The 128,879-nt window shown below is 36.3% G+C and overlaps 2 protein-coding genes and 2 long non-coding RNA genes across 11 annotated transcripts; 1 reads left to right on the top strand and 3 right to left on the bottom strand.

Annotated features, from left to right (window-relative positions):
• The first annotated feature begins 7,763 nt into the window (after window positions 1-7,763).
• LOC127844580 (heat shock 70 kDa protein 12A-like) lies at window positions 7,764-29,700 on the top strand. 2 transcript variants are annotated; one of them, XM_052374946.1, is made up of 2 exons: window positions 7,764-9,399; window positions 15,992-19,119. In XM_052374946.1, exons 1-2 carry the CDS (start codon window positions 8,103-8,105, stop codon window positions 16,360-16,362), a joined length of 1,668 nt encoding a protein of 555 aa, XP_052230906.1. In that variant the 5' UTR covers window positions 7,764-8,102; the 3' UTR covers window positions 16,363-19,119. The 2 variants fall into 2 exon arrangements, with proteins under 2 accessions (XP_052230906.1, XP_052230907.1); XM_052374947.1 differs by lacking the exon at window positions 15,992-19,119 and adding an exon at window positions 27,948-29,700 and having other exon boundaries at window positions 7,768-9,399.
• A 20,398-nt stretch (window positions 29,701-50,098) lies between these two features.
• LOC127844576 (H(+)/Cl(-) exchange transporter 6-like) lies at window positions 50,099-124,728 on the bottom strand. Of its 6 annotated transcripts, none has more exons than XM_052374939.1 (20): window positions 124,608-124,728; window positions 119,725-119,949; window positions 116,272-116,414; window positions 103,472-103,601; window positions 91,720-91,800; window positions 88,056-88,231; window positions 87,418-87,510; window positions 83,050-83,293; window positions 80,443-80,637; window positions 79,920-80,008; window positions 79,079-79,209; window positions 77,098-77,269; window positions 68,397-68,568; window positions 67,742-67,908; window positions 67,009-67,029; window positions 60,102-60,278; window positions 56,820-56,937; window positions 56,298-56,393; window positions 55,605-55,861; window positions 50,099-51,860 (listed from the first exon to the last, which is right to left on the bottom strand). In XM_052374939.1, the coding sequence occupies exons 2-19, from the start codon at window positions 119,884-119,886 to the stop codon at window positions 55,619-55,621; spliced, it is 2,610 nt and encodes an 869-aa protein (XP_052230899.1). In that variant the 5' UTR covers window positions 119,887-119,949; window positions 124,608-124,728; the 3' UTR covers window positions 50,099-51,860; window positions 55,605-55,618. The 6 variants fall into 6 exon arrangements, with proteins under 6 accessions (XP_052230899.1, XP_052230897.1, XP_052230898.1 ...); XM_052374937.1 differs by lacking the exon at window positions 124,608-124,728 and adding an exon at window positions 122,565-122,656; XM_052374938.1 differs by lacking the exon at window positions 124,608-124,728 and adding an exon at window positions 122,604-122,656.
• On the bottom strand, window positions 73,393-75,947 carry LOC127844590 (uncharacterized). Its single transcript, XR_008032825.1, has 3 exons — window positions 75,833-75,947; window positions 74,601-74,791; window positions 73,393-73,635 (listed from the first exon to the last, which is right to left on the bottom strand). It is a non-coding gene; the product is annotated as an uncharacterized LOC127844590 (long non-coding RNA).
• Window positions 109,991-113,453, bottom strand: LOC127844588 (uncharacterized). 2 transcript variants are annotated; one of them, XR_008032823.1, is made up of 3 exons: window positions 112,793-113,453; window positions 110,966-112,069; window positions 109,991-110,820 (listed from the first exon to the last, which is right to left on the bottom strand). It is a non-coding gene; the product is annotated as an uncharacterized LOC127844588 (long non-coding RNA). The 2 variants fall into 2 exon arrangements; XR_008032822.1 differs by having other exon boundaries at window positions 109,991-112,069.
• Window positions 124,729-128,879: the final 4,151 nt, after the last annotated feature.

Genomic DNA, 128,879 nt, shown 5'->3' with positions numbered 1-128,879 from the left:
GAAAAACATTTAAAAACTGTAACAACATATCAATAGCTTGAAACTATTATCAATTGAATGTGAAATTAAATGTTAACAATGTTTGCAAAACGACCATTCACAAATCCCCAACAGTTTTTATTCTTCATGGTGAGCTGGTGAGGCACAGAAGTGGCAATAGAAATCACTGTGGCGCCGTACAACCTTTGTATTGCTGCAATGAGGAATATGAACCCAATGCTTACAGGGCATACCCCTCCTCATCCCAACACACTGTGCCCACTTGTATATATATAGAACATAAATGTTCTGCCCTGCTGGTGGTTCCCTTCGGCTACAGACGCAACATAACTCACTAGGGTCATCCACATCAGACTCGCTGGATGAAGAGTTGTATATCCTTTTGGATGTTGCAGCTTTAGAGGTATGATCAGATGCCTTTAGCGCACTCGTTGATTTTTTGGGGGCCTTTCCTTTTCTCTTTTTTTGACCTTTGGTTAACTTTGTTGATTTTTTACTGTACCCTACGTCTTCCTGATGTTTAAGCATCCGTGCTTCAGTATGGGGTTCAGTAATGGCCTGTCCTGATACAACAGCACTCATTGTGCGGCGTGTCTTCTTGGAAAGTACTCCCTCTCGTTTTACTTTGAATAATTTGGTAACACGATTGTCAAAGAAACTTTAAATAGTTCCTGGTGTGTGAGAAGTAGAAGCTGATGTGCCACCAACTAGGTCCACCACAGGTTCAATATGTGCATCATCCGTATGTAACGGTAAGTCTGTTTCAATACCCCCTTCCACAGTCTTCTGAGAATCAGTGTCTTTTTGCTTTTCTTGGTCAAGAGCATCAAACACTTCCGCTGGCTTCAAAATGTTATATTTATAATAGAAGCATTGAAAGGGAAAATACCTGACTTTTTGAAGGCTGAATGCAAATTTTCAGCTGAAAGGGCCTTGATATATTTCTTTGAAGCAAGCTCACAAACATCATAACGAGTTACAGTACATGCAGATTGACGCGTAAACTTATAGCATTCCGCATTGTACATTCGCTGAAAGGGTCCGTAGATACCAACATCCATAGGTTGCAATATATGGCTTGTGTGGGCTGGTAGGATGAAATGTATGATATTATGGGACTTAGCCCATTCCACCAAGCCAACAGACAAATGTGATTTATGGCCATCGAGCAAGAACAGAAGATGTTGGTTGTCGTTCCTTGCAGGAAGAAATTTCATGAGGTGGTTCGTGAGATATTTTCGAAAAATCTCTGCATTGGACCAGCCGCTGTCACTCATGGATGAATCTGCACCAGGTGCAGCCCCTTTCATCAGGTCTGGTGTAAGCCGCTTTCCTGCAAACACAAAATATGGGGGGACAGCCACACCACTAGCACTTCCACGACCTATAATGGTAGTTGTGCAGGATTTCCCAGCTGTAACAGCAGGAGGATGGATATTGTGTCCTGCAACTACTAAAGGTGGAGTGTGGCATTGGGTTATGCCCTTTTCATCAACATTGAAGATTAGATGTGGCTTGTCTTTTAAGTCATACTTATCCAGAATCTTATCTAGTTCAGCAAAGTAGTCGTGAACAACAGTGGCAGAAGCAGATTGAGCCCTACACTGCTCAAGTTCTCTTGGTTTAATGACACGTAGCTCTGGCCACCTATTATGAAAAGAGTAAAACCATGTCATGGAAAATGGATTTGATACAGTTCGTCTGTTTAGCTGTACTGCAAAATCAGATGCAATGTCAACGACTTCTTGACGTGTGCATCCATAGCCCAGAGTGGCAACGGACTTGAGATGATCAACCAGCCTGGATTCTTCCTCACAGGACAAAATAGGAACACGTAATGCAGCTACAGTGTCAATGTGGACTTTTCCCAGGACACGATCCCTCAAGGTCTGCATTGGTACATTGAACTGTATGGATGCTTTTCGGACAGAAACATTGTCCTCAATGACATGTTTATAGGCATTCGTTAGTGTGGTAGGCAAATACAGCCTATATTTCTGCCTTATAGGCTGTGGATGAGCCTGAAAAAAGGGAGGTTATTTTAGCCATCAAATAGTAAATCCATCTCCTAATTAAACAATTTAAAGTTTTTGGTCAAACAATATATTTTGGACCAATTTATAGTAGTAAAAATCACAATGTTGTGTACAAAGCAACCACTATGTAAAATGTCCAATAAATGAAAATATTTAAAAAAAAATCTTAATATTTCGTATTTTTTAAACCTAAAATTTAGTTGTCACGTGATCACAAAAAGCGAGCCTTCTGCTCGCAGACGGATATATAGGTCACAGCTGTCATTCCTGTTTATTGATGAAAAACACATTTTTAGGACAGAAGGTCAGTGGTAATAGTGAAAAGGGGCTTTTTTGCTCTCATAATGCAAAAATCAATCGTAACTAACCTGTTTAAAGCGCATTTCGACAAAAAAATCGTTCCAATGCACGGCGAATGACAGTTAGTAAACAAATCGTCAGACGGCTTTCCCGGAAAACCCGGATGTTCACGTGATACACAAAAATACGCAACGTCACGAAATTGTAAGTCTAACGAATTTGGATAACCCGACGATACCTAAACAATTTTTTTTATAACTTTATATTGAAAACAGAAAAAAATGAATTCGAAAGTGAATTATAATTTTAAAACATTCACTGAAACAGTTTATGAGACAGATGTTTTTTTTGTATTATTAGACACTACAGATTATTACATTTCAATAGGAAATAATATCTTAATGTAACTTTATAAACATATAATGGACTTTTAAATAAAACAGTCGTTCGAAAAAAAATCCACTGTTTTATAGGTATGATGAGCTCATCCGTCACATTTGTCGCATGTGCTGTCTAGTGGGTTCAGCAGTCAGTACTGCTTTGTGGGTAGATGTGCCTTGAACATGAATGCTGGTTGGGCGGCTAGAAGACTAGAGACAGAAGAATGCTTAGATGGCAGTCTTCAAGAATTTTTACTGGTTTAAGGAGCAGAAAATTCCTCACACAACAAAGTGCCTCCCTTTTAATAATCCAATTAAGTTACTGTGCAAAATATGTCAACGAATTATGAATTAAATGCACCAGTATTAAAACAAATACAGTCACCACGATCTTTACAAGCTGGCAGTTCTTGGCCTGCTCCTCCCTACACCTTCAGCTGGTAGGTACTTTACTAGGCTGTCAAGAAAACAAAAACAAACGAAAGATACTTTATGCTTAAAGATCTCTTTGTATTTAAATAAAAACGATTTCGATTTAAGAGTAATCTAACTTAAGAGTACTTTTAAAATTATGTGTGTTTCAGACTTTGAGAGGGGCTTCAGGAAAATTAAGAAGGCAAAAACATAAAATTCTGGACGCCTGAAGTCTACTGTCCTCAATGCTCTGCTGATGGTTTATTCAATATATACAATAGACAAACCGTCCTTGAGTATACATGATAAAAACATAGTAATATATATACAGGTATGACATGTGATCAGTATTGAATTTCAAAAGCTGTTAAATAAAGTATCAATACATGAAAAGGTCTAGGACACATTTATTTTGAATTACAACGTTAAGAATCTTTTGCACAATCAATGCTATAATGGTTACATAAAAAACAAAACAAAGACGAATCTACTACAGAGCGAGAAGTCAAGTTTGGGTAATGCATTATATAAAGTTAATCATAATAATATTTATACAGGCTTCTTTGACAAAATGCTTTATGTACATACATAGCTAAGTTTATGTTGGTACTTGTATTATCCGATTGCATTATTTCAATAAATTGTATCATGTTTGGTCTTTTCCAGTAATATTTATTTATATACACTTTCCTAATATCATCATATAAAAAGCATTCTAATAAAAAATGGTCAGCAGAGAAGGGCAAGACATTGAGGCAGTGGACTTGAGAGAATGGTTTATTTCTGCCACCAGAAGAAGCCATGGAGAAAAGATTTGTTTGGAGTTAACTTTGTATATTTGTATGTTGATTGTAAAATATGTTATTGTGCTGTTAATTTAAAATCATTATTTTTGTTCTTATGCTTACTGTTATTTGGCTTGTTTTAAATATTACAATATGTGACTGTAATGAAATGAATTAAGGAAACATAAATAAATAATTAAAGAAAACTTTGCGTGTTAATAGCTCCAAAGTTGTGTAGATTTTGATTTATAACACTGACACGCGAAAGGGGTCCGCCCCCTTCCGCACCGACCCCAATCTCATATATATGAGATTGGGGTTGGATGGTTGGTTGTATTTATAAATTTAGTTCCAAAAATCAGTTTTGAGAAGTGTTATTAAAAGCATGTTGACAGTTCTGTATAGAAGAGTAATGGAGTATAACATTTTTATGCCTAAATTAAGAATAATAAGTACGACAATTTATGTAAATAATACATGCAATGTATACACAGTTCTCAATTAAACGTGTTCTAGAATGAAAATAAATAATGATATGAATATTTGCCACGCAATATACATGAATAATTGGCTGACCTTCATTTATCTCGGGCTTTTGTGAGCGAATGCAGCATTCAGATTGGTAACATATACTGATATTCAACATGTTTTAGACTTCATTATAAATACTAGCTGAATAATCATTTTAATATAAGATAATGATTCTAAACCGCGCAAAGACAACCTGGTTAACCATTTTCAATTGTCTTCTTACCATTTAAATCAACGCGCTGTAGGCGCTGAAGGCCTGGAGCTAGGTTTTGTGTGACGTAAAATGCATTTAGGATGTTTTGTCCGAATTTATACGGATTGACCCTAGCGGTTGAGTGCAGAAGCTCAGAGACTGTAACAAAAGACAATAGTTGTGTATATACTACAGTGTACATTTGTTCAACTCTACAGATATGGTTGAGGTTCGTCTACATAGGCGGTGAAGATATACAACAACAACAACATGGCCGCAAAAAACTGTTATTTTGGCGTCAAATAAATCACTTTCCATAGCCTAAAATAGCTTTCTATTACATAATTAATGTTCAGATCAAGAAAACACTCATACTTCCTTTGTAATGTGTATACAAAAGAAAATCCACTTAAGCCCAAGTCTCACTTTTGCCGGTAAAACCCCGGTCCATCCCGGTTTGCTAACGCCGGTCGACCGGCGAGGACCGGGATCATTCGGTGAAATTTTTTAACGCAGTATCACTATTTCCCGGTGCCGCCCCGGTTGAAGCCGGTCAACAGCCCGGCAGAGTCCCGGTCAACCCGGACTAGCTACGGTTTATCCCGGTGAAGCCCCGGCAGAGCCCCGGTTTACGCCGGTAGTGCCCCGGTGAAAGCCGGCAGCGTCCCTGCATAGCCCCGGTTGTCACCGGTAGTGCCCCGGTTGAGCCCCGGTGAAAGCCGGCAGCGTCCCGGCAGAGCCCCGGTATACCGTAACACCGCCGGAACTCACCGTGTCTATACCGGCATCAGACCCCGGCAGAGCTACGGCAACGCCCCGGTTTCACCCCGGTCGTCGCCGGTAATGCCTCGGCGGAGCCCCGGTGTGTGCCGGTGGCGTTCCGGCAGAGCGCCGGTTTTCTTATATACCGTAGCTATACCGGGACTCTAGCGGCATTCACCGGGGCGTTGCCGTAGCTCTGCCGGGGTCTATATGGGCCCCGTTGGAGCTACGGTGCCGTCCCGGTTGTTCCCGGTTGTTCCCGGTGCAGCGCCGGTCGTTGCCGGTCCTTCCCGGTGACTCCCGTTTCATCCCGGAGATATTAAACATTTTAATACTTTCCCGGTGGAGCCCCGGTTATCCCCGGTTCATCCCGGTCGTCCCCGATGGAGCCCCGGTTCATCCCGGTAGAGCCCCGGTTCATCCCGGTAGAACCCGGATCACGCACAGGGGCTCCGCCGGCATCATAGTGAGACTCGGCCTTTACCCTGATAAAGAACGGTGTACAGATTGTGTACGTTGTCTCACGTAGAACTTTTCGCGCTCGATTAGCGCGCTCGATCTGCGCAGTGAAATATCATATCCGGTAACTTTGTATATTTCCGAGAATGATCATGAATATTTGTTGTTGTTGTTTTTTTCATTTTCTTTTTTCTTGAATGTCTCGTTAACGCAAAATAAAATAACAATATCTTAAAATATGTTTATAAATGCCATATGCAATGTCTTCAAAAAATGTATAAAAAAAAATTATTCTTACTGTCTCCGTAGACACTCGTATCTTTTCGGCCTAGACCGTCAAGTGAGGAACTTATTCTCGCATGAATATACAAACAATAATAAAAACTATGTCGTAGCCAAAGCTTAGCAATTTTGCTTCAATAATATTTTGTTACACGTTTTATGACACTTTCATGTTATATAGTGATGTTCTGTATTTTCAAGGCGGGTTATTGAGATCTGCGAAGAACTTCTTTGATTGCGCATGAATTAACGCCAAGTGGTAAATCGGACTTTTGGGAATTCATTAATTCGTAGGTTTTGGCAGCCAGCCAATTCTGACTGTCTCAGAAATTTGTATCATTGCTATGGCCTTAGGGCTACGCCCCAGGCCAAAAAGGGATACTTTTTCAGATTGATTGTGTTCAAACATGTTTTGATCTATTGAGATGATATATGAAAATAATTGCTTTTCATTTATTTGTGTATCCAAATATTTGTTTCTAACCTCTAACTTCGAGTCGATATAGATGTTTCTGTTAAATAAACAATTGCTACACTGTACATTTTAGCTTGCATTTATTTTTTGTTTTATAATTGTTTGCACATAATTGAGGTAATTCATGGTACGCATAAAATCGGATACAATAATAAAGCACCCAATCCATGTCAGCATCGCATCGAGAGAAAGCTTACAGATAAAATTACTTCAAATTCAAACACTTTTAATGTTCCTTTTTGGAATACTTTTCTTCGCATACACCAAACAACTCGCAGTAAAGCTCAACCCATCCAAGTTAGCTATGCCCATTGTCCCTTCTTATATAACCATTGTGTATCTGTAAATCAAGGAATTGAAGTTGAACTCGAGCAACAAAATCAGCTGGATGTTTACTGTAATCTTGCACAGGTAACTGACAAGGATCTAAGACAATAAACAACCATAAATCTATGAACTTCTGCATTCGCCAATACAGATTGTAGAAATATTATACTTCTAATAAGAGAAAAGAAATAGTCAATTATTGTTTAAAAATTATTTAAAATCCATCGCAACGTGTGATTGCGTTCTCGCACTAACTAATGTCGAAAGTTGCTGGGTTTCTATTCTGCCACTTTCAGAGGTCAACATTGCGAAACACAATGAATGAGCCTAACTGAACACCGTCATGGGAAGAAGTTTTATGACATATAAAAATGTGTTAACCTTGTTTTCATGAAATGTTATCTCTACCGTTGTTGAAGTACATGCATACACTGATAATATCCGACTGATAACCCGCTATTTACTGCAAAATCATTTATATTTGTAGGCGTGCATTTTTCTTGTTTTCCAAAAATGGCAAGGTCGTGGACACCTTAATGCGTGTATTTCTTAGTTAATAAAACACAACATTTTTGCAGCATTGAGTCGGTAGGTGTTTATAAAATGTATTCCTGCTAAATAAATTCGGGGTCACATAAGAAGGTTTGCCACTTTTATCGTCTTGACATCCAATACAAATCAATATGTTTTTGTTTATCGTTATCGTTCATCACATGTAATCATTTACTGACATCGATCCGCCGCGAGTTGGTTGACAAAAAAATCACTGAAATACACGATCCGCACACTGGACAGAAATTGTGTTTACATCAGTGCTCATGCTGTCTAATCTAATAACATGAAGTTAATGTTATCGATATAGCTTTACTGCATTAGCGTTCTACATAAAATGTCAAGTATAACCAAAGTTCAATGTGTATTTCATTATTAGAAGTGAAGTATCTCGATTGCAGAGCAAATGCACGAAGTCTGCGCGGATTACGTCAGATGATACTTTCTAAAGTGCCTATGGTAATTTGGTCGTACAATAATTGTTTTTCTTTGTCTTAAATACGTGGAACAGTTTACCAACAAAATCAACAAAAATTCATTTCACGCTAATAATAATGATTTTTTAGTATAAACGATAACAGAATTTGTGCGATCCAGTCGGTTAAAATGGGTGGCGAGGAATCTAAGCTAAAAGAAAAGAAAAAGGCCGAGACATGTAAAGTTATCGCATCAATCGATTTTGGAACAAGGTATACAGGATATGCATTCATGTTCAGAAGTAAGGCTAGTAATGTCGAAATTTATAAACCACAGCGAACGGATATGAAAAGAGAACACACCTGCATTATGTTGATAAAAAAATCTACTGGAAAATTCGAATTTGTTTCTTTTGGAACTAAAGCAATGGACAAATTCATTGAAATGGAAAAAGAAGGAAACGACGATTTTTTCTTCTTCCGTTTATTTAAGACTGATATTATGCTTGCAAAAGAAAAAGAAAAATCACTATTTGTTAAAGATTATCAAGGGAGAGAAGTTGATGCTCAGGTTGTGTTTTCTTATGTATATGGATTTGTTCAATCAAAAACATTGGACTTTTTGAAAAAATCAGTGAAAGAAGGAGAACGTTTACAAGATGATGACATTTTGTGGGTGATTACCATTCCTGCTACATGGGGTCTAATGTACAGAGACTTTATCCGGAAAGCTGCTGAGAAATCATATCATAACATTGAAATTGTGCTAGAGCCCGAGGCCGCGTCAATGTATATCAGAAACAAACCCATGGTTTGTAGTTTCAATGGAAAGAAGATAGAGCCATTTAAAAATGGCCAGTGCTATATTCTGGTTGACATTGGAGCCGGTACCACTGATATCTGTACACACAAGGTTCTTCCGGATGGGAATCTGATCGAAATATGCAGCTCTTCGGGAATTAACGAAGGCGGTGAACAGGTAAACAAGACATTCTTCAACGAGTTAAAAACACTTTTTACCGAAGAAGTCATGGATAAATTCAAACATGAAAACATGCGATTTTACAAGCTTGAAAAAGAGTTTGAAGATATAAAACACAAATTTAAGACTGATACTGACAACGCTTTCGTTCTCATTTTGGATGAAAAACTGTTAAACATTTTTCACGAAACGACTGGCAGAAAATTTGAAATACCTTCAACATTCTCCGAAAAACTGGAGTTGAAAAACAGTGACCATATGCACATGAAACCGAAATTTATGGCTTCCTTGTTTGATCATATCATAAGTACAATTTCCTCAAAGATATGCGAACAGATATGCGAGACCGAAAATGCCGGACACACAATAAGTTGTATCATTCTTTCTGGCGGTTTATCCGAGTCGGATTACGTCTACGAAAGCATTTCAAAAACCCTCACTGACTCATCAGGAGTTAAAGTACCGATCATACTGTCGCCAAATGCACGTAACGCTGTTGTTGAAGGTGCTTTACTATTGGGACTGAATCCAAAGGGCATAGTTGGTCGTCGCTCGCCTTACACGTATGGATTCTACTCGATCATTTCATTTGAAGAAGGGAATCATCCAAAACATCTCAGAGTCATTCGCGAAGGGAAACCAATGTGCAATGCTGTGTTTTACAAACTATTTGAGAAAGGGGATATTGTCAAAAAAGGGGATTCATTTACTCGAAAATCGGTTACTTACTACAAGAAAGATAAGAATGTCACGAGATACATGTCACTGTGGAGGTCTTTTAAATCATCGCCAAAATACTGCACTCTGGAGGAAGAGTGCGAATTATCAGCACAAATCGAAATACCGTGTCCTCTTGGGGGTTGGCCGGATCGCCTGAATCATATTCAACGTTTAGTTGTACTTGGAAACGAGTTTAAAATCGAATTTATCAATGAAAACACGGGAACAAAGTATGACGTCGAAGTACAATATGCTTTCTGATTTGTGTGTGGCAGTCGGTTGATATTTTGTTCGGGTTTTATACAGATATAGAGCATAACAGGTTACTGCACTTTCGGTTTTTATTATATATGGTGAGCATGATGTAATACAAAATGATTTGTTATGTTAATCAAACCACTACGTTCCCATGTAAAATATGTATCAAATATAATAGCTTCAACTCTTCATTTAGTGGGAATTAACATGTTGTATTACGTTTGATTTGTTTTACTTGACGTCGAAAACGCTGACATTTAATACATGTAAAAATAGTTCTTGCTTTTTCTTACTTATTGTGTCTAAAATGACATACATCTTGTTGGAAAAAAATATTGTTTACTTTGTTTTATTTCAACAAAACATGGTGACTTCATAGTTTACGCCGAGTAATATGACGTACCTCTACATATTTGATATAAAGCATATTCAGGCACTTTTGTATCAGTTAGATATCATCTTAGTGGTATGATACAATTAAATCATTCGAGTCTTCATCATGAAAACAACTAGTCTTGTAATTATTAAGAGTTTATTTTGCTTTTAGTGTACCGTTTAGTTATTATCAAGCATGTGTATATCTCCACTTTGATTTCATTTAATAACGATCAATTATGAGGTGTTTCGCTGTGGATTGAGATTGTTCACATTTGTGAAAAATTTTCGAAAGTGGCCAAACAATTTCAATTGTGGCGATTTTTAAGTAATTTTCTCTCACATCTTCCACGAAAATCCCCTGAAAGTTCTTCGCAGGTGGTCAAACATATGAGGACGAAGAATAAATATTGCTTTATAAAAATAAGCGACATTCAGATCAGAGTGCAAAACTGAAATCACTGTAGTGTGTAAGTATAGTAGAAGATGTGTGTACTTCAAAATCAGACTATGACTAACTTTAATTGTTTAAATGTCAAAGTTAAGATTTGAATTGAGATATTTGATGTTTGATTGTTTTTGTTCTTTTTCAGATGAACATGTGTGTCAATATGTTTGGTTACCTAATTCTGAAACATTTCCGACTTGTACTGTTTACATTTTCATTTATGTTTGCATTATGTTTGATTATTTTGGTTATTTTTATTGTATTTCATTTGCGAAAAATGTTGTTTATGGTATAAAAACTTGATATTTTGATCATTAAATATTCATTAATTATGACGTGTGATTATGCAGAAATTAGGTGATGTTAAGAACAAAATATTATATTTTGCGATAACAATCTGTTGTTATGTGGGCAACATCTTATGTCTGCTGATATTTTATTATTTTTTAGTTGATATAGAGATCTATATGTTTTTACTGAAATTGGCAAAAATCTGCACTTATTTCATTTTAAACGCAAAGTGAAACACTTCACATTGACTGCAAAATGATAAAGACCACCTTAAATATAGTTAAATAAACCCTCACGTCTTTATCTTTATGATTTTTAAATTTCCGATGCGAATGTAGTATCTATGATAATGTGTTAACTTGAAAATTCGAATACGAACGTTTACGAGTATCTTTAATCAGAAAAACTTATAAAACTTGTCCACTTGTTGACATGCGTCTTTATTGTTTCAACTAAATATTTCAGCTTGTTGTAAAATATTTTTAAGCAGAAATTGTCTTGTTTATTTTGCTATTTGCTATTTGTAACAGCCTTTTTTCCGTCTGAAATACGAGTAGCATTTTAAAAAGGATTCTATATTGTAAAAAGCTTCCATTTTATGTACGTATTAAAGTTCTTTCCTTAAAACAAATCACATAACTTGATGAAATACATTGAATCACGATAATTAAACTATTAGCGCGCAAAATGGTTGTGAAGTGCATCATGTCTTGTTTTATAACAGCTACTTTATGATTAGCCTTAAAATGAAAAACAATTATCAGGTAAAATAGAGCCATATTTTCAAATTTTTGTAAGCGGTATACATTTTTATTTTTTTGTTAAGAAGGTAGAAGTTGAATTTTTTCTCTCATTTATTTTTGTACATCAAATATCCGTTTATATAACATAAATCATTTTATCATTTAACATTGGACGTTTTTATATAATACCGCACATACATACTCACCCACACAAACACACACACGCGCAGACACATACACACAATCGCATAGACACACGCACACGCACTTGCCTGCACATGCAAATTAATTTATGAAAAAACTTGTTTTGTAATTTAAAAAAAAAACTACATTTGCTTTTTGTTTTCTACACCCTTGCTGGATCATTGTACTTTAATGTGTTACCATCTAACTCGATTATCTATTTAAAGTATATTTTACCAACTATCATAAAATTACAAATGAATGTTAAAAAGGTTCCATTTTTGACTATGAGCTTGATATTTATCTCTCATAAATGCAATTTCGTCTTCCAATTTTATTTTTGAGTTTAAAAACGTGATAAATCCTTCGAAGATTGGTAGCATGTAAATATTTTTCATTTTCAATATGTAGACCTGTAGGAGTATTATAGTGTTATTGAGTACATCTGACTGTGCTAGTCTTATTTAAAAGTGATTCCTAACAAAAAGTTGAACTTAGTGATTTTATTAGTTTCAAGCGGCGAATGAGTTGTGAATACTATCATCAATTCACTATGATTTGGATCCAAATTATGTTGGTCCGTTTTTTATTGTTTGTTTTTTAACAAATGGTGTCTCTTCAGATTGTGAAAATATGACCCGGTATTGAAATAAAATAAATCTTACCCTGAAATCAAATTAAGTTCGATTTTTTAATCTTTCTGTTTTGTTTCTAAATTCGAGTGTTCCTAATAAATCACATTAAAAAGCTTCCAATTCAAATAACAAGGGGATAACGGGAAATGAGGTTACGTGATTATTTCATTCAATATATTCCATGGTTCCGTTCATTCGATTACGTTTAAGAGTGTGAAAGTTTATTCATAAATGTCTGGAACAATACTGATTCAAAACCAGACGTCAATATTAATCATTAAATAGTGTCTTTTGTACGCACTTGACAAAGACGCTAACATTACACAACATTGTTAAGATAAACATTCATTACCAAGTTTCATGATGATTGGCTAGAAGGTAGGCTGTTCGATTAACCTTTCTGCAAAATATTATAGCAATTAAATATATCATGCGTAAAAACAATAACAAAACAATAGTACATGATGTTACTCTACTGTTTAATTTAGCTCAAGATACTGCATTTGTCGAAGATTTTACATAGTGGACTGATTGCTGTCCCATTCGACCCAATTTCAAATTAGTCCAAGATATTGTCAGGATAAACAACATGACCAAGTGTCGTCAAGATTGAATTATAACTGTGGCTTCTTTGGCACCAAGATTGGTAACAATGTGTTTCTCTGTAAGATATGACTTGATGACATAGGATTGACATTCTTACCAATACCATTATCAAATAGTTGCTAAAACTGTGGCATCTTCAGTTGTAACGAGCTAAACGTTGATGACGATCAACGTCGGATGCAAGATAAATACTTATTCTTTAAGAACCCTGAGCACCTCGTTTGCTTCCAAATATTATATTTCCTTAAAATCGCCAACGGTGTTTTGTACTCATTATTTAAAATGACTTTTTAAATGGTTGCGTAAATTATCTGAACTGTATCCTTACACGCCGTTTTAAACTATTACACTATTCTCAAATATTTATGAGTACTACTGGTCTACATGTATATTTGATTTCTTTTATGAGTTTATTTGTTATATATTTGTGTTGTATAAACAGCTTATATCTATACGCATTTCGTTTCGAAAGAAGGTGCATGCTGGCAGCTTTATATGCATATAAAAACTCACTGTTATTGCGTTAACAGTTCTAATCAGAAGACATTACTTAAGTCGGGCGCAAAAAGTCTATACTAAGTGTTAAGTGCACGTTTAGGCGTCCTTAGAGTATAGTAACGTGTTTTGTATCAGTGATTACTACGTGTTAGCAATAATAACAAACATTAATGTACTTCTTCAATGCAAACAGTTTGGTTCACATAGACATAAGGAAACTGTTAGATCCTAAATGACCATATAGTTAAGGTTAGACGATGAACAGATTAGTAAGCACACTCTTCTCTACGAGCTAAATTTTCGGCCGCGTTACATTATGCTCTGTCTTAAACATAGTTTGTAGTGCTTGATTTGTTGGAAACTACGCTATGGTTGGTAGTTTTGGGTCGTTATTGATAACACGACGGGTACTGCCAATTTCTTGCATATTATTGTCAGAAATTATCTTCTTGCACACATTGACATCGTTCAGTCTTCTCCTTCTGTGTATCGGCGATACCTATTGGACGGCTACTGTTCCGTCGGCTGAAATTTTTGCGTCTTCAAAACTAAAATTAAAGTAAACGGAGATCTTTTGTTTCTTGCTTCACGGTTGTAGACTCGTTTTTCAGTCGTAATGAAAGTTTCATGAGCTAGTATTTCTACCAATAGGTTTTGTTCAGGACACTCATCAGACACTTACCAAAGTGCACACTTCTCTACATAACCAATCTACCTTTACAAAGTAAAAAGTATCGATACAGCTTTAATAAATCAGCGTTCTACAAAAACAATATCAAGTATACGGCAAGTAACGCAGTGTTATTTGCTATCAGAAGAGATAGTACCTGGATAGACCAACAAACGAATTAAGTGTAAGCGGATAACGTTGGATAACAATATCTTGAATACATTTGGTATTTTGCCTATTAAAATTTGCAAAAATACATTAAGGTCTCTTAAATTAGTGGTCGGTCTTCCAACGAAATCAACGTAAATCAGTTTCACATCATAATAATACTTGTGCTGTATATACGATAGCAGAATGTTCGTACTCAAGGCATTTAAAATGGGTGTTCAAGAATCTAAGCTTAAAGAAACGAAACGAGCCGAGAAATGTGAAGCGATTGCATCCATCGATTTCGGAACAAGGTTCACAGGATATGCATTCACGTTTAGGAGTAGGGCTTGTAATTTCGAAGTTAATAAACCACAGCTAATGGATATAAAAAGAGAACATACCTGCATTATGCTGACAAAAAATTCAAATGGGAAATTCGAATTCGTTTCATTTGGAACACAAGCAAAAGATACATTCATTGAAATGGAAAAACAAGGAAACGACGATTTCTTCTTCTTCCGTTTATTTAAAACTGATATGATTAAAAAGGATACAGGACAATCACTATTTGCTAAAGATTACAAAGGGAGAGAAGTTGATGCTTAAGTTGTGTTTTCTAATGTTTATTAATTGGTTCTATGTAAAATATTACTTTTTTTACACAAGTCGTGGCAAAAGGACAACGTATACAAGATGATGAGCTTTTGTGGATGATTTCCATTCCTGCTACATGGGGTCTAAAGCACAGAGACTTTATTCGAAACGCTGCTGAGAAATCATATCATAACACAGATATTGTTCTCGAGCCCGAGGCCGCGTCAATGTATATCAGAAAAAAACCTATGGCATGTAGTTTCAAGGGACACAAGATAGAGCCATTTAAGAAAGGTCAGTGCTATATGTTGGTTGACATTGGAGCCGGTACCACCAATATCTGCACTCACAAGGTTCAGTCAGATGGAAATCTGATCGAAATTTGCAGCTCTTCGGGAATTAACGAAGGCGGAGAACAGGTTAACATTGCATTTTTCAACGAGTTAAACACACTTTTTACCAAAGATGTCATGGATTCTTTTAAAAGGGACAACCCACGGTTTTACAAGCTTGAACAAGAGTTTGAAGATAAAAAACATAAATTCAAGGCTGATACAGACGATGCATCTGTTCTCTTTTTGCCTAAAAACCAATAAATATTTTAGACAAAACGACTGGCAGAAAATTTGAAATACCTTCAACATTCTCCGGAAAATTGGAGTTGACAAACGGTGACTGTATGTACATGAAACCGAAATTTTTGGCTTCCTTATTTGATCCAATCATCAGTACACTTTCTTGTTTGATATGCGAACAGATCTGCGAGTGTGAAAAGGCCGGACACACACTCAGTTGTATCATTCTCTCTATAGGTCTATCCGAATCGGATTACGTCCGCAATAGAGTTTCAAAAAAACTCACTGATTCATCAGACGATAAAATACTGGTCATATTATCATCAAATGCACGTAACGCTGTTGCCGAAGGTGCTTTACAAATTGTACTGAATCCAAAGGGCATAGCTGGTCGTTGCTCGCCTTACACGTATGGATTCTACTCGATCATTCCATTCGAAGAAGGGAATCATCCAAAACATCTCAAAGTCATTCGCGACGGTAAACCATTGTGTATTGTTGTGTTTTACAAACTATTTGAAAAGGGGGATTATGTCAAAAAAGGAGACTGTTTTTTTCGAAAATCAGTAACGTCCTATAAAAAAGATAAGAATGTCACGCGATACATGTCACTGTGGAGGTCTTTAGATTATCGCCAAAATACTGCAGTCTGGAGGAAGAGTGCGAAGAAGCGGCAAAAATCGAAAAACCGAGTCCTCGTGGGGGTTGGCCAGATCGCCTGAATCATATTCAATGGTAAGTTGTACTTGGAAACGAGTTTAAAATCGAATTTAGCAATGAAAATACGGGAGAAAAGTACGACGTCAAAGTACAATATGCTTTCTGATTGTTGTTTACGGCAATTGGTTGATTTTGGGTTTGTGTGTTGTACAGATACCGAGCTTAACAGATTACAGCTCTATCGTTTTGTATTACATATGGTGGTTCGGATATAATACAAAATGATTTTTGAAGAACTTATCAAATATAGTCACTATGACCCTGCACTTGTTAGCGCGAATGAACATGTTCTAGACGTCTGGCGTTATTAACTTTACGTCATAAACACTTGTGTACAAATGTGTTTTGCCTTTTGTATGTTGCTATATGTGTCTCAAAGTCGATACATCTTGTTGTTTAAAATTGTTTTTTTTATTTGTTTTATGGGGGGGGGGGTTCTACCATAAATGATGAATTCATATTTTATTCCGAGTGATATGACGTATCACTTAACATGGACTTATATAAAGACACCTCCTAATTGGATATAACAAGTTACCTCAGGCTGCTTTATATCAGTTCAATATCCTCGTTATAGTATGATAAAATTCAATAACGCGAGGCTTCCACAATTAACAACACCTGTCTGATTAACCTTTCCAAGGCGGTGACCCCAGCTTTATTCTTCTATGTGTGTATGTTGTTTCGTAGTGTGCTGTTTCGTTCTGTTTGGCTATTGGTCACTTGCCTTAAAAAAGGACCACACAATTGTATATTATAAGTGCAATACTGCTCCAGCAGCAGGAGTTTAACTTCTTATGTTGTAATTATTAGAAGTTTATTTATTCAAGCTTACTGTACATATATGATCAAACTTGTGTACGCTGTCGAAAGTGTAGATAAAATGTTAATTTTGGCGATTTGTTAAGTATGTGTCACCAAAATCTTACACGAAAAAGTCCAACGCATGTGATGAAACACAAGAGGCCGAACATAACGCATTGATTTATAAAGTGCAAAACTGATATCACTGTAGGGTGTATGTATTGCAGTTGATGCAAAATCAGGCTATGACCAAATTTATATGTTTGAATGCGAACGTTTGCATTTGAAATGAGATAGATCTATATGATGTTAAGATGTTTGGTGTTTTTCTTTTTCTAGTGTACATGTGTGTGATTTTATGTTAAATTACCTTATTCTAACAAATTAACATGTCATATTTTTTTACTGTTCCGTTGATGTTTGAAAATATTGTATTATTTTTGTTATGTTTGTTGTTTTCAATATGCACAAAATGTTTTTATGATATAAAAAATATTAAAGCATTATTAGGTGTGTCAATGCAGAAACTAGGTGTTGTTGACAACAATACATTATATTTTTAGATAAGTGTTTGCATTGGTACGAGGGCAACGTTTTATGACTTCTTATATTTTTTATGTTGTATGTTTTATGTTTTAGTAGATCTAGAGATCTATATGTATTTACTTAAATTAACAATTATGTGGACTGTTTTTATTTTCAATCAAAAGTAAAACACTTCATCTATTGTGCAAATTGATAGTAGTCCCTTATCAGTTGAATAAACCATTGTTCCTTTATTTTTACTACTTGTGAATGTCAAATTCAAATGTTACATTCTTAGTATGTGTTATTTGAACACACAAGTTTATAAAAATCTTAAAATATTAAAAGGCGTATGTCTTTAATGTTTTAAATTGTCCACTTTTTTAACATGCGTCCTTATTGATTCACCTAAATATACCGCCTAGTTGAAGAAATATTTTAAAACAAAAACTTGTGTTTATTATACTGTTTGCCACAACATTTTTCAGAACTGAGTAACAATGATGAATTTTAAAGGATCGTATATTTATTAAGGATTTTATGTTAACTTTAGTATTTAAGTTCCTTTTACCAAACAATCACAAAACTTCATGCACTGCGTTGGTCGGGGGGGGGGGGGGCACCGATAATCTTTTTTTTTGACACGATACATTTGAAGTGTTTTATATTTTGTTTAATAGCTGCCACTTTATAATTGCTTAAAAAGATGACATACATTTCTCATGTTAATTGCGTACAGCCATATTGTCAAATTTCGTAAGCGGTTTACATTTGTATTCATTAGTTTCAAATGCAGAAGTGGATATCAGTGATTTTATTACTGTCTATGCGATTAAAGAGTGATAAATACAATCATTATTTCACCAAGGCTTGGAAACCTTGAAACTACTATACTAATTTATTTTTATTATCAGCCGTACATAGGCTTAAGAATTAGGGAATATGGTCAATTCGACATCTAACTATTCTTGCATATTCCTAAAGCTGTTTAACTAACAATGACAAAAGTTCAACACCACTTCCCAGACAAAAGATAAATGTATCTGAGAGATTTCATGTAGGAATAACTCTTGAAACCCGCAAATATTATTAATAGATACTCTAACTCACATAAGATAATGACCTCCTGGGCGAGATATCAGCATTTCTGAGATTGTACATGCGAGCCAGAAATTAGTCAAGCACTATCAACGAGGTTACGCAACAGACGTGATAGTGCTTTGAACTTCCGACATCCCGCTATACTTGTTGATAGCAGTAGCTTTAATTTCCCAGGTTGATATATAGCCTAAGATTCAGATTACCTGTGCCGAGCGAAAATACCACGAGACTATTGCTAAGCACACATCTTAATCATTATTAACAACATTAACATCATCTTCATCAACATCATATTAATATTAAAATACATTATTATGTTCCTGGTCGAACTTAACATTTTCTTTCCTTATCAATAAAAACAAAAAGACAAACGAGGAGTTGGTGTTTGTATAAAACAGGAATTTCGACATGTAAATGGAAAAAAAGAATTCTTCTGATTTCCGTTAGTCTCCAATGTGCGCTAAGTTGGGAAGTCTCGAGACAAACGTAAACGTGGCGATATCCTTCGAATATATCTTAAGATCTGAAACGATACTTAATGAATTATGTAGAACATGACGTTATATGTATAATTAAACGTTCAAATGTGCGATATGTCAACAGTTCAATATTATTCATACAAATTAGATGGTAAGCATAAACTTAAATTGTACAAGTTAATAGAGTGAAACAAAAGTGTTGTTTAAAGCAGCTGCGATCTTTGCAAGATTTGACCAGCAATCAAAAGAAGTGCATATGACTTCAAAAATCGGTAGTAATGAACAATTTGGGTGAAACTGCGAGTGGGATACCAAAACCGAACTGCTCACTTTAAGTGTCGTTTTTTCTTCTAATGGCAGGGAAACTTATGAGGACCCATGGCTACATGTGAAGATGAGTTTAGTGCCTTCATTACCTCCTGGAAACTCTTATTTCAGAGAACTATACACATCAGCAGATATTCCTATATCGTAAACATTTAATGACAATTAGCTTACTGACAGTATTTATTAGTCGATTAGTAGAATTTTATTGAATAAAGGTTAATACAACAGTTAATTAAAGCTAATCTTTGTAATCTTTGTACAAAGTTCAACGCTGGGGTATCTTTCTGTAAAACAGCATCCAATATAATACCGAAGATGAAAGAATTATATTTATCCTGCCTCTGTTGCAAGTTTACTTGATTACGCAATTCATGACGTATCTAGTGTGACGTCATTTCTCAGATGAAACATACTATCTAACGTACTCGTCATGCACCGAAATGCGTCATTTATTTTAAGTATCGAAATCTTTCCCTTGATTACCTCCGAGAGTTTGAAACCCGAGTTCATTGAAAAGGTAAATATCTTCTTTTTGCCTTTTAATGTTTGCCAATGAGATCAGGATTATGAATCAATAAATTCTTGGGCTTTCCAAGACCACACTTTTTTGTCTGCGGGTTGTACACGGGCGAATAATTAAGTGCTGCGACGGTGTGTTAAGGCAAAAGCCACGTGAGTCATTGTTTCCATTGTTTAACATATCTAAATAAACCCAAAGGCACTAAAATACATGGAATAACCTAATAACCTCCCTTGTATAAGGTTAAAGTATACTTAGAAGCAAACAAAAAGATACATTTGTCACTGATTATCTTGAACGTCATGGTTGACGATTTGAATATGCTTTGTGTATGTATGCAACATACTCAGATTGGTTCATGTTTTAAAACACTAACTGCATGAAGGAATTGTTTTGTTGTCTTTTTTTTTAACTCGGTGAAATGACGACTTTAGGGATACATGACGACTCTTAACAATAATTTCCTTGACGACACAATGTTTCATTAAATAAACAGTCGTCAGACCCACCCCTTCTTTGAAAACCAATTTATTTCATCACAATCAGTAACAGAACGCACCTTAACTCAATACTTTGTGCTACGATATAGTAACCGCTAAAATACAAGACCAAACGGAGAACCGTTGCAATTATCTTACAAGCCCAAACAAGACCAATGTGTATAAGACTGACGACTTAAGGTTATCGTGCGTTAGTTTCTCTCAGGTCGTCAGGATTTTAGGGACAACAATTTTGACATGGTGGTTTTAACAGTATTTTTTTTAATTTGTTTAAAGCATCGAACAAATAATACAAGTATTTCAGATTGTGTGTTTGTCATTCATAATTGTTAACTTCGATAGGAATAAAATAATTCGCTACGGCAGGTCAGAGTGATTAGCATTCGATACAAACGCTATCAAAACATAGTGTGGTTTAAAAAACATTTCGATAATAGGGATGGAAAAACAAAATATGGATTTCGACAAAGGGATGGAAGAACCGAAAATGGATGTGAATATCGTTGTAAATTTATTTTTATGAGCAATAGATTTAAGTTGTCATTAATGTAAACAAAGAATTTTTGCTGCTGCATTTTTTTTTCATTTTTTACCGTGCAAAATATCACATTCTCGATTCGTTCTTTATTTCTTCTCGTTTTTTCAATAGGAAAGTATTAAAAGGAACAGTTTAAAGTGGAACTATTTTTGACGTGACACAATCGGTAGTTATTCGGTCGTCTGGAATGTTGTGTAAATGTAGGAGGCTCGACAAGACTAATTATATTGTTATGTTTATTTATCATTTGTCTTTGATAAAATGTGTCAACGGCATGAAGCAGGATAAATAGAATACATGGTTGGTGCCGAGATGGAGAAAGTTTATCCGGTTCGGCCCGAAAAAGATAAATAGAGCTCGCTATAGCTCTCCCTATTTTCTTTTTCTAAGCCTCACCGGATAAACTTTCTCCATCTCGGCGGTGTCTCAGGGTGTCTCTAAATGTATGGACATAACCGTTTGGGAATATACTGGTTTATCGAAAGTTCGGACACGATACCAAATTTAAGTGTCTGAAAACGCAGGGTAATTACGGCAATCAATATCAAGTTAATTTATAGAGCGCCACTTTAGAATGTAATCAAGATTGTTTGCAAGTGTTTTTGTATTTATGATATTAATATTTGTTCCTTAAAATGTGATAAGTTATCCGATATAAAATCGATTCCAATATTAAAGCATAGCTTTATGAATTAAAAGCAGACTATACTAACATGTGAAAAAGACATCTGACAAATAACACAAACAATAAATTGTTCATGTACGGACTTCCTGCACTGTCGTTTAATGTAAGCGCAAATATATAATTATTCAATAATTATATTGCTAAACTTACCTTTCTCATTCGAATTCGTCCATTTTATTCTATTATCCGGCTTTTTAGATATTATCGAGACCCACAGCGGATCCATTAACTGCATAATACCTTTACAAATTAACAATATAAAATCATAGATTTAACAATTTTCTCCTCTTGAATTTTCTAGACACTATGTTTGATTCATAATGCTTTCATCAACATATTTACAAACTCAGACATTCTATTGGCGAAAGTAATTTTCCTTTTATATTTCTCCACATTCGCGGCAAAATCATATTCTTGGCAATGCATTAAGCAACTATTAAACCCATGCAGTATGTGCTTCACGGTCATTGAGACAGAGCTGCAGATCAAGATGAATGTGTAAGCCAAAAAATAATGGCTGAGTTTGTTAAAAAAAAAAAAATTCCCCTAAAGGTAACACGTTAATGATGAACCATTAAACAATGTCAATAAGGCGTTTTGTTAATTGCAGAAAAGTCCACGACTTAATAAAGGCAGGTTGATGATTTTCAAATGAATATTGCAAAACAAACGTGATGTGTCCGTCACAATGTCGCAGTTTAACGAATTAAAATTGACATGGAAAATGAAGTGCAACTCATTGGCCGTTCATTTGAATTTTTTTTCGCGCAAAAACACGATTTCTTCACATAGCCATTTACGCAGCAATTTTGGTAGACAACCCCCGGAATATCCCTATGAACGAGCAGAACCTTTTTTCGAGTTTAGGTAACAATGACCTTGACCTGAATCCGACTTTTTCCAAATACGATCGCATATTAGGCCTGAAAATAAGGAAGATATATAGATTCTAGTGCAATATCTCCATCTTAACATACATCTTAGCAGAAACTGTTTTTTATTTTTAGTATCAGTGAGCATGAGCTGAATTCGAAACGCCTAAAATAAATTCAAAGCTGTGTATCATGCAAGCTTGTTATATTTAACTTATCCTCAAAATTCGACAATGCTCACTAAAGATATTGATCGGAAACCCTATGATTGATGCCGCCAGCAAGAACGACCGCCCGCGATACCTCAATCTAATAACCGGGATTTTCAATTTCATTGAAACGTGATTAAATTAAAACATGTCTTCTTAAGTTACCGTTTAATTGTGTATATGCGTTAGAGTTATTTGGTGTCTTTCTAGGCTTGGAAAACCCTGTTATGTTCCTTTTGACTTGTACAAACATCAAAATAAAAATGTTCCCGTGTAATTGCATATATTGTTTTTATACATTTTGATATATAATAGGTTACATAGTATACCTGCATATGTTATAGCATCATTTAAATTGATTTAACCACACACTGTATGCCGTTTAGCATTACAAAAACACACACACATATACATTTAAACGGTGTTCAAACAAGCATTTGGCGACATTTTCAAATTCTTTACCGGAAAACAATATCATATAACATAATTATGCCTTAATCAAGTTTTACAAATATTACAGAAGATCGATGTCATAGAACATTATTATTATTATTAAGATCAATAATAATCATAATTGAGGTAAACATTTCATACTTCATACCCTATTAAATCAAAGCGCTGTAGGCACTGAAGGCCTGGGGCTAGATTTAGTGTGACGTAAAATGCATTTAGGATGTTTTGTCCGAATTTCACCCTTTGTCCGAATGTATACGCATTGACCCTAGCGGTTGAGCGCAGAAGCCCTGAGAGTGTAAGAAAAGACAATATTTGTGCATATACTACAGTGTACATAGACGGTGGAGGACAACACGATACTGGTTGTGGGAACGATAACCTTTTGTTCAACTCTACAGATCTGGTAGAGGTTCGTCTACATAGGCGGTGAAGATATACAACAACAACAACATGGCCTCAAACAACTGTTATTGTTGGCGTCAAATAAATCACTTTCAATAGCCTAAAATAGCTTTCTATTACACAATTAACAGATCAGGAAAACACTCATACTTCCTTTGTAATGTGTATACAAAAGAAAATCCACTTAAGCACAAGTCTCACTATTGCCGGTTGAGCCCCGGTCCATCCCAGTTTGCTAACGCCGGTCGACCGGCGAGGACCGGGATGATTCGTAGCAATTTTTTAACGCAGTCAACAGCCCGGCAGAGTCCCGGTCAACCCGGACTGGCTACGGTTTATCCAGGTGAAGCCCCGGCAGAGCCCCGGTTGTCGCCGGTAGTGCCCCGGTTGAGCCCCGGTGAAAGCCGGCAGCGTCCCTGCATAGCCGGTAGTGCCGCGGTTGAGCCCCGATGAAAGCCGGCAGCGTCCCGGCAGAGCCCCGGTATACCATAACACCACCGGCATTCACCGGGGCTATACCGGCATCAGACCCCGGCAGAGCTACGGCAACGCCCCGGTTTCACCCAGGTCGTCGCCGGTAATGCCCCGGCGGAGACCCGGTGAATGCCGGTGGCGTCACGGCAGAGCGCCGGTTTACTTATGTACCGTAGCTATACCGGGACTCTAACGGCATTCACCGGGGCGTTACCGTAGCTCTGCCGGGGTCTGTATGAGCCCCGGTGGAGCTACGGTGCCGTCTCGGTTGTTCCCGGTGCCGTCCTGGTGGTTCACGGTGCCTTGACGATCGTTGCCGGTCCTTCCCGGTGACTCCCGGTTCATCCAGGAGGTATTCAACATTTTAATACTTTCCCGGTGGAGCCCCGGTTTTCCCCGGTTCATCCCGGTCGTCCCCGATGGAGCCCCGGTGCATCCCGGTAGAGCCCCATTTCACCCGGTAGTTCCTGGATCACGCACCGGTGCTCCGCCGGCATCATAGTGACTGGGCCTTTATCCTGATAAAGAACGGTGTACAGATTGTGTACGTTGTCTCACGCAGATTTTTCGCGCTCGATTTGCGCGCTCGATCTGCGCAGTGAAATATCACATCCGGTATCTTCGTATATTTCCGAGAAAGGGGTAAATCAGACTTTTGGGAATTTGGTTTTTGGCAGCCAGCTCATTCTGACCCGCTCAGAAATTTGTATCATTACTATGGCCTTAGGGCTACGCCCCAGGCCAAAAATAATACATTTAAAGGGACCGTCAACAACGAATGACGAAAAAAGAAAAGTTCTAAAATACCGCATGTTTTTCAATTATTAGTTTATGTTGATTAAAATATCACGACTGATATATTACTAAGTACATGATTAATATATAAGTTTTAAACTTGTTTACACGAAATGTTATCTCTTTGTGGTACATGCACAATGTGAAATATTTGACTGATTTCCAGCTATTTACTGCAATACCGCTTATATTCGTCGGTTACATTTTCGCGGCTTTTTTTAAATAACAATTTCTAGGACACGTGAATTCGCGAATTTCTGATTCCGTTAAAAGGGGAAATTTGCGTCGCTGTATCTAGGTGTTCATAATATAATGGGTGTCCACGATTAATGTGTGTTTATAATAAAACGTTTATTATAGTAATCATTTATTACCCTTCTATCAATCGCTCGTTATCTGATAAAATACAACATCCCCGAAAACACAATCCGAACATTGGGTTGAAAGGGTGTTTCAACTTTAACATAAGAATAACTAATCTAACTTCACGAAGTTAACAGTATCAATACAGCTTTACTGAATGAGCGTTCTACAGGAAATGTCCAGTATTCGGCAAGTTACGCAGTGTAATTTGCTATCAGAAGTGATATCTGTACCTGGATAGCCCAACAAACGAACGAAGTGTAGGCGGATAATGTTGGATAACAATATCTTGAATACCTTTGGTAATTTTGAATATTAAAATTTGCAATAATACATTAAGGTCTCTTAATTTCGTGGTCGGTCTTCCAACGAAATCAACGTAAATTAGTTTCCATGCCCGTAGCCAGGGTTTTGAAAAGGGGGGTGCGAATTTTCCCATCAACGAATGTTATTGAACAAGGAAGTGTTCCCCTCCTGCAATCGGGGGTTTGAAGGTCCTCTCCGTAGAAACATTTTGAAAATGAAACATTAACACTGCATTCTGGTGACTTTTAATATGTATTTAGAGACTGAAGTTATTGAAATTTCCCTTTCATTGACCATACTCAGTGACTGATCGACATGTATATGACATAACATACATGTATTTCCCATTACCGTTTTTCATTTACCACCTTTATCGACCAGTCACGGAAATACATTATATTATACGGCGGTTAACCCGACACTAGTTTGCGCGCACATACTTTGTTTATGCAACAACACATTTATAGAAAGTAAAATCAACAATAAGAACAGGGTTTTTTATCTGATTTTGGGGAAAGGGCCTGGCCTTTTTTTGAGGGGAAGAAAATCGCGCGAAACGCCGGATTTTGGGGGAAAAAAACGCGCAAAACGCCGGATTTTGGGGAAAATAAGGAAAGTCTTAAATGATCAATTTAACATATTTTACTGTTTTTAAAACAAATTCAAGGCAACAGATAATTTAATTATGCACTATTTTTCTATTATTTCTATTTTCTACACTGGATCAGGTTAACTTACATATTTAAAGGTTGAAAAAAGAAATTATCGGGGGGGGGGGATGAAATTTAGGGGAAAATTAACTAGCTGAATTCAACATTATTGTAACGCTTAAATACGAAGACTCACTGGTTTCAGGGAAAAGATAAATAACCGTTTTGCGTTGAATAAAGTTGAGCAACGTATAGTTTTTTTTTTTACTTGTCAAAAAACATTGGGTGCGAACGCACCCAACGCACCCCCCCCCCCCCCCCTTGCCACTGGTATGGTTTCACATCATAATAATACTTGTGCTGTATATACGATAGCAGAATTTTCGTGTTCGAGGTATTTAATATGGGTGTTCAAGAATCTAAGCTGCTTCAAGATACTAAACGAGCCGAGAAATGTGAAGTTATTGCATCCATCGGTATCGGAACAAGGTATACAGGATATGCATTCACGTTCAGGAGTAGGGCTTGTAATTTCGAAGTTTATAAACCACAGCAAATCGATATGAAAACAGAACATACCTGCATTTTGCTGACAAAAATGTAAATGGGAAATTCGAGATTGTTTCATTTGGAACACAAGCAATGGACAAATTCATTGAAATGGAAAAACAAGGAAACGACGATTTCTTGTTCTTCCGTTAATTTAAAACTGATATGGTTGAAAAGGATACAGGACAATCACTATTTGTTAAAGATTACAAAGGGAGAGAAGTTGAAGCTAAAGTTGTGTTTTCTAATGTTTATGAATTTTTTCGATGTAAAATATTATTTTTTTTAGACAAGTCGTGGCAGAAGGACAACGTATACAAGATGATGACATTTTATGGATGATTCCCATTCCTGCCATATGGGGTCTAAAGCACAGAGACTTTATCCGGAAAGCTGCTGACAAATCATATCAAAACATAGAAAGTGTGCTAGAGCCCGAGGCCGCGTCAATGTATATAAGAAACAAACCTGTGGCATGTAGTTTCAATGGACAGAAGATAGAGCCATTTGAAAATGGTCAGTGCTTTATGTTGGTCGACATAACGAGTTAAACAAGCTTTTTACCAAATATGTCATGGATTCTTTTAAAAGGGACATCCCACGATTTTACAAGCTTGAGCAAGAGTTTGAAGATAAAAAAACATAAATTCAAGGCTGGTACATACGATGCATCTGTTCTCTTTTTGCCTGAAAAACTATTAAATATTTTTGACAAAACGTTTGGCAGAACATTTGAAATACCGTCAACATTCTCCGGAAAATTGGAGTTGACAAACGGTGACTGTATGTACATGAAACCGAAATTTATGGCTTCCTTATTTGATCCAATCATCAGCACAGTTTCTTGATTGATATGCGAACAGATCTACGAGTGTGAAAAGGCCGGACACACACTCAGCTGTATCATTTTCTCTGGAGGTTTATCCGAATCGGATAACGTCCGCAATAGAGTTTCAAAAACCATCGCTGATTCATCGGGCGATAAAATACCATTTATACTATTACCAAATGCACGCAACGCTGTTGCCGAAGGTGCTTTACAAATGGGACATAATCCAAAGGGTATAGCTGGTCGTCGCTCGCCTTATACGTATGGATTCTACTAGATCATTCCTTTTGCAGAAGGGAAACATCCAAAACATCTGAAAGTCATTCGCGAACGGAAACCAATGTGCACAGCTGTTTTTACAAACTTTTTCAGAAGGGGGTATTGTCAAGAAATTCGATTCGTTTATTCCAAAATCAGTAGCGTCCTATAAGACAGATAAGAATGTCACGCGATACATGTTACTGTGGAGATCTTTTAAATTATCGCCAAAATACTGCACTCTGGAGGAAGAGTGCGAAGAAGCGGCCATGATCGAAATAGCGAGTCCTCGTGGGGGTAGGCCAGAACGCCTGAATCATATTCAACGTTTGGTTGTTCTTGGAAACGAGTTTAAAATCGAATTTACCAATGAAAATACGGGTGAAATGCACAACGTTAAAGTGCAATATGCTTTCTGATTGTTGTGTACGGCAATTGGTTAATACTGTATTTGTGTTTTGTACTGATACAGGGCTTAATAGATTACAGCTCTATCGTTTTGTATTATGTATGATGGGTGGGACGTAATACAAAATGATTTTTTAAGAACCAATTAAATATAGTCACTATGACCCTGCATTTGTTAGCGCGAATGAACATGTTGTAGACCTCTGACGTTATTTGCTTTACGTCATAAACGCTTGTGTAAAGATGTGTTTTGCTTTTTGTGTTGCTATATGTGTCTCAAAGGCGATTCACCTTGTTGTGTTTTTTTTTTCTACCATAAATGATGAATTGATATTTTATTCCGAGTAATATGACGTACCTCTTAACATGGACTTATATAAAGACACCTCCTAATTGGATATAACAAGTTACCTCAGGCTGCTTTATATCAGTTCAATATCCTCGTTATAGTATGATAAAATTCAATAACGCGAGGCTTCCACAATTAAAACCACTTATCTTGTATTTATTAACAGTGTATTGTTTTCAGTTTACTGTACAGATATGCTCCAACATGTATACGCTGTCGAGCGAACACATTTGCAAAAGCGTATATAAAATGTGAATTATGGCGTTTTGTAAAATAATTGCCACCAAAATCTTACACGAAAATCTTCTGCAAGTCAAATGTATGTGACCAAACACAAAGGGCCGAAGATAACGCATTACTTTATAAAGTGCAAAACTGATATCATTGTATGGTGTATGTATTGCAGATGATGCAAAATCAGGCTATGACCAAATTTATCTGTTTGAATGTGAACGTTTGCATTTAAAATGAGATATATGAAGTTAAGATGTTTGGTATTTGTTTTTCTTTTTCTAATATACATGTTTGTGATTTTATTGCCTAATACTGACACATTAACGTGTCAAACTGTTTACTGTTTCGTTGATGTTCGAATTTAATGTTGTTGTTGTTTTCAATCTGCACAAAATGTTGTTTATGATATACGAACATGTATGTTATATTGATGATAAAATATTAAAGCATTTTGATGTGTGTCAATGCAGTAACTAGGTGTTGTTGACAACAATATATTATATTTTGAGATAAGTTTTTGCTTTTAATTGTTACGAGTGCGATGTTTTATGACTACTTATATTTAAGTATGTTTTAGTAGATCTAGAGATCTATATGTCTTTAATTAAATTAACAATTATTGGGACTGTTTGTATTTTCAATCAAAAGTAAAACACTTCACCTTTTGTGCAAATTGATAGTAGTCCATTATCCGTTGAATAAACCATAGAGCCTTTCTTTTTACGACTTGTAAATGTCAAATACAAATGTTACATCCTGATTATGTGTTCTTTGAACACAAAGTTTATAACAATCTTAAATTATAAAAATGCATAGGTCTTTAATGCTTTAAATGGTCCACGTTTTAAAATGCGTCCTTAAAGATTCACCATAATATATCGACTGATGGTAGAAATATTTTAAATCAGAAACTTTTGTTTATTTAACTGTTTGCCACAACCTTTTTCTGAACTGAATAACAATGATAAATTTTAAAGGATTATATGATTTTAAAGGATTATTATGTTAACGGTGGTATTTAAGTTCATTTTGCCCAAACAATCACATAGCTTCATGCATTGCGTTGGTGGCGGGACACCGATAATCTAAAAATGTGGACACGATACATGTGGGGTGTTTCATATTTTGATTAATAACTGGTACTTTATAATTGCCTAAATTAAGATGACATAAATTTCTCATACAGCCATATTATTAAATTTTCGTAAGCGGTATACATTTTTGTTTATTTGTTTTAAATGCAGAAGTGGATCTCAGTGATTTTATTACTGGCTATGCGGTGAAATATTGATAAATACCATCATTATTTCACTATGGCTTGGACACCTAGTATTGCGACTATTAAAACAAAAGTGCTGAAGGCGCTGCAATTGTTCGCTTTTGCATAACCTTAGTCGCAACTTATTTTTCAAAATATAGTTGTCGCTGTTTATTTCTCAAGTTTAAAAAAAAACACAACCCATTAACATTTATTGAGATTGTGTCTACACGCAAATGCCGAGATGTTTGCGGACTGTAAAACATCATATGGATGTTATAGAGATAACTTTACCAAAATAACACCAACGGGCCCCTTTTAGGGCTTTATTAAAGAACAGCAAAGATGATTACAATTATACTATGAGAACCAGTTCAAATAAAATTACTTTCCATCACCGTCTTAATGAATTTGTCGTAGGAAAATGGAAATCTTATTACATAACGAATGGAATTTCATGATCGATATTCACTTCACAAAACATTTGTGTTTTTTATACAACCTTAACATGGCACCATATAGACATATTGTCTTAACAAGACAATTAATGAAAATAAATTACAAATAATTATGTATGAAAGACTTTTTACTCACAAATTATGTAGTCATAAAGACAGCGCTATTGACCCGCACTTAGGTTTTAATGCAATACTTGTTACCCTAGCAATGCATATGGTGTCAACTAAACACTGACCTAACAACGGTATAGAACCTTAATGTGCGTTTGATATTTACTTGATTTTTAGTGGCTATAAAGTAGAAGTTGGTTGCAGTGATGAATGTTAAACGTTTTATAAATTCACGACTGTGAATAAGAACAAAGAAACCCCTATTCTAATTTATCGTTATTATCACCCGTGCAAAGGCTGAAGATTCGGGGAATAAAGTCAAATCCACATTTAAGTATTCGGTTTATTCCAAACGCTGTTAAACTAACAATGATAAAAGTTCAAAACCACTTCCCAGGCAAAAGATAAATGTTTCTGCAGCCAGCAAATGTTATCAATAGACACTATCACTTACATAAGACAAGAACCTCATGGTCGAGAAATCATCATTTCCCAGATTGTACATCCTAGCCAGATATTAGTCAAGCACTATCAACGAGGTTACGTGGTAGTGATTTGGACCTCCGACATCCCTCTATACTTGTAGATAGCAGTTGTTTTAGTTTCCCTGATTTATATATAGCCTGAGATTGATGTTCTGTGCAGCGCGAAAATACAACGTGAATATTGCTAAGCACAAATATTCGTTATTATCTACAACATTAACATCATCTTCACCAACATTATATGCATACAAAAATACATAATTGTATCCCATTTTTATACCGACATTGGGGTATAACACTCCATGGAATAAACTAGCCACCTTGTTGAATATACCTGTCGCGTGCACGGACTACTTTTTATTCTACCACTAAATGATTTTTCATCAGAAATCTCTAGAGTCGAGACATTTTTAGTTTTAAAATTATACGACCTTCAACCTTTAGATCTAGTCAAGGGATATACTTTTTCGCCATCTGTATAATGAATCAGCTGATTGATGGCGTCATAAAAAGACATATCTATTGCATCATTTTCCAAAAATATGTGATGTCATCTTTTGGTGTACACGAAACTAGTATGAGAAGTCTGCGAATAAAACATTAAAGACGCGCATTTTGTTCGTGTTAATGTATCCTGTATGTAATTATGAAATTGTGCATTTTCTATTGACTACTTACCTCGGATGGAACCGGTGAGACGAAGGGTTTAGATCTGCATGTAGATCTTGCTTATTCGTGTTATTGATTTTCAGAATGGGCGTGCCTATTTGGATGTGAAATTGTGTGTGTAGAACATACTGATGGGTGTGTATTTGGGTTCAGTAGTCTATTCAAATTGTTTTGCTTTTGGATGTTAGTAAACGTAAGGGTAAATAAGTCGATTAAGTAAGAATAACCCGTTTGCATCAAGTGTTTCAAAGCTTAATAGAATTATTACGGATTATCTTATGTTTGGGTCAATAGCCAAGGCTCGCGCTCCCGGTGTTTTAAGCCTCGCAACATAAACTTCTCTCTATTCAACGCTAACCTAGTATTCTCAATATGTTCCTCGTCAAACTTAATATTTTCTATCCTTATAAATAAAAATACAAAGACAAACAAGGAGTTGGTGTTTGTCTTAAACAATAATTTCGACAAAAAGAATTCTTCTGATTTCTGTTAGTCTCCAATGTGCGCTTAGTTGGGGAATCTCGAGACAAACGTAATTGTGGCGACATCCTTCGAATATATCTTAAGAACTAAAACGATACTTAACTAGAAAAATAGCGCGGCAGAGGCCGACGTGTATCCCCTAGCCGTGGGCAAGGCCTATGTTGGTGGAGCCCCGGGATGGGTAATGTGGACATGGATGGTCGAGATAGACCGTGTTGTCAGAAGACATGTTCAGTATTAGTTTGAAGTCAAATAATAAAACAGAACAAAATTTAAGTACGAAAAATATTGGGTACGAAAAAAAAATTGGGTACGAAAAAAATTTGGGTACGAAAAAATGAGTACAAAAAAATTGGGTACGAAAAAAGTTGCCAGGACGGACAGACAGACGACGGAGATAACCACAATATCCCCACGCTTTTAAAAAGCGTGGTGATAATTACAAATAGGATAGATATTTTAGAAACAAGTGGTCATTTACATATTGATACAAATGGCCAGTGGAAACGTATGCGTTGGTTAATACAAGCTCCAAGACATTCAAGAGATTCATCTTTTAGCATACTTACGGATTAAATATATTAACTAGTTAATCAAAAATGAGGCAAAACACAATAAAGTTCTATGCTCAGATACTTGTCACGAACGATACTCGTTTTTAATAGCGGGTAGCATAATTTAAATCCAAGCCAGTTTGGTGGTCAAGATCCCAAGCTATTTCAGTATTATTAAAACGCAAGCCATTTTGGCGGTCAAAACACCGGGCTATTTCAGCATTTTCAAATACATGCCAGTTTGGTGATCAAGATCCCAAGTTATTTCATCGTCATTAAAATTCAAGCCAGTATGGTGGTCAAGATACCGAGTTTTTTCAGCATAATTAAAATCTAAGCCAGTTTTGTGGTTAACACCCCAAGCGATTCAGCCTTATTAAAATCCAAGCCAGTTTGGTGGTCAAGATCCTGAGCTATTTCAGCCATATTAAAATCTAAGCCAGTTTGGTGGTTAAGATCCCGAGTTATTTCAGCATTATTAAAATCCAAGCCACATTACCCACCCCAGGGCCCCGCCCACATAGGCTACACGCACCAAAATTGCCTTTTCGTCCGTCCGTCCTGGCCACAATCTCCTCCTTCACTATTATAACTAGAACCTTGAAACTTAAACACATGGTAGCTTGCGGCGTGGGGATACGCGTCGGCCTCTGCCGCGCCATTTCTAGTTTCTGTTATGTTTACGATTAAGCTTATGCCAGATGAAACAACTGAACGATTTCTGTGTATTAAGTATTATGTGTACAAACAAACTGAGATTAGTGAGGACATATATATGTATTATTAATATAAGAATATGACTGTGATATAGAAACAATTCGAATATGTGATAAATACTATTTTAATTGAAGTGTTTCCATATTTGCAATAATATGTATTTAGTTAAGCCTCATGTTTGGTAATGTTTTTAATTTTTTGTTAACATTGGTTTAGTTGTCGGATTAAGACAAAACGCTTGGTTATTTATTTTGGTTGTTTTCTCTCAATCAAACACCAAAGTATATGCGTGTAAGTTAGATCATATAACAACTTGATCTTTTTTTCTCGTACTTTTAATGAACCCCATTGGAAATAAGCTTTTAGCTAAATGGGTTATCCATAGGTCAAATATAGCATTTCAATTGATAACTAATGTTTATAACTGTTATAATATATATATAGATTTGAATTTATTTAAATATTTATATATTATTTGATAATTACAGCTGTCAGAATAACATTGGTGTAACTATGTTTTTATGTTTTTATGTATTGTGATATTGTTATATGCGTTTGACCTAGAATGTAAATAAATAAATAAGTAATTCTAAATTATGGTTATTGAATTATGTAAACTATAGCCAAATATACATCGGAACACAACGCAATTTAGTGGTAATATTCGTGGGAAAATAATTTCTACGAAGTTTGATTTACATCGGAAGTAAAAGTAAATTAATAACTTAAATTATAACCCTTCAATTGCATTGTATTTGCCAAATTAATATTTTCTGCTCTCTCATAGGTTGTTTTCGGCCAACAATGTTAGCTGGCGGTAAGAACGCTTGCTGACATGTTAAATACATCATAGCTTGAATAGAGACCTAGCTTGTGATTGTTTATAGGACAAATCGGGTCAAGGTCAATGTTTCTCTTAGTTCAAACATAAAAAAAAGTTTTTTCTCAATAAGTTTTAAGGGAGGTTTATCATTTAATTTATTTAAGAAGTTTACTGACATAGAAAACAAACTTGGAATTGCATATGATGCTTGTCAAGTACAGGTCAAGGGCGCTGTTACTACAAATATATCAACGGTTGCCGCGCAATAACATCAGGGTTTTGACGGAGGTCAATCATATAAATATATACATATATATAAGATCTGGCACGAGTTGCCATATCATACCATATTTTAATAAACGAGTTCAGGAATTTTGTTAGCAAGCGAGCCTTTGGCGAGCTTACTCACGAATTTCCTGGACGAGTTTAATAAAATATGGTATGAAATGACAACGATTGTCGGATCTTTTTTATCACATGCTTTTAAATGAGCAAATTAAATAAATACTTGCGCAAACATAATGATAAATCTCGAATGTTGTTTGCAGTTCGTGACGTCATTTGACGTTGCAACGTCTTTTCAGCAAAATAACAAAATGTGATTGGCCAATTGAACGAAATAAGCCAATGAAAACGCTTAAAAAGTATATTACACATGTGTAAGATATAAATATTCGTAATGATTATATTACATGGGAAATAGGGTATGGCATGTGATAAATGCATATCATAAACTGCAGACAAAGCTTGGGATTGCATCAAATGGAGTGTAGTCGGCTACTTAGCTGTTACACACTATAACAGAAGGATATTATGTTACAGTTAATGAAGAAAAAATAATCATATGTTGGAAACAACGACGTAATATAATGATAAAAAATAGTTATGGTTAATAAAGGTTAGTTAAACTACCGTAAAGCAGTAGATCCGTTGTTGATATACTTGAGTAATCTACATTAAAATCATATACATATCAGTCATATTGTGTTATTAGGCAGACGACAAAAAAAAATAAAGACAAAACAACAACAAACAAAATAGCGATTTAGAAAGTCAACATCAAAAAGTATAGAGCATGTTCAAATATGTCTCCAATAAAACGATTTATTTCTTTGAGCCAATTTAGTACTATGCATTAAAATCAATAATATATATTGTAAATGTAGCTATTGTCAAAATATAGATAGGGCGGAAAAAGTAGCACATCATTATATTGTAGATAATTACAGCTAACATCGATTCGGCAATAAAACATAGAGAACGGTAAAAAGACGCTAGGGAAAACATTGTTGTTTACATTAACAAAATCATTTATTGACTATCCAGTTATTATATCAGATATAGAAAGCCAAACGAAAAAAAAATGGATTGATTAGTTCTGCAATAAGAAACTACAGCTTTATCAAAACATTATTTTGTTGATGGTTTGTACATTACTATGGTATCTTGGAGTTAAAGTAAGTCAATTGTAAGTTGAACAACAGTTTATCTGATGAACAATGTATTTGATTTCGTTCAAACGAATCGTTTTACACTTATTTGTATTATTTTATATATCTACTAGTTCGCCTCAAGCCCGACATTATTTTGGAGAAACATCAATATCAATAAGTTTACTGTTTGTGTTGCGGAACCGAAAATTGCGTAGATGTTTCGTATCAACAAAATTATCTGAACAAAATAGTGGGAAATATCCTAAAAAGGTTCATATCTAACAAAAGGCATGTCGATTTTAATTTACTGAAGTGTTGACTGATAAAACATTTAACCAACGCCCTTAACCACATAGTAGTCCTTATTTCAGATATGATTGACACGCTTGAAAAACCTCGAGAGACTTTATGGGACATCAATGAACTACATAGTGGATGTTGATTTGATTGGAATATATAAGTGGGCGCTTGTATCTCAAATTGTGTATTTTTCTTGTTTGGTCGTTATATACGAAAACTATTTCTGTTCTACAGCAATATCATATTGTAATAGTTCGATAATGAGCGTATTAACTTATTAATGCATGACAAATCAATTCACGTGGATTGTGAGAACGTTGAAGACCTGTTCTCAGATTTAAAAAGTCCAATAAAGTCTTTTCTAAATCCAGACCCTATCAAATAGTACAACAGAAAATTGACACCATTGTTGAGAAACATGCATATACTAAACACGGTTGTATAAACGAGTTCGTGCTTTATGGAAACAATGTTATTCTTCTTTTTTAAAACAATAAAAATGCACAAAGGTGCGTTGCAAATTAAGTATGTAGTGCTAAGGATTATAATACGGCGGCTGACGGTATTTAGCCTTTTCTGTCTTTTTGCATCGTGTGGTTGTCCTCCGCATTCTTGAAGGTTATTATTGCACATGCGTGCTAGACAGATGACCTTGCACAGGATAGTGACGTTGCAAATCAGCATTATACCAAAGGGAAAGACGAATAGCCATAACAGCAAAATTATCTCCGCTAAGTGAAGGCGTCAGAATGCTGCAATTGTCATTGGAGAACGAATCCTCAACATTGACAGCTCTTTGTAAACCGCTTGAGATGTATATAGGCGCCGCGTTCTGAGAAAACTGGGCATAATTCATGTGCGTAAAGTGTCGTCCCAGATTAGCCTGTGCAGTCCGCACAGGCTAATCAGGGACGACACTTTCCGCCTAAACTTGATTTTCGGCAAGGAGGAACTTCCTTGAAACTAAAAATTCCATAAAAGCGGAAAGTGTCGTCCCTGATTAGCCTTTGCGGACACTTTACGCACATGCATTTAGCCCAATTTTCTCAGAACAAGACACATAGGCAGGTAGACTGAGCACAGGAGCAGCGTCAACAGGACTGAAATGGAATATCAATAGAAAGTTTGATTTCACTTGCAGAAAGCAATTCTTTCATATGGAACGTATATAAATGTTGTTATGCTCACTTTTTAAGCCAGTGTGAATATGTTATATGTTTAATAGCAAAGATGACATTGAAGAGAAGTGATCATTGGTATGTGCAAACATGACTACTTACTTCAACACCAATGCGTCTGTCACAGTTATTGCCTACATATAGATATTTTGGAAAAAGAGGCCCATTATTTAATGAGTAGATACATAGGCGGTCTAAAGCAAACATTACATATGAGTAGCAGTTCGTGTTATGCCTTGAACATAAGATCGTTAACTCGTTTGATTGATTGAAATATTTAAGAAAAAAAAGATGAAAAAAAAAGATTTTAAAGTTTACACAATTTAAACACACAAAGATAAATAGCCTTTGAGATATAAATGACGCATCAGTCCTTGTTTGCCTTTTTGTTTATGCCATACAGCAAACGAATGGTGTTTACTTTCAATTGAATATTTATTGTGCGATTTCACTTACGGACTAAGATCATGGCTGTATTTTGGCGGCATACCACGTTGACGCGATGGGGAAACCACACGCTTATTGTGCGCTCAATAGTGACGATTACGAGAATCCAGGCCGAGATCGCTTGAAGGATATAGGCGCAGTATAGTACCGACATGCAGGCAAAAGAATTGGTATCTGAAACAAGAACATGCATTTAAATTTAAATATAATGTGTGTGCCAATTTATAACAGCACTTACAATTTAGTTATGTAAGGTGAAGTATGAGGAGAAGAAGACGAAATTTTGACATTAAATCGTATAAATCGACTTTATAAATAAGGGTTTGCATTTGGCTGTTCTTCATGCTGTCTGATGCAACTTCAGCGATTATAGACATTTGAATTACCTTTGATGTAAAAAGCTATATCGGAAATGATAAATTGTTGCCAAAAATATTTCACAAAACATGTTCGTATATTGACCAACTGCTTCTGCTTGCACAACAACGTGGTTTCTTTTTTATTCTTCATGAATATATTATAAAATATTAAATTCTAAAGACAACATATTATACTTAATCTAGTAACGAGTATGAAGCTAATGTTTTATTGCGCAAGTTAACAGTCAGTTGACAGTTGAAATACATGTTACCTCTGAGATTTAAATGGAGCACACCTACAAACCAATACTCTGTACCGCATACTCCTAACACAAGTATGTTGGCCACAGTGAGTGCCGAAAGGCATCGTGCCGTCGAGGTCTTCCGTCGGCGGCTACATGAACAATGAATATTCAGATAATAAAACAAATTATTATAAATCATCAAAGTATAACACCACCACCGCCACAGGCGCCACCACCACCACCACCAACACCACCACAACCAACAACAACAAAACCACCACTACCAACACCACCACCCCACATACAATAACAACAACAACTACTACTACTACTTTTTCATCTTCTTCTTCTACTTCTACTACTACTTACTACTACTACTACTACTACTACTACTACGACTACTACTACTACTAGACTACTACTACTACTACTACTACTACTACTACTACTACTACTACTACTACTACGACTACTACTACGACTACTACTACTACTACTACTACTACTACTACTACTACTACTACTACTACTACTACTACTACTACTACTACTACGACTACTACTACTACTACTACTACTACTACTACTACTACTCTACTACCACTACTACTACTACTACTACTACTACTACCACTACTACTACGACTACTACTACTACTACTACTACTACTACTACTACTACTACTACTACTACTACTACTACTACTACTACTACTACTACTACTACTACTACTACTACTACTACTACTACTACTACTACTACTACTACTACTACTACTACTACTTCTACTACAACTACTACTACTACTACTACTACTACTACTACTACTACCACTACCACTACCACTACCACTACTACCAATACTACACAATGATGAGTATAGTTATGATGCATGTTTGGTTCCTTAGTGCTCTGTGTTACCAGAAAATGTGCAACGTTAAAACGTGCTGATATAATTTACTATATGATATTTGTTAGATTTAAATTGTTACTGTTTTAAAATATCGGTAAATAAAAGCATTAAATATAGTTTTGGTTCTTATCAATTCAAAAGCAGAAAGTAGTACGAAGAAAAACGCAGTTTCAGCAATATGTGTACTCTTCAACAACTGGATGTGAAAATGTACTGCAGACTTGTTCGTCAACAAAAGTTTATTAGAAATCGGATTGCTCGAATTCCATCGGGTTTCGACTGTACTTTAAAATCTTTATATACTTGTGCTCTAAATTTACATTTTGTATGTTATCCGAAACACTCTTGAGTACACTTGAAATTATTTTATTGAAAAACAAAATTTAGTTATTTGGTGTACCCTTTCATATCCGTGCACATACGATTGACGCGTTGTTTAATTGTACACACTTTTACGCAACCCCCTTAAAAGCAATTTCAGTATCGTATTTTAGATGATTATCTGTATATTGGATAGCAATCATACTTAACTCATTTATGCCTAGCGTCTAGAAAAAGACTTGGCAAACAGCGTAGACCCAGATGAGACGCCGCATGATGCGGCGTTTCATCTGGGTCTGCGCTGTTTGCTGAACGGAATTTCTGTAAGAAATATTCTAAATATAGAAATAAATAAACTAGATATCCCCAATTTTGGAAATAAATTGATCCAATTTAGAAAGATGGGAGAGTCCACTAGGCATAAATGGGTTATTTATATGCACTCAGCTTCCATTATTAGAAAGGGCGAGAGTCAATGCGACTTAATTCAAAGAAAGATGACTCGTTCAAATTTAGACGGTTTGCCACCTAGCGGATATTCATTTAACGCAGATATGATGTGCACTTTACTAGTCGACATGTTGACACCAATATAATGTTGTCAATTTATTTAAACTTCTTAACATTTAATTGCTGGTTATAAGGAAGTAACTATATGTATAAAAGAAACTAGTTTGACTGTATCATATACAAGAGTGTATCAACCGTCAAAGTAAAACCTTAGAAATCTTAAGCTGAATGTACTTGTTTATTATATATCTGCCGTGTGTTAAGAGTGCATTGCATCTCACTGTATACATATGTACACTTATTGGTTAATAACTTTATACTGCTTACTTTTTATTTCATAACTATGTGTGAATGAAATTGAAAATATTTGAAAAAGCCTTCGAATATTCATATTTACAATGCATTTCAACATGTACATTCTTTGCTCAGTCTAACAAATAGGCACGTTCGCCGTATGTTTACCCATTTATGCCTAACGGACTCTCCCATCCTTCTAAGTTGGATCAATTTATTTCCAAAATTAGAAATTTATGGTACATGTATATTTATTTATATCTTTAGAATATTTCGTACAGAAATTCCTTTAAGCAAACAGCGCAGACCCTGATGAGACGCCGCATCATGCGGCGTCTGATCTGGTTCTACGCTGTTTGCCAAGGCATTTTTTCTAAACGCTAGGCATAAAAGGGTTAAATTGACATTCGTTCACCGTTAGTTTAGGTAGAGGATACGCAAAATGTAACATTTTTACTTTTCGAAAAACTTTTTTTAAACAAAATGCTTTAACTTTGTTTAAACAATTGCTATTGTATATTTGAATGCATGTTTATATTTAACTTGTAATTCATACGATGTAGGTTAACACTAGATCTGTAAAATAACGATTACCCTTGATTATTTTTTCCATCTCCTAACATTGAATCATCATAAAGTCATATATTATTATTTATAATTGAGTTTTAAGAAAAGGTAATGGGTTATTTATTTCAATATCTATGAAAGTGGTTGTTGTTGTAGGGGTGTCGGACAAAGATAAAATTGTACAGATCTATTCGATTATATTTTAAACAAACAGAACAAATATTATAAATAAGGAAAGGAATGTAAAAAGTATCCATCAGAGTTTTACGTCTTGAGGACATTCAATGGATAGCTACTATTTTGTAATTACTATGGTCTAAATTATATATTTTATCATATAATTCGATTATGGATAACGTTGTTCACGATACTGATGTGTTGTAGATTATGTGAAAACGGAACATTAACAACATGTTAAAAGAATGCTTCCGGACGTTACCGTTGGTCATGAGCTCTGTGTAGGAGATAATGAGCAATTTTCGGAGACACATGTGTTCAACGGCCAATATCCTGCATTTTGTGTCAATGTGAAGGGTCTCGCAACCGTACAACAGGATGAATATTACGATGGTTTTTATAGAGCTTTGTGGAGAAGCTGCGTGGTTGTAGGTCCGCAATCTGCTGTGTCTGCAGCGGTCGCCAGTGCAATTCGTTTTCGGACCTCAGCGGTAATGATATCATACTTGGATACGTTTGCTCTTACATCATGCCATAAACTTCTTCCAGCTTCTTGCAGGGTGATTTATGCATTGGTGTTGGTCGAGCTGTTCAGTATGATCTTCGACTTCATTGTGCTGACCTCCAATCCCTTATGCTCCATTATAGTATTGTGGTGCCACCCATGAGTTCAATGTCATCAGCAAATCTCACATTGGAGATGGGTCATACATCAATGTAGATGGACGTTTGGAGGAAGGAAGGTAATGGTCTCGAAACCGTACAACAGGATCGGTACTACCAGGGTTCTTATAAAGCCTGTACTTGGTGGAGAAGCTGAGTGGTTTTGTTGTACGCAATATGCTGTATTCGGCCATTGCAGCGGTCGTCGTGGCAATTCTTTTTCGGACCTTAGCTGTTCTGACATACTTTGAAACGTTTTATCCTTCTTGATGCTATAAACTACTTCCAGGTTCTTCTTGCTGTTCACGGTGATTTCTGCATTGATGTTGTTTGAGCTGTTTACTATGATCTTCGACTGCATTGTGCTGACCTCCAATCCAATATGCTCCTTTATAGTATCTTGGTGCCACCCATGAGGTCAATGTAATCAGCAAATCTCACATTGGAGATGGGTCTTTCATCCAGCTAGATAGACGTGTGGCGGAAGGACGGATTACTTTATAATCTTCTCGAGGAAAAGGTAAAACAGAACGGGAACAGACGACAATTCTAAAAGTCAAACACTGATGTCCTGAAGAAGTAATTAATTTGTCAATAAAGAAGTACTGCGCTGCTTGCGTTTCCATAAAGTTTTTAAATAACTTGTACAAGCCCTTTTACGGTAGAGAGATGACCAGACAAGTGGGTCCACACATTGGGTTACTTCTGGCATAATACCATCCATGCTGTAGTCTTTCCTCTCCCATTTGCTTAATCGGCTTGGAAGCTATGTGGTCGTCTACTTTAGAGTTTCCTGCTTTCCTGCGCAATGCTTATTCAATGTTTGCCTTTAGACGGATGATTAAGTATTTTTTAAGACAACAATGTAAATAACACATGATCACATTCGTTTCCAAAATAAAGATAATGAATTAAAATTAAAAGCATAATGTATGCACTTTAAAAATCAACAAAAGCAAAGAATTTAATACAACCATGACATACTAAACATAATTTTTTCTTTAAAAAAGCGTAGTTTTGAATGTTCGAATATTACATGTATGCATATGACGACATTTTGCAAACCAAAAGCCACATAAAAATGTCACAACAAAACGAAAAGATGAAAGTTTTCGTCTTCAAATGTAGAACATATGAAAAACATGTTACATTAAACTTTCAGAACATAACAAAACAAAAAAAGACAACACTTGAACAATTTCAATACGGCGGCCATTTTTGCCTACGAAAATTTTAATGAAACATACATGAAGAATTATCTCCAGAACGTTGAAGTCTTAGCCCGTGAAACTAAAGGAAAACTATGACTTGGACGCAATAGTTTTACCACTAGAAATATACCTATTTACTGCGGGTGACTTGTTGCGACACACAGATTCATTTTGAGCTTATTTCGACGGAATAATTTAAATCATGAAAACTGACTGACTTACTTACGTACTTACTTACTTAGGAACTTAGTTACGTACTTAGTAACTTACTTAATTACATCGTCTAGGGATTGAAAAGAATAATCTGAAGCTTGATACAGGTGTAAAAGAAGCGGTACAGTGAGGAACCAAAAGTGCTTGGCCTTCAAACGTGAACGAAGTTTGACCGAAGAGCATTGTATTAGAATGCGACACATAGATTGATCATTTAAACTTTAAATGTAAAAACAATAAATAAGGGTACTAAAACACTACTTGCTGGAATTGTACGTCTTGAATTATAGGTCATAATTTGTCCGATGATCTTTCAGTATCCCACCCACTAATTAACCAATCTATATTTTCCTATTTGTGTATGTTAGCTGTTCGCACATTCAACGTAAATTTGTGTTTAATTTGGAACATATTGAATTTATATAAGCAATCAACATTGTACTTTTTAATTATAACTTAAACCTTAACGCCGCGGAATTACATTTCTATCACGCTAAATTGTATTTTCAAGATTATGTATTACGTTAAATTTAGAACAGCAGTTATGTATGGAAGGGAAAGACCGCCAATATTATTCATCACCAGAAATGTTGCACGTGTTGAATATTCAGCCAATTTGTTTAATAGATTTTTTTTTAATGCAACATTTTAATATATGTTATGTACAATTGTAAAGTGTAAAATGTTGTATGTTCCGATTCTACGAAATGTTTAAATGTTTAAAAACAAAACATGTAACTTCTTCAACCACAGATCTGAAAATGAAGATAGTGCATATATAAAGTTTACATCTTCATATACCTTATATTGTAATCATACTAATAAATAAAAGATAATAGATCCATCTGAAAGTAAGTTGATGACAACTACATAAGCATGTTGAATATTTTTCTAAGTTGTACGATCGGTTTCAGTAATCTGCTACAGGTCAGCATCTAATAAGTGTACACTATACAATTGTACAGGACAAGTTGACGAATCACAATTCAACATTTGACAATGCATTTTCAAGTCAACCGGTGTATGGGTACAAATTGTCATTAGTAGTAGCCACAGGTGTTGGGCGCGTGGCCAAGTCACTTAAACATTATCATTATGACAACTGGGTCATGCGAGTTGTGTATCGTATTATTTCTTAAAAGTTGACCTAGCATTTGTAAAAATATGCAAGACATATACATTTCCAGAAAGGAAATTCATTTCTGCGTTGAATAAGACCGCGATCGTGAAAATCGCTGCACAATTGATGAAGATATGGCTGTCCAAAGCGATGCACCCCGTTTTGGGGTGATTTTGAGTTGCATACCTTGTTATATATATATTTGATAGTGAATTGTTTTTTCAGAAAAGTTAATTTTTCATTATAATATGATTATGTATCATCCAAAATGATGTTTTCACTAATTAATATCATAGCAACACGCTAACCACCTGTGGTTATTATCCTTCTGGTCAATTAAAATACATATTAATAGAATTCAATAAGTGCATAATATTATAAGTACTAAATAAACGTTAGTATTTTGTTAAATGACAGTACATGATTTCACTTAATACCACACATGGAATGTAATTGTAGGATTTGAGTCAATAATGTATTGTGGTTCAGGGATACACTTCGAATGGCACGAATGCGTATGTTTTGTTGAGTTTTTAAACATAAACGCTTATGCTTATTAAATATTGATTTTGTATGACTATTAATTCTACTTTAAACTACCTTCCTATTTTTAAATTGTCTTTAAATCTGATTATTTCATAAGTATTTGTTAATTTTATGGCTTCAAATGAACCCAATTATACATTAAAAATATGAATAATATTATGTTTGTGAAGGAACGATACATTGAATGACAATAACTGCGCTGGTCGGTGGTTGCGTCAGTTTTGATGGTTAGTTCATAGTATATCACAAAACATAGGCGGGTAGTCATAAATATAATGAAAAATCAGTACTTATTTTCTTACACTGTTATATCGCATACTAGTGTGTTGTTTCAATTGTTTATTATTTACAAAACAATAAAGTCAAACACAAAAAATACTAGATTGGAAAGATGCAAGTTACTTTTCGTAAAAGTTTGGTTAGTTAACTTTGCGAATGTAAAAAATCGCACGTTAGATCTATACGTGTTATATGCGTGTTAGAGTGTTAGATACGTGTTAGATGCGTGTTAGATACGTGTTAGATGTCTGTTAGATACGCATTAGATGCGTTTTGACTGTTATATGCAATTCTGTAGGCTTTACCTAAAATATTTGTTTAACCTGCGAAAATATATGCCCAGAATTAAGAGACTAAAATAAAACAATGTTTTGAATTCATAAATTGTGCACACCTATGTTGCGATTTGTTTAAGCGTTCAGAGCGGTGACCCTAGCTTTGACCATGTTTATGGTGTTTGTATTGACGTGTATTGTGTAGACAATTCGTCACTTTCTCTGAATAATATTCATTGATATTCATTATTAGTTTATTCCTATGTTGTAAATATTTATTTTGTGCTGCTTTTTGTGCTGATAATTTATCTTAAACGGATTGTTTCAATTTTGTTTAAATGTATACAATATACGACCTCAATGAATGTATGATCGTATCAAAAAGATTTATTACACAAACAACGCTTCCATATTTTGTTAGGGCACACATATAAATGTTTACATTTCGCATTTAATCATCACTGTAAGATTGAAAAAATGGGAAGTAACCCATGAGAAATAATTTGAAAGAGTTGCGAAAAGTGAACTATTTATAGCCAGTAAATCGATATAAACATTCATATAGGACATTTTCGTTGTGCAATACCGGGTGAGCCGTGGTCCGGTGGTTTATGTCTAAACATATGTTAGAACACTTCACGTGAGCCTAAAGCACTTGAACTCTGTCGGCGGGAAAGCTTCGGTAGACCCGTCGGCAGATCCGCCGGGCCAACTCGACACTCACCTTTTCCTCTCTTTTTTAAAGTCAAAATTCTAAAATATGTGTTTAATACCATATTCCGATATTTTGAAAGAACACAAAGGCCGAGTTTTAGTCCGCAACATGCAGAGAAAACAGCAATGCTTGATATTGAAATTAATTCTTTTTCTTTTACGTTTGTAACTTTCGGTTGCGTCCTAGAGTTTCATGTACTATGTTACAGTGCACACATTAAAATTGAAGTATTGATAAATTCAAGGCTGGCTTCGATGAGGAGCGCAAAAACGTCTGATAAATTATGCATCATCACGAATATGCTACCCAACATTTTGTGTACTTCAAATGATCATCATCAACATATTTTTCTTTTTCGTCATCATCATAATAAAAACAACAACATCGTTAAAATGAACATCATCGTCTTTACAAAACAACAATATCATAATAAAAATCATCTTCATCAGCAACAACGACATTTTCCAAATTATGTATAGTTGTTAGAGCCCATTTACCTAAAACACTGGAAGGGAGGTTAATATATATATTGTATATCTATACATTTAGATTTTACAAAAGTTTCATATCGATAGACACATTTGTCAAACATTGTGTTGTCACTTTGAAACAATGGAAAGAATGGCAAATACCTTTTAAAGACATTTCCGTTGTGATATACCGGGTGCGCCGTGGTCCGTTGAGTTATATTGAACTCTTCACGTGAGCCTTAAGCACTTGAAATTTGTCGACGGGAAAGCTTCGGTAGACCTGTCTGCAGATCCGCCGGACCAACTCGACACTCACCTTTTCCTCTTTTTTTTGGAAGATAAAATTCTCAGATATGTGTTCGATAATGTTGCGCCCGCTTCAGGCGCAAGTCTTAAATCGGGTATGCGCAAGTCTTATATCGGGTATAATTAGTAGCTCGCTTTCAGTAAACGGTTATGGCAGTGTGGCTTTAAAATATGATGGTTATTTTTGTCCATGAAAATAAGTCAACCCAGACATAAGTTATCCAATGTAATTTATTGTCCAGCAAGAAACTTAAAAGAGTTACTTATATGATGAAATAACTTCTTTATTAATTACTGTAAAGTAGTACTGAGCAAATTTACTTACAATGTGTTAAAATATTAAACTTGGCACCAGAGTTCTTAACAAAAATTCAGAATGGAGTTTTACTATCAATGGAATGGAATTTTCTTAGCACAGAAAATCTTAGGTATATATACTTTTCCAATTACACACTGTGTCCTGTGTCATGCACATGACGCAGTGTGTCATACACATGACACAGTGTGTCCGCAACAACAAAAATTGTGCCTGACACAGTATTCTGTGTGCCTTCTTAACAGGTGCTCACATAGAATGTTCTTAAGTATGGACTATTTGTAATGTAAAAGCAACTTTAAAATATGCAGTAACATATAACAACACAATAATACCTCAAAGGAACGTTTTCTGTCATGAATTGGATTCATTTCAGCACTTTAACAATTAATGAAACACAACATGATGCTCAAGGACTTTAAAAGTCGGCTTGACAGAAGTTGCTTAGCAACGGGCACGGTAAAAATCAAGATGGCTGTCGTATATTTCTAAGAACCTAGTGTTAGAGTTTAAAATCAAAAAGCCATGGATTTTAACAATTCTAACTGTTAAAATTTAGCACATTAGGACTAAAATTTGATAGCTGCTACTTATTTTATATGAATTCTTAAATAATTACATTAACTTTAAGAGACAAATGTCTATCTTCAAACCGGAAGTAGGAACATTTTGACAATAACAATGGAGTAAAAATCGTAAGTATGAAGGAAAACTAATTCTAGCCTAACCATGTGATATTAGTGGCTGGTCTGTAATATATAATTGATCAGCACTAGACTATTATTTATATGACCAGACTAGGAAAAGCAACATGAATGAAATCAATGAACAATGAAAACAATTATGCCGTTGACAAGGAAATTCAGGTAACTAGTTTCAATATAAATTTAGATTCACACTTAAATAACGTACTATGCACTGGGTTGTTACAAAACTTTATTCCGTTGATTTAAGAAAATGGTTAAAGTCCGCAATAGGAAAGATATAAGCGCGATTATAAAATTGTTTGTTCATTTTCGCAATATTTCATGTACTATCATACATAGCCGTGTTTTTATGGCAATGTACCAGATAGCTTGAGAAACGGAACGTGGGATGAACACGAGCAAAATCAGTTCATAAATATTATAAAGATGAACTGTATGTAATTGATTACTTAGTACAAAGGGGTATGCGACGCATTGTCCCACGAATATTAGACTCAATTCACAAAGGTCATCCAAGAATCGTGTCGATGAAAAGCAACTTGAGGACCAAAGTATGGTAGCCGGGTAGCGATAAAGAAATTGAAAATTACTGTAAGACATGTTATGACTTGTCAGTTGCTAAGCAAGTCAACCGATCTCGAACCGATGACCAGAACCGAGCTCCCAAGTGCCCCATAACCAAATTTAGCTGCGGAAGTATTATGTCCGTTACCATCGGGTAATTACTTTTTTGTATGTGTCGACTATTGCAGTAGATTTATAAGCTTGAGGTCACCATTTATGAACCTCTTGGATACCCTTGGCCATGAACAATTTATTAAATACATAAAATGTATGCACTCGTCTTGTGTACAAATAACTTCAAAGGTAGATATATGAAAAATAATCTGTTGTTCATGTTAAAAAAATGTAACAACAAATTAATTATATAGACAGACTTACAACAACAAATAAATAATAATATAATGCTATACTTGTTGTAAAATATTAAACTTAATGCATTGTTTCCAAAAACACACACACATTAACATAAGAATATCACACAGCTTGAAGATTGTTAGCTTATAAATTTGCCTTTTTTTATTTTGCTTGTTATTAAAATATGTAACCTTAATGAAGTACATTGCAAACAAATAAAAAGATAATACAAGAAAATGTTATTTTTTAAATACACCAAAGTAGTTTAGATTTTGATTTAGAACAATTAGAAAAAAAAACAAAAACATACTTATACCTCTAGGACACAGATGCAACAAAAAGTTTGAAAAAATTTGAACTTTCAACCTAAATGGAAACACGAAACAACTTAAAAGCTCTGAGCAGGTATTGTTAACAAGCTTTCACTCAAACAATAAAAGATTTAATACCCTATTCTGTGGCAGCCAAAATTTTAAGAACCATTTTTAAACTCCGATCAAAACAAGGTTTCTGAGGAAAATCTATATGATCTAACACAAAAATAAGAACAAGAAATGTTTCACTTTATACATAGATCAGGTTCAAAATACCCCTTTAGATTAAAACATTAATCAAAGCAGCATTCAAACATGGTTAAATGTTTTGTTGTTATAAACCTTTAAACTTTCATAAAACTGTTAATTGTATTACATTCACAACACACATTTTCTTATCAATAGATTGCCTGCTGCCATTGGAGAGAAATGCAAATTAGGTATATGGCAACACCTCACAGATTAGGGGTTAACTACAGAGATATGAGACCATCAGAAATTTATATTGGTTCCAGTCATGTAATTTCTCTATACAGATATTTTATTTTAAATTGGTTTGCACTTTTCCTTTTAAAACTAGGTAGTTCAAGATGGCGCAATTTGAAACTGTCATTGTACCCGGTAACTTAAAACGCTTTTATCAATAGTGAAAACACAATGGAGCACATACATTTTGTTTTTGCTTACACTTTTTTTTAACAGCATTTGTATTCAATCTGAATACTTTTTTAAAGAAAACAAAGACAAAATTTACACATAGAGTATTTATTAAGTACATTTAAAAGCAAAATGTATATAATTTGATTATGTATAATAATTTGATTACAAAATTAATATCATATAATAGTTTGTGCAAGACAATTTACAGTGTCATTCACAACCTTATTTAAAACTGTACAGAAGAATTATAAATATGTATGATAAAATCATGAAAGTACAGAAGAATAAATGAAAAATACATTAGATAAATGAATGAAAAAACATAATAATAATAAATGAAATAGATATTAAATAGATAAGTGGTTTATCAAAATGAACATATTTCGATAGAAATGGTTACATTTACAAATATTATGACTCTGTTTAATACCAATCTTTGCACGTCCCCGACTAATATTATTGTCCTATCTCACAAATAAAAAAAGAACAAAATTGTCTTGCCTGGGAAACATGGAAAAAGAAAAGAAAAGAAGTTCACTGTCTGTAAATTAGTGGCTGACATTTGAAAAGCCAGGCTTGTTAATGAACATAAGCTTTTCACCCCTTCTTTATAAAGTACTCATGAATGGAACTTTCCAAATCAAGAAAAAAATCTTAAATTTCAATTTAAAAAAAATATATACAAATGCCTTGATAGCAATGTAGCAAATAAAATTGATTTGATGTGCTATACAACAAGCAACTTGATTGTTTAAATCAACTTAAATAAAACAGTGTGTTTTATCAATTTTTCTGTTGGAGTGATTATTATCTTAAAGGAATGTGTTTCCATGAAATGCCCGAGTTGTTCAATCATTTTACAACCATTTCTATCAAAAGGAATAAAACAAAGACATGTTTCCTTGAGACAGAAGCTTTTTTAAAACATAAATATCTAATTTTAAGTAGCAATAACAACTTGCAGTGTTTATGTTCTTGGTAAGTTTTTGCTGTAATTATCAACTTTGTACAAAATGGTCATCTTGGAATGCCTATAAAATAATATTTTAAAGAGAAAGTGCAGTAAAGTATCAAGCAATAAAAACACTAACATTCCCAAAATTTCGAGATGCAAATTGTTCAATTAAGATAAGGCTTTTAATGCACTAATTTTTCCCATTTGGACCCATACTGGTACTTTTCCCAATAGAGCAAAAAAAATAACTGAATATCATGCAATACTTTAACATACCGTACTGAGTAATTTACAGATATCATGGTATTGCACAATCTATGACTGGTTCTCTGATTTGTAATACATCAAAGGACTAGTTACATAAAAAAGCAGAAATTTGTCCTCCAACCAAATACACCCTAAAGTGTCTTGGATGATTTTTAAGTGGTTAAGCAATTATCTATGGGTAATAGCAGTTAGGAGTTCAGATTTTTAGTCTCTTTTTTTCATTGAAATGTAAGAAGTTTTGATAAAAGAATGGACAGATTCCCATAAGTAACAAAGTTGTTGTCTTTAAAGATGGAAGACCAAAAATAATGATAGCCAACCCCATTCCTTATAAGTGTCAATACTACATATAAAATAACTACAGAATCCAATTATAGTACATGACAACAGCATCCAATTATAGTACATGGCAGTATACAAATCTGTTTCATACAAAATACTTTATCTGATAAATATCACACATGAGCAAACTTTCTCCAAAAGTCATTTCACATAAAAATCAACGATGCCAGTCAACAACACATGCAGCATTGCGCAGGCTAATAGTTGACAGGCTCACACAACATGTATAGGGAAAGTTTTGATCTGCTGAGCTCCATTTTGTAGCATGCTGTTGGGAGATCACCATCCTGCAATGACATTATTTTATTTTAGCTGTGTTTATTTAATATCACTGAATACATTTTAGTTTTTAACTCACTTGTGTATGGGGAAGCCGGTGTATGATTATTTAGGTTTTAAAGCTTAAGGAAGGATGGTGTTATGATTATGAGACATGAGATAAAGTGAGAAGCTATCAATGAGCCCCATCATGTGAAAATGGTACTCGTAATGGTCTGGAGCTAGGCTGGGCACATGTGGCATACAACCCATTGGTTTCAAGGTGGAAAACAGGGTACGATACCAGTCAATGTAACAGCAAGACATGTTTTTTTTAGGATGGCTTGTCCAAAAGTACGATATGACCAGTCCAAACTCCTCGCCACTTGAATTAATAAATGAGCAAAGGTAAATGATTTAAGCTTCAAGAGGTACACTCAAGGCCCACAAAATGTCTTAAACGCATGCTGCACATACTATACTGGTTTTTGCAATAGGATACAGATTTATAGGATGGGTGATATACTGGACACGTTGGTATACATGTATGTGTCATATCTGGGGAAAATCAAGTTTTTGAGTATTTGGTGTTTAAATATTTTTTCTGCAAAACAACACACTCAAACAAAAACATTGTGACATCACGTCACAAACAGTGCTAGCCGCCATCTTGTTATGCATCAAAGAAACCCAGCTATGCAATATCAATTCAATATACAAAACAGAAATTATTCTGTTTAAATATCAAAACAAATGCTTGCCTTTTGTGCAGTGTATGGTTGTTCACATAGACATGACATAAAACTTTCTAAAAGTGTCATCGTGTACTTGAATATGTCAGACGAGTTTAAGCAACGCATCATTAGCATTATAAAAGTGAGTAACAAATCAAAAAAATTGTCCAAAATAATTATAATTAAAGTAGAACACAATTGGAATAATTAAAATATCGATTGCAACAGAAAATGTTTTGAAGAATAAGTTGAATACACTATTTCAGCTTAAACAAGAGTTATAAAAACAACAACTTAATTAAGTATTAACGACCTCAATGACTTATATTCAATCTTTATAACAAACAATTTGAAACAATATGCACCTCCATTTTCTATGCTTCCATCTCTTTATCGAAACTTTTAAATCACACTATTGTTTTGTTTTGCTATTGAAGTTCACACTTATATATGATTAACACACAATCTGAAATACGTTTTGAATTCATTCGATGCTTTAAACAAATAATTTACTGTTAAAAAACACCACGTCCTACATGTCCTTTAAAACCAGTGTTTTACTCAAACTTGTAAGTTGTGTCACATAAATGACGTCACACAATGTTTGTCGTACATTTCGTAATATTAAATCAAAGCACTGAAGGCACTGCAAAATGAATAAAACATTATCTTATGCAAAGGAATGAGGAGGTTTCGATTAAAATACACAGAATTTTGTGTATACAGAAAAAGGTTTGATGTTAGTCAATAGTGTTTGGGCTAAGAAAGGGGATGTCCGACAATCTGCAGTTGTTGTCTCTTTTCACGTTTTTAATATTGTAGTCATGGGAAATGAAGTTCTACTCTTTAAGGTAGCTAATGCCACGAAAAAATAAAAATTTCTGTGTGTATAATGGTGACCATCATTAAATACACAGAAAGATTCAGTTTTCAATTTGATTTAATCTGCCCTCATGTTCTCTCCCGCAAAACCTTTAAGGTGTCGTAATTCTTGTAAAACTAACACATTTTTTATTTAATGCTTTCCGGTGGTTTATAGAGAAATATCAGTGAATTAAAACTGATAATTTCACTGTTTCAAACAGTGAAAATTATCAGTGAGAATTATCGATAATTTTCATTGTTTGCTGTGAAATGACGTCATTTTTTTGACGAAATGACGTCATTATCCCAGCAAGATTCGTTAGTTAAACTATTGAACAATGTATATAAACGGTGAAAAATGCATTAAATAAAAAGAAAATTTGTTGGATTCGGTGGATTATCGACTTTAATTCACTCGTGATCATAGAAAACATATATTTTCACTCGTGGCTGTGCCACTCGTGAAAATATTATTTTCTATGATCACTCGTGAATTAAAATCGATAATCCACCGGATCCAACAAATATCCTCTATATCATTTTTATTGAGAAACATCTTTTATCCCATTTTCAACGCGACATTGACGGTATAACACGTTGTGGAATATACTAGCCTGTCTTCAACACTGGAATATACCTGTCGCGTGCACGGACTACTTTTCAAATGAAGTCATGCGCTATGCGCTAAAATGCGAGAAAACTTTAGCTTCAAAATGCGCTCCCAGCGTTCTAAGCCTCGCAACATAAACTTCTCTGTATTCAACGCTAACCTAGTATTCTCTATATGTAGAGAGGGCTTTGCATTGGAAATATGCAGGAAAACATGAAGAAATCAAACAGCTGCAGATGTTGCAAGTGGAGCCAAAAACAAAGAAAAGGCAATGCAAATTTTCCTTTTTGAAGACATTCTTGCTAGTATTATTGTGACACTAATTATTTAAAATACTTGTTACATCTATGATCACCTGATACTTATGCAATTGTTAAGATAGAAAATTTGGGTGAGGGAAAGGATGTTTGTGGCATGAAGAAAAGAGACAATTGCTCAGCTGGTTAGTATTATCAAGTTCAAACACATGAAAGTTGAAACAGAAATGGGGCTAATACAATATATCCTTTGTTAACCCATTTATGCCTAGAAAAAAGCCTTGGCAAACAGCATAGACCCAGATGAGACGCCCCATGATGCGGCGTCTCATCTGGGTCTGCACTGTTTGCTTAAAGGAATTTCTGTAAGAAATATTCTAAATATAGAAATAAATATACTTGTCATCCCTAATGTTGGAAATAAATTTATCCAATTTAGAAGGATGGGAGAATCCACTAAGCCTAAATATGTTAAAGCCAACTCCTAGATAACAGTCTGTTATTTTATTTACTAACTTTAATAATTTCATTTAGGTGTTTTTTTTTTCACACAGTATCTTAATAAAAGGTAAACCTATTTTCAAGACAACCAAGTATTCCGAATTAGGATTGTCAACATACAACCGTTCGCGAATATTTAGTCTGCAGTGTTTAAAACATTGTTTATGTAAATCAAGCACAGAAGCACCCAACGATTCATAGATTTCAAAAATAAGATGTGGTTACAGGTTTACAAAATGCAGGATTTTTGGTGCGCAGATATAAAGGGTTAGGATGTCCATAACAAACATACATAACAAGTAAGATGAAGAGAAACGTTTACACTATTACAAGTAAAAAACACTTTTAAAAAAAAGAAACATAATCACATATCATTGATGCACACAGATGTAACTTTGAAAGACAATACATACCATGGCACAGCCACAGATCAACAGTGGAACACACGAAACCAGCCATCACAAATTAAAAATATATTACTATTTACACAAAAATACCACAAATAATCTTAGCATAAACCCTTTCCTACTCAGAAGCAAGGTGAAAATGACCATGTGCAAACAGCATAAAACCAGAACAGCCTGCGAGTAACTCGCAGTCTGTTCAGGTTTTATGCTGTTTGCTGCTCATCAGTATCTAAGAGTTGGAAATGAAGCCTTTAAAACATGAATCTAGTAAGAAAGGTCTTTAATCAAATTTAACTTTCTTAGTGACTACAAACACGTCAAAATTCGTATCTTAGTGGAAAAGGGTTAAATAATCAAGTATTCAACAAATACAACACTTGAACAAGCCATGCTGATAAACCTTTCCAACGGCCATCAGATCACATTGTTTCCAGGCTGGGCGATATGATTCATTTCCCGAGAGGCATTGATTTTCTCGGTGAGTCTCTCCTGGAGACTGAAGCCCATGAGGTCTTTACGCGTGATGATTCCCTTCACGATGTTGCGGCTGTTTGTCACAGTTAGGTGACGCAATCCAAGCGTGCGGAACAACACGTAGGTTCTCTTGAGTGAGAACTTCTCAGGAATGTTCATGGCAGACTGGTTGATATATGGTTTCTGTAAAACAGCATGCAACATGTTTCTCCAATTACTTTTGTGTGCAACACGTTTCTTCAAATAATTTGTATGCAACACATTTCTCCAATTTCTTTTCTACTCTAGAGAATTCTTAGCTACCCTGGCTGCTAATGTCTAGTAAGACCATGCAATCTTGTATGACTTTACAGCAGACAGCATAGCAACCCACCAGTGCGTATGTCGTAAGAACTATTTTTCTGACACAGCTCAATTTTAATGTTGATTTAGTAAACATTTGGTAAGCTGGTTTTAAACTGATTAGTTTAAAAACAAAAATTCATTTGTAATTTTCTATTTACTTTACTTGAAAAGAAAAAGACAAACTAATAGTAAATGTTCACAACAATATCACTTTCAAACATTTAAAACAAAATCTGTGTGTTTTATAGAGGATATTAAGACAAATAATACTTACCAAATCTAATGTCAGGTTCTTGTATTTTTTCTCATCGATGTATTTGTTTAACTTCTCACTTGTTTGTTCAGGATTGTCCAGTTTGTGGATGTTTAACTAGAAATTATGAAATGTTCAAATTAAGGCCGGGAAATTACTCCAAATACATTATATACTATACAATATGCAATTTAGGCTTGGACCTTACTTTCATTTACATTATATACAATACAATACGCAATTAAGGCTTGGACCTTACTTTCATTTACATTATATACAATACAATACGCAATTAAGGCTTGCACCTTACTTTCATTTACATTATATAGTATACAATATGCCATTTAGGCTTGGACCTTACTTTCATTTAAATTACATACTATACAATATGAAATTTAGGTTAAGAAATTTCTTCCATTTATATTATATACTATCAGGTCAAATTCAGTCCATAATGCACCACACAACCTGACCCCATTCTGCCACAAATACAAACCAATAAAAATCAGCCTACGATACACCACACTATTAGACTGTGCCTACCTGGTCAAACTCTATCCAGTGAGACTCCTGTGAGCTGACAAACTCTGAATCAATTTCCTCCACCTCACTGACCGGTACAAACAGGTCCTCGTTCATCAGGATCACAGTAAGCTCCAGTCTGTGCAGGAGAAACTCTTGCAGTTTAAAATATATGTACAGTCAAAACAGTCAGTTCCAGACAGACCAGGAGATAACTTGCTTTTCAAAATATAAATATGGTCAAAATGTGTCGTGTTCTGAGATAACTGAGCATAATGCATGTGCGTAAAGTTTTGTCCCAGATTAGCCTGTGCAGTCTGCAAAGGCTAATCAGGGAAGACACTTTCCGCTTTTAAGACATTTTTCCTTTAAATGAAGTCTTAGCAAAAATCCAATTTAGGCGTAAAGTCTCGTCCCTGATTAGCCTGTGCGGTCTGCACAGGCTAATCTGGGACGACACTTTTCGCACATGCATTTTTCCCAGTTTTCTCAAACGTGACTCAAATAGTCGCTCTGGCATGCCCAGGAGAAAGAGTTGCAATTGTAAATATAGGTACTGTCAAAATGGTATTAAATATGGTGGACAAGTCACTCACAAAAATTATCCAAATGAACGTTATCGTTTAAGTATTTCAAAAGTACATTAGGGTGCTCCCATAAATATGAAAGTCTCTGGATATTGTTCTCCAACCCTCCATTACATGATGGTAGTAAGAGAAAAGCTGTTAAAAAAATTTGGCTGAAAAAAACAACATTTAGTACTTGATCAAGGCCTTTAAAGTTTTTTATACAAGCTGCATTGAATATATAGGCATATGCTGATAATAGCCATCACCATAATATGCTGATAATAGCGAAAACGGTAGTACTTTGTCAGTGATTGCCTTGTGGATTTTGACAATTTAATCTGTAATAATCCCTAAACAAGAGGGCCTGAAAGGCCATAAGTCGCTCACCTGAGATAACAAGATATTACTCGGACAAATCTTCTGACCAAGTTTCATGAAGATTGGAAAATAAATTTGGCCTCTAGAGTGTTAACAAGGTTTTACTATAGCCATATATGGAAAAATGCCCCGCTCCCTAGCAGCCATGTTTTTCAACCAACTGGCATCATTTGTCAACTCGTGCAAGATATTATCGGGATGAATCTTCTAACCAAGTTGCATGAATATCTGACAGTAAATGTAGCCTCTATAGAGTGTTAACAAGATTTTACTATAGCCATATAAGGAAAAATGCCCCGCCCGTTGGCAGCCATGTTTTTCAAGCAAACATAACCATTTTCGAACTCATCCAAGATATCATTGAGACCAATCTTCTGACTAAATTTCATGAAGATTGGACAATTAATGTGGCCTCTAGACTGTTAACAAGGTTTTACAAAAGCCATATATAGCCATATAAGGAAAAATGCCCCGCCTGGTGGCCATGTTTTTAACACAACCAAAACCATCTTCGAACTCATCCAAGATATCATTGGGACAAATCTTCTGACCAAGTTTCATGATGATTGGAAAATAACTGTGACCTCTAGAGTGTTAACAAGGTTTTACTATAGCCATATAAGGAAAAATGCCCCGCCTGCGTGGCATCAATATTTTTCAACCAACCGGCATCATTTTTGAACTCGTCCAAGATATTATTGGGATAAATCTTCTGACAGAGTTTCATGAAGATTGGACTATAAATGTGGCCTCTAGAGTGTTAACAAGATTTTACTATAGCCATATAAGGAAAAATGCCCCGCCCCTTGGCAGCAATGTTTTTTAAGCAAACGTAACCATTTTCAAACTCATCCAAGATATCAATTAGACATATCTTCTGACCAGGTTTCATGAAGATCTGAAAATAAATGTGGCCTCTAGAGTGTTAACAAAGGTTTTCTATAGTCATATAAGGAAAAATGCCCCGCCCCCTGGCGGCCATGTTTTTCAACCAATGGGCATCATTTTTGAACTCCTCCAAGATATTATTGGGATGAATCTTCTGACCAAGTTTCATGATGATTGGACTATAAATGTGGCCTCTAGAGTGTTAACAAGATTTAACTATAGCCAAATATAGCAATATAAGGAAAAATGCCGCGCCCCTTGGCAGCCATGTTTTTCAAGCAAAGGTTACCATTTTCAAACTCATCCACGATATCAATTGGACAAATCTTCTGACCAGGTTTTATGAAGATTGGAAATAAATTTGGCGACTGGAGTGTTAACAAGGTTTTACTATATTCATATAAGGAAAAATGCCCCACCTCCTGGTGGCCATGTTTTTCAACCAAACGGCATCATTTTTTAACTCTTCCAAGATATTATTGGGATGAATCTTCTGACCAAGTTTCATGAAGATCAGACAGTAAATGTGGCCTCTAGAGAGTTAACAAGATTTTACAATAGCCATATAAGGAAAAATGCCCCGCACCTTGGCAGCATGTTTTTCAAGCAAACGTAACCATTTTCGAAGACATCCAAGATATCATTGAGACCAATCCTCTGACCAAATTTCATGAAGATTGGACAATAAATGTGGCCTAGAGTGTTAACAAGGCAAATGTTGATTCCGCACAACGCACTACGGGCAAAAGGCGATCAAAAAAGCTCACCATGAGCACGTTATGCTCAGGTGAGCTAAAAACTATATTATTGCATTTACGGGAATAATAACTTTATTGATGACTTTTGCTAAAAGAATATACAAATAAGACTGCAAATTTCTGCCGATATTGACGAGCTATATGGTTATCCGGATATCACATAGGAGTATAAGTATACGGATTCTGGCATTCGTTGATATTCCTAATTTATTTATACAAAAAAATAAAAATGTAATAGTATATGTGCTTCTTTGGTGATAATGTTATTTATGCGCAGGACAACAGTTATCTCAAGTAGCATAGGGTGTGCTAAACAAGCACACAATAAACGAGTCTGCGACTTTTGGGAGCTACCTTAAGTACATGTATCTAATAGTGATCAGGACAACACTGGTAAACAATTATTATTTATGGGACATCAATATTTGTGGGTTGATTTAGATCTAAACAATAAAATTCAATGTTTAAAGTAAATGGGCATGTAATAAAAAAGCGCCCATCTCTAACAAGTGACTGACAGAAAGCTATGCATTTATGCAAACATTCTATTAAAGTCATCACTGCTCACATATAGATCTAAGTATAGTCAGGTAGAAAATTGCAGCAGCTATACCTGGTTATCAATCCTCAGGAATGTATCACTTAATATGGTCAGTAGACACCATCAATCAGGATTATCAATACGCTTAGGTAAAAAGGTGCATTGATACCTGGTAATCAGTCCAAAGAAGTGTTGCTCATTATCCTTGCCCCTCTTCACGACAGGGAAGCCACCATGTGAGGTGTTGAGTAGCAGATCGGATAGCACGGTGACCATCTCGATACACTTGAGCGTGATTACCGGGTGAGCCATCACGTCCCCTGCTGTGTACAGCTCCAACTGCAGCCTGCGTTCACAGACAGAGCAATTATGATGGTTGATCACGATGTTGATGATAAGATGTGGTAATAATAATACCACATTTATATAGCGCCCTTTTCATACAGTCTTGTGCATTTAAAGGCGCTTTACAAAATAAGAAACCGTCGGAGACGGTGATGCTCCCCAAAGGTTTTTATTGTCACAATATTGCATTATACATGTATATTCAGATAAAAGGAAACGTCTTGAGGGCACAGTAGTTGTGGGGACAAGAATTTTTTGTATAGAAAATTTCAAAGGGCCATAACTCTGTGAAAACTCATCCGACCAGAACACGCTGATAATATGCACATCTCCTCTTGGTAGTGAAGCTTCCCATAAAGTTTCATTGAATTCCGGTCATTAGGTGCTGAGAAATAGCCCGAACAAGAATTGCACTATATGTACAGTTAATGGACAATTTCAAAGGGCCATAACTCTGTGAAAAATCATTCGACCAGAACCCGCTGATAATATGCACATCTCCTGTTGGTAGTGAAGCTTCCCATAAAGTTTAATTGAATTCTGGTCGTTAGTTGCTGAGAAATAGCCCGGACAAGAATTGCACTATATGTACAGTTAATGGAAAATTTCAAAGGGCCATTACTCTGTAAAAAATCATCCGACCAGAACCTGCTGATAATATGCACATCTCCTTTTGGTAGTAAAGCTTCCCATAAAGTTTCATTTAATTCCGGTCATTAGTTGCTGATAAATAGCCCGGACAAAAATTGTTCACGGTCGGACAGACAAAGCGGCGACTATATGCTATATGCATAAAAAATGTACATGTATATCAAATAACATTTGTTAAAGCATAAAATTTAAGAGCACATTCTAACTAATTAAACGTAATACAAGAACTGGCTTTATCAAATGATGATTAAAATAAAGAAAACGCCTAAGCGCTGTTGTACTGGGCAGTATATTACAATGTATCTGTTGTACAGGGCAGTATATTACCATGTGGCTCTTGTACAGGGCAGTATATTACCATGTGGCTCTTGTAGAGGGCAGTATATTACCGTGTGGCTCTTGTACAGGGCAGTATATTACAATGTATCTGTTGTACTTGGCAGTATACTACTATGTGGCTCTTGTACAGGGCAGTATATTACAATGTTTCTGTTGTACATGGCAGAATATTACCATGTGGCTCTTGTACAGGGCAGTATATTACAATGTATCTTTTGTACAGGGCAGTATATTACCATGTGGCTCTTGTACAGGGCAGTATATTACAATGTATCTGTTGTACATGGCAGTATATTATCATGTGGCTCTTGTACAGGGCAGTATATTACAATGTATCTGTTGTACATGGCAGTATATTACAATGTATCTGTTGTACAGGGCAGTATATTACAATGTGTCTGTTGTACAGGGCAGTATTTTACATGTGTCTGTCGTACAGGGCAGTATATTACCATGTGTCTCTTGTACAGGGCCGTATATTACAATGTATCTGTTGTACAGGGCAGTATATTACAATGTATCTGTTGTACAGGGCAGTATATTACCATGTGTCTCTTGTACAGGGCAGTATATTACAATGTGTCTGTTGTACAGGGCAGTATATTACAATGTATCTGTTGTACAGGGCAGTATACTACCATGTGTCTGTTGTACAGGGCAGTATACTACCATGTGGCTCTTGTAGAGGGCAGTATATTACCATGTGTCTGTTGTACAGGGCAGTATATTACCATGTGTCTGTTGTACAGGGCAGTATATTACCATGTATCTGTTGTACATGGCAGTATATTACCATGTATCTGTTGTACAGGGCAGTATATTACCATGTGGCTGTTGTACATGGCAGTATATTACCATGTATCTGTTGTACAGGGAAGTATACTACCATGTGGCTCTTGTAGAGGGCAGTATATTACAATGTGTCTGTTGTACAGGGCAGTATATTACCATGTATCTGTTGTACAGGGCAGTATATTACCATGTATCTGTTGTACATGGCAGTATATTACCATGTGGCTCTTGTACAGGGCAGTATATTACAATGTGTCTGTTGTACAGGGCAGTATACTACCATGTGGCTCTTGTAGAGGGCAGTATATTACCATGTGTCTGTTGTACAGGGCAGTATACTACCATGTGGCTCTTGTACAGGGCAGTATATTACAATGTGTATGTTGTACAGGGCAGTATATTACAATGTATCTGTTGTACAGGGCAGTATATTACAATGTGTCTGTTGTACAGGGCAGTATACTACCATGTGGCTCTTGTAGAGGGCAGTATATTACCATGTGTCTGTTGTACAGGGCAGTATACTACCATGTGGCTCTTGTACAGGGCAGTATATTACAATGTGTCTGTTGTACTGGGCAGTATATTACAATGTATCTGTTGTACATGGCAGTATATATCCATGTGGCTCTTGTACAGGGCAGTATATTACAATGTATCTGTTGTACATGGCAGTATATTACCATGTGGCTCTTGTACAGGGCAGTATATTACAATGTGTCTGTTGTACAGGGCAGTATATTACAATGTATCTGTTGTACATGGCAGTATATTACCACGTGGCTCTTGTACAGGGCAGTATATTACAATGTATCTGTTGTACAGGGCAGTATACTACCATGTGGCTCTTGTAGAGGGCAGTGTATTACAATGTATCTGTTGTACAGGGCAGTATATTACCAGGTGGCTCTTGTACAAGGCAGTATATAACAATGTATCTGTTGTACAGGGCAGTATACTACCATGTGGTTCTTGTACAGGGCAGTATATTACAATGTGTCTGTTGTACAGGGCAGTATATTACAATGTATCTGTTGTACAGGGCAGTATACTACCATGTGGCTCTTGTACAGGGCAGTATATAACAATGTGTCTGTTGTACAGGGCAGTATATTACAATGTATCTGTTGTACAGGGCAGTATATTACCATGTGGCTCTTGTACAGGGCAGTATATTACAATGTGTCTGTTGTACAGGGCAGTATACTACCATGTGGCTGTTGTAAAGGGCAGTATATTACAATGTGTCTGTTATACAGGGCAGTATATTACAATGTATCTGTTGTACAGGGCAGTATACTTCCATGTGGCTCTTGTACAGGGCAGTATATTACCATGTGTCTGTTGTACAGGGCAGTATATTACAATGTATCTGTTGTACAGGGCAGTATACTACCATGTGGCTCTTGTACAGGGCAGTTTATTACAATGTGTCTGTTGTACAGGGCAGTATTTTACAATGTGTCTGTTGTACAGGGCAGTATATTACAGTGTATCTGTTGTACAGGGCAGAATACTACCATGTGGCTCTTGTACAGGGCAGTATATTACAATGTGTCTATTGTACAGGGCAGTATATAACAATGTGTCTGTTGTACAGGGCAGTATATTACAATGTATCTGTTGTACAGGGCAGTATATTACCATGTGGCTCTTGTAAAGGGCAGTATATTACAATGTGTCTGTTATACAGGGCAGTATATTACAATGTATCTGTTGTACAGGGCAGTATACTTCCATGTGGCTCTTGTACAGGGCAGTATATTACCATGTGTCTGTTGTACAGGGCAGTATATTACAATGTATCTGTTGTACAGGGCAGTATACTACCATGTGGCTCTTGTACAGGGCAGTTTATTACAATGTGTCTGTTGTACAGGGCAGTATTTTACAATGTGTCTGTTGTACAGGGCAGTATATTACAGTGTATCTGTTGTACAGGGCAGAATACTACCATGTGGCTCTTGTACAGGGCAGTATATTACAATGTGTCTGTTGTACAGGGCAGTATACTACCATGTGGCTGTTGTAGAGGGCAGTATATTACAATGTGTCTGTTGTACAGGGCAGTATACTACCATGTGGCTCTTGTAGAGGGCAGTATATTACAATGTGTCTGTTGTACAGGGCAGTATATAACAATGTGTCTGCTGTACAGGGCAGTATATTATCATGTATCTGTTGTACAGGGCAGTATACTACCATGTGGCTCTTGTACAGGGCAGTATATTACAATGTGTCTGTTGTACAGGGCAGTATATTACCATGTGGCTCTTGTACAGGGCAGTATATTACAATGTATCTGTTGTACAGGGCAGTATACTACCATGTGGCTCTTGTACAGGGCAGTATATTACAATGTGTCTGTTGTACAGGGCAGTATACTACCATGTGGCTCTTGTAAAGGGCAGTATATTACAATGTGTCTGTTATACAGGGCAGTATATTACAATGTATCTGTTGTACAGGGCAGTATACTTCCATGTGGCTCTTGTACAGGGCAGTATATTACCATGTGTCTGTTGTACAGGGCAGTATATAACAATGTATCTGTTGTACAGGGCAGTATACTACCATGTGGCTCTTGTACAGGGCAGTTTATTACAATGTGTCTGTTGTACAGGGCAGTATATTACAATGTATCTGTTGTACAGGGCAGTATATAACAATGTGTCTGTTGTACAGGGCAGAATATTACCATGTGTCTCTTGTACAGGGCAGTATTTTACAATGTGTCTGTTGTACAGGGCAGTATACTACCATGTGGCTCTTGTACAGGGCAGTATATTACTATGTGTCTGTTGTACAGGGCAGTATATTACAATGTGTCTGTTGTATAGGGCAGTATATTACAATGTGTCTGTTGTACATGGCAGTATATTACAATGTATCTGTTGTACAGGGCAGTATACCTCCATGTGGCTCTTGTACAGGGCAATATATTACAATGTATCTGTTGTACTGGGCAGTATATTACCATGTGGCTCTTGTAGAGGGCAGTATATTACAATGTATCTGTTGTACATTTGTGTATATTACCATGTGGCTCTTGTACAGGGCAGTATATTACAATGTGTCTGTTGTATAGGGCAGTATAATACAATGTGTCTGTTGTACAGGGCAGTATATTACAATGTATCTGTTGTACAGGACAGTATATTACAATGTATCTGTTGTACAGGGCAGTATATTACAATGTATCTGTTGTACAGGGCAGTATATTACCATGTGGCTCTTGTACAGGGCAGTATATTACAATGTGTCTGTTGTACATGGCAGTATACTGCCATGTGGCTCTTGTACAGGGCAGTATATTACAATGTGTCTGTTGTACAGGGCAGTATATTACAATGTGTCTGTTGTATAGGGCAGTATATTACAATGTGTCTGTTGAACACTGCAGTATATGATGAATATATATAAGTGTAATCATTAATATGCTTAATATCTTCGCACACAGAGCAAGGGCATTTATGACAAAATGGCTGATAATGATTTTGATGATGATGAGTAAATATAAGTGTCAATATTATTTTGTTTAATTGCAAATGATGCCTATATCTCTACACAGAGCAAGTGCAACTTTGTAATAATGTTGATTATATGTGACACTTTCTGGGAAAACTGGACATGTGCGTATAGTATCGCAGACAAGGCTCTCTTTTAAACAAAAAATCCAGTTCAGGTGGAAAACGTCATCCTTGATAAGCCTATGCAGACTACGCAGGCCAATCTTGGCCCCTCTTAGCAAACGTGCAGTCAGCCCAGTGTTCCCAGAGTGATGCTCATGAAAGTTTCATTATTATTTTGCCCCAGAGAAAATGGTAATTTCTAAAGAACATCTTAAATATTGTCCAATTTTACTTTTTTTCAGAGATTTTCATACAATCCTACCCAGTGTAATGATTGGAGTATAATTCTATCATGACTTAATAAAAACATTCATATTTAACATGAAAATAAAAAAATGTATCCCAAACTTCAACATTTTTCTTAATTATCTTAAGATAAAAATACAGACAGAAGCAGAAATTGCCCTTTCTAAAAACAAACTTGAAAAACATAACCAAAAATGGATCCACTTCGTTAGATATTTTGCAACCAATACAACTTAGATAACCTCTTTGAATACATATGTGCCCATAGTATCGATAATAGTATGTTTTATTTTTTTATATTTAAAAAAAAAAACGTCAACCAAAAGTATATCCCAATTAATAATTAAAAACTTTTTTATTATGCTCTGAACATGTTTAAAAATGTTGTTATTTTTTCAAGAACCGTCTAAACACATTTTGTATTGTGTGTGTGTGTGTGTGTGTGTGTGTGTGTGTGTGTGTGTGTGTGTGTGTGTGTGTGTGTGTGTGTGTGTGTGTGTGTGTGTGTGTGTGTGTGTGTGTGTGTGTGGTGTGTGTGTGTGTGTGTGTGTGCGTGCGTGCGTGCGTGCGTGTGTGTGTGCGTGTGTGTGTTTTGTATAACTCTGACAAATATATGTTGTATATGTAACAACTTCAATGAATGAATACATTGTAGTATATGTCTATATACTTATGTACAACTCGAAAATAATCCTGAATGAATATGCCTTTTATGTTGTATGTTTTATGTATGAACATGTAACTGGTATCAATGTAAATAACATATATGGAAAAATAAATGAGAAAAAAAAAAAAAAAAAAAAAAAATAATATAATATGATTCAGAGTTATAAGGTACAAATCATTCTCACTAAAACATTTCTGTATTTGAGGTGTAAAAAAACAATGGACTTTTTATAATTGTGGGGTAAAACATGGCTCTAAATATACTGGTGCCATGGTTTGATAAAGCAGGGGTGAGTGATCCCAAGTTACATCGGTGACAATGCATGGGGTGGATCAAACGGGACATTTAGACAAAAGCTAGACAGTTGAGCATAAATATCATTTAAGTTTGGGTCGTATACCAACCTTTCTCCTCCCATGAAATCACTATCAACAACAATATTGCAATAATTACTTAACATATCCACAAATATAAGTGTGTTATCTTTGAATATAAAAAAGCCTGTACATAAAACAGCACAAGGTACCAAATTTTGTTCATTTTGATCTAAAATGTTGTGTGTTTTCAAGCATTATGCAAAAGATAAAATTGAAACATTATTTTTTTTGCACAAACATAAACTTCAACATTTCAATTCCTATTACAAATGCTATATATATATGAGACATAGTATTTAGCTGCATGCAAATTTAGGCACAAAGTTTTTTTTAAGTTAGACTTATTCAGACTTGGTTGTAGAGAAACCTTTGGGCCAGAATAACATTAATACAATGCTTACATGTTAAACATTTGAAACAAATCTGTTTGATTGTTTTGATGTTTATTTTCAATGGTATTTAATATGAGATATTAAGACCTTAATATGAGATATTAAGACCTAAGGAACTGCTCATAGGACCTAGGCAAATAAGGTGGCCGTGGCATAGTGGATATAGTATCTGCCTACAGACAGGGAGTTAAATCCCCACTGTGGGAGCATTCTTTTCAATTCCCTCTATTGCAAAAAGTACTGGTTCTACCCAGAAAAAGTAACTTAAGAGTGTTTCAATAAGCCCTTGGCTTTCAATGCAATCCATCTAATATAAATAGACTGAAAACAAACAAACAAATTTAGAAGTCATAAAACCAGTCCCTCACTTTTTTTTATCAACAGTGACCTGTGGCTCCGCATCAAGGAATGGAATACACTTGTTCTCAAGCAGGGCGTGGTAGATCGGATGAGTGAAGAAGTCCCCCACCCACTTAGAGACCATGACAGACACCATCACCGGCAGCAACACCTGCACGTCATTGGTCAGCTCCATCTGAAACATTGCACAAGTTGAAGCAAACTTCAATTAACAATAAGTTGCTTTACAAAATTCCATTTGCACAATGCCCATGCAATTGTTTGACATTTTCAATCTCAGTCTAGATATTGTCAAGATTGAGTGATAAAATAAACTGATAACAAAGGTTTTCTGACATTCCACTTTTGGACCTACATGTTGGACACAATTTACCCAGATTGGAACTAAGCATAGACATTGTCATTATTAACATTTTATCCATGTTTTATGAAGATAAAAAATGTTGCTTCAACTGCCAAAACAGGAAGAAAGTTCACAACAAACCAAGAATTAAAAACTTACAGAACCGAAACATTAATTCATGACCTTTGCCCTGAATAGATAAATATACTGAGGAAGTGTTTGCACTTTAAATTTTGTAATTTACTGTTAAATGTTGACAACTTATTTCCTTGATATTTTGAAAATTTAATTAAAAGAAGGTATATACCCTGAGGTCTTACCATAATGACTGTGGTGGCCAGGGTGAGGCGTGTGACCCCTCCGAAAAACGATGCGGCCCCTATGAGAGCGAAGGCCCCAGGGTCCATCCATTCCCAGTAGCCTTCCTGGTGGACCCCAAACATGGTGACCATGAGGCGGCCCACAATACGCCCATACACCGCCCCCACCATCCTGCAAGCGTAAAACTGCAGTTCTTGTACCATCCCCATTAATTATGAACACCTGATTCTCATTAATATGCTGCCTGTTAAACATTTTGGCCACTAACTTTCATTGCTTAAAATAAGTTGGGACATTGTTGTTTTTTTCAATAATTTATTGCAATTACCCAATTTAGATGCTAAATAAAAGGTATTGTTGCAATTCAATAGCAATGAATATGAAATATTGTGGTCGAACACACTGGTTTAATTGTGTATTTTTAATCAAAATATAACTTTCATATCACTTTATTTGAACACATTCAATAATGTTGTCAGCATTGTTTATTGTGATGTAGGATCACATATATATATATATATATATATATATATATATATATATATATATATATATTAAACTTTTAATTACTGAATCCTATTTTCATGTTGGACCTGTATTTGTTGTAATAATAAAAGTCTGTTCATTATTCTAGTATTTTTGTGATCAAACTATGGCTGAGAACTTTTATTCTTTGTTTACTCCAAAAAACAACTGTTTATTTGTTTGCCGTAAATGAAATCAATATCATAATTGATTATCTCTCTTTACAATTGCTCTTTTGGGCACTTGCTACTGGTAATTTACCATAAATGGAACTTACTTTCTGAACAAAACTCATTTTGTACATTCGGTTTCTAAGCGTGTCTTTTTAGTTCAATTTTCGTTAATTGTTTGAAAGAGTGTATATGTTTCTTTGACATGGAGATACCACATTCCAGTCAGCCTAAATTATGTCATCAGATTTACATGAATTACAAAAAAGACTTAAGGGTGCTCTCAAAACCTGATTCCCAGAACAAACCGGAAAACTTGTAACCCTGAACGTAAAAGGCATTTAATGGTTTTCAAATAAAATCTGCAAGTAAGGATAGGGACTGGTTCCTTGCTTAATTTACAGTATGTTTGTTTGTTTGGAATAATAAAATAACAAGAGCACCACATAACGGATGCCAACACTCGGCTGGGGGTGCAGTTATGAATAAATGAAAGCTTGTCAGAATATTTTTTAAGTTGACCTTTGACCTAGTGACCCAAAAAAGGGTGTGGCGTGTAGAACTCATCAAGGTGCATCCACATATGAAGTTTCAAAGTTGTAGGTGAAAGCAGTTTGATTTTAGAGCCAATGTTTAAAAGGTTAACAAAATGTAAAGGTTTTAGCACGACGCCGGAAGACGAGCTGGTTATGACAATACCTCAGGTTTTCTTTGAAAACAGCCGAGCTAAAAATGAAAGGCATGTATGGAGTAAAGTTAATATTGGCCTAGTATCACGAACATTCTCAGGTTTTAAACTCAACTCAGCAGATGAGATTTGAGTTTCCACTCAGCTGAGAATTGAGTATGACGGGGATCTCACGAACGAACTCAAAACTCGTCTCAGTTGAGACCGACTCAACTTTCCGACTCAATTCAAATATTTATTATTTCTTACAGATGAAAGCGACGTTCTTCAAAAGAAGATTGATTTATAACATTTTTTCCGGGAAATAGTGTCAGTTTTCTTTTCGTCTACGATAGTGAAAATGCCTAGGTGAGATATTTTTCTGAAAGCGAAAGGCTCTTTCTGGCTGAAAAAATAATAAACCATTACAATGAGCTGTACGGTCAACTAAACAGGCTCAAACGGCAATACGATGCGAGCTGAAACATGGAAATCTATGCTGACAAATTTGCGAAGGTAATGAGCTAGTGTGTGTGCAAATTATTTTTTCAAGTAAATCATTTAACGTGTTTAATATGTGATATACATCTAAAGATAACAATGTACGGAAACTCCAAAATAGCCTGTACAATTTTGTAATGAGCTATATGACTGAACGAGTCAGAAGTAAATAGGAAATGTGTGGTTTGTAGACTATGTTTCTTTTGTGTTACATTTTAGTCATGTTCTAGTGAATGATGGGTTTTGTAATGCCTTGTGTTGTACACATGTAAATATCAAAATCACTTTACTCATTTTTTTCATCATTTTGATAGGTAACTTACATACTTCACTTGTTTTATTTTAGCAACAGGAAGCTTCAAGGCGACAGAACTGTTCAAGAAAATATAAAAATGTTTAGGAATACAAAAACAAGGGGTAAACTTTTCTATAGTGAATAGTGAGTGCGCACAATGTAACAGTTTTTAACTTAATTATTAGTTCGGCTGTTTTCTGAGAAAACCCGAGGTATTGTCATAGCCAGCTCGTCATGTCTTCGGCCGTCCAGCGTCCACCGTGCTAAAACCTTAACATATGCTCTAAAATCAAAGTGCTTCCACCAATAACTTTGAAACTTCATATGTACATTCACCTTGATGAGTTCTACACACCACACCCATTTTTGGGTCACTGGGTCAAAGGTCACTGTGACCTCTAAAAAATAAAAATAAAAATCTAACAATCTTTCATTTATTAAATACTGCACCCGCAGCCGAGCGTTGGCACCCGTTATGTGGTGCTCTTGTTTTTAAAGCACTAGTCTGTTAAGGCTAGTTGCCTTGCAAAATTACTATCCATCAGCACGTTTAACAGGCACATGTCTTGTTAAACACATAAAGCACATTTAAAATGCTAGAAACTGTACAGAACTTTGGTTTTTGATGATAAAATAGCACTATGTTTATATATATGCTTAGTCTATGACTGTTAATTAGTATGTCTGGTATATTAAATTGTGGGTTTTGTGGATATCTGTATTATGTGGATACATTATTGCTGCTTTGTTGTTAAAACATAAATAATCAATTATCCAGGGTGTAAACTTGTGTGTCTGTGTTTGTTTTAAATTCTTTTTCAACATTTATATACTTAATGACGTAATTGGAATGTAGGGCATGAGAGTCACATGAACATGTTTGGTTTAATTTCGTAAGGCTATTTAAATTTTATGATACAAAAACTATTAGAACCAAACCAGCTCATGAAGCATTGAAGTCTTATTGTCCCCTGCCGGTTTCACTGGAGGGGACTTATGGTTTGCACTCCGTCTGTCAGTCTGTCTGTATGTCAGTCTGTCACACTTTTCTGGATCCTGCGATAACTTTAAAAGTTCTTAATATTTTTCCATGAAACTCGCAACATGGATAGATGGCAATATGGACATTATGCACGTCATTTCATTTTTTCCTACGTCAAAAATTGTGGTTGCTATGACAACCAAAAAATAATAATCTGAAAATGGTGGAATTTCTGACAATGGTGGAGCCGGTAGGAGATCATATTGCTTGACAATAGCCTTGTTATTAATGGTTTGTGTTATTTTCAACAACCACACATGCATGATACATGAAATATCTGTATGTTTTGTTTAATACATATCTTTTTGGAATAAATACAATTTAAACTGTTAAATTATTTACTTGCAGTGACATGTCAAGCATGCAGACACAGCTTCACATAAACCCAGAACAAATGCTATATAAGTCCAGAACCAGAAATGACATTCATCGGGACATAAACAAAAATTTGGATGAAGAACTCGTGCCCAACTCGTGTCTTTAAAAAAAGAAAAATTTCAACATTCAATTATTTTCAGAAATCTTAATCTGTATTTACTGATATGACATGATGTGTATATTGTACTGTCTAAATATTATAAATAACTCTTAATAGATATGAATGTTCTTTATGTTTTATTTATTAAATACACATGCAATTGCAACTGTCAGAAACACAATGCCCCCTCTTGCGCCGCTTTGAAATAAAATGTCAATATATAATTTGGCAGGTTTAGAAATTATCTCCCTTTTAAAGCTTATTACTTCCCTTGGATTGTATTATTTTACTTTTGACCTTGAATATTTGACCTTGACCTTTCACCACTCAAAATGTGCAGCTTCATGATATACACATGCATGCCAAATATCAAGCTGCTATTTTCAATATTCAAAAAGTTATGACCAAACTTTAACGACGGTTAAAGTTTCCGGAAAGAAAATACAATGATTTTTTACCTTTGACCTTAAAGGATGACCTTGACCATGACTTTTCACCACTCAAAATGTGCAACTCCATGAGATAATCATGTATGCCAAATATGAAGTTGCTATCTTCAATATTGCAAAAGTTATCAAACTTTAATCAAGGTTAAAGTTTTGGGACAGAATGACAGACAGGCCAAAAACAATATACCCCCGATCATTCGATCAGGGGGCATAAAAACAAGTAAATGTTATAATCATAAATATGTTTATAAAATTACTTAACAAATTGCACCAGTAACTGTTTTAACATAAATAATAGTTTTTAGGGTAACTAAAGACTTGATTCTTTAACAAAGCATCATATCAAGGATGTCTTTCAGTATGGCAAGCAGTTAGACGCATAATCCCAAGAAACTAGGTTTCTCATGAGAACCTAGGTTCTCAGAATGAGAACCTAGGTTTTAAATGAGAACCTAGGTTTTCATGAGAACCTAGGTTCTCATTTGAAAACCTAGGTTCTCGTGAGAAACCTAGTGTCTTGCGGTTTGACGCATAATCCCAAGAAACAAGGTTTCTCATGAGAACCTAGGTTCTCCCTTGAAGATTGCACATTGCTTCAAGAACCCAAGTTTTCAAATGAGAACCTAGGTTTGATTAACCAATCACATTTTGTTATTTTGCTGAAATGACATTGCAACGTCAAGTGACGTCTTGAAATGTAAACAACATTCGGGATTTATCATTATGTTTGCGTAAATGTTTATTTAATTTGCTCATTTAAAAGCATGTGATAAAAAAATCTGACACTCCTCATTTCATAAAAGGCGAGCTTACTAACATAATTCCTGGACGAGTTTAATAAAATATGGTATGATATGACAACTCGTGCCAGGTCCTATATATAAGTATCACTTTACGACATTTTCAATCAGCTGCTGCCTCTTATTGACTGCTGCTCTCTTTACTAGTGCGTTATTTGTAACCGCAGGATCCATCATGTCCAAAACTTCTACCTCTATCAGCGGAATGAATAATTCCAAGCACAGTTTGTGCAGGCGCATGCAAATTTTTGCTGTTTCACAGCACTCATTTGGCTTGAAAAGGCAGGCATCCACCAGTGCGATGCAGGCATCTAAAAATATATCACAAGTCTTTCTTTAAAGGGGCATTTTCACAGATTTTGGCATATTTTGAAGTTTGTCATTAAATGCTTTATATTGATAAATGTAAACATTGGATCTTAAAAGCTCCAGTAAAAAATCAAGAATAAAAATAAAACAAGGAAAAAAAGTAGCCGGTACCAGGGCTCGAACCAGTGACCCCCGGAGTCCTGGAGTTAGTCTGAAGTAAAAACGCATTAGCCCTCTCGGCTATTCCGCCGAATATACACAGGAGAAGTATTTTATACGTTATATAAGCAATCTTCATAGTTTCGTAAATTTAAACGACAACAACAGAACTCTCCAAATTATTCAATCGTTTCGCGTTGCAACGCTTTATAATTTTTAGGTTTTCAAATCGTCAAAAGATACATATAATGGCTATATTGGACTATGGTAAATGTTCAGTAATACTGTTTCCTCACAAATATCATAACTTAAACGAAAATTTGCGAATTTGAAACAACTTTTTTCAATTTTGTCAATTTATCAAACCGTGAAAAGATCCCTTTAACATAGCACTAAGAGTCTTAAAAATTGCCCTCCTTAAAAAATCAAAAAAACAATTTTCTACATTTTAATTGACAAAATTGTGCTGTTTCCAGAAGCATCATAAATATGTAGCACTAGGCCATCTTTACACAGCATCAATGAACCATAAAGAAGAGTTTATGTGTTAGTTAAGACAATTTTTCAAGATATAACTGATAGCTGCATTTGCTTAAGCATTAAAGAATAGAAGCTTGAATACACAGTGCTCATGATGCCAGTTTGTGGTAGTTAATGTTATTTGTGCATGTACATACAATAAATTAACATTATTTTTATGTAAAAGATGATAAGCATTACGCTTAGTTCAATCAGTTATGGTATTTCTCAGCTTTATTATCAAATTTTATTATAAGGTGATGAATCATAACACTGCATTTACATTTACCTCATGTTGGCATCAATGACAGCTGCTCAGTAATGTTAATAAACCCTTTCCTGCACACATCAGCTTCTTCAGATTCAGCTGGTTTTATAATTAGATTTACAGTCTCGTCTACTGCTCCAACTACATTTGGCAGCCAACATTTCCAGAAAAATTCCAGCTTCAAAAGCAGAAAAGCTGGTTCTTGTGGAAATCTGAAAATATCAATACATTTTTAATCAACTGAGTATAACAATTGGAGATACAATAAATACATGTATAATGTAATGGACATTAACCCAATTTTGTTTTTACAACAAAAGATTATTGTAAATATTAAAGCTCTAACAGGGAAGTCTATTCGAAATCTTGTAGTATTAGCCTAGGTAAAGTCTAAATGAGGATCTATTCAAAATTGGTCATTGTCGACTCAGGTACTACTTACAATACATGTAACCAAGTTACATTTAGGTATACTTAAATGTACCCAGGGTACAGAAAATATAATGAAACATACCCAAGAATTATAAAGCTTAATTGATCATTGTCAGCAATTTTTTTTCAAATTAATAATGTTCGTATTTATGTGAATATTCTATAGAAGGGCCTCAATACTATCAAAACTCCTACTCAAAAATGCATGTTGGGGCAGAGTTTGTTGAAAGAGATGTTTTTCATATTCCTTAGCCTGATTTACAACATCGGATTTTGGTAGGGAATAAAACTCGGGTACAGTCTAAAAAGGCCGGGTACATGTCAGTATATTTTCTGTACCCGGGGTACATTTAAGTATACTTAAAAGTACCCCAATTACATTTCAGTAGTACCCGAGCCGACAATGACCAATTGAGCCTGTATGAGGCTTGATCATTTTCAATTTCAAATTATTAAAATGATCCAATGTGAATGTACTGACATGAATTGCTATGATATTACCAAAAATAAAACATACAAGCTAGTCAATTATACAAATAAGCACAAGTGACAATCTTTATAATAATTACACAACATTCAATCTACTTTACTCACCCATACTATAAGCTTGTTGAAAATAGCAAACACACAAAGTATTTTGATGTCACATTCATTTTCATGAACATGATGTAATCATTAATTTTATGAATGGATACAAAAGGAATTAGAACACAGATTATTGTATTTGCTTCACAATGACAATAAAAAACATAGGTCATGTGGTATGTAAGAAAGAATTCAACGCAATTCAACAGTGATTTGTTTTATGGCCATCTTTTTACCGGCTTATCTCCAGTTGATGATGGTTTCCCAACAACGCCTATTTGGTTCACTTATGCTTTTTTTGCGGCCTTTTTGAGAAGGTTCTTGGTCAACGGCCTTTCTGGTACTATACCGTCTCCAACCTAAAGCAAAACAGTGAATTTCTAGTATGCAGCAATGTTTTCCCTACCACATGCACACAGACATGTTCAATAATAAAGTCATGGCAAGTGCCCATTCAGAGAATTGTGTCTTCAAATAAATGACGATTTTGTTTTTAGAGGGCAAAGCATTGAACACCAAAAGTGTTTAGTATACTGTAACCTGAAGTATTACACGTTCAACATAAGCGGGTGGGGTAAATCAGTCTTCATTTATTGACATCGATAAATACACGTTGGCAATAATAGAATGAGTAAACATAAATAATATATTAAGAAAAAAACAGAATTTTAGATAAAACTTACTCATTATTGTAAAATTGTATTTTTTACAGTATTAAAACATTCATCGATAAAATGTTTTGCTAAAACCAAGGCGTGTGTTGTCAAATGCGCTGTCAACAAAGGGGAACTACTCTATACTGTACGTTTTGGGGTTAAATTCTACGTATTTGCCAATTGAAAATCAATGCAATTTAGCCATTATAATTGTGTAAAACAAAGGTTTCTTTGCCCTATTTACTATCAAATCTGACAACAAATATTGCATCGGCAATGAACGACAAGTCGGTGCGTCCAATTCATAAATCAGCAATCCGACAATGAAATACATAAATAGTTTCCGGGTGAAATCGATATATATCGCTTACTTTTTCTTAAGGGTTGCTGCTGTCTTCAAAAACGCGTTAAATCGGCTAACGTCCTTGTAAACGTTGAATGGGTTCAACAAAAGCGGCCATGTTTGAGTACTGCTTTATAACTTGAGACAGGTAGAACGCTTGCTCAAATATTTTTGCTCAAACTCAAAGATGAGTCTGACTCAGTTCTCAAAAACGTTTCGTGATCACCAACTTGAGCAAGGTGTTTACACTCATCTCACAAGTTGAGCAAAATCTCAAAGTTGAGTCAAAATATCGACTTAAGTATGTTCGTGATACTAGGGCATTGTCCCTTTCAAAGAGCAATTTAAACTTATGCATTTATAAACATCATTCTGGTAAGGATTCAATATGAACTATACCTCTAAACTGTCAAAGATATAAGTATATTACATAATATTTTCATTCTTTCTTATGAAGATAACTTACAGGAAACTTGAAGTAAGCCAGTGGTTGAGTACTCACAGCATTGGTACAAGGGCCCCACAGGACACTGCCGTGGTACACGCCCACAGAACCATGAAGAAGTAGAACGGAAGGACCGAGAACAGGGCGGTGTAGTTGAACTGGATATGAGTGTCGCGCGAGAACAGGAAGGTCACTGCATCCTCCAAGGTACCGAACAGCAGGGACGCCACTGCAGAGAACCAGAAATAGAGCACTTTGTCTCAATAGACTTCACAAAGTGTTAAACAATGTTGTTCACGTCACAAATTTTTAACAATGTTGTTCAAGTCATAAAGCATTTAACAATTTTGTTCAAGTCACAAAGTGTTAAACAATGTTTTTAAATTCACAAAGCATTAAACAATGTTGTTCAAGTCACAAAGCATTTAACAATGTTGTTCCATTCTAAAAGTGTTTAACAATGTTGATCATGTCACAGAGCACTAAACAATATCGTTCAAGTCACAAAGAATTTAAAAGTGATGTACAAGTCACAAAGTGTTAAACATGTTGTACAAGTCACAAAGCGTTAAATAATATCGAATAAGTCATGAAGCATTACATCATGTTGTGCATGTAAAAAAGAGCTAAACAATGTTGTATAAGTCACAAAGCATTAAACTACCTGGTATGTTGTACAAGTCATGAAGCATTTCATTATGTTGAACAAGTCACAAAGCATTTCATTATGTTGAACAAGTCACAAAGCATTTAATAATGTTGTACAAGTCACAACACGTTAATACGCAACGTTGTAGAAGTCACACTTTAAGTGGTTAACTACCAGTAAGTATGCTTGTCACTTACAACAATGGAGACGTATTTTTGTGACTTGTAACTGTATCTTAAATTATCTTCATGTTATTAACAACATTCTAATAATTAAGAGATTGTTACTCAGTGTATATTTTAGAAATCCAAAAGAAGGGGAGAAATATTTTTGGAAACAGGGGGACAAATACCAAATACCATTTTTATACATTTTAGTTTTAATGTTTAATTGTTTTACCTTTACCATTTTAACATTACATTAGGTCAGTGAAATACAAGGGTACCTGCTGTTAAATATAAACTAAACAACAATGTATGTTTTCACATATCATTTCTGTATCATTTAAAATTAACATTTACTGATTTCCATGCCTTTCATGATATCCAGGGCTGAGCACTTCACTTTTTTTATACAACAATCAATACACTCACGCTTCCATGTGGATGATGTGACATTCTACATGCCAAGCATAATTTCCAAGCGCTTTTTATCAAGACAAAGGACAACAGAAAATACATGAGCACTGGTTATTTAAAGGAAGAATTTGTTAACGTCATGTTAAAATTAAAATTCAGAAGGGTGTTTCGGATAACAAATCGATTTATGCTCATTTGAGAATTCAACAAAACATGTACAGTTGTATGTAATTAATTCAGAGATAATTTGTTAAAACCAGGGTCCTATACAAACGTAGGTCTCAGTTAGAAGACTTTATGTGTCAAGTAAATGTTTTGACAACATTATGCATAAAATGCACAATATCCAAGAGGATTATACCTGGTTGCCAACATCAGTCTTGAGAGTAACTGATTATTATTTCATTGTGGAGCGGTTCACCATAGGGGACAATGAGTGTGGTACTTACCGATATATCAAAGCCGACAAACTGCCACAAAACCACACGCTTATGGCAATTACGTCAACCCTTGTGTACATGATTTGGCAGGTATTTACTGCCTACGAGTGCTGTTGCTCATTTAAAGTGTGCGTACTCATTGTACAATATCAATTTTCTAATATAATGACACTCCACATTTAGGCAATTGTAATTCAGTAAAGAGTTCGTGAAATTAACCGATGATTGTACATTGGCTCTCAAAATTTTCAGTGAAGTCCATAACACTTTGATCAAAGATGGTTAGACACAAAAAAAGGAACAAAAAATTATTGTACTTAAAACTGACTAATGATAACAACAGTTGTAAAACAATTGACTGTACAAAGTACCTTCATTGTAAGAAGCGTTGGTTTTGAACGTGTGGTTGTCCACCTGCCAGGGCTTGCCTTCTGTGCAGGTATATTTCACAACATTCACATCCACGTGCAGCTGGTTGCGCGTATCATTGAAGCACCCGTACCTGTTAGGCCCCAGAGAGCCATGAACAGCAGCCTAGAGACTCAATACAAGCCTCATTCTGAGAAAACTGGGCTTAATTCATGTGCATTAAGTGTCATCACAGATTAACCTGTTGTCCTCACAGGCTTATCAGGGATGACACTTTCCACTTTCATTAAACTGTTCATGTAAAAGATTGTCTCTTATAAACAGCAAGAGATGTGTTTGTTAGAAACACAATGCCCCCTACTGCCCCGTTTTGATTTATTTATCTTTTATCATTTGGCATGTACAGATAATTATCTCCCTTTACAGCTTATAACTTCCCTTGGATTATTTTTTTTTTGACATTTGACCTTGAAGGATTACCTTGACCTTTCCCCACTCAAATGTGCAGCTCCATGAGATAAACATGCATGGCAAATATCAAGTTGCTACCTGAAGCGACATAGAAGTTATGAGCATTTTTCGAAACCTAAACGCAAAAGTGTGACGGACAGACAGACAGACGAGACGGACAGTGCGATCACTATATGCCCTCCTTCGTGGGGCATAAATATCAAGTTTAGGCAGAAAGTGTCGTGAAAACCTAGTGACAGGTGACAGAGAACTAATAAAACATTGTAATTCTTTAAGATGTGTAACACCAGGTAATATAGCTTTCATTAAAATAATTTTTCCGCAAACTCACACACAACTGGAAAAACGTATTAACGTATCCTGATTACTTACGTTGGATCCCCTGTTGGACCCTGTATACATGTAAACTGTGTACATGAGAATGCCTTGGGCATCAAGATAGAAAACATCGTCACAATGATCTGAAACAGAGAATAATAAGTCTTACGACTGTATTTCACTTGTTAGGGATGGAGAACCTTGTCTGTAGTACTTTTAGGGAAAATAATTATTTATTATATGACTTAATTTTATTTTCATTACTTGATTTTAGGGACTAATAAAGAATTTTATTTTTAGTTTAACAACTGTATTTTTTTTAGGCATTGTTCATAGGAAATGATGTGTTTACACATCCAACTGAAGAAGAAAATTATATATGGGTCAGGAGCATTCCAGTCCGCTTGAGACCACAAAACCTTGCATGACTGTATAGCTGATAGCGTAGCTTGTGGACCGGACTGCTAGGATGCTCAGGCTTGTCTGAAGCTGGCAAAATATCACATAAGACCCATTTTTGCACGATGCAGTTCAATTTATGTTTCCCAACTAAATTGCTGCCCTTATGAACCCATACCATGATAACTACGGGCTCCAGGAGCTTGACGAGTTTCTGGCCCCAGTCCTGTCGTATCTTGTGAAGAAGGTTTTTGCGACCTTTGGTGATCTTAAGGTTGATAATGGTGAAGCCTGCACCAAGGAGCCCGCCTATCACCCCTATCAATATGGTCGGGATGAACATGAAGATGTTCACATCAACACCCTCATCAATCTGAACAAAAAAAGTTAAAAGTTTATTCTCAGTTTTTAACCAGTAGGAATAATTGTAAATAATCACACAAAAATCTTAGCTCTTTGATGATATATTTCACATAAATGGGCCTTAATTTTATTTAGGAACATCAAAGGAATGCAGTCTATTTATAAAAACGTTTTGAGAGCCTATTTAGGGGAAATATATCAGGAAAGAGCATAAGAGTTAACATGACCTAAGGAAACCAAAGTAAAAGCTGTTTAATAATAATAATAATAATAATACAAAACCTCAACATAAGCGCACCAATTTCTTGACATTTTTCCTTTGAAGTTTCTTGTTAATGTGTTAAATGGTTACCTTAACAACAGATTCTTACAAACATAGAAGCTTTCTGATTTTACAACCGAACATCTTGAAGTCCATTCTAGCCATTGTATGCAAAATTATTTCCATTCAGTAACTTTTACAAACAGATAAAAAGATTATCATTTTTATTCTTGTGTACACATTCAAATATGTAAACAGTTTATTGCTATAAATCAATACATACATGCAGACATTGCGACATCTGTCGGAAATGTCCAACAAAAACTTCTATAAGTCCCACTGTTACTTGCAAACCATCTCTCTTTCTGTCAGACAAAAACCTTTAAAAGTCCCACTTTAAATTGCAAACCATCTGTCTTTCTGTCAGACAAAAACTTCTTAAAGTCCCACTGTTACTTGCAAACCATCTGTCTTCCTGTCAGACAAAAACCTCTATAAAACCCACTGTTTCTTGCAAACCATCTGTCTTTTTGTCAGACAAAAACCTCTAAAAGTCCCACTTTAAATCACAAACCTTCTTTCTTTCTGTCAGACAAAAACCTCTAAAAGTCTCACTTAAAATTGCAAACCATCTGTCTTTCTGTCCGACAAAAACCTCTAAAAGTCACACTATTACGTGCAAACCATCGGTCAGATAAACACATTTTCGTGAAAATTAGCACACAAGATGGAAAGTGTGTTCTTTATCGGCAAGGTTAATTTGATGAATGACATCAAATGCCTTTCTAATTTGTTTTTCATGCTTCAAGGCATTCTCATTGGCCATTTTAAAATAGCGAACAGCAATTAATTTTGCTGACTTCTATTGTTGTCGATTTTATTTACTTATTTTTTATGAAAATGTGCAAATATTGCTTTTTTTACACAAGAGTTTTCCCAGAGGAATGTTGTCAATTTTCCAGTGCCCAGCAATCTGACATACTTGCTAAAAAATATAAGAAATTAATTTCATATACTCGTTTTCTTGACCAGAATGAGATGGTTATTAACTTTGTTCTCATCTTCAGAAAACCCTAGATATATAATAGATTAAACAAGATGTGTTTGTGAAACACAATGTCCCCCTATATGACGTTTGACCTTGTAGGATGACCTTGACCTTGTGAAGGATGACCTTGACCTTTCACCACTCAAAATGTGCAGCTCCATGAGATACACATGCATGCCAAATATCAAGTTGCTATCTTCAATATTGCAAAAGTATTAATAAAATAAGCAATTTCGGCCACATATATTTGACCTCTGACCTTGAAGGATGACCTTGACCTTTCACCACTCAAAATGTGCAGCTCCATAATATGCACATCCATGCCAAATATCAAGTTGCTATCTTCAATATTGCAAAAGTATTTATAAAATACGCGATTTGGGCCACATATATTTGACCTCTGACCTTAAAGGATGACCTTGACCTTTCACCACTCAAAATGTGCAGCTCCATGAGATACACATGCATGCCAAATATCAAGTTGCTATCTTCAATATTGCAAAAGTATTCATAAAATGAGCGATTTTGGCCACATATATTTGACCTCTGACCTTGAAGGATGACTTGACCTTGACCTTTCACCACTCAAAATGTGCAGCTTCATGAGATACACATGCATGCCAAATATGAAGTTGCTATCTTCAATGTAGCAAAAGTTATTGCAAAATGTTAAAGTTGGCGCAAACAGACCAACAGACCAACGGACCAACAGACAGACAGGGCAAAAACAATATGTCCCCCACTACTATAGTGGGGAACATAAAAATAAACTCAGAAAATACAATGACATAGCAAGACATTCCATTAAACTCGCATGTCACTGTAAGTGTTTGCTGGTAACATTTGATTTATAGTTAACACTTCAATGTCTGTTCTCTAAGGGAGCTGCGTAATTTTTGTTCATCCTTAATCAAAACAATATTCTCAAGCACATTTAAATCTTGCCCACCATCTATTGTTTAATTCATATTTCCATTCATAAACACATTTAAAATATTTTAAATAGTGGTTCATTAACAGATAATTGTCATACAAAACCAGTAAAATTTTAAAGTGTTTGTAATGTTTACCACAATAATTTAGAAAATACAGTGAGTACTAGTATAGTGTACCTGAAATAGGATATATCTGTTAGTCTTGAACTGTCCAAAGCTGCCTGTATACCGAAAATCCCGGAATGCAGAATTGAACAGGTCGGTTGTGAATGAGGCGATGATACAGCAAAAGAAGATCTGCCAGGAGAGTGTGACGGTCCAGAACGAGGACACTTCCTCCATAGAGAAGAGTAACCCACCAACAGGTGCACCGAACGCTGACGCCACCCCCGCAGCCGCACCAGCCGAGATAAAGTTACGCCTGCAATTACAGAACCTTTTATTTTCATTTGCAGCCTCATATGGTCTACATCATCTAAAAAAAAATCACAGGGTTTCACCCATATGAGTGTGATCGCTAAATCGCTTTCTAACGAAATGACCTCCACAAATGCCATCAACCTATAAGTTTCAATAAATGGAGTGCTGAGCATTAGTTTAATGAATTTGACATTGGACAATTGAGACTATGACCAAGGATTTCTTTTTGTGCTGGTCAAAACATTTTTGACCTTGAATTTTGACCTTGGACCTAAGGACTGGGTTCTTGAATATTGCGCTCCGTCTCATAATGCTGATCATTTCAGCCAAACAATATGAACACTCATCCATTCTGAGCAAAGTTATCCTCCAGACAAAGTGTCAAGTATGCAATACCTCAATTTCACCTTTGAGCTTGCATTGCGACCTTGACCTAGGAGCAAGAGACCTGGTTCTTTACACTTGGATTGCCATGCTGATCACTAACAATAGAGTACTGCTTTTAAAAATATCAAATTTGACCTTTGCACCTTGACATTTGACCTAGTAACCTTGTTCTTGCATACAACATTTGGTCTAAACATTCTGATCTCTTATGGCAAGTTATTTGAAAATCCATACATGCTTGACAAAGTTATTTGTGAACAAGGGCTGTTTGTAAAACATGCATGCCCCCCTATATGGGCTATAAGTTGTAGTAGCAGCCATTGTGTGAATACATTTTTTGTCACTGAATACGTTTTTTGTCACTGGTGGTGGTGGTGGTGTGGTGGTGGTGGTGGTGGTGGTGGTGGTGGTGGTGGTGGTGGTGGTAGTAGTAGTAGAGTAGTAGGTGGTGGTGGTGGTAGCAGAAGAAATAGTAGTAGTAGTAGTAGTAGTAGTAGTAGTAGTAGTAGTAGTAGTAGTAGTAGTAGTAGAAGTAGTAGTAGTAGTAGTAGTAGTAGTAGTAGTAGTAGTAGTAGTAGTAGTAGTAGGTAGTAGTAGTAGTAGTAGTAGTAGTAGTAGTAGTAGTAGTAGTAGAGCAGTAGTAGAAGTAGTAGTAGTAGTAGTAGTAGTAGTAGTAGTATAGTAGTAGTAGTAGTAGTAGTAGTAGTAGAAGTAGTAGCAGTAGTAGTAGTCAGTAGTAGTAGTAGTAGTAGTAGTAGTAGTAGTAGTAGTAGTAGTAGTAGTAGTAGTAGAAGTAGAAGTAGTAGTAGTAGCAGCAGCAGCAGAAGCAGCAGCAGTATTAGCAGTAATAGTAGTAGTAGTAGTAGTAGTAGTAGAAGTAGTAGTAGTAGTAGTAGTAGTAGTAGTAATAGTAGTAGTAGTAGTAGTAGTAGTAGAAGTATGCATTACACAAATGCAGTTAGCCTTACATTTGGTAAAATTTAAATATATTACAAGGGAGGCAAATCTGTAACAATAAATTTAAACTTATTACATTTGTTTCCCATGTAGTGTATTACCTCCCCTGTCCTGCTTATATTTATATTAATCAACAAAATTAAACATTAACACAATATTTAATATACAAAATATACAAAAAATCTCATATTCTGATAATATTTTTACTCACCTGGACTCAGATGTGACTCACCTGACCCACCTGGACTCAGGCATGACCCACCTGGACTCAGACATGACCAAGCTGGACTCAGACATGACTCACCTGGACTCAGACATGACCCACGTGGACATAGACATGACTCACCTGGACTCAGACGTGACCCACCTGGACTTGAACTCACCTGGACTCCGACGTGACTCACCTGGACACAGACATGACTCACCTGGACTAAGACGTGACTCACCTGGACTCGAACTCACCTGGACTCAGATGTGACTCACCTGGACTCAGATGTGACTCACCTGGACTCAGACATGACCCACCTGGACTCAGGCATGACCCACCTGGACTCAGACATGACCCAGCTAGTCTCAGACATGACCCACCTGGACTCAGACATGACCCAGCTAGTCTCAGACATGACCCACCTGGACTCAGACATGACCCACCAGGACTCATATGTGACTCACCTAGACTCAGACGTGACTCACCTGGACTTACACAGGACTCACCTGGACTAAGACGTGACCCACCTCGACTCAGACGTGACTCACCTGGACTCAGACAGGACTCACCTGGACCCAGACGTGACTCACCTGGACTCAGACATGATTCACCTGGACTCATATGTGACTCACCTGGACTCAGACATGACTCACCTGGACTCAGACATGACCCACCAGGACTCATGTGTGACTCACCTGGACTCAGATATGACTCACCTGGACTCAGACAGGACTCACCTGGACTCAGACATGACCCACCAGGACTCATATGTGACTCACCTGGACTCAGATGTGACTCACCTGAGACAAGACTCACCTGGACTCAGACGTGACTCACCTGGACTCAGACATGACCCACCTGGACTCATATGTGACTCACCTGTACTCAGTCAGACGTGACTCACCTTGACTCAGACAGGACCCTCCTGGACTCAGATGTGACTCATCTGGATTCAAAGATGACCCACCTGGACTCAGACATGACTCGCCTGGAATCAGACATGACTCATTTGGACTCAGACATGACCCACCTGGACTCTAACTCACCTGAACTCAGATGTCACTCACCTGGACTCAGACATGACTCACCTGGACTAAGACATGATCCACCTGGACTCGAACTCACCTGGACTCAGATGTGACTCACCTGGACTCACACATGACTCAGGCATGATCCACCTGGACTCAGATATGACTCACCTGGACTCAGACAGGACCCACCTGGACTCAGACATGACCACCTGGACTCAGACTTGACTCACCTGGACTCAGACATGACCAGGATTCCCAGCTTTTTGTATGAACAAAATTCCCTGATTTTTCCCTGATGGAAAACAAAAAACCCAGGATAATAATGTCAACCTATTTCTTGTTTTAGAAACCTGCAATAATTAGCAGTGTCAGACAATAACATCATACACTAAGCTACATGTACACTACAAAGCCACCATAGCCATATAGAGGAATCGATTTGCTGTTTTAATTGTATGGACTTTTTGACACAAGTTGGGAAAGTCTGACCAACCAAACAAAATTCCCTGACTTTTCTCTGATTTCAAAAAGTGAAAGTCTTTTTCCAGGTTTTCCTTGATTTCCAGGTTGGCTGGGAACCCTGATGACCCACCTAGACTCAGACATGACTTACCTGGACTCAGACATGACTCACCTGAACACAGACATGACCCACCTGGACTCAGACGTTACTCACCTGGACTCAGACAGGACCCTCCTGGACTCAGACATGACTCATCTGAACTCAGACATGACCCACCTGGACTCAGACATGACTCACCTGGACTCAGACATGACCCAGCTGGATTCAGACATGACTCTCCTGGACTCAGACATGACTCACCTGGACTCAGACATGACTCACCTGGACTCAGACATGACCCACCTGGACTCAGACATGACTCACCTTGACTCAGATGTGACCCACCTGGACTTGAACTAACCTGGACTCAAAGGTGTCCCACCTGGACTCAGACATGACCTCCTGGACTTAGACATGACTCACTTGGACTCAGACATGACCCACCTGGACTCAGACATGAACCACCTGGACTCAGACATGACCCACCTGGACTCAGACATCAACCACCTGGACTCAGACATGAGCCACCTGGACTCAGATGTGACTCATCTGGACTTAAACATGACCCACCTGGACTCAGACATGACCCAGCTGGACTCAGACATGACCCAGCTGGTCTCAGACATGACTCACCTGGACTCAGACATGACTCACCTGAACTCAGACATGACCCACCTGGACTCAAACGTGACCCACCAGAACTCAGACATGACTCACCTGGACTCAAACGTGACCCACGTGAACTCAAACATGACCCACCTGGACTCAAACAGGACTCAAACAGGACTCACCTGGACTCAGACATGACCCTCCTGGACTCAGACAGGACTCACCTGGACTCAGACATGACCCACCTGGACTCAGACATGACCCACCTTGACTCAAACGTGACCCACCAGGAATCAGACATGACTCACCTGGACTCAAAAATGACCCATCAGGACTCAGACATGACCTACCTGGACTGAAACATGACTAACCTGGACTCAGATGTGCGGAACTTCTCCAGTATTGGCAGCTTGATACCGAGTGTCTCCGAGCGGAACTGACTTACACCCCCTCCAACCAGCGCCCTGAAAATGGTACACAAAACAAGTCAACACAAGAGGGGCACTGACTCACACACCCTCAAACCAGCGCCCTAAAAATGATACATGTAACAAATGAAAACAAGACATGTATCCATATAGAGGTATGCCCCCACATTCCTATGTTGTATGAAAACTCCATATATGTCAAAAACTATATGTTTATAACATCTAAGTCTGACCATGACTTTTGAAGTAATGAAACAGGTGATAAACACAACTCTTAGTCTCCTAATATGATCATTTGTGGCAAATTACTTTTAATTGAATGATTCATGACAAATTAACAGTATCGACAGTTTTGCTTCATAGCCAACTATAAGTTAGACCTTGACCTTAGAGGTAGGGAGAAGAGTGTTTATATACAGGCAACATGCCTCCTTACAGAAGTCATTTAAAAATCCTTCAATAAAAGGGAAAGTTATGGCGGTACGGTCAGCATACGCTCATCTTGCCACATGGGACAACACTTTACACACAAGCATTTTGCCCTGTTTTTCAAAGCACAAGGCTAATATGACTATATATACCCCAGATGTATCATAGGCCCCTCTGGGCCCACTGGAAACCCACACCCGACGGCTGTCACACATGAGAAGAACTTGACAAAAAAGGTCTTGATGTTTAAGATGTGCCTCACGTTAGTTCCGTTCAAGAAGCCCGAAACTTCTGGAATACCCGAGCCACCCGCACACGGACGTAAATACTGTAACAAGAATACAAGTTTTAACCCTTTACCACAAAGATATACATTTTTACCTGTTAGTAGTCCCTTAAAAAAACTTATGAAAGACCTTTCTTAATAGATTCAAGTTTTAAAGGATTCCTTTACTAAACTAAGATACTGATAGCAGCAAACAGTATAAAACTGGAACAGATTTGGAGTGACTCGCAGGCTGTTCTGGTTCTATGCTGGTTGCATCGAGTCATTTTCAAGTTGCTTCTGAGCAGGAAAAAGTAAACCAAGATTAAGGATTTTTGCTAAGAAGAGACTTTATTGAAACAAACTAGAGCTTTGTCACAGAGGTGACGAATACCCCTACATGCCACATTGACACATAATATTTTGCATGTCGTCTTCACAAAAAACAGCGGACACCATGCTTAATTTTTAAAACGCACTAAGTGACCCCTTGACCTAGTTTTTGACCCAGAAAGGCCCATGTTCTAACTTGGCCTTAAGATCATCTCCATAAAACTTCTGACCAAGTTTGGTGAAGATCGGATGTAAACTACTTGAATCAGAGAGCGGACACCATGCTGAATGTTAAAAAACGCATAACTTGACCCGAGACCAAGTTTTAGGCCCGGAATGGCCCATGTACAAACTTGTCCTAGAGATCATTTAGATAAAACTTGTGACCAAGTTTGGTGAGGATTGGATGAAATTACCTGAATTAGAGAGCGGACAACATGGTGAGGTTTAAAACGCACTAAGATTACCCGTGACCTAGTTTATGACCCGGCATGACCCATATAAACTTGACCTAGACATCATCTAGATACAACTTCTGACCAAGTTTGGTGAAGATTGGATGAAAACTACTTGAATTAGAGAGCGGACAACATGGTGAGGTTTAAAACGCACTTAGTGACCCCGTGACCTTGTTTTTGACCCGGCATGACCCATGTTCGAACTTGACCTACACATAATCTAGTTACAACTTCTGACCAAGTGTGGTGTAGATCGGATTTAAATTACTTGAAATAGAGAGCGGACACCATGCTCAATGTGTAAAACGTACTAAGTGACCCCTTGACCTAGTTTTTGATCTGGCATGGCCCATGTTCGAACTTAGCCTTCAGATCATCTAGATAAAACTTCTGACTAATCTTGGTGAAGATCAGATAAAAACTACTTGAATAAGAGAGAGGACACCATGCTGAATGTTAAAAAACGCACTAAGTGACCCCGTGACCTAGTTTTTGACCCGGCAAGGCCCATGTTCGAACTTGGCCTTAAGATCATCTAGATACAACTTCTGACCAAGTTTGGTGAAGATCGGATGAAAACTACTTGAATTAGAGAGCGGACAACATGCTGAATGTTTAAAACGCACTAAGTGACCCCGTGACCTAGTTTTTGACCCGGCCAGGCCCATGTTCGAACTTGGCCTAGACATCATTGGTGAAGATCGGATGAAAACTACTTGAATTAGAGAGCGGACACTTAATACTGACCGACAGACAGACCGACCGACAGACAGACAAGTTCACTCCTATATACCTCCCTAAACTTCGTTTGTGGGGGTATAAAAACATCATAAAAGTGGAAAGTGTCGTCCCTGATTAGCCTGTGCCGACTGCACATGCTAATCTGGGACGACACTTTATGCACATGCTTCTAACCCCTTTTTCACAGAGCACGGCCCATAACAGTTCTGACTAAAAATTGATGGCATGAAAATAAAACCTACTTATTAGTCACAACTATCAATTCAAACAATTTTTTTCGATTTAAAAAAAAAATTGACTTATGACTGCTTATTTACAGTATATGATACAAATCTTTGTGGTGAGATAAGGTAGCTATGAAGAAGTATAAATAAATCCTTGATTTTATGGAAACAAAATAAATAAACTGAATGAAACCTTTAAAGATTTTACAGCAAAATATAAAATAAACAAGAGCGCCTGAAAGGCCCAAAGTCGCTCACCTGAGATAACAAGATATTATTGGGACAAATCTTCTCACCAAGTTTCATAAAGATCGGAAAATAAATGTGGCCTCTAGATAGTTAACAAGGTTTTACTATAGCCATACAAGGAAAAATGCCCCGCCCTCTGGCAGCCATGTTTTTCAACCATTCGGCATCATTTTTGAACTCATCCAAGATATTATCGGGATGAATCTTCTGACCAAGTTTCATAAAGATCGGACAGTAAATATGGCTTGTAGAGTGTTAACAAGATTTTACTATAGCCATATATAGCCATGTAAGGAAAAATGCCCCACCCCTTGGAAGCCATGTTTTTCAAGCAAACATAATTATTTTCAAACTCGTCCAAGATATCATTGAGACCAATCTTCTGAACAAATTTCATGAAGATTGGACAATAAATGTGGCCTCTAGAGTGTTAACAAGGTTTTACTATAGCCATATAAGGAAAAATGCCCCGCCCCCTGGTGGCCATGTTTTTAAAGCAACCAAAACCATTTTCGAACTCATCCAAGATATTATTGGGACAAATCTTCTGACCAAGTTTCATGATGATCGGAAAATAAATGTGACCTCTAGAGTGTTAACAGGGTTTTACTATAGCCATATAAGGAAAAATGACCCGCCCCCTGGTGGCCATGTTTTTCAACCAACAGGCATCATTTTTGAACTCGTCCAAGATATTATTGGGATGAATCTTCTGACCAAATTTCATGAAGATTGGACAATAAATGGGGCCTCTAGAGTGTCAAAAAGATTTAACTATAGCCATATATAGCCATTCAAAGAAAAATGCCCCGCCCCTTGGCAGCCATGTTTTTCAAGCAGAGGTTACCATTTTTGAACTCATCCAAGATATTATTGGGACAAATCTTCTGAGCAAGTTTCATGAAGATCGGAAAATAAATGTGGCCTCTAGAGTGTTAACTATAGTAAGTTTTACTATAGCCATATAAGGAAATATAGAGAAAACTGCCCCGCCCCCTGGCGGCCAAGTTTTTTCACCGATCTGGACCATTTTCCAACTCGTCCGAGATATCAATGAAACCATTGTTTTGACCAACTTTCATGATGATTGGGCATAAATTGTGACTTCTAGAGTGTTCACAAGGTTTCTCTAAAGCCATATAAGGAATACTGCCACGCCCCCTGGTGGCAATGTTTTTCAACGGACCGGAACCATTTTTGAACTCAACCAATATATCATTTAGACAAACATTTTGACAAAGTTACATGAAGATTGGGCATCAAATGTGACTTCTTCAGTGTTCACAAGGATTTTCTTTTTTTTTACCTAGTGACCTAGTTTTTGACCCAGCATAACCCAGTTTCGAACTCAGTCGAGGTATCGATGGGACAAATGTTCTGACCAACTTTCATGAAGATCGGACAATAAATGTGGCCTCTAGAGTGTTCACAGGGCTAAATGTTGACGTTGTGCTCAGGTGAGCTAAAAACATCTTCCCACCAAACTTAGAAGGACCTTTTTGTTCATATGTTTAAGAGTGACATATTCTGATTTGTTTGCACTTACAATAACAATACCCGCACTGAAGGTAATGAACAGTATGCCGTATCCCATGGCAAAGAGACAGGCCACCACAAAGTTGCTGTCCTGAAATAAACAAAACACACAGGGGTAACAAACACACTAGCAAAGTTGCTGTCCTGAAAAAGACAAAACACACAGGGGTAACACGCTGGTGCTCACCAACGTAAATAAGAGCTGCGATATTGGAAAACAAGACTTAATGCAAGTGCATTGTGTTGTGTCAGATAAGCCTGTGAGATCTGCACAGGCTAATCAGGGACGACAATTTGCAAATGAACTTTATTGTTGAGATGAGACTTCATTTAAGCCAAAAATACCACTAAATCGTCTGAATCCCTTATTTGAAATGAAGCATGTATACATAAACTTGTTGATATTGTCAAAGCAGATGTATCACATTTTAACTCTTTCAGTGCTGACACCGAATTTCGAAGGCCTTTGCAAACAGTTTGGATCCAGATGAGATGCCACAGAATGTAGCGTCTCATCAGGATCTAAACTGTTTGCTATTCTGATAGTATTCTTTGAAAAAAATCGAAGAAAATGCTAATTTTTGAAATTCAGCAGACAACATTTTAGCAGACGACAAATTTCCCAGCATGCAAAGGGTTAACTGTCAAATTTGCCAGTATGTGTTTGCCTAAATTCTAACACTACATGCGACTTGTTTTCTGTAGACAAAGAAGGAAATCAAGTGTGGGTTATTCTGCAATAATTATGGGCGGAGCTTAATGTTTTGAAAATAGTTCTGAATATATAAAGAAAATATTGCAGTAAAATGCACGTGCTAAAACCCGCTCTAAAAGAAATGTAATAAATGTGGCATGTATATAAATGTAATGAAACAACAAATTATATATTTGGGTATAAGTGGCATAACCACGCCTACAAAGAATGTTATTTGTTAGGAAACGTAATTAAGACAAGGGACAAAACTGTCACAAAACCAGGTTTTCATTGTGAAAAAAAAATCTGATAAAGGGAGAAAACTCAAACTGAACTTTTGAAATGAACAAACAAAATTAACCCCCTTTGAAAGTTTGTTTAAAAAAAAAAAATCTATTTTTAATCGTGGCGACCTTGACATTGGAGATATTGATGTAATTCTTTTGTGCGACACACCGTACCATGATGGTGAACAAATGTGCCAAATGATTTTAAAATCTCACAATGAATGACATAGTTATGGCCAGGACAAGCTCATTTATGGCCATTTTTGACCTTTGAACTCAAAGTGTGACCTTGACCTTGGAGATATCGACGTAATTATTTCGCGCGACACACCGTCCAATGATGGTGAACAAATGTGCCAAATAATTTTAAAATCTGACAATGAACGACATAGTTATGGCCCGGACAAGCTTGTTCCGCCAGCCCGCCAGCCAGCCAGCCCGCCAGCCAGCCAGCCAGCCAGCCCGCCCGCATTCGCCAATCTAATAACCAGTTTTTTCCTTCGAAAACCTGGTTAAAAACATTTATAGCATGTCAGCTTTTCAGTAGCATAAATAAACATGATGTCATTAAGTTTCTACGATTTTTTTTCTCAATGAAAGTGACATCATTTGCCAAATTTTTATGAATGAAAAAATGTCATATGTTTGTACAATTCGATGACGTCACTAAATAGTGAACTTTGTACTAAGAAGGGCGGAGTATTGAAAAATATAGTTCACGTCCAAAAGCTTTAACCAAATAAATTAGAATCGTGTTAGAATAAAAACCAGAGCTTTGTCACAGACGTGACGAATACCCCCACATGCCACATTGACACATAATATTTTGCATGTCTTCTTCACAAAAAACAGCGGACATCATGCTCAATTTTTAAAACGCACTAAGTAACCCCTTGACCTAGTTTTTGACCCAGAAAGGCCCATGATCTAACTTGGCCTTTAGATCATCTCCATAAAACTTCTGACCAAGTTTGGTGAAGATCGGATGTAAACTACTTGAATTAGAGAGCGGACACCATACTGAATGTTAAAAAACTAGTTTTAGGCCCGGAATGGCCCATGTTCAAACTTGTCCTAGAGATCATTTAGACAAAACTTGTGACCAAGTTTGGTGAGGATTGGATGAAAACTACTTAAATTAGAGAGCGGACAACATGGTGAGGTTTTAAACGCACTAAGACACCCCGTGACCTAGTTTTTGACCTGGTGTAACAGGCCGTTTTTTCCCCCCCTGGCCACTTTTTCCCCAAGGAAATTCTCCCCCCCTAGTCCAATTCCCCCCCCCCTGATTTTTCATTTAATATATCTTTCCGTGTACATCTTTCCGTGTACAGTTTTTCCCCCCTGGCCAGTTCCCCCCCCCCCCTACCTTTTGAAAGTAGTTTTAACAATAGAATTTGATAGAGAGTTGCTTAAACTGCCTCCACACTCTTATCCTTATTGTCCCCTACCGGTTTCACCGGCGGGGACTTACGGTTTGCGCTCTGTGTGTCCGTTACTTCGTCAATCTGTGAGTCTGTCACACTTTTCTAGATCCTGCGATAACTTTAAAAGTTCCTAATATTTTTTCATAAAACTTCAAACATGGATAGATGGCAATATGGACATTATGCACGTCATTTCATTTTGTTCCTACGTCAAAAATTCTGGTTGCTATGGCAACATTAAAAAAAAAATATATATAAAAATTCTGACAATTGTGGAGCCGGTAGGGGACATATACTTCTTGGCAATAGTCTTGTTTTACTTATCTTTTACATTAATTCTTCATTTTTCGGCCAGTTTTTCCTCCCTGGCCAGTTTTTCCCCCCTAACATGTGAAAGTAGTTTTAACAACAGAATTTGATTGAGAGTTGCTTAAAATGCCTCCACCCCCTTATCTTTTATTTTAATATATCTTTTACATTTATTATTCATCTTTTGGCCAGTTTTTTCAACTGGCCAGTTTCCCCCCCTACCATGTGAAAGTAGTTTTAACAACAGAATTTGAAAGAGAGTTGCTAAAACTACCTCTATCCCCTTATCTTTTATATTACTTCTGTTTTTCATTTATTCTTCACTTTTCGTCCAGTTTTTCCCCCATACCATGTAAAAATAGTTTTAACAACAGACCTTGATTGAGAGTTGCTAAAACTGCCTTCACCCCCTTATCTTTTATTTTACTTATCTTTAACATTTATTCTTCACTTTTGGGCCAATTTGTCCCCCCTTGCAAGTTTTTCCCCACTACCTTGTAAAAGTAGTTTTAACAACAGAATTTGATTGAGAGTTGCTAAAACTGCCCCCACCCCTTATCTTTTATTTTACTTCTATTTTACATTTATTCTTTAATGTTTGGCCATTTTACCCCTGGCCAGTTTTTTCCCCTACCTTGAAAAAGTAATTTTTACAACAGAATTTAATTGATAGCTGCTTAAACTGCCTTCACACTCTTATCTTTTATTTTACTTATCTTTTACATTTATTTTGCAACATATAGGGATAACTACTCTGTCTGTCTGTCAAGACCGCCACCCCTTTGATCGGAGCATATCTTTAAAAGTACTAAAGATATTTTAACCCGATTTGACATTTGCCCTTTTATTAACTTGATACTTGTATTATTCTATCAAGCACATTTGTACGGAGGGGCTGAATTGCTCAAGGGGAGAAAAATGGCAGAGGGGAGAATAATTGGCCAAGAGTCATGTTGCAATTAATTCTTTAAGTAGGGGAAAACATTGGCCAAGGGGAGAAAAAATGGCCAAGAGTCATTTTGCAATAAATTCTTAAGAAGGGAGGAGGGAAAGATTGGCCGAGGGGAGAAAAAATGTCCGAGAGTCATGTTAAAATAAATTCTTAAGTGTGGGGGGGGGGGGAATTGGCAGGAGAGAAAAAATGGCCCAGAGTCATGTTAAAATAATTCTTAAGTATAGGGGATGAAAAATTGGCCGAGGGGAAAAAAATGGCCAAGAGTCATGTTGCAATTTATTCTTTAAGTAGGGGGGAAAAATTGGCCAAGGGGAGAAAAAATGGCCGAGAGTCATTTCGCAATAAACTCTTAAGTAGGGAATGGGGGAAAGATTGGCAGAGGGCAAAAAATGGCAGTCATGTTAAAACAAGGGCTGTTTGTAAAACATGCATGCCCCCCATATGGGCTGTCCGTTGTAGTGGCAGCCATTGTGTGAATACGATTTTTGTCACTGTGACCTTGACCTTTGACCTAGTGACCTGAAAATAAATTGGGGTCATCTGCGGGTCACGATCAATGTACCTATGAAGTGTCATGATCCTAGGCAAAAGCGTTCTTGAATTATCATCTGAAAATCATTTTACTATTTCGGGTCACCGTGACCTTGACCTTTGACCTTGTGACCTCAAAATCAATAGGGGTCATCTGCAAGTCATGATCAATCTACCCATGAAGTTTCATTATCCTAGGCGTATGCGTTCTTGAGTTATCATCCGAAAACCATTTTACTATTTCCGGTCACCGTGACCTTGACCTTTGACCTAGTGACCTGAAAATCAATAGGGGTCATCTGTGAGTCATGATCAATCTACCCATGAAGTTTCATGATCCTAGGCGTATGCGTTCTTGAGTTATCATCCGGAAACCATTTTACTATTTCGGGTCACTGTGACCTTGACCTTTGACCTAGTGACCTCAAAATCAATAGGGGTCATCTGCAAGTCATGATCAATCTACCCATGAAGTTTCATGATCCTAGGCGTATGCGTTCTTGAGTTATCATTCAAAAACCATTTTACTATTTCTGGTCACCATGACCTTCACCTTTGACCTAGTGACCTCAAAATCAATAGGGGTCATCTGCGAGTCATGATCAATGTACCTATGAAGTTTCATGATCCTAGGCCCAAGCGTTCTTGAGTTATCGTCTGACAACCACCTGGTGGACGGACCGACCGACAGACCGACCGACAGACCGACATGAGCAAAGCAATATACCCCCTCTTCTTCGAAGGGGGGCATAATAAATTCTTATGTAGGGGGAGGGGGATAGACATCATCTAGATACAACTTCTGACCAAGTTTGGTGAAGATTGGATGAAAACTACTTGAATTAGAGAGCGGACAACATTGTGATGTTTCAAACGCACTAAGTGACCCCGTGACCTTGTTTTTGACCCAGCATGATCCATATTCAAACTTGCCCTAGACATTATCAAGATACAACTTCTGACCAATATTGGTAAAGTTTGGATAAAAACTACTTGAATTAGAAAGCGGACAACATGGTGAGGTTTAAAACACACTAAGTGACCCCGTGACCTAGTTTTTGACCCGGCATGGCCCATGTTCGAACTTGACCTACACATCATCTAGTTACAACTTCTGACCAAGTGTGGTGAAGATCGGATTTAAACTACTTGAAATAGAGAGCGGACACCATGCGCAATGTGTAAAATGTTCTAAGTGACTCTGTGACCTAGTTTTTGATCTGGCATGGCCCATGTTCGAGCTTGGCCTTCAGATCATCTAGATAAAACTTCTGACCAAGTTTGGTGAAGATCGGATGAAAACTACTTGAATAAGAGAGAGGACACCATGCTGAATGTTATAAAACGCACTAAGTGACCCTGTGACCTAGTTTTTGACCCGGCAAGGCCCATGTCCGAACTTGGCCTTAAGATCATCTAGATACAACTTCTGACCAAGTTTAGTGAAGATCGGATGAAAACTACTTGAATTAGAGAGCGGACACCATACTGAATGTTAAAAAACGCACTAAGTGACCCCGTGACCTAGTTTTAGGCCCGGAATGGCCCATGTTTAAACTTGTCCTAGAGATCATTTAGACAAAACTTGTGACCAAGTTTGGTGAGGATTGGATGAAAACTACTTAAATTAGAGAGCGGACAACATGGTGAGGTTTTAAACGCACTAAGACACCCCGTGACCTAGTTTTTGACCTGGTGTAACAGGCCGTTTTTTCCCCCCCTGGCCACTTTTTCCCCAAGGAAATTCTCCCCCCCTAGTCCAATTCCCCCCCCCCCTGATTTTTCATTTAATATATCTTTCCGTGTACATCTTTCCGTGTACAGTTTTTCCCCCCTGGCCAGTTCCCCCCCCCCCCTACCTTTTGAAAGTAGTTTTAACAATAGAATTTGATAGAGAGTTGCTTAAACTGCCTCCACACTCTTATCCTTATTGTCCCCTACCGGTTTCACCGGCGGGGACTTACGGTTTGCGCTCTGTGTGTCCGTTACTTCGTCAATCTGTGAGTCTGTCACACTTTTCTAGATCCTGCGATAACTTTAAAAGTTCCTAATATTTTTTCATAAAACTTCAAACATGGATAGATGGCAATATGGACATTATGCACGTCATTTCATTTTGTTCCTACGTCAAAAATTCTGGTTGCTATGGCAACATTAAAAAAAAAATATATATAAAAATTCTGACAATTGTGGAGCCGGTAGGGGACATATACTTCTTGGCAATAGTCTTGTTTTACTTATCTTTTACATTAATTCTTCATTTTTCGGCCAGTTTTTCCTCCCTGGCCAGTTTTTCCCCCCTAACATGTGAAAGTAGTTTTAACAACAGAATTTGATTGAGAGTTGCTTAAAATGCCTCCACCCCCTTATCTTTTATTTTAATATATCTTTTACATTTATTATTCATCTTTTGGCCAGTTTTTTCAACTGGCCAGTTTCCCCCCCTACCATGTGAAAGTAGTTTTAACAACAGAATTTGAAAGAGAGTTGCTAAAACTACCTCTATCCCCTTATCTTTTATATTACTTCTGTTTTTCATTTATTCTTCACTTTTCGTCCAGTTTTTCCCCCATACCATGTAAAAATAGTTTTAACAACAGACCTTGATTGAGAGTTGCTAAAACTGCCTTCACCCCCTTATCTTTTATTTTACTTATCTTTAACATTTATTCTTCACTTTTGGGCCAATTTGTCCCCCCTTGCAAGTTTTTCCCCACTACCTTGTAAAAGTAGTTTTAACAACAGAATTTGATTGAGAGTTGCTAAAACTGCCCCCACCCCTTATCTTTTATTTTACTTCTATTTTACATTTATTCTTTAATGTTCGGCCATTTTACCCCTGGCCAGTTTTTTCCCCTACCTTGAAAAAGTAATTTTTACAACAGAATTTAATTGATAGCTGCTTAAACTGCCTTCACACTCTTATCTTTTATTTTACTTATCTTTTACATTTATTTTGCAACATATAGGGATAACTACTCTGTCTGTCTGTCAAGACCGCCACCCCTTTGATCGGAGCATATCTTTAAAAGTACTTAAGATATTTTAACCCGATTTGACATTTGCCCTTTTATTAACTTGATACTTGTATTATTCTATCAAGCACATTTGTACGGAGGGGCTGAATTGCTCAAGGGGAGAAAAATGGCAGAGGGGAGAATAATTGGCCAAGAGTCATGTTGCAATTAATTCTTTAAGTAGGGGAAAACATTGGCCAAGGGGAGAAAAAATGGCCAAGAGTCATTTTGCAATAAATTCTTAAGAAGGGAGGAGGGAAAGATTGGCCGAGGGGAGAAAAAATGTCCGAGAGTCATGTTAAAATAAATTCTTAAGTGTGGGGGGGGGGGGGGGGGGAATTGGCAGGAGAGAAAAAATGGCCCAGAGTCATGTTAAAATAATTCTTAAGTATAGGGGATGAAAAATTGGCCGAGGGGAAAAAAATGGCCAAGAGTCATGTTGCAATTTATTCTTTAAGTAGGGGGGAAAAATTGGCCAAGGGGAGAAAAAATGGCCGAGAGTCATTTCGCAATAAACTCTTAAGTAGGGAATGGGGGAAAGATTGGCAGAGGGCAAAAAATGGCAGTCATGTTAATACAAGGGCTGTTTGTAAAACATGCATGCCCCCCATATGGGCTGTCCGTTGTAGTGGCAGCCATTGTGTGAATACGATTTTTGTCACTGTGACCTTGACCTTTGACCTAGTGACCTGAAAATAAATTGGGGTCATCTGCGGGTCACGATCAATGTACCTATGAAGTGTCATGATCCTAGGCAAAAGCGTTCTTGAATTATCATCTGAAAATCATTTTACTATTTCGGGTCACCGTGACCTTGACCTTTGACCTTGTGACCTCAAAATCAATAGGGGTCATCTGCAAGTCATGATCAATCTACCCATGAAGTTTCATTATCCTAGGCGTATGCGTTCTTGAGTTATCATCCGAAAACCATTTTACTATTTCCGGTCACCGTGACCTTGACCTTTGACCTAGTGACCTGAAAATCAATAGGGGTCATCTGTGAGTCATGATCAATCTACCCATGAAGTTTCATGATCCTAGGCGTATGCGTTCTTGAGTTATCATCCGGAAACCATTTTACTATTTCGGGTCACCGTGACCTTGACCTTTGACCTAGTGACCTCAAAATCAATAGGGGTCATCTGCAAGTCATGATCAATCTACCCATGAAGTTTCATGATCCTAGGCGTATGCGTTCTTGAGTTATCATTCAAAAACCATTTTACTATTTCTGGTCACCATGACCTTCACCTTTGACCTAGTGACCTCAAAATCAATAGGGGTCATCTGCGAGTCATGATCAATGTACCTATGAAGTTTCATGATCCTAGGCCCAAGCGTTCTTGAGTTATCGTCTGACAACCACCTGGTGGACGGACCGACCGACAGACCGACCGACAGACCGACATGAGCAAAGCAATATACCCCCTCTTCTTCGAAGGGGGGCATAATAAATTCTTATGTAGGGGGAGGGGGATAGACATCATCTAGATACAACTTCTGACCAAGTTTGGTGAAGATTGGATGAAAACTACTTGAATTAGAGAGCGGACAACATTGTGATGTTTCAAACGCACTAAGTGACCCCGTGACCTTGTTTTTGACCCAGCATGATCCATATTCAAACTTGCCCTAGACATTATCAAGATACAACTTCTGACCAATATTGGTAAAGTTTGGATAAAAACTACTTGAATTAGAGAGCGGACAACATGGTGAGGTTTAAAACACACTAAGTGACCCCGTGACCTAGTTTTTGACCCGGCATGGCCCATGTTCGAACTTGACCTACACATCATCTAGTTACAACTTCTGACCAAGTGTGGTGAAGATCGGATTTAAACTACTTGAAATAGAGAGCGGACACCATGCGCAATTTGTAAAATGTTCTAAGTGACTCTGTGACCTAGTTTTTGATCTGGCATGGTCCATGTTCGAGCTTGGCCTTCAGATCATCTAGATAAAACTTCTGACCAAGTTTGGTGAAGATCGGATGAAAACTACTTGAATAAGAGAGAGGACACCATGCTGAATGTTATAAAACGCACTAAGTGACCCTGTGACCTAGTTTTTGACCCGGCAAGGCCCATGTCCGAACTTGGCCTTAAGATCATCTAGATACAACTTCTGACCAAGTTTAGTGAAGATCGGATGAAAACTACTTGAATTAGAGAGCGGACACCATACTGAATGTTAAAAAACGCACTAAGTGACCCCGTGACCTAGTTTTTGACCTGGCAAGGCCCATGTTCGAACTTGGCCTAGACATCATGTAGATACAACTTCTGACCAAGTTTGGTGAAGATCGGATGAAAACTACTTGAATTAGAGAGCTGACACTTAATACGGACCAACAGACAGACTGACCGACAGACAGACAAGTTCACTCCTATATTCCCCCCCCTTAACTTCATATGTGGGGGTATAATAATAATTTCCTTTGATGGTTTGTTGTGGAATAACCCACAGTAAGAAGTATAGATACCTGTTATCAAATCATTAAATTGCTACGCATCTATACTACTTACTGTGGGTTATTCGACAACAAACCATGATAGAACAAGAGCTGTCACCATAGGATGACATATGCCCCCTATAAATGCTTTTATAGAAGTTATGAGCATTTTTCGAAACCTAAACGCAGATTTCAAAACATAAACGCGGACCCTAAGTTTAAGGTCAAGGTCATAGGGGTAAAAATGATGTGCGTATGGAAAGGCCTTGTCAATATACACATGCACACGAAATATGAAGGTTATATCTCAAGGGACATAGAAGTCATGAGCATTTTTAGAAACCTAAACGCAGATTTCGAAACCTAAAGGCGGACCCTAAGTTCAAGGTCACAGGGGTCAAAATTGTGTGTGTATGGAAAGACCTTGTCCATATACACATGCATACCAAATATGAAGGTTTTCTCAAGGGACATAGAAGTTATGAGCATTTTTCGAAACATAAATGCAGATTTCGAAACCTAAACGCGGACTCTAAGTTAAAGGTCAAGGTCACAGGGGTCAAAAAAATTGTGCGTATGGAAAAGTCTTGTCCATATATACATGCATACCAAATAGGAAGGTTATATCTCAAGGGACATAGAAGTTATGAGCTTTTTCAAAACCTAAACGCAGATTTTGAAACCTAAACGCAGACCCTTAGTTCAAGGTCAAGGTCACAGGGGTCAAAATGTTTGTGCGTATGGAAAGGCCTTGTCCATATTCACATGCATACCAAATATGAAGGTTATATCTCAAGGGACATAGAAGTTATGAGCATTTATCAAACCTAAACGCAGATTTCAAAACCTAAATGCGGACCCTAAGTTAAACATCAAGGTCACAGGGGTCAAAATTTGTGTGCGTATGGAAAGGCCTTGTCCATATACACATGCATACCAAATATGAAGGTTACATGTATATTTCAAGGGACATAGAAGTTATGAGCATTTTGAGAAACCTAAACGCAAAGTGTGACGGAAGGACAGACAGACAGACGGACGGATGGACGGACAGTCCGATCACTATATGCCCTCGTTTGGGGGCATAAAAATATTATTTCTTAAATCCATTATAATAGAGCAATAAATCAATAAGACCATGAGCACAACCATATTGGAGTTTATATAAAAGGAGGATTGGAGAAAGAACAGGAGCCAAGACCCAATCACATTATCTTTGATTCTGTGTTACAACATAGTGTGTTACTAGTTTATTGGATTTACAGTGTAATAATAGGGCAAAAAGGCTAAGAATTAAACTTGTGTGGTGTTTTGACCACACGCAGAGGTAAACAAGACTTGTATATAGTCAGAACCCCTTGTCTATAATTATTTAAAAGTCAAGGTTACCCAAAAATGTAACATGACAAGATACTTTGGACAAGATATACGCATAATGAAGCAGACACACAGATGGGCAGTGGGACTGTGCGCATAGGTGTCCAGATGCACAGAACGGCTGGCAACTGCTATATGTAATGTTCTTCAAAAGAGGGTATAAAAACTAATATCAAAAATAATGTTAAATTGTGCATTTTTTACGCTAATCATTGAATACAAAGGACAAATATTGTTTATCCAAGTCACATGTATCTAATTCAATACAGTTCAAATGCATTGAATTACAAAACTGCACACAACAAGTGAAACCTTAAAAGAAAACTCAATTATATCATTGAAATCTTTCACAACCAGCACGTCAAACATCTCAAACATTCAAATACAATTAATACATTCATTAACAAGAGATGTGTTTGTCAGAAACACAATGCCCCCTACTGCGCTGCTTTGAAGCCATAAATTTGACCTTTGACCTTGAAGGATGACCTTGACCTTTCACCACTCAAAATGTGCAGCTCCATGAGATGCACATGCATGCCAAAGATCAAGTTGCTATCTTCAATATTGCAAAAGTTACGGCCAATGTTAAAGTTTTTGGACGGAGGCACAGACTGATAGACACACAGACAGGCCAAAAACAATATACCCCCGATCATTCGATCCGGGGGCATAAAAACAAATATGGTCAAAGGGCATGAACTCACATCTATGTATTTCTGAGTGATCTCCCATTTGACAGAGGCTATTTTCTCAATGAGCTGATGCAGAACAAAGCCTACCAGCCCCACACAGAAGCCAATGAGCCCCATCATAAACCACACATCCAGATGGAATCTGCAAGAGGAAATCACAGAAATAAGCACAAACATTTAACCCTTTACTGCAATGTAGGCGTCTGTAGGCCCTTAGAAGGTTTTATTAAATTAAAGACCTTTCTTACTAGATTCAAGTTTTAAAGGCTTCATTTAAACTTACTGATACTGATGAGCAGCAAACATAGTTACTTGCATACTGTTCTGGTTTGATGCTGGTTACATATAGCCATTTTCACTTTGCTAATGAGCAGGAAACTCTTAACTCTGCCTATATTCACTTACCAATTCTTATACTGAAGTCTAAAAATAATGAATATTCCTTAACATGTAATTAAAAAAATATTCTTCATTCTTATGTCTCATTTGACATTTAACACCTCCAATTGCATACTTCGTTATACAGAACAGTGTGATAATGAAATGGTACCCTGCACCAATCAAAACTCTGAATAAAGATTTATTGATCACGGTTTATCATCTATACTAATGTATAAGATTAAGGGCTTTGTTAAATATGAATTGGGCTTGCTAATATTTTCATGCATATCAGCAGCCTAGTAATATTTTCATAAAATTCGATGAAGAACGATTGTCTGACATTTAGAAAGAAACAGACAATTAACAACAGACGTGAAGTATATCCCCACATGCTGCATTGACACAAAATATTTTGCACGCTGTCTTCACAAAACAAGAGAAGCTAATTTATCGCAATTTTTAAGAATTATTATGCCATTATAGTTTATGGCCATTTTGACCTTTGAACTCATGAATTATTTCGCATGACACGCCGTCCAATGACTGTGAACAAAAATGTACAGAGTCATTTTAAAATCTCACAATGAATGACACAGATATCTTCCAGACAAGCTCATTTATGGCCATATTTGACTTTTGAACTCCAAGACAGAAGTGTGACCTTGACCTTGGAGATATCGCCATTATTTTTTCGCATGACACACCGTCCAATGATTGTTAACAAATGTACCAAGTAATTTTAAAATCCCACAATTAATGCTATAGTTAACGCCCGGACAAGATCATTTATGGCTATTTTTTACCTTTGAACTCAAAGTGTGACCTTGACGTTGCAGATATCGACATAATTCGTTCGCATGACACACTGTTTAATGATGGTGAACAAATGTGCCAAATGATTTTAATGAACAACATAGTTATGGCCTGGACAAGCTCATTAATTACCATTTTTTACCTTTGAACTCAAAGTGTGACCTTGACCTTGGAGATATCAACGTAATTCTTTCGCATGACACACCGTCCAATGATGGTGAACAAATATGCCAAGTCATTTCAAAATCTCACATGAACCACATAGTTATAGCCCAGACAAACTCATTTATGGCCATTTTTTACCTTTGAACTCAAAGTGTGACCTTGACCTTGAAAATATCGATATAATTATTTTGCATGACACACTGTCCAATGATGGTGAACAAATGTGCCATATGATGTAAAAGTCTCACAATAAATGACAAAGTTATTACCCAGACAAGCTTTTGAACTTTGAACTCCAAGTGTGACCTTGACCTTGGAGATATCAACGTACTTCTTTTGCATGATACTTCCTCCCATGTGACCCATTTAGAATTATTGTGTGTGAAAACGAGTTGATTTCTTGGCTAATATTCGGAGACCGAGCGAGTTATTTACGTGGATAGTGTTCCTTGAATGTGTTTTATATGGAGACATAGACAATTTATCGGGGAATCGCTTATTACGTGCCTTACAGGACTCCTCCAGTGTAAACACAAGTGGACAGGCTTAGCTACATCTACCGAATTTGTGACAATATCCCTTGTTTGAGGCCATGTGGACAGTTTAATACTGCGTCGAATGGAATGACACAGGTACCGTTTGAAAGATAATTTATTTTGCTGTAAATCTGTGCAGAGTTTTTGGTGATAAACATATGAATTGTGTGGCAGTGCCTTGGAATTCATGTCCGGTAGTAGGATTGCGTTGGTGCCCTTTTCCATTTTCTTATATATCCTTTTTTTTTTTTTTTGGACTGGCCCCTGTGTTTATAAGCATATATTCAATTTTGTGACCCCCGGGCAGTTTCAAATTTGACCCCAGGGGCATAATTTGAACAAACTAAGAAGAGAACTATTACATGTCACTACATCAGACCTGTTTACCCTACCGATTGCTTCTCAGTAGTATGGAGGGCATCTCTCAGTAGTTTTGGGCTGTTGTCAGTAGTTTTAACCTTTTCAATCATTTTGAGCATTAAAACACCATGGGTCACATATCAGTTTAACAGTACCAGGGTTTTCCACGGGCCATTTAACGGTCCCTCGCCGGGGCGCTTGAATTTCGAAATCAGAGTCTCCGGGGCGCTTGAAATTTTTCGATCAGTGTATTTTTACAGTAAAAGAAAATGAAGAATGTCAAGAAAATCAAGGTTTCTTTATCAGTGTATCAATATTCCCTGTTTTAAAAGAGCACTTGGTACCTACTATCGCATGTAATCGCCATAAACACCACATGGGGTCATAGATAATCCACTGATAGCAGATAGCATGGCGCGCGTATCGCTTATTCTAGCCACATTACACAGTCATTTATGCTGGCAAGGATGTATCACAGGAAACTCTCTTGTAACTTTCCAGTCGTCAAACTGTGATGTTCATCGTCCAATCGGTTACGCGAATGCTTATGAGGGCGGGGTAAACTATCGACAATTATTTTTGATTGACGTCGGGCACGAAGTAAGAGTTTATCGCAGCTTGATTAGCAAGGAGTTGTACCATTCACGTAATATAAAACCGGTAACTAGAACAGTACATTAAAGACGGTTTCAGGCATCATCATCACACCTTTTTACTGTAAACAATCGTTACTCATGACACATAATTAATACGAGAAATTAATTGCAAGTGGTAAGCAATTACTTACTTGTAGCGAGTAAGTTGTGCAAATAACTCCCGGTAACAATTATGCGATATTAACAATTTAATTCCAGTACATGTTTATTTCATCATGTCCATTTATAGAACTGATTAACCTTGATTTTCTGACATTTATTAGACACGTAATGCGATTTAACAAATAATCGTTGAATTAATTACGCACAACTGTAAATGTTTCGTTTGATTTTGAAATGAGCATTATCAATTTGTAATCCGAAACACGCTTCCGAATTTTAATGCTAAAGCGACATTAACAAATTGTGGCGTCAAATAAACAGTGTATTATTCTTTGTCTCAATAAAAAGCACAAGAAAAATATGCAGACATGTAGAACGTCGCATGGAAAGTGTCGATGTATTTTGTGCTGTATAAAAACATGAACATCATGTCAGGCGATTTACGCGTGTTCTGTGGAGAAAAAAAAACGCCCTGATTGGACGATATTTTATCACATCTTTAAATAGTAACACATGCCAAAATTTATTTGATACTTAAGAAAATATGGCGATTTTTTTTTTAATTCTTGAGCACTTATATCGTAAATATTTACCAGAATTTGCTTTAAAACTGGAATATACGGGATTATCTGGTAATGAGTAGCGACTGGAAAAGTAGTAAGTATGCAGTAATAGATAGAAGGTATGGTTGATACGGATATATTAAGGAATTGAACAAGACGGGATTATGCGTATCTATGCGGGAAAGAGTAAAATATAAATAAAGGGTAAAATATAAATAGTGACTTAAAATTTATTTGATACAATAGAAAAACGGCAAGGTTTGTGTTAAAGAATTAATTGAGAGCTTTTATCGTCAGTATTTACCAGAAAGTGATTGATAAAATCGGAATAAACGGGATTATCGGGAAATAAATAGAAACTTGAAAAGTAGTAAGTATACAGTAATAGAGTCGGGTTGAAACGGATGTATTGGGGACTCGTTCGAGTCGGGATTTTACTATCTATGCGGAAAAGTTTAAAACAATTAAACAATATATTATATATTTTTAAATGACTGGGGGGATTTTCTTGAAGTGTCATAGCGCACCAAATGACATCTTTTTACGCTGTTTTTATTTGAGTTATAACACACCACATAACGTCAATTGGCACGTTAAATTTTTAAAAATCAACGTCGGGAGGGGACACCCCTCCCGAACCACCCCTATCAACCCCGGGGCGCCTGACAAAAATCCTGTGGAAAGCACTGGGTACATCAAGCATTAGATGAATTTACTTGCTAATAATTAAATCTGTTTAGTGATTTTATTTCCTTTTATTTGTTACAGCCTTTGCAGTCTTGGCCGTAACCCGCTCGACCATCAACCGGGTCGAGTGATTTTTGCGTCAGTCTAGTGAAAATTCCAAGCCGGTAGCCTGATGGGTCGATTGCTTTTTTTCATGTCCGAACTCAGTAGCAAGTCCGAAATAGCTTCATATAGACGCTTATTCAAAACTGCATTGGTTGTTTCCCTTGTGCACTTATTGATTAGACGCTTATCGAACAGTGTTGTAAGACGATCTCGCGAGACGCTATTTATTTTAATGTATTTTCCACAGGCAGCAGTATCAAAAATTTGCCCCCCCCCCAGGACCCTACCCCCCCAACGAATATTGACAAAAATACACAGTTTGAAAGAATAACCCTCATATAGGTATTATATATACACAAGGTATGAAACGCACTATATGCCTATTGCTGAAAGATTGTGGAACACTGGACGTGACCTTTTTCATCGAAAACACACATGTTCCCATGCAGTTGCCGACAAAATCCAACTGGATTGGTTAAAAGACAGTAAAAGCAACGTGATTACACAACTAACCGATCTCCTGCTCGGCTAATAACTTGAATATTCAATTAAATTTGACTTTCTCGCTATATGTCACTCGGTGTTTCATCTACACATGTACACCATTTTAATTTTATAACGCGTCATCTGGTTGGTTGTTCTCATTATGTTGGCCAATAATATGGCGTTTTAGAACCGAGAATTCGATCGACAAAATATGACAGCAAAACACAACCATGTAGCGAGAAAGTCGAATTTAAGTGAAGGGGGGGGGGGGGTAGGGTCCTGGGGGGGGGGCAAATTTATGATACTGCTGCCTGTGGAATTTCTGTGGTATTTTGAGCGCGTATCGCCCAAACTTCAACCGCAAAATGAGAATGAAGGAAGCTACTTCTTATGCACAGATATTATTGCTAGTTTGACATTTTATTTACTTTATTCAGATATTTGTTTGGAAAATTTTTATCATGTTATAACCAGGGATCATATTTTCCCGCAACATCAATCGGTCCGGATATAAATGGGGAAAAGTATCCGAAAATGTATATCCGAAATCATGACAAATTACGTTAAAATATATACCATTGATTTTGCCATTCATAAAGGTGGTATAATACATGTACAAGTAAAATTCCCTTAGGCATATTTTTTAACGGAACGAGTTTTCTCAACTGGTTTTATCATTTGGTATATCATTGTTGTTTCGTGTGCTGTTTTATCAGACTTTTTTCATCGTTGTCAATATTATTAATCTGTGTAAGTCTATACCGATGTTTTAAATTGTTGTCGACTCGATAATAGCTTACAAACATGCACTGAACCAAACAAATGTCTGTGCGTAGGTTGGCTACTGACAACAACTAACCAAATAATTAAGAGTAATTTGTTGTCAAATAACCCACGGCCGATAGTTTAGATGCGCAGGGATTTAATCACGAGAGCAAAGCATTTGAAACCACGCATCTAATTTTCCGGTCGTGAGTTATTTAACAACAAAGTATAAAGTACACGAATTATTTCGATTCTAACACGGTTTTACAAAAGATTTATTCAATGTATATTATTTTTCTTGTGTACTATTTTATGTGAAGTTCCGCCCATAAAAATAACTTTCGGCTGTTCTGTCGATCAGATCCGCGACTTTCATTCATAATTATATTACCGGATTATTACGCTGGTGGAAAATGTATCGGCATGTTTTGTTTAGTTACAGCGCGTGCATTCAGACGCGTCTTTTCGGATGCATCTTTAATCCGCTGTTCACAAGTTTTTGATTCTTGGTCTGACGTGCAATAAACCGGTCCTGACCGGTTTAGAGACTGCAGCATGTTTTATCACACCTTATCGAGATAAGAATGTCATTAGGGTGTGTTAGCATGTACACTGTGTAATCGATTTCATGACATGGGAATTCTAATAGCAAACTGAATCGGACCGACTGTTTGGGATTTTCAATCGGTCTTTCATGACCCCAATCGGTCTAGGACCGACAAAACCGAAAAAAATATGATCCCAGGTTATAACATTGTTTTGTTTTTTCAGGCCGCCTTAAGGAGCATACATAATATGTCAGACCGGGATGTCGGAGACTCAGACAATGACCATGATTGAATGGAGATGTCTGTTGACATTGTTTTAATTTTGTTGTCAGACATTAACTGTGAATAAAAACAGAATCAAGTGTGTATTTGTTTAATCTGTATTGTTCTATGTTTCTTCAATACAAACATACATGTAGTTATAAATGTAACAGAATTGTAACTTTTAATTCGGGCTAGTTAAAATTGATTCAGGCTAGTGAAATTTCAAAGCTGGTAGCCCAACCGGGCTAGTGCCTTAAACAAATTAATGCCAAGACTGCCTTTGCCATTTGGTTTGGGAAAAATGGCGCGATAAACCATGAAATTGGAAAAAATAGAGCGATAAACCATGAAATTGGGAAACATTAAGCATTATAAATATGATTATAAGTAACAGAATTAAAATTGTTTTTAAGTGCATGTTTTACAGCATTTTTATATTATAAAGTGCTGCTTTAATGTCTTCTTACAATGAAGACAATATTTAACAAGGGCTGTTTGTAAAACATGCATGCCCCCCATATGGGCTGTCCATTGTAGTGGCAGCCATTGTGTGAATACGTTTTTTGTCACTGTGACCTTGACTTTTGACCTAGTGACCTGAAAATCAATAGGGGTCATCTGTGAGTCATGATCAATGTACCTATGAAGTGTCATGATCCTAGGCAAAAGCGTTCTTGAGTTATCATCCGAAAATCATTTTACTATTTCGGGTCACCATGACCTTGACCTTTGACCTTGTGACCTCAAAATCAATAGGGGTCATCTGCGAGTCATGATCAATCTACCTGTGAAGTTTCATGATCCTAGGCATATGCGTTCTTGAGTTATCATCTGAAAACCATTTTACTATTTCGGGTCACCGTGACCTTGACCTTTGACCTAGTGACCTCAAAATCAATAGGGGTCATCTGCGAGTCATGATCAATCTACCTATGAAGTATCATGATCCTAGGCGTATGCATTCTTGAGTTATCATCCGGAAACCATTTTACTATTTCGGGTCACCGTGACCTTGACCTTTGACCTAGTTACCTCAAAATCAATAGGAGTCATCTGCGAGTCATGATCAATCTACCCATGAAGTTTCATGATCCTAGGCGTATGCGTTCTTGAGTTATCATTCAAAAACCATTTTACTATTTCGGGTCACCGTGACCTTGACCTTTGACCTAGTGACCTCAAAATGAATAGGGGTCATCTGTGAGTCATGATCAATGTACCTATGAAGTTTCATGATCCTAGTCCCAAGCGTTCTTGAGTTATTGTCTGACAACCACCTGGTGGACGGACCGACAGACCGACAGACATGAGCAAAGCAATATACCCCCTCTTCTTCGAAGGGGGGGCATAATTAACGTTTAACGCAATCATAAGTGTAAAGAAAACGAATTATTTCAAACCTGCCATTTGTAAACGTTGTAGCAAGTATGGTATATAAACAGCATAATAGCCGTATAATATCTATGAAACTCGCTCTTATGCGTGCTTTCTCATTTTGCATATTTAATAAACTTTTCAAACAGAAATTACAGAGCCAAATCAGTGCACATACTTTGTTTGATAATTCACTCGTTTGTTGGATATTGTTTGCAATTTTAAACACATATTATGTCATATCGCAGAGATTTAGTCAACCTTACCATGTGTTCATCGGCGAACTCACGTATTCAAGAACTCTGACAATTATGTGCTCATACCTTCTTTCGGGAATCATCATGAAATTGTTGCCGTACTTAACGAATAAACATGCCCAAGCTTATTGAATTAGAGAAAAAAAAAATCAAAAGAGAAAAAATATGTGAAATCACGTCCGTACACATGACATCATTACTTTAGAAAAGAAAACAACGAAATATAAAGTTTGCTATGATATACATGTGAAATTAAAGAGCATGGTGTAATTGAAGATCATGCCAAGTTTTGACAAGGGCTGTTTGTAAAACATGCATGCCCCCCATATGGGCTGTCCATTGTAGTGGCAGCCATTGTATGAGCACGATTTTTGTCACTGTGACCTTGACCTTTGACCTAGTGACCTGAAAATCAATAGGGGTCATCTGCGAGTCACGATCAATGTACCTATGAAGTGTCATGATCCTAGGCAAAAGCGTTCTTGAGTTATCATCCGAATCATTTTACTATTTCGGGTCACCGTGACCTTGACCTTTGACCTTGTGACCTCAAAAGCAATAGGGGTCATCTGCGAGTCATGATCAATCTACCTATGAAGTTTCATGAACCTAGGCAAAAGCGTTCTTGAGATATCATCCGAAAACCATTTTACTATTTCAGGTCACCGTGACCTTGACCATTGACCTTGTGACCTTAAAAACAATAGGGGTCATCTGCAAGTCATGATCAATCTACCTATGAAGTTACATGATCCTAGGCATATGCGTTCTTGAGTTATCATCTGGAAACCATTTTACTATTTCAGGTCACCGTGACCTTGACCTTTGACCTAGTGACCTCAAAATTGATAGGGGTCATCTGCGAGTCATGAACAATCTACCCATGAAGTTTCATGATCCTAGGCGTATGTGTTCTTGAGTTATCATCCGGAAACCATATTACTATTTCGGGTCACCGTGACCTTGACCTTTGACCTAGTGACCTCAAAATTAATAGGGGTCATCTGCGAGTCATGATCAATCTACCCATGAAGTTTCATGATCCTAGGCGTATGCGTTCTTGAGTAATCATCCGGAAACCATTTTACTATTTCGGGTCACTGTGACCTTGACCTTTGACTTAGTGACCTCAAAATCAATAGGGGTCATCTGCGAGTCATGATCAATCTAACTATGAAGTTTCATGATCCTAAGCGTATGCGTTCTTGAGTTATCATCCAAATCATTTTACTATTTCGGGTCACCGTGACCTTGACCTTTGACCTTGTGACCTCAAAATCAATAGGGGTCATCTGCGAGTCATGATCAATCTACCTATGAAGTTTCATGATCCTAGGCGTATGCGTTCTTGAGTTATCATACGACAACCACCTGGTGGACGGACCGACCGACCTACCGACCGACCGACCGACCGACATGAGCAAAGCAATATACCACCTCTTCTTCGAAGGGGGCATATGAAGTTTCATGATCCTAGGCAAAAGCATTCTTGAGTTATCATCCGAAAACCATTTTACTATTTCAGGTCACTGTGACCTTGACCTTTGACCTAGTGACCTCAAAAACAATAGGGGTCATCTGCAAGTCATGATCAATCTACCTATGAAGTTTCATGATCCTAGGCGTATGCGTTCTTGAGTTATCATCCAGAAACCATTTTACTATTTCGGGTCACCGTGACCTTGACCTTTGACCTAGTGACCTCAAAATTGATAGGGGTCATCTGCGAGTCATGATCAATCTACCCATAAAGTTTCACGATCCTAGGCGTATGTGTTCTTGAGTTATCATCCGGAAACCATTTTACTATTTCGGGTCACCATGACCTTGACCTTTGACCTAGAGACCTCAAAATTAATAGGGGTCATCTGATAGTCATGATCAATCTACCCATGAAGTTTCATGATCCTAGGCGTATGCGTTCTTGAGTTATCATCCGGACACCATTTGACTATTTCGGGTCACCGTGACCTTGACCTTTGACCTAGTGACCTCAAAATCAATAGGGGTCATCTGCGAGTCATGATCAATCTAACTATGAAGTTTCATGATCCTAAGCGTATGCGTTCTTGAGTTATCATCCGAAAACCATTTTACTATTTCTGGTCACCGTGACCTTGACCTTTGACCTAGTGACCTCAAAATCAATAGGGGTCATCTGCGAGTCATGATCAATCTACCTATGAAGTTTCATGATCCTAGGCGTATGCGTTCTTGAGTTATCATACGACAACCACCTGGTGGACGGACCGACTGACCGACCGACCGACCGACCGACATGAGCAAAGCAATATACCCCCTCTTCTTCGAAGGGGGGCATAATTAATATCCATCCACATGCACATTAAACTTACAATAATCTATAGATTCTTAAATACACTATTTGATCATAAGCTCTTTAAAGCCAGCCGAGTTAATGTTGGTATATTTTCCCATTTTAGTTATGTGTCGCAGAAAAAGTGATTGTGAGTCAAAATGTGATGGTATTTGTGTCAGATGTGCAAACAATTTGGTCAAAATCGGTCAAGATATGCCAAAATTCAGTACAAAGATAGGGCTTTTCAATATCTGTCCATGGACAGAAATGATCTAAATTTAAACACGCGCGGGTCACAGGTAAAACCACGTGACCATTCCATCATTGTTTACAACGCCATTTGCCATGAAGAAACCGTGTTATTTAGTAGTTCTTCTTTGTTTTGAAAAGCGCGGAAGTGGAAATCACGTGAAATTGGCGTTAACATGACCCAAAGCGTGCATATGTCACAGGTTAATAATAGTCTTGAGGATTCCGTTATGTACAATCTTAGGTTTCGTATTTTTGATGCTTTTCGCATTTTTTAGCACAATTTTTTCAAAAATCAGTGTGGAAGAGTTTAGGTTTAGAATGTATCTGACGAATACTGATCAATTCTGCTTAGTTGAGAAAACCAAATTCTTGTGAGAAATATCAACTCGGCCGGCTTTAAGAGTAGCTATTAATTTAATTCAGTATTTTTTTAAATTAAATATCATAAGGGGAAAACATAAACAAATATTGACAAACACCCGTTAGTGTTCTTGTTGTGTTAATAATGTATTAAATGGAGTTAAAATAATTTATTTTTTTTGTTTACCTTTCAATAAATTGCACTTGACAACCTCAGTTCAATGCTATTTCATTAAGCTGAACAGCGTAACAAACATAATAAAGCAGAATATGCATACATGTATGAATCTGAGTATACACAGATCCACTAACATATAAATCAAATCATGTTTGTCTCTTTCCTTTTGCGAGCGATACTCATTATAATAAATACTTTAACTTTGTGAGTAGACTGAACTACAATTTTCCAACACTTGTTTCCGTGACGCACATTCACGGTGCATATTTCTGATAAATATTTTATTTTTATCTCAAACATAGTATTTTGCGTGAATTGACACACGCATTACATTATTCCCTAATGACCATATGATATCCGTTGTTAATTTGAATGGTATTTATTATTTTCGCCGTTAATCGCAATTTCTTGTCTGCTTGGACGTGTGTAAAAACAGGCGTGCTCAATCCCGATACATCGACTATCGTCGGTATTCTCCGCAATAGAGAGAGAGAGATGTGTATACTGGATAGCAACGTAAAATCGTATATATTCGGCTAAATTTGCGAATCAATACGCAATTCAGTTGTTGCTCGGTGACGCCTCGACAAGCTCGATCAGCACTCGTTCCCCGGGTGGCTTGAATTTTAACGTTTCTTACTACGCAAGCGCCAAAATGATTATGATTGATAAAGTACCCGCAAAGCCCGAAAATAAGCGAAAGTACGATTAAAAACTGAAATTTGACCATTTTGATCGATGGATCCGTAGTTTTTCAGTACAAATCCGTAGTGCGTAGTTTAGCCAATTAATCCGTAGTAACTACGGCAAATCCGTAGAAGTAAACAGGTCTGCTTCATACAAAATTTGGTAGCCCTATGCCATACTGTTATGGACAAGAGAATTTTAAAAGTTTTCACAAAAAAGGCCTTATATCAGCATATGTTCAATTTTGTGACCCTCGGGGCAGTGTCAAACTTGACCCAAGGGCATAATTTGAACAAACTTGGTAGAGGACTATAAGATGCCACTACATACCAAATTTGAAAGCCCTAGGCCCAATGGTTATGGATGAGTAGATTTGTAAAGTTTTCACAAAATAGACCCTATATACGCATTTGTTCAATTTTGTGACCCCCGAGGCAGGGTCAAATTTGAACCCAGGGGCATAATTTAAACAAATTTGGTAGAGGACTATAAGATGTCTCTACATACCAAATTTGATAGCTCTAGGCCCAATGGTTATGGACGGGAAGATTTTGAAAGTTTTTTTTCAAAATAGGCCTTATATAAGCAAGTTTTCAATTTTGTGACCCCCGTGGCAGGGTCAAATTTGATCCCAGGGGCATAATTTGAACAAATTTGAAAGAGGTTCACCCCAGGAGCATTCCTGAGAAATTTCATCAGAATTGGTCCAGTAGTTTAGGAGAAGAAGATGTTTAAAGGAAAAGTAAACACACGCACGCACAGACGAACGCACAATGGACACAGGACCATGACATAAGCCCCGCTGGCCTTTGGCTAGTGGAGCTAAAAAATGAAAATTTTACAAACATAAATACAACTGAGCAATTAAAAACCTATTATTTAAAATATTGTAATTATTATAATTACTTCAAGTGTGGTGTCTGCATATTTTAATGTAATCAAGACCATCAACTTACAAGGAAACCTTCTGCTTTTTTATCCAGTTTTTGTAGATGTCACTATGTGAAGGGAGGTAATCAAGACTTTCATATGATGCCAGAGTTTTCTTCTCTTGCGTAGTGTAGACGTGAGTTGTGTTCATAGGCTCATAGTCTCGACCCTGGAAGCACAAAACCAGAGATTTCATTGGCTTTTTATTTGATAGTTTTTGGCTTTTGAATTGAGAATATAAGTGCAATAAACCAGGAGATTGATTAAATTTACAGTATTCAAATTGTTTACAAGTAAAATACCATGTTAAATTATTCTTTCACAATCAAGATAATGATAATTTATTGTATATATTATTTGTTTGGCCATTTTGGGGAAATCATGGAAATATTGTTGTGAAAAAAATAAAAGCAAAAAATAAAATTCTTTTCATCTTTGTTAATACCCCAAGGAACAACTAAGATTTTGAGTTCTGAGAGGTATGAATACAGAGTTGTTTATAGGCTAATAGTAGTGATAATGAGAAATATATACAGATTAAAATGATAAGACAAATATTTCAAAGATCAGTGAGTATTAGGTTAGAATTTGCAATTTAAATGCAATTGAGCCTATCGCTAGAAAGACAGTGCTTTCCGCTTGTATTGTACTTTTGGAATATAGGAAGTGAAAATTGAGATTAGGCGAAGATTGTCGTCCCCATTTTCCCAGAGCAGTTTTCTTTTTTTTTATGTCCAATACTTGCAAGAGATGTTTGTAAAATGTTTATGTCAACTAGCAGCCAAGGCCTCAGTTTGTGCATTTCTGAACTGTAAAACCAACCAACGGACAAGGAAATAAATATTGTTTGTAATTTAAAAATTAAGTGCTTTCATTCTTCTGTCAAGCAAAAGAATCATGAAACAAGAGCTGTGTTTGTGAAACACAAAGCCCCCTATTGGGCTTTGAAGCCATATATTTGACCTTTGACCCTTTTTTACCTTTGACCTTGAAGGATGACCTTGACCTTTCACCACTCAAAATGTGCAGCTTCATGAGATGCACATGCATGCCAAATATAAAAAAGTTGCTATCTTCAATATTGCAAAAGTAATGACAAAGGTTAAAGTTTTGGACAGACACACACAATGACAGACAGACAGGCCAAAAACAATATACCCCCGATCATTCGATCTGGGGACATACAAAATATTAAAACACATGACAATATGATTTCCTTGGTCATTGAAAAATTAAAATGTCTAAAACAATTGACAATGTGTTATTATCTAAATTATTTCCTTGTTATTCCTGTAATGTGGCCAGTTTGAATGCTGCCTTACTGGTACTTCAAATTACAATCAATAGTCATATATAACAGCTTTATTTCATTATTCCCATGAACTAGATTCAACTCGATTTACTTTCAGCATGAAACTAATCCATGCTATTAAATTCCTTAATTTAAGATTTAGCGAATAATAAATTTTGAAAACATGGTGAACCTTTACGTAAATTAGCAATTCCAAATAGTTAATATCAGGGTGTTGAAAACCTAGTACCAATAGCTCACCTAGTCCTAGAACAAGATCAGATAGCATGCATAAACAAAATTACTGTTACACAGCGTGCAAAGAACATGCAAGGACAGGTGAAATTTTGCAAAATAAATGAGCCTCATTCTGGGAATACGGGGCTTAATGTGAATTAAGAGTTGTCCCAGATCAGCCTGAGCAGTCAGCATCGGCTTATAAGTGTAGTGTTTTTCCCAGGCCAATTTAGCGTGGCGAAAAGCCACGCCGCCATCCTGGATCGCCACTCTGCCCTTTTCAAAGACAACTTTCGCCACGCGCCCTTCTTTTCAAAGGCAAATTGCGCCAAGCGCACTTATCGATAACATCTTTATTGCCACGATCTAACTTGGTCCGCAAAATCAGCTTCCTTGATTGTCTGTGACGCTCCGACTGTGCTTGATTTACTCGAGAGACGTCAACGTCTAATCGACGAGTAGATTTTATCTATAACAGTGCTCGAATTATAGGTAGTCACACTGACTGCTCCAAAGCTGTGAATTAGTCATGCGTGAATAACCCCGTGTCAGTATCAATCGATAATGCTGTAGGCTATGATATACCAAGCGCCCCTTTTCGGTCGGCAATGTGTACTACTCCACGATAAAATCATTATTTCGGAGACTTTTGATGAAAAACTCGATGTTATTCTCGTGGCAATTGTGCATTGCATGCATTATTCAGTTATATCAAAACATATATTTTTACGCATAATTGCATTTAAAATCACAAACAAATTTATTCTTTATCGTTTTCGTCTTTAAGATAATTAGATCTAATTATTGAAATAATTACTGAGACGTATACTAATTAAACAAAATGCGAATCGCGTATACGATTTAACGTTGCTATGCGCATCTGTCGCTTACATCATTTGACATTTAATCAATATGGCGGACTATACAGAATTAAATTGTGACTCGGCAAAAATGGTAAATAACGTCATAAACGATCGAATTAACGACGGAGATTATACTTTAAAGAAGGAACTAATGAAATGTCTGTGATAATCAACGATGCATAAAAATGTTTTAGATAGCAACAACATTATTTATTTATTTGTAATCTACTCGGTGGATGTATGTCATGGAAACGAGTGTTTGCATATTGTTAGCGATCAATTTACTCGCAATGTTATTTTAAACATCTGTCAAGATTATTGTTAGAAAATGGGATAAGACAAACATGGTTTCATTTATATGTTAGTGGATCTGTGTATAATCAGATTCATATGCATATATTGCTTTATTATGTTTGTCGTGCTGTACAGTTTATTGAAACAGCATGGAACTTAAATGTACATTGCAAGGTAAATATATTAATATAAATCATAGTAAGTTAAATACATCTATTACCATTAAATGTGCTTGTTTATATGTTATTTTTTCCACAACTGCTTCTGATGCGATTACATGTTTCCCCGTAATTCAGGTATTAAGGGAATGTTTTTGCCCTTTTTTGCCTAAACTGCGCTTAAATGCCCTTTTTGAAAGTAATGCGCCATGCCCCTTTGCCCTCATGGGAAAAACACTATAAGTGACGACACTTCCTGCCTAGACTGGATTTTTGTTTAGAAGAGACTTCCTTTAAACGAAATATTCTATAAAAGGGGAAAGTGTCCTCCTATCATGAACCTACAAGTCAATATTCTGATTCTACTCTATGTTTTTTATCTAAAATGTTTAGATGACTCAATATGGTTTTCATAAAAGCTTTGTTTAGTTTTGAGTCAGACTCTGTCCTGAGTTAGAGCAGAAATATATGTATATACTTACAGCTGAGATTTTAGACTGATCTACGCTGGCAAACGTTTTGAATACTCAGCTGAGTAGATACTCAGATCTCATCTTCTACATGAGCAGAAAAAAAGAGAGAATACTATTGGTACTGGGCTCAGATGTGGAAATGTAACATTTTTTCACAACTTACAGGGGCGAGGAAGCTGTATTCGTCATCCGTTGCTAAGTTACCCTCTGGCACATTTGGTTCTTTCTGATCCTCCACCTTTCCTGACTTCCCAAGTGTCCGGCGAACAGACTTTTGCGTTCCCTCACGAATGTCTAATACCTCATCATCGCTTATAGACGCCATGATGGTAATTTTGATTAAGGTTACTTCAAGACTTTAAAGCTCAAGATGTTTCAATCATCAAACCTGAAAAAAGCAAATGAAATGCATATCAGAATTATCAGGGGTCTAGCTAGGTTCAAAATTTAGGGAGAAGTCACTTCTCCCTAAAGCCAAAATAGGGAGAATTGGTAACATCTTTGGGAGAAATGGTACATTTGCGTCATAGATCTTAGTATTACATTTGTAAGTATATTTTGCGGCAACTTAACAGATAAGTGGTTTCTGCTCAGTGATTAATCAACTCTTCACTTGTTTTATACAATAAGACATGTTAAGGGTATAAAACCAACATTTTTCTTATTTCTAATTGATTGTTGATTATAATGGTACTTTTTTTTCCTGAACAGTTGTATCAAATACACTTCAATTGTAACAAGCCAGTAATGTTCAGAATCTTTTTACTTCCTTGTTAATTTTAAGCAATTCAACATTTAATAAATCAAATTCATATTTTTTTACACATATTTGTTTTGAATGAAATCAAATTCATATTTTGTTACAAATATTTGTTTCAAATTTAAAATTCATAAAAAATCTCATTTTGCAGCAGAGATTCCAAATCTGACCTGTAAATGAGCCCCACATTTATTGCCAGTGAAAGGCTACCTCTTCCCATTTGATCATTCCTTAGTATTTAGTATCCTTAGTATTTTTCAATGGGCCATTTAACATTGCGGAAGCATAGTTATTGGTAGCCAGCACAAAAAAATTAATCAAGGCATCATCTATTAACAATTTCAAGAAGTGTTATAGCTCCAGTGTTCTGTTGAATATTCAACTTTGCATGACCTGTAAATGGGGCAACTTATGGCTGATAATCCTCCTGTGTCCAATTCTCCACATCAAATCGATTTTAATCATCAATGTCTGGCACAAAGTAAATCATTTAAAGGAGGAGAAGTCACTTCGCCTTCATGAAATTAATGTGCGAAGTTAAGATTAATTGCACATAATTGGGCGAAGAAATCGCCCACTTCGCCCACTCGCGAGACCCCTGAATTATGTTATTAACATTGACATCATTTAAAGCAGGTCCTTTCATATAGTAACAGTACTCCAAGTATGATTTGAAAAGGTCAGGGTGGTCTTGTTTCAAAAGGGAACTTTAGCCCACATGGTTATATTTACCCTGAGGTGTATTTACAATATAGCATGAATTATATAAAATATGTATATCATAATACATGTGCTTTCATTTAAAACATGGTGAAGTGATTATAATAGTGATCAGATTAAAATACTGATAAAAGAAGAGCTGTCTCCATAGGATGACATATGCCCCCGATAAACACTTTGATAGAAGCTAATACAAATTTGAGCATTTTTCGAAACCTAAACGTTATCCCAGGGACTAACTGGAAGGCAACACAGAAGTTTTCCTTAATTAAATCTAATTCAAATTACTTCAATTTTTACATTGGTTTAATGTATACAATGGATAATGGATATAACATCAGGGCCCTCAATCCATTTTAGGGAAAGCGGGTCGCTACCCTCATGAGGGGGTTTTTTCGTGGCATTTCGCTTAAGGGGGGATTTTTTTCTAATTCTCTCATTATTACATTTGCACATGTTTGCACTATATTCATTTCATTTTTCATAATTTAGTACGTTTGACAAGACTAAGTTGAAATAGAATTGAGATATAATAATTATGAGACACATCTTATTAAAAAAAAATAAAAAAATCAGGGGGAATTTTTCTTCCCAAAAGGGGAAAAAAGTATACTTTTCAGGTGGTGGACTGCGGCCAAAATTCGGCTGCAAATTTGATAGATTGAGGTCCCTGAACATCCAAGAATGCAAGGACCACAAAGCACTGAACGAACATGGGTGAATTTGATATTCTTGAAATACACAAATATGATAATATTAAGTCAATAAGAATTTATTATGACACAAAAAAAGGTTTGCATTTCTGTGTAAGGTGTGTGTGTTTTTTATAATTTAGAATATTATTTTAAATATTTTTGTTTTTAATTCATATTTAACTTATTAAAACATACTAAATAGGGTTTTTTTACGCAATTTAAAAGAACTTAATTTTCCAAATAAAGCCAAGTACTTTTTCCCAAAATTGTCAGAAAAAGGCCTGCACTTCATGTTTAAGCCCTATTTTATCACATTTGGCTGTTATGCAATAAATGATGTACGTTTGATTTCATCTGAACTAAACCGCTTTTGGGTTTAGCTATAACATTGCAATTTTTCCAAAGCCAAGGGACCTTGCCCTATCCCAAATGGGTTAAAAGACACTGCTATGGCAATAATGTTTGCAGGTTTGATTTTCAGACTGCTTTAGTTTCGTTAATCACCCTTTATCATACACAAAATAATCTGTCTGTTTACAAGTGATTTTGTGATATGTATATTAATATTTGAGAATGTTTTACTTAATATGTATGTATACATATTTGTGTTCATGGGAGAATAACCTGTTTTTTCTAGCAGCAGCAGAATAACCTTCAGTTGTACAATTATAAAACAGCGTGTTGTATTACGTAATGAAATTGTCCGCCTACTAAGTGTATACGCGGGTATTTACCTTCATATAATGCATATATAATTAACAAAAAACGAAAAGTACAGTACTGTGCATGTTCTGATCATACACTGCTTAAAAACTTAATCTAAGTAACCTTTTTTCATTCAAGATCAAAATTTATATCTTTCCTCACTGTGCACTTCTCAATCCGCCATTTTGTTCAGTCATGTGACCATAATGAAGGTCATAATACACTAAATAGTTTCCCTATATAATTCAATGTAAAAGCGACAACTTTGAGCGAAAATAAATGCAACATTTTGCACATAGAGACCCCCATAACCATACCTTTTCTTAAAGGCCATTCTAAGCGGAATCGATTTATGCAATAAAAAAGATATGTCATGTACAATGCAAGAAAGAACTTGACACAAATAAAAATCGACTGTTTTTGCAACTTTTTTTTTCGGCCGTTTCTTAGTGGAATGTAACCTTTTCTAGTGCAATGGTTTACTATAGTCTTCACGTGTATCATATTTCAGGTGTTCAGTAGTGAACACCTATTCATGCCCTACCATTATCTCCGCAAGATAACACCCGAATAATGGTAAAAAGTGTAAAACATGCCTTCCTGTCAACTATGATATTTTTTTAGAGAGTACAGCCCTACATGAAGCGATCATTTAGTGTATTGTAACCTATAAGACAACGTTTACTGTTAACATCGCGAAAAATAAGCACTTCTCGATACTTATAAACCTATTTTCTATGTGCATGCCAATTTTCAGACCGATCTTTCACGTAGAAATGCTTGAAAATGCATTTTATTATAACGCCTGATAAGCCACGTGGCTTTCGCGTTCGGAGCTTTGATTTATAACGGGCGTTCAGGCGTAAAACGATTACCCTAAATAATTACAATCGGTCAAAATACTGGAATATTGTTACAACCTATGTAGAAAAAGAAGTAAACAACTATTAAAAGGTGTTCATGAGCTCTTTCAGCACAAATTGATGCGATTTGAGATGCTCAAGACGAGTTTTTGTATGTTTTTTTTTCTTAGTTTCCTCTGAACACGTATTTTCTTCTTAAAAACTCACGATGCTCCTTAAATTCGTAAAACAAACGCATTTATTCCGTGAAATTTGCCAAAACGGGTCATATCCCAATAAAAAAATGATGATTTTCTGTAAATACAGCTCCTTTGTGACTAGGCCTGGTTTTGCGTTTAGGTCATAATACACTAAATAGTTTCCCTATATAATTCAATGTAAAAGCGACAACTTTGAGCGAAAATAAATGCAACATTTTGCACATAGAGACCCCCATAACCATACCTTTTCTTAAAGGCCATTCTAAGCGGAATCGATTTATGCAATAAAAAAGATATGTCATGTACAATGCAAGAAAGAACTTGACACAAATCAAAATCGACTGTTTTTGCAACTTTTTTTTTCGGCCGTTTCTTAGTGGAATGTAACCTTTTCTAGTGCAATGGTTTACTATAGTCTTCACGTGTATCATATTTCAGGGATTCAGTAGTGAACACCTATTCATGCCCTACCATTATCTCCGCAAGATAACACCCGAATAATGGTAAAAAGTGTAAAACATGCCTTCCTGTCAACTATGATATTTTTTTAGAGAGTACAGCCCTACATGAAGCGATCATTTAGTGTATTGTAACCTGAAAGTCGGCGAAAAATTATTATTTGCACTATTCAGTAAAAGAGATTTTTTATAATTGTTTTGCACAATCACACTATATATAATTGCATAGACTAATGCCTTTCTAAATGTTAGTGCACTGTCACTCCGAAATGCATGAATTTTCTCTCGGAAATGCATTTACACATTTCATTAATGAAACCGACTTGACCAATGCAAGAAATAGCGCGGGAGCTTAAAGCGTGTAAAAGCCGGAACAAACAATAAATCATATCGTTGGAACTTTGCCAACGAAACTTTAATTATTGTTCGGTATTTCACTTATGCGCCTTTAAGTAGGGAAGTTTTCGCCAATAATTACTGTGTATGTAAAAAACAGATCAATTGGATTTGGATTAATCAGACGGAAAAAATGAGTTATTTATATATATCCAACTCTTAATATAAATATAGTATATTTACTACAATGATTTATTGATGTATAGAGGTTAGATCTATATTATAAATCTGATATTAAACAAAACTTACTCAGTGTACGTTGCTGTCTAAATAATCGTTCCATTCCAGATTTAAGAAATATATCACACGGTAAACCGATTTCACAACAGTCCTTAACAATTAAAACCACTTAAACGTCTTTCTAGTTTGAGACTTTTTGATGACTGAAACAATCGTAGACTACTTATGCATAAAATGCGACTCGAGAGAGTACAATTTAAACCTCAAGTACAGTGTTTTTTACAAATATAAACAAAGATCGCTATTCTACGAGAAGCTCCAATCGAATCAGACGGAGATTAATCCTTTCAAAACTCACCCTTATCATCATGCACTTTAAGTGTGTGTTTTTTTATTACAATCCAAAGTCAATCAAAAGTCAATCAAATCCTATATCGTCTAACTTCACACATACCTTTCTATTATTATTTTGCTTCTATGAAAAGCCATGCATCGCTCAATAATATGCGAACGGAAGTATGAAGTATTGGCATACATTCAACTGGATACAAGTACAGTCGACTCTCGTTATCTCGAAGTCGGCGGAAACAATAAAAAATATCGAGCTAACGAGTGTTCGAGATATCCGACTAGGTGTTTTCAAAGAAAAAAAAATAGACAAAAAGTTACCTTGTTTTTAACATATCAATACCTGCTAAGTGGTATTACTAAAGCCGTCATCGTGTGGCATAACTACCCTATCTATTACCTGATATATACGCGTTTTTACGAGGCACCATTAAATTTGCTATTTAATTTAAATGCTTAAAATGACTTTTTAAGTGTTACAGAATTGTATGAACAAATGCGGTTATCATTTTTATAAACTCTAGAGTAAATATCCGGTGATGTTGCTATTTAAAGTTATGATGCAATTGACGTTCAATCAAGACGAGGGTTTTCCATCTAAACATGCGTAAATAACGTTCCGGAATACTGAACTGTACATGTACATTTTGTAATTTGAAATGCAAAGTTCAATCGATTATTAGTACAGGATAGAATAAAAATGAAAAGCCATTCTGAGTCTTATATGTATTATTTTTATTACCATGCCGACCAATTGCCATGCAATAACAGAGCAGCACATAGACATTGGAGTTCATTAAAATCCAAATTTGCTACGGTTTATATACGCAAAAATATAACTCAATGCATTTTGGAATGTTGTTTGTAAAAACAATTAGTCTTTTGGCTTTTCGGCAGGCTGTGTATTATTTGCAGTTAAAGTGACAGGCCTTACTCAAGTGGTAATGGCTAACGACATTACACACGTGTGGTCATTGATGCAATTAACGAATCAATTATCTACCGCACAGTATCGGGAGCAGCCGGGCGAAGCGGGACGGTGAAGTATCCAAGAAAACATTTCTCACCTTTGCCGACTCTGGGACAGGTTTTCGCACTTCGAGATAAACCACAATGAATACATGTAAAATCGGGACTCGGAACAGATTTTTATAGCGAGATATCGAATTATTCGACATAACGAAAATCAAGATATGCAATGTTTATTAATATAGATAAAGAAGGACAAAAATTGGGACATTGAGCTTACTTCGACATATCGAGAATATCGAGATATCCGATGTCGAGATAACGAGAGTCGACTGTATTGCGAAACATGCGAGTTTCACTGCCTGATTTAGAGATGAAGAACTACATTTACCATCATCGGTGTAATTGTTTATGTACTTGTTTAAAGTGTCGTATTTATAGCCTCGCTCTGAGAAAACGATCGAGGTTTACTGTATGTGCGTAAAAATGTCGTCCTGGATTAGCCTATGCAGTCTGCAAACTTTTAGTTTAATTTGAATTTTCGTTTGGAGGAAGTCTTTCCTGATAAGCCGGTGCGACCTGAAAAGGCTAATCTGCCACGACTCTTTACGCACATCCATTAAGTCCTGTCTTCCAATGCTCATATGCAATCAAGAGCCAGGTCGATGCTTTTCAACACGGGATGTCCGTTATTACTGTGATTGAGATTTTCCTATGTTGATGCCAATCATGCAGAGACACACACACATCACACATAACTTTCGTGTTGCGCATCGCACCTCACAGAGTGCACCATTATACTGTCGATTTAGTCAGGGACATATATAAACAAATGTTAGTATAGGTCCCCGATTTAGTTTGTTATTGAACAGTTGTGGCATAAATAAATTACGAAAGAGCATAGTGCACGTTCAAATAAAAACATGCATCAGTTCTGATGTTGTTGTGTTTTTTTACCTTAAATACCTCGGTATGCAGATAACAAAACCCTATTATTGTGTATCAACTACGGTATCCATCGATTGTTTCGGTCAAAATAAAAATGATGCACCTGATGCGCTATAACAATTGAAGCAACGTCTTAAAATTGTTCAACTTAATACATTTTGAAATATAAAAAATTCAGATGAAGGCTAACAAAAATATGTTCGTTCCAGTACCCCTAAATATCGCGATCGTAAATGAGACACGTCGTGCGAAAAAAATGCCTTATGGCACATGCATTCGCGCAGTCTGGTCAAGAGATACCCTGTCCGCTATAAAGTCACGCAAGGTCTCGTGGTCTCATAAGCAGACTGAGCGAATCTGACTGCAGACAGGTCTGGGGAGCTATGCAGGCCGCCTATGACATAACATTAATCATTAGCACGAGACGACTCAAATAACTTTTTTTTATTTGTTAATGGTCTTATATGAACAAATCAATAATTAAATTATGTTTTTTTAAACGATGTTTTTGTTTTGATGTGCTTAGAGATTGAATTCGTGATTCGACATCGAGACTAATCAAACTATTTGTGTCGATACAAGATGTCATTTTCTGTCAAAAAGCATAAATTCATCATAGCGAAAAAACACGATCTTACTCGAAATTTAATAGACGTTCTTTCTTGTTTGTTTTGACGATTCATTAAAAAAAAGATGCGATTGGTAAAAGTTTGTTTATTTTGACGGCATATTATTCACAAAACATTTTTTTAGTCAATTAATTACAAAAAACAACACGGATGTGGTTTGCACTCGCTCGTCTATTTTACGGCATACAATGTTTATATTTGTCTTGATTATTACGTTACATTGTCGCCCACTGCTCGTGCTTCAATTTGCGTACCGTCGTCGCCTAAATGTAATTGTATTAAAATGAAATCGAACTTAAGTGAAACGATCGGATTGCTTACCAGTGGTATTCTGAACTCATTCAAGACATATATGTCTCCTCTTCGCAATGTAAAGCTGACATGTTTACTATTGCACTTGAATCATGAATAAAATTTAAAATTGTAGACTAGTAATATGAACAGGATGCCTTATTAACAGTTCCATGTAACAAACATACAAAACAATCAAATTAACAATTTAAATAATTATTTCACGATAAAAACACTTCAACAAAGATCATTTTTATCGACAACATTAAATCCAATGGAAAGCATTTATTTAGAAACTTGTTATCTCAGGAATGAATCTACTTGTAAGCGAGGGTAATTATACAAAAATGATTTATTATATACTATTCTGTTCAACTATATTTGCGCAACGTCCCCTATGTATAATGTTTACACTTTGCCGTAAACGAAGGAAGTTAAAATTAAATATACAATCGCTTAAAAAAATATCCTAGTTGGTACTTTACTTATCTTAGAACAAACTTTCGTCTAAATCAGATCTATTTAAAATTATATTGTGTTATTTTACGTGCGTATTTGTCATGTTTTCTAAACTGTTCTCGCCAGATTTTTATTTGAATAAGGCTGTAAGTTTACATTTTACTATAGCATGCCTATTAAAGATTATGTTATGTAATTTCATGCCTTTTTAAAGTTAAACAGCAATACGCAAATCTATAAGGGATCGCATATTCTTGTAAACTAGTCAAACAGTGAAAAGATGTATAAAAGTCTATTCAACGTAAAAAGTGGGTTACATACTCAAAAGGACAACTAATATTGTTAATCAAATTATTGAATCACAGCTAGTACATGGCACAAATCTACCGGACTAGTTCTTCATTGCAACCTCGATTTAAAGACCTTCTATAAACATACTTATACTTTAGCTCATTGGGTCATTGTCGACCTGAAATGGCTTGAAGTCACTGGGGGGTGACTAGAAGCCGATTCATGTCACCCTTGGATGACTTCAAGCCGATTATAGTCACCCGGTCGGCTTGAAGTCACCCCAGGGTGACATGAATCGGCGTGAAGTCACCATATGGTGACACGAATCGGCTTTTAGTCATCCCTGGGTGACTTCAAACCATTTTATTTCGACAATGACCCAATGCGCTAAGCTCATTGGGTCATT

The sequence above is a fragment of the Dreissena polymorpha genome, chromosome 9 (genome assembly GCF_020536995.1).
Source record: "Dreissena polymorpha isolate Duluth1 chromosome 9, UMN_Dpol_1.0, whole genome shotgun sequence".
Lineage (NCBI taxonomy): Eukaryota > Metazoa > Mollusca > Bivalvia > Myida > Dreissenidae > Dreissena > Dreissena polymorpha.
This window is presented reverse-complemented; position numbering and strand designations above follow the sequence as displayed.

Excerpts from the sequence above, each read along its gene's own strand:
- LOC127844580 (XM_052374946.1), top strand. The coding sequence starts at position 8,103 with ATGGGTGGCGAGGAATCTAAGCTAAAAGAAAAGAAAAAGGCCGAGACA. Across the intron at positions 9,400-15,991 it reads ACGTAACGCTGTTGTTGAAG|GTGCTTTACAAATTGTACTG; the intron begins GTGCTTTACTAT and ends CTGTTGCCGAAG.
- LOC127844576 (XM_052374939.1), bottom strand. The coding sequence starts at position 119,886 with ATGGCGTCTATAAGCGATGATGAGGTATTAGACATTCGTGAGGGAACG. Across the intron at positions 116,415-119,724 it reads AATACAGCTTCCTCGCCCCT|GGTCGAGACTATGAGCCTAT; the intron begins GTAAGTTGTGAA and ends TTGTGCTTCCAG. Across the intron at positions 56,394-56,819 it reads ACTGGATAGAGTTTGACCAG|TTAAACATCCACAAACTGGA; the intron begins GTAGGCACAGTC and ends CATAATTTCTAG.